Source organism: Ictalurus punctatus, chromosome 24, assembly GCF_001660625.3.
Source record: "Ictalurus punctatus breed USDA103 chromosome 24, Coco_2.0, whole genome shotgun sequence".
Taxonomy (NCBI): domain Eukaryota; kingdom Metazoa; phylum Chordata; class Actinopteri; order Siluriformes; family Ictaluridae; genus Ictalurus; species Ictalurus punctatus.
The window spans coordinates 7,510,527-7,654,705 of NC_030439.2; the positions used below are offsets into that span (position 1 = coordinate 7,510,527).

Consider the following 144,179-nt stretch of genomic DNA (forward strand, 5'->3'; position numbering starts at 1 on the left):
CTGTCTTGTTTTTGCACCAAACATATCTTTCAGAATTATACCGAAATTTTTTTTAGCTTGGTTTAATCAGACCATAACATGTGCCTTTGCCCCATGGTGCCCCATTTTCTCCACTTGTTGACGATGGCCTGTACGGTGTTCCTTGGTACATCTAATGTTTTGGAAATTCTTTCGTACCCATCTCCTGATCGATACCTTTCAAGAACGAGATCCTGTACATGCTTTGTAAGCTCTTTGTGGACCATAACTTCAGCATGATGAAACCTAGAAGATCAATAAAATCCTAACAAAACGACTGATAGTTATTTAGGGTTTATCAGAGTCACTTCACTGATGACAGGTGTATGATAATTACTTATGAATGTGAGTTACATGTCCCTTTAAAAATGGGTGTGCACATTTATGCAACCAGGTATTCCTAAAACATTTCTATTTGTTTAACACTTCAATGTTGTTGATCGGTATTTCACATCAAAGGTGGAAAAGGATCTGACATTAATTATCTTGTTTTCATTTATTTTACATCACAAAAGCTTTATATATCCATTGTATAACTGTCTTGTTACAGGATTTTGGAGCGATATTAGAAAATGGTCAGTGATTCTCCCATTAGATGGGGTCAAGACTACGTTTTTAAAGAATAGAGTTAATGGAAGCAGTTGTGAGAGAAGAGGGAACATTATCAGAAACAAGTGACGTGTTAATGAGATGACAGATGGGTGTGGAGATGACTGGGAGACAATTATTGTGGCAGGGACAAGGGGCAGGATTGGGCAGGCAGGACGATGCATTTGATTTCGAAATGAGATCAGAGATAACTCTTGGCTCAGAAAGAGAGAAAGCTGTCAAGAGTTTGTCAGGGGATTTATGGAGAGTATCACTGTAATTGAGTGAGGGGGAGGCAGTTGGGAAGTGCTGATATAGTTTGCAGATTTTATCTTCAAAGAAGCAAAGAACTCCTTCAGCCACACTTGGCTGCAGTTTCTAGTTCCGCTGATTATTGTAATACTCATTACAATAATCAGTGGAACTAGAAATTGCAGCCAAGTATGGCTGAAGGACGTTTGGGTCTGTGATCAGTTCCATTTATTACAGAGGAAATGCATGGGCAGCATTCATGGCAGCACTATCGAGAGCATGTGGGCTGAATAGGCTTGAGAGTGAACAGTAACTCCACTTTCCTTAAATACTTCAGGTGAGAATTTGATGGAATGAAATCCAGGTGGCACATGACTCATGATGGCCAAAGTTTAGATAAAGTAACAGGATCAATACCCTAATTAGAAGGAATTAAAGCTAGCTAGCTAGGTAACGTTACCTAGCGAATGGCTTGCTACTAATAATCTAGCTGCAGATTCATTTTAAATTCCAGGTCATCACAGATTATAAATATACAACAGAATATAATTTTAGCTTTTGACTTTTTATTTAAGCAAAACATACACGATTATTATAACTTTCTGAAGTATCTTCTCTGTGTGTGTGCTACAGCATCTAATTATTCTGGGATTCTGGGAGTTGGATTTCCCTGAGATCTGAGAGTTCATGGCACCGCATTGACCTGTGTGCGCAGAGAACGGTCTATAAGCAGCTTACTGTCAATTTCACAACACCTGCAGTCAAAGAAGCTAGTTAACTACTCCAATGTAACAGGCAACAACAAATTAGCGAGGGGCAGTAAATCCTTCACAGCTGAAAAGGTGCCTGGGAGGTAGGGAGAAAGCTCAGGTGTGTCGGGTGTTAATGTGTATTTTGTGTGGAGATGGACGTTCCATGGGTTTAAAATATCTAGAAGATAGAACAAACAGAATGAGGTGATCAGGTCAGAATCCAAATCAAAGATTGTGAAGCACTCCGAGTTCCACAGAAACAAAGCAACAGAAACCAAGACACCAGCAGGAAGCAGCAACACAGATTTTCGTGCACAGCATACTCTCAATTCAAGTAATCCTGAGCTTTCATTAGAGTTTCTATGTAAATGTAGATGGAATCCAGTCAATCAAGACCTTGGAAATATTCCATGCAGGATTTATATCCAAGGGTGGTAAAAACTACTCCAGATTTGCTGTAACTTTTGATGGAGAGCTTTTTGTCAATAATCATTCTGGCAATGTACAAATTCAAACCAATCATGAAAATGGAAATCATTACTTAGCAACAACACTTGTGACTTACCTTACTTCACAGAATTCATACCAGCACCACCTACAGCACTATGATACTCCTCATTTAGTGTCACTGCTGTGTTGAGAAAAGCCCATCATGCAGTAGTCCTGTGGTAATAAATCTGATAGATGGTGTAGAGGATGTCTAACAAATTGTGCACAGCAACAGTTGTGATATTATCACTATTCGTATAAATACAAAGCACGTCTATATGGTAGGTGTAAATAACCAAAAAATACACCTACAAGGCAGGTGTACCTAATAAACTGGTCACTGAGAATATATAAGAAATTCAGGTTATTACAGTGAAAAAAAAAATGAATGACATCTTAGCAAATGAAAATATCTTGAATATAATCAATATGGTCTAGTATTTCCTATTATAAGATTACAATGAAAAGCATATAAGCTTTCTAATTTTATTGGCAGATACGTTTTATTCTTTCTAGAAATAATTGCTTAAAAGGAAATGAAGATGGCTAGAAATATGGTTTCTTATTATATTTAGTTTATTGCACGCTTATAATAGGAAATACTAGACAGATTTGACTATATTGAAGATATTTTCCCTTTCTCAGATGCTATTTTTTGCAGTGTATTCATAGCAATGCAGCAATGCAGAAAGTTCAATGTATCCCACATTTTTAGATCACAGGTGGATTATGGGGAGGGTTGTTAAGGAGCTTGTCACATCGATTGGCAAAGCAAGTATAAAATAAACCGTGAACCTTGAGTCAGAAGGTGATTATAGAGATCAAGTGATTTGACTCTTTCACAGTCAGGACTTATGGATATTAACTGCTTGAAATTTTTCATTTTCATATTATATATATATATCCAGTATTTAATATATATACTGTATATAATTTTTTTTCAGTGTTAATTTTGAGGATACTAGACAATCAAGAAACAATGAATAGTAATATATTTTTTTTAAAAAGCATAAGGATTATCAAAACAAAATCTAAAGGCCTATCCGAGGGGACTCTGGGCACAAGGCGGGGGACACTCTGGACAGGGTGCCAACACTACGGACAATTTAGAGAAGTCAATCAGCCTACAACGCATGTCTTTGGACTGGAGGAGGAAACCGGAGTACCTGGAGGAATACCTGCTGGAAGTACCCGTTATTTACCTATTTCTGTATGCATGAGCTCACATGGTTAGTGTCACTGCGATTGACAGGAGAGAGTGAGCATGCCACCCCTCCCTCCCCAGTCAGTTTTGCTCTCTTGGACTCCCGGCCATGGATGGCTGTGGCATCGTCGGGATTTGAACTTGCGATGATAGGGCAAGCACTTTTCTGCCATATATACATTTTTTTTTACTGTTTTTTTGTTTTGTTCCAATCTTACATGCTTAACCCAAAGATTATGCCTTAAACTCTATCATTATTTACATTCTTCTAATAGACAAAAAAAAAACATCTCCTCCTGAATATTAATGTTACTGTTTGCTGAGTTAAGAATTGCCCATTAAAAGTGATCGGGGGTCTGTTAAGGTCTACATGAGCTGGATCTTTAAGAAAGGTCTTGATGATGGATGGAGGAGATGCGATGAAAGCAGAAAGCAAAGTAGGGTCTTCTTTAAATGCAGAGCACGTTCTGCTTGCAATGCTGTAAGAGGATTTAGTCTCCTCCCCTCTCCTACAGAACTCTCCTATTTATGGCTGGCTGATGCTCAAGAACCACTGTGCTTGAGCTGAACATCAAATGACACCTTTATTAGTTCACTTCTGCAGGAACTGATGATTTGTAGACATGCTTTGCTATCATCTTATCATCTCTGATACAGTAGCAGTTGGAAAGTTTCCACACCAATGCCATAATGGTGTTAACCACAGTGAGATTTCTCAGACCCCAGTATTAACTAAGACAGTATATCACAGTATTGCACAAGCTTGATTAATGTTGTTCTTCTTTCAACACACTTCACAGCATGTGGCGAATGATCATCCGGATCTCTATTTGCTTTGCTAATAAAACAGGAATTTGCAATTATGACAGTCCCTGGGTCGGCATCAATTTCATTGACCCAGACTAAAGCTACATTCGGGCCGTGCTTTCGCTCTATTTATATCAGTCTGGAGTAATCTGTCAGTTCCTCAGCCATGGTTGCAGGTTCGTGTGTGTTCTGGTATTAGGGAGAGGAGGGCAGAGATAGAGCGTTGTGAAATCATTTCTCCTCCCACTGCCAGGCTCAACTATGATCCCATATCTGGTTTAATGCTGGGGAAGATATGCTTCACCAATAAGCAAACAACATGGTCAACAGGACTGTAGAAAATGAGGAAAGCATCTGGCACACACGGACGCCTTGAATATGTAGAGTAAATCTGTATTCCTCTACCATGCACAATATTTTGGAGATAGCCCTATCATTAGAGTTTATTGTTCTTGCCACTTCAGAGATGTCGATTGCAATCAGCTAGAAACCCTAAGCTCTAGCCACAGTGCATGAATGTGCCTGGCAGGGAAGAAGGAGGCTATTTACTATGTAAATAGCTTCTCTATCTGTTCAGTTTTGACATGCCTTTAGATGCAGATTCATTCAGGCTTTTATTATATACTATAGAGTGCTCTGGAAATCGAGCTTATTCATGATGAATCGCAGTTATTACTTTTTATTCACAACCTGTGTGAACGTTCTATGAAGACTAAGTTCAGCAGAACTGGAGTCTATAAAGCTAGATACTGGAGGTCTTTACAAACACACTTTTGTCTGAAATGCTTCATTTGCATGTGAGTTTGCGCAGCTGTAGTGTAGATTGCTTGGGTAGATTTACTAAAGAAGCATATAATTTACATGATAAAGCAGCCTTCCTGATGACGTGTGCGAGATATGGTAATTGCACCTTTATAAACGTTTAGTACTGCAGTCACAGAGGAAGACTGTGGTGGAGGATCTAGTACAAAGGCTTAACTGGATTAGCAAAATGATACCTTGTTCACATTCAGATACAGGTGTCAAGGACACCTTTCATTGTGTGTGATGCTTACAGTATTACCAGTGTTACAATGTTGTCTTTTCTTTTTTAACAATTCCAAATGAAGTGATCTGTGGTGAAAAATAATGGATAACTTGCAGTAGGTGTAATAATCAAAAATAGTGGTACAAAAAACATCAAGGAAAACATATGATGCGTGATGGTGTCTAACAATGACTGCACATTGATTGCATGTAACATCCCTTCATCATAGGTAGTGACAATCAGTCTTCAGGGAACTCTTAGTAAACAGTATGATTGTTGAGTGTAGCCTCTTTGTCACAAAATTAAACTCCACAGCAATCATCAAGTGGCTCCTCTTGGGTCAAGTCAAGATGCAGATTGCAAGGTTTGATGTACTGACACATACTGTAGCAGCACAATAAGATGTCCATGATTGCTCATAATGGTGAGGATTGTCTGTGCTATGCCACAGGATTTGGGCTAATAAGCTATTAGAACCAAAGACATGAGGACATTTGCATCTGCTCCATACTTCTTGCTGTATCTTCGTCATACTCATCCCTACTCAAGTGATATTTGCCAACATAGGCAGGCTGGCTTAGACACACTATTGCAGGCTGGAACAAATTTTCATGTTTTTTTTTTTTTTTTTTTTTTTTTACATTGAAAAAACAACAACAACACATTAGTGATGATGAGTCACTTTTCTCTAACTTTGCCACACATGTCTGAGTGGCAAGGAAATGGTGCAGTTCAAAAGCAAGCACTCGCATGCTAACACTATTGTGTCCTTGTAAATTAACACTTTATGTTACAAATGTTGCAAGGGACAGCATTTTATCTTCCCCTAGCAGCCTTTAGGAAGCTCTCACCTCTGCATTCAGCACTAAGCAAACGCATAGAGCTACATGGAGGACATAATTAAAGTGTAAAAGCTTTTTATCTTTCAGAAGAATGGTGCAATTTACTTTTTTTTTTACTCATATTTTTTTCTTTTCATTTCTACTTCACTATGAACAGAAAAGCCTTTGTTTGGAAGGGGGGAATAAAAAAGGGGGCCCCAATGAGGTAAAGCAACAGGCACAGTCATTATCTGTAGCTGCAAAAGTTCCTGGAACAGAAAGTCACCTGACCTGTGTGGGCAAGGATTCATCTTTTTCCTGCGTGAAGGCTCTTTGAGGTGCATGCTCTTATATATCATTATGAATAATGTTTAATCCTATTCCACCAGCAGAAAGGTGTACTTCTTACTTCTCCTCAGTGGGACCTTCCTCATTTTCCAGATCCTGGGCTTAAAAAAACAGCTTCAGCTGCTTTAGCATCTCAGACCCATTCATACATACATACCTGTCCTCTCTAACTGTACTGGAGGGCTCCAAATGAACGATACCCCACCTATTGCATCACATGCCGCAACACCTTCCATGGTAATAATGGAATTATTCATAGATAGTGTGGTGCAAGCACTTCATCTCTTCATAACTGATACAAGATGTTTTACTGTACTCATTTACCTCCACCCCAGCTAGAATTTGTGTTTGTCTTTGTTGAACTGCGTTCCTCTTAACACTGATTTATCATCCTGACACTTCAGTTATCGGGTTGTTTTGTGTAACCATCTATGCTATACTTAGTGTCTATTTTTAAACAGACTGCATTGAAAAGTCAATCGCTTTCACATGAGGTCTTACAGATGAGAATTTTTTATTTTTTTGTATACGAAACCAACCACATAGCTGTAACTAATCCATTACATACTCCTTTTTTTTTTGTTTTTGTTTAAATTGAAGCTTTTCAAGTTTTGATAAATTACACCACATTGGTTATGCTTTTGTTCTTTGATTCATTTTTTAACTTCACACGGCAGCGCTCAACCGTTTGACGGCAAACAAGAGAACACGTCTGTGTCTGAAACTGCGTACTTACCTACTATATAGTAGGAGAAATACATGAATTCTCAGCTACTATATAGTAGGTAAGTATGTGTTTTTGGACACAGCCCATGGCTTCAAGCAGTTGTCTATTTGATTCTGGACTACTCTCCATTCTCATCCTCCTACACCACAGTGTAGCCTTTGTCACCATCTCTCATTGGATTCTTCTAGAACGTCCAGCTAACACTGGAGTCCTTGGCACTCTACATCAGTGGTTCACATCTTACCTCACTGATAGGACACAATTTGTCCAAATAATGAGCTGCAAGTCAGAGAGCTCTGCTGTCACCAAGAGGGTTCCCCAGGGCTCAGTTTTGGGGCCTCTCATATTTATCATCTATCTCCTCCCACTTTGCAATGTCCTTCATGGACATCATGGTGTTCACTTTCACTGCTATGCTGACGATACTCAGCTTTACATATCCATGAAGCCCTCAGCCTCTCTTCCTCCCAGTATGATCATAGCCTGTCTTCATGACATCAACTTATGGATGACTAACAACTATCTGAAATTAAACAGCAACAAGACTAAGCTACTCATTGTTGGCTATAAAACGGCACTTGTAAAGATGTACACCTTCACCCTCTCCACTGACGGCTGCACCATACCATGCTCTACTCAGGTTAAGAGCCTTGGTGTCATTTTAGATTGCACTTTCTCCTTTGCTGCACACATAACCGATGTTTCTCACAGTGCCTTTTTCCATCGATGGAACATTACGAGACTACGCCCATCCCTCATTCAACACAGCACAGAAGTCTTGGTCAATGCTTATGTTACATCCCCCATTGACTACTGCAATCCCATCCTGTCTGGCATCCCTAATAAACTACTTCACTGGCTCCAAACAATAGAAAACTCTGCAGCAAGGATCATTACATGCTCCAAATCAACCAGCCATGTAACACCTCTGCTCATCCAGCTTGACTGGCTTCCTGTTTCCTATCGAATTAAATTCAAAATTCTGCTTCTCACATTTAAGGCCGTACATAATCATGCTCCAACTTACCTCACTTACTTCACGCAATTAGTAACGTGTTAAACCTAAAACTGGTCCTAAATCATCTCATGATGATTTCCATTTTCTTTTATTTGGGCAGGGAAACTGGAAATTATAATGCCTCAATATCATCTGTTTTGAAATTGACACATTTTAATATCAACATTAATGAATATATTGCTTCAAGTAAACAGAAAGTTAATGTCAGATTTGAAACAAATCAACGCTGCTTTGGAGAATTATATTTTCTTTTTAACATTACGACTATCGAAATATTAAAGCTATTCAGTAATAAACATGCTAGTACAAATAACCTTGAAAATATGTCAAACATTATTGTAAACATTGTTCAAGTAATGGCATCAACACAAGTCTATTATGTGGCTGGAAAGCTTCAGTCCAGTTCGGACTGCTTGTCTGTGTTTACATGGGCTTCCTGTCAGTTCTATGGACACTCCTCAATGCCTCTTCACTCCACCCCATCTCAGTCTGTTTGGAAAGTAAAACATGATGGACTCTGGTAAGCACCTAGCACAGCCAAATACTTTAACTGTGAGAAAGAAAGAAAAAACTTTAACAGCAATTTAGTAAAACTAGAATAAACTCTGGAAGAGCTTTTCCAAGAGGAATAATCACTGGTGAAGGGGATGAAGCTGAATGTGTATATACATGTATGTAAACACAGTTTGGATAAAGAATTAAACTGTTTGAATGGCTGTATAACTAGCAAACGCTGCAATAGTTGGATAAGTAGCTAACACTGCTAGCTAACTAGCTAGCTAACAAACTAATGAGAGCAAAACAGGACAGTGAAGGCACTCTTGACCATTCTCGACGTGGCAAATCACTATGCGCAGTGTGTTTATATGTTATAACTTGCTTATTAAGCATCTGAGCAGCCAAGTTGGCAATACCATAGGTCAGGCTAAAATGCTAAAATTAGGACACATGGGAGTTTGATGGCAACTCTGGCAAAAACACCACTGTACCAAGAAGAGCCAAGAAGAGTGATTGTGTGACTTACATGATTAACAACTTGTGAAATTGTTGTTTTAGCTATAAATTTAGCTATGTCAATTCCACTAAGCAGATGAAGTAGGCTATATAGAGTATTTAGGTCACCTATCAAGCAATTTTAGCATAATGTCAGCTAGGTATTTATCTTGTGAGGTGAGGAAGTTATTTCACCTAATGCATTAAAACACACAGTAAGTACTTTTATAATCTATATCTAAATAAAAATAACCTGCTGCATTGCTCTTTTTAACTCCTACTCTCTGCTCACTGGCCACCAGAAAATCTGGGTGCGTGGCACTGTATACATTGGTGGGAATGGGAGTCTGGAATGGCAGATGAAATTACTACGTACATAAACTTCACCTATTTAACAGCTAGAGCCATTATCTTGACTAATGCATCTTTAAAGAACAAATGTGTATATGATAGAGATTGAAATGAGCCTTTTGGCCTTAATATTGGTATTTTATTTGAGGAACTTATTTGAGAAACTTCAAAGGTTAGGGATCAAAGGATGATCTATCAGACAATATATGCTATTAGTACCATTTCCTGAGCAAACCCATGCAGCGATATTGTAGGTTCAATATCACCAGCTTTAAGTAGAATCTAATTATTAGTATTGAAAAATGACATCAGTCCTATTTCATTTTTGACTGAGCGAGTTTAGATTTGCTCTGTACTACAGACTTAGATATCAACCAAACACAGTCACCCGTATCCAATTAAACGATAGGTCTCGGCAAAAACGTCCAGCAAACTTTTCGCCTACAGTCTCTCCCTCTCTTGCACTTTGTCAGCCTGCTTCTCTAAGCTGTAGTCACGCTCTGTAGACAGCTGATTAATGCTCTCTACACCATGTGCAGAGCAAAGCTCATTGGACTCCACCTCCAAACAGTACAGCGGAGAGACGAAAGAGGCTTAAAAAATGCGAGGGAGAAGAGCAAAGCGACTGCAGGTCTAGACATGGCCAGACTGAAGCCATTTACTCCAGTTGCAATAGACCTAAACAAAACACCACAGAGGCACTGTACTCCAACGCATGTCATGTTCAGTGCTTCTCATTTCTATTTGAAATTAGAATTTATTGATTTGTATATTAGATAGATTCCCACCACATATGTAGGCATTTATTCAAGGCCCATCGGATATGCCTTCATAATACATCAATTTTCCTCCCACACAGTGGACAGAGAGAGAGAGAGAGAGAGAGAGAGAGAGAGAGAGAGAGAGAGAGAGAGAGAGAGAGAGAGATAAGCTTGGATGACTTCAAATGTAAGGGAAGAAGAAATGTAATTGCTAATTTGGCTGTGCTTATGGCATTCCCCTGTTCTTATCTGCACTGTAAAACCTTAATAAATATTAAGGAAACTGATCACCTTAAACTATTTAAGTTTAAAAATTGATTGCAGCTAAATTATAAAGATTTGAGTTTGCTTAGGATATCCTTAGCTTTATTACACTTACGTTAAGTGTAAAGACCTAATCAAGTCAATTTTGTAAGGCAAAAAGTTTGTGGACATCTGACCCTCACACCCATACTGTACTGTATGTGCTTGTTGAACATACCATTTCAGATGTATTCCCCCTTTGCTGTTGTAATAACCTCCACTCTTCAAGTGCCAAGATTAGCCCATATAAACTGCTGGTGTACCCACTGTGTTTGGAAAATGTGCCTTCAGTATTGAGAAATGGGTGTTAGCAATCCTAAAAAATAATAATAATAAAAAAAAACTACAAAAAAAAACTACAATATTTGTTTATTCAGTAAATGGATTTCCATCTCATTTCATAACAATCCAGTTTTACCATCTCAGCTGAAGTGATTGTGAAAATATTTGGAAAAGATTGTAATTTTTTTTATTTTTTTTTTTTTAAACAAATGTGCGATCTCCATCAATCTTTCCATGATGTGGCTAGAAACAGAGTCAATGACAATCAATAAATAATTTTTGGTGAAAATTTACAAAAGGTCATTGCAATCATATGAAACAAGTCCATGAGGAATTATAAGTCACATCAATTAAGTAACAGTAACGACTGCAGCCAATTAGGCTGAACTCAGTAGAACGTGCTTCGCATGCACAAATAAAAGGCTACATGTGTGTGTGTGTGTGTGTGTGTGTGTGTGTGTGTGTGTGTGTGTGTGCGTGTGTGTGCATTTTACAAATGAGTCAAGTCGAGCTGACATTTAAAAGAGAGATTTTAAAAGTTATAGCTGATAAACAGTAATATATATATATATGATGAATGAGTCATGTCATTCCAGATGTCTGAATACATGTGTATTACCTACACTTTGGCAGAGGACCACTGACCACTGCCCACATACACCTACTGCAGTGTTATGCAACACATCTTTGCAGTTACATCAAATACAATTATTTTTAGGGTTAGTACAAATGGTGCACTTTCAACATTTTTAAATATATTTACAATATCTGCACTAGGGCGCACGGTGGCTTAGTGGTTAGCACGTTTGCCTCACACTTCCATGGTCGAAGGCTCAATTCCCACCGTGGCCCTGTGTGTGCGGAGTTTGCATGTTCTGTGCTGTGGGGGTTTCCTCCGGTTACTCCAGTTTCCTCCCCCAGGAGGATGGTAGGCTGATTGGCGTGTCCGTAGTGTGTCCGTAGTGTGTTAATGGATGTGTGGGTCTGTATGTGATTGTGCTCTGCGAGGGATTGGCACCCTGTCCAGGGTGTACCCTGCCTTGTGCTCCCTGGGATAGGCTCCAGGTTCCACATGACCCTGAAAAGGATAAGCGGTATAGAAGATGGATGGATGGAATATCTGCACTATGTTCAAAATACAGTTGCAGTCAGAATTATTCAACCCCCACTGCAAATCAGGTTTATTGTCAAAATTTACAGATTTTCAGCTGTTTGCAATGAACAACTATAACAAACGCATGGACAGCAATAATCTAATTATTGACCTTATTCTGAATAAGGCAATAATGTGATTAAGGTGTTTACATGAGTTGCTTTTAGAATACTCCTTTCATGTTCCTGTTTTATGTGTTATAGAACGTAGATCGATTAACGGACACGTCATTACATCACCGTTCCACGCCATCCGACGCTCCCTCCAGAATTTTACGTATCGACATATAGTTCATCTTCGTTATGATACTGTATACAGTTTTGGGTGTTTCATTTTTAATTTTATGAAAGCTTCAAGTGCAGTTAATTATTTGTCATGCTGTACGTGCAAATAGACGACCGCTTGAAGCCGTGGGCTGCGTCCCAAACCGTGTACTTACCTACTATATAGTAACTCAGATACATGTATTTCTCCTACTATATAGCAGGTAATTACGTGGTTTGGGACACAGCCGTGCTCTTTTGTTTGCTGTCAAACGGTTGAGCGCTGCCGTGTGTTATCATGTCCGGTCACAAAATGCGGTGAAAACTCCCACACGACGTTAATAGTGTGATTAAGGTGATCACATGTCTATAATACACATCGATAATGCGACTAAAACAGGAATGCTCCACACGTCTTAATTCAATTTGTGTTTCTTCGAGTATGACTTTAATTGGATTAAGGTCATCAATAATCGGTGTTTACATGCTAGTTTCTTAATCAGAGTATCGTCTTAATCGGGTTAATATCGGATTATTGTTGTCTATGTAAATGTACTGACTGTTTAGGATAGACATGAAAGAAATCATTAAAAATTTTATCCGGATTAAGGTAATAAAAAATCGCTGTTTACATGCTAGTTCCTTAATCAGAGTATCATCTTAATCAGGTTAATAATGGATTATTGTTGTGCATGTAAATGTACTGATTGATAACAGCTTGGATGTTTTCCTATTTGTCCCGGAGAACACGATGGCTGTTTTGTCCAAAAACTTTGAAATGTTGACTCATTGGACCACAAAACACGATTCCACTGTGCTACTGTCCATCTCAGATGAGACAGAGCCCAGAGAAGTCGCTGGTGCTTCTGGACAGTGTTGATGAATGGCTTCTGCTTTGCATAGAAAAGCCTGTGAATGCAGCGGGTTTTTGTGATAAATGTAAAATCTCAGGCCTGTATTTTTCAGCATGTTGTTGCAAATGTAACATGGTTGCACCCTCATCCAGACAGACATTTCTTTGGATGGCCTGTGGAGGTATCAATTTAAGGAGCACACCCACTGACTCTTCAGCAGCGTTCCTACCTCTGGAACTTATTGCAAGCAGATGTGTACTTAGTACCACTACTGTGCAATTAAGTAAGACAAAAGAGAAGATATCAGTAGTAATACCACTTTGCACAATGGTTGAGATTTAGGACTATTTTATCCCTGAAGATAGTTTTCATAATGACTATTTGTGCACCCATAAAATAAAAATTTAAACACCAAGGGTTAAGACATCTCATTCTTTAATATTTATTTTATTACTTTTTTTTTCAATTCTGGTTTTCTACTGTAACTGTTTTTAATTGGACACCGGTCAACCTTCAGTTTCTTTTGTACCTATGATATATATATATATAAATAAAAAACTCCTTAAATATACTCTTTTTTAATATCCTGGAATGCTGTTTGGCTGATATTTCTTGATTTGCTAGGTAATTGTATTGAACAATCCATCAATCATTTAACTTTGGCCACTATATCAGCATATGATAGTGTAGGTGTTAAAAAAAATCTTTGTTTTAGAGAAATAGATAAAATCTAAATTATTTTGTGTAATTATTATCAAAAATAGGTAAATATGTAGTTATTATATATCAACACTGTTTGGTTAATTTTTGCATTAGGTTGTATTTTTTTGCAGTAATGTAATTTGCTGTGACCTACAATACAGCCAGCTTTTTCCCCTCCCCTGTGGTTTAGACCACAGCAGACACCTCACACCTTTCTCTTACAATTGCCAGTTATTAACATATGAAAGGCCCTCACACAGCAGGACAGCCAAATGTCCTCTGACTTGAGGTACATGGTTGTTTGCGTCATTTACTGTTTTGCGTAACCTGGCTCCATTTTTACCCTCATTCATCTGAAAAACGTGCAGTTAAGTGAGAGTTTACTATTTCCACTTACATCCAGATTTGACTCTTTTCATGCCGTGGGAGGTGCGAGGCAAATGTGCTAAGTACTAACCTGCTAAGCATCTTTTAATTTTTTCTATATATTTATATATAGCTTCATACAGTTTATAATTATAATTTACATTCAGTTTATAATTATTTAATAGATGCAAAAACATGTCTGATCAGTGGTATGTTTTGTATATAATAAACATTAGGAAACGTTCCTAACGTTCCTAACACATAATAAAGAATATGAAACAAAATACCTTGAGTGTTAGGATAGAGCCCTAACCCTAACCCTATAGAGCAACTCTGCTACCAACACAGCCATAAAATGGCCAATCATATTGCCCCATACAACAAATATGATGCCCTATATAGTACATCTTTGCCACTTGCATGTCTATATGGACCAGACACTGAGCATAAATATACCAATATCCCAATTTCCTGCTTCATTTGCATTTATAAAGTAGTTAATAACATCATGATCAGTGTGATAGGTAAACTCGTTATATTGTATACTTTTAATAATACATAAGCATTAATTGTAATGCATTTGCTGAATTATTTAGTTTTTTTTAAATAATTTTTTTTAAATAAAAATTTGCATTGGGACAATCTTGGTTTTTCTAGGTAATCATGATCTAGAGCAGCTCTCCTGGCATGCATCAGTAATGTGGTTTAGCCAAATTCTGTTTCTAAAACAGGAAAGACTGTTGGATCTAATTAATCTAAAATAAATAAATAAATAAATAAATAATAATAAACCTGCCTTTTTCACTGCAATATTGTACATAGGACTTAGTTGGATGACTCAAATAAAAGAGCGGTAGTGTGTATTTTGTAACCTGCATCAATAACAGCACATAATGTGTATTATTTGTATTGGGTAATGTCAGTGAGACACCGAATATGCCATTAGGTTGGACATCATTCATACAGACATGGGATTTGACTGCATTTCAGGTTTATGTGTGTTGTAGACTTGAGAAAGGTAAAATGTGTCATCACAGCTTTCACTTCCTTCTGCAAATTGAACGAGATGATTTTAACTCAACACAGATGAGAATAGTCGTCTTTCTTCAGAGCTTTTGCAAAAACCAACTAACGTCTGCCTCATGAGTGTATCATATCATTTCCAACACTTCCTTTACCGATATTAGCCTCTACATGGTGCCTCAGTGTAGGCTGAACTTTCCTATCGTAAAAACCCAGAGCTGTTCCTGGTCTCTCGATCCCTCTGCCTTAAAAAAACAACAACAACAACAAAAAAACGAGAACCTCTCTTGACTTATTATTGTTTCAGGCACCCTAGAGCACAACCACGTAAAGACAGTGTAAAAGAGTGCTCGGATGCATAGAGGCTGTGGCTCTGGTTTATTGTATTTTCCATAAAGCCCTAGATCATACTTTCTCACCCCTTATCAGTTCTTTCCTGAATAATCTGCAGTGCCACTTTTATTTCTTTGACTTCTAAAGGAATATACAATGCCACTGGACTGATGTCAGCATCTTTTAAAGATGTAGTGATTGAAGATGAACGACAACTGGCAGATATTAACTGAATGGCATGTACTACAGTATATTCCTCCCCACATAGTAGATATTTATACCTGTCAGCCATATCGGAACTGTTTTCACCTGTACTTGCGATTCTGGCTACACTTTGTTTATTAGCTCAAACTAATTAGCTCTTGATTGAGTGATCATAACCCATCATTCTGTTGTTTCCCCCATTTGCAATACAACTCATTTCTAATTAGTTGAGATAATTGCAGCCGCTAGATGCAGGCTGAAGAAGCAAAAATTAATACCATGTTTTCATGCTCCTTATCAACCCGCTCATTTCATGATCACAGTAATTAATATCAAATAATATTTACAATGCATTATTGTGATGTGGTTTGTAAATGTCCTATACCTCTCTGCAGTAAGGCCAGATGAAAGGATTGCCTTTCAGTTGTGATGAAAATCAGCTGTTTAGCAGATTCATGCTGAACAATCACTGAGCAAAACTCTGTTTAATTAATTTTTCAAAAAAAACAACAACCCCAAAACAACATTTCTATCTTCCATTAAAGAAAGGATCGTATAAAGTAATAGATATGGCAAGTTCTCCAAGATTGTATTATATATACTGTAAAATTTGAAAATCCAACCCAGGAATAGATTAGTTTAAGTGAATTAAGAAATGACTTTATTGTAATGGAACATTCTAGATCTAATCTAATCTAATCTAATCTAATCTAATCTAATCTAATTGGAAAATGCCAAACACTTTATCACTGCAGTTAGGGACTTGTAGCACACCACATATATTTTATAGTTAATACTAACACTGTCTGTGAATCTTTTATTTATAGGCTTCACAGATTCAACTTGCAAGTGTGCCTGCCTTTCATAACACACTCATTAGTTCCATTAAGATATGAGAGTGAGCAGTTAATAAGTTCCACATAGACTTAGCTTTCCTTGTTTAATTGCTTTTTTGTATTATTATGTATGGTCCGTGGCAAAAAAAATTAATAATAATTATAATTAAAGAGTAATAAAGCATAATAAACTCCAGGTGTTCAAACATGTTTGGCAGTTGTTCTGCAATCTTGGAGGCTTTTATTTTTAGTTTAAAGTATTTGGTTGACAACCGAATTGGCTAGAGTAGACTTGGCCAAAATTGAAGGTACGGTCATATGACAGGAAAAAGAAAAGAATTGATGGGAATGCATGAATTGTGAAAAATTACTGTATGTCTCAATTATGACCTCAATTACTCAATTACTGTATGTCATCTCTTCAAATTAGAAGAATATACTGTATATAGAGAGATTACTGTATGTAATTTGAAGAGTCCTTTCCAATGTAAGAATATTTTCCTTTCTAATGTGTATGGAACATGAGTATATGCAGTATTTGTTCAGGACAGCTAGGTTACTGAGAGAAAAATGTTGGCATGTTTAATGGTGCATGGCATTACCCAATACATTTGAACATTTTAATGTAGTCAAACAATTTATATGAATCCAAATTTGATCAGTTAGCAAATTTCTATGTATAATAACTATTATGATATTTGTATAGATAAACTTTTTTTTTCTCTCTGCAGAGAAAAGAAGACATTAGGCGTCATTTGATTTGGCTGCGAAACCAGATGCAAAACTCCTCATCCTAAGTCAAATATTCCTGAGGCTTGTGACAAGATTGATGGATGTTTGCTTATCTCTCTGGGTAGAAAGAGGAAAACCATAAATCTTAGCAATCATAGCATCATTTTCATGCTCTCTTCTGCTCTCTTAAGATGGCTGCACTCCCCAAGTGCAAGTTTATTCAGATTAAACAGATGAGGGGGGAAACAGACCTTAAGGATAAGCAGTACATTATAGTCATCTGTAGATGGAATTTATTGGAGATTAATACCTATAATACCAGGTACAATCCAGGTAGTTATTTTTCCTGTTGTTTGTCAGCATTAATTGTTTGGTTGTAATGGTGATTTAGCATTTGAGATACTTATCATGAAAAATCAGGTCTTGAAGTATAGTAGTGTATTAATGTTTGATCAAAATACATTTTGAAAGCGATGTTGACCTTACAGAATCTAGAGAAGGTACATCGTGGCAGCTGCAACACACACCTCTCACAGGTACCCATGATGATGAAACACACCTTGTAGAATGGCATGTCACGGTACAGGCTATATGTCCTGTTTGTTTGAAGGCCTTCCAGTGCACCAGTCTTTACTTAGACTGCAGAGTACTTTATGCCTTTACACCATGACATAAATAGCTGGTCTGATGAGTGAATAATTGTCTTGCTGTTCAAATATTTACTTAAATATTTAAAGTATTTACTTGAAGGTTATGTATCACCTGGTGGCTAAACATCTGTGACAGGAACCCTGGGATCAGCAATAAGGTTACTCCGGGAATCAACCGGTCATTTTACTGGGCTCGTAGTGAGAGGACTTAAGGGACTCTAACACAAGAGAGGGGTCCTGATGGGTGGAGGCATCTGGATTCCTTCAGAAAAACAGACAGAGCTTACAGTATGAGTTCTAAATGAGGTGCCATCCTCTGTGTTATGATGGGCTGAAATGCACATATATATTTATAGCTTTAGTGCAGACTGGGATTTGGCATCATTCAGCAGTCCCTGTAAAAAGATTAAAACTTTAGGCACTGGGCAGCATACCAGGTCTAAAAGGCAATGTGCACACCACTTTCCGGAATAGCTCCCACCTGACAGCACACAGTAAAGTCTGTGTACAATGGGCTCTAGTGCTTATGATCATTTCTTGGGTAGCTACATGGCAGCCATCAAATTGTTCACTGCTCTGAGGAGGCAAACTCCCAGATGCAGACAGTCTGGCTGGGTATTCTACACCTGTCTATGATAATAATTCTGCTTTATGAGGAAGTTGCTAGGGCATTCCCCTCTGTAGTGAGAGTAACAGCAGGAACCAGGGTTTTGCTGGCCACATTGGGACCTTGAGCAGAACTCTGTGGTTTGATTGCTAGTCCATCTGTGCCTAGTCACACTTTTCCCACATCTGCTGTACCACCTATGGGAGCAGGCACCACTCTCCTGAATGTAGGATGATGACTCATCTCTGAAAATGACTCATCTCTGAAAATTCCTTGGTTTTCACAGGCCCAAGGGCACCTCTGCTGCGGCAATGGCCAGCAGGCCTAGCATTCTCAGTTGGAAGAAGTTGGAATCAGACATGTTGACCTGCTTGCATTTTATAAGTGAGCTTTGTGATATCTGTCATGTGTCTGTGTGTGACAGAAGCTACTGCTGAATCCAGCTGTATGCTAATAATGTGAGTGACTTGCCTCAGTGTTAGGGAGCTCTTTTCAGAAATCACTCTGAGACTGAGCTTTGAGATGTGTGTGAGAAGATCGTAGGCATGCTGCATGGTCTGTTGTCTGATGGAGGAATAGCAGAGCCAGTCATCCACGTCCTGGAGAACCTTCACAACTCTGGCAGCCTGCACACATCTTGAGAACACTTGAGGTGGTAGAGACAGCCCAAAGGGTAGAACTTTGAACTGGTACTTCTGTCACAGGAAGGTAAACGTCAAGAAGCACCTGTCTTCTGGGGCAATGGGGAAATGGATGTATGCCCCATGCAGGTCCACTAATGTCAGTCAGTCCCATGGCTGCAGAGCATGAATAACATTTTTAGAACTTCCACGAACAAAAGGGGAGGACTTTTAGGAATTAATTCAGTCCTCTCAAATGCAGAATGGGACAGAAATCACCATTCTTTTTGAAAAGAACAAAATACTTTAAGTAGACCCCCTTATTCTGACCAGCAGGGCCTGCTTTCTCAAACGTGCCTCTGTGTAGGAGGGAATAAACTTCACGCAGTGATGTTTTTGGGGTCTGATGGCAGAACTGGAATTTGTGCCCCTGTGTAAAGGTCATAAAGACCAAGTGATCTGATGTAGTCACTGTGGGCTTTGAGTTGTTTTCTTGATGGGGGGACCCACAGGGATATAAGGGGTGCTTGTTGGGGCCATGGATGCATCTAAGCATCCATAGCTCCAATGTGGCCTATGAGCCTTCATGGTGCACCAGAGTTTTGGCTCTAATCTAGTTTTAGCTTTAAATTGGTCTAGTCCATGTTGCTCTGTTGGGTTTGTGATTCTGAAACCCATGCTCCCCTCTCTAGGACTTCTTTCTGGCTGCAAGCCCAAAGAGCAGCCCAGGAGTACAGGGCAAACTATGTAGGGTCATTTAATTTTGCATGCTTTAGTCAGTGTTTTTTTATTTTTATTAATTTTACAGCTGGCAGTGTTCGGCAATGGAGGAAGTACCGTATTGCCTAGTAGCACTGCTAGCTTGTGTTGTGTGAGGGAAAAAAGAGGGGAGCAACCCTCCAATCCCATTAGCAACGGGGAGGTCGAATGGGCAGCTCGAATGATGCAGTAGGACAAAACAAAGTGTAAGCTAACAAGCTAAACTAGCAGTAGTAATTCTAGCTAGCAATTCAGAGCCAAAAGTCTGGCAGAGAAAAGAATGGGTACACTTACTGCAGTGGGAGAAGAAGACAGGCTAAAGAGAAAAAAAAGTCTATCACAGCTTCACAGGACAGAAAAACTATAGCTCTGTCTGAAGTCACAAGTCGTCCCAGCCCAGGTGGCAAGTAGGAAAAAAAAAGGAACCGTGGTGACAGTATGTTGGGTGCTTGTAGAAAGTTCAACATCATTGTCATCATAGGCCTTGTGGTAAAAGTCTCAGTAACATTGAACTAGTGTACCTGATGACACCTCATTAAAGTCAGTAACATTTTAATTGTATTCATTTGTTCCCTTGAAAGCATTTACCAAAAACAAGGGAATGAATTAATAAAATAAAAATGTTAGTATGATATACCTAAAACGAGGGAACGAATTAATAAAATGTGGCGACAATATGTTTTTTTTTTTACCCGCATGTCATGTGTGGGGTTCCGTGCATAATGACAACCTGCTTTTGTAAAAATGAACTGGAATACAGTGTAAGAGAAGAAATTAATATCTTTAGTTGTCTTATACGAAAACTGTCCACTTTGAGTGTTTTTTATTTTTTAATTTTTTTTTCTGTAACTAATTCTAGACTAAAACTAACAATAACCAAAGGAATAAAATATGACTAGGAATATTCTGTTTATTTGTGCAACGACCAAGACTCATATGGAATCCAAATTTACAAAATAACACTTCAGTACAAGGGAAAATGGGAATCTTTCCATTGTCGTAACGTAATATCATATAACATAATATAAACCTGATCTCATCGTGTAATGGGACAAACTAATGAAATATATATTTCTGCAATTACATTAGAAACTTTCTTCATTAAATTATATAGTGTTTTGTGCTTTTAATGTTTATTTTTCCTCCAATATCATATGCGCAGACGTAAATCTTATTACAATCTACTGACTGGCAGTCCACTAACTTTAAAATATTTGAGAATGGTTTTGTTGGTTTTATTCTTGTTTTAAGTGTTTGGGGGTTTTTTTTATGTGAAGCAAAAAGGTTTGACAAATGGCATGAAGAATCTTTAACAGTGTCCAATTATCTTCAGTTTTAATAGGATTCTTACTGTGCTTTGCGCATTATTAACGGCATATTTTCATGGCATCCAACATCAAACTGTCAAAGGAAAATATGAGTTATTGGTGCAAATATGAGGTTTGTAGCATGACTCACATTGCGTTCACAGTGTCTGGAGTGGTTACTGGAACAAGAAAGCTTGTGGGCAGTGGCCTGCTCTCAGCATCATGATGCATCAGGAAACTGAACACATGCAACATCAATGACACTCATACTTCTCATAATTAATAATGTGCCCAAGCTGTACCACCTTTATATGGCAGTGTGGATGTATTTATATGTTACTTGTTTTGGGTCTTTTCAAACTGAACGAGTTCATTTAAAATAACTGAAAAATAGCAGCAAACACCAAGCTCATGTAGGGTTGTTTTTTCTTATAGATCAGTTCATTTAGTTCACGATCATTACATTTCGTATTGTTTAAAAAGATATATCATTGGACACAAAAACACCCCCAAAACAAATTATCGTTAAGGTCCTGAATGCATGGATTTCCCATTAATTTCACAGTAGTCTGAAAGCAGGTAACATAGCAATAAGAAATAAAAATAACACTTTATTGTGCTCTTGGTTGTCTCTTGATGTATTTCAGCAACAGCTGCTTCAGTTCACATTGTCCAAACATTTCTAACATTTATGATATAGGAGTGCTACAGTATGCAATATAAAAACACATAGATTACTTGCTAGATTGCCTATAAATTGGTCAGTTCTTGAAATCTATTGAAATGCTCTTTTAAAAAAAGACAAGAAATAAAGACCTTTCAAAAACATCAACACTTAAAGAGAAAGAAAAAAGCAGTTACACATATATTTCAGAAGTTTAAGGCGATTGAAATAAGAAATTGGATGCCCCAGTCACTGTTCTGGTGATGTATTCCAGTGGCAACAGGTCAGGGTGGGAGTAAATCAGTGTCTCTCTTCTTACACGTCTCATGTTCCTGATCAGTGCCATAGCTGCAGCTCCTTTCCATTAATTGATTTTTAAACATTTACAAAAGCATTTGTGTTTGTCAAACAGTAGAAAACAACTAAGACACAGGTTTGTGAATGTCCTTTTTTTCTAGTTGGTTTGGTACTGTTGAAAGAAAACTGATAAGAAAAGAAGTATGAATAACAAAACATGCAGCTGAAAAGGGCTGCATTTTCTATCATGTACTGTATGTAATACATTCATCCTCAGGGCTGAAGAATGGAGGAGACATATGCACAATTTGAGTTTATGAGCTGTCACTCAAGCACTTGAGCTGACCATCAGATACTGTAAATCCTTACCACAGCAAGCAGTGTACAATTGAAACAAAAGTTAAGTGTATGTAATAAAAGTAACTTACCAATAAGCAAATCTCTAATGCACAAAAATTGATTTCACTGAGATGGGTTTTCATTTATGTCATCATTTGGTTATATATATATATATATATATATATATATATATATATATATATATATATATATATATATATATATATATATATTCCTCAGTCCTGTACATTTACCCACATCCCAATTATACAGATGTTTCAGATATAACTACCGATCTGTTCTGAAGTACCAAGCTATCCAAATTACTGAGCCTTTAATAACATGGTAATATTGTGCATTTTGTTTAGTGACATAAATGAAAAATGACAATGCAGACTAGATTAAATGGTGTTTTGAATGGACATATTCCATTCCAGTGACAAGTGCAATGTTCATCCATCTGAACTCCAAACATTCATTACAGACAAATGTCACAGGAACTGATTCTAAAATCCATAATCTAAACCTGAATCAAACGTGTCCTATATATTTTTTTCTTATAACCACCAATCTTTGCAAGTATAAAAACACTATATTGTACATTAGTCCCTTTGTATTTATAACTCAATATATAGGGAGAACTGTTCATTAATCAATGTACAGTGAGAAGAAATATGTTTCCAGAAGACTTCTGTCAGTGTATGATGCTTTTTTTTCTCACTGTACACAGTAGAAAATCCATTGTCACAGGACTTGGCCATGCGAACCAAATACTTATAATCCACTTGAACATATATATATATATATATTTAAATTTGCACTGTGTTCTCTTCTTGTGTATATCCTTTTGGTAAATTTACAAAACTAAGAGTGCATTCCCAATTTCCCCCATTCCCCATTAGTCAAAGTTGGCTATGTCCTCCATTAAAATGCAATTCAAAACTCATTCTGTTTTCATGGTCCAACAAAAAAGATTTGAAGAAACACTTGAGAAGATTAAGATTTATGTTGGGCTGACACACCTTTCCAGTAATCTAGAATGTCATGCAGGTCCTCATCCTTTGCAAACTGCACTTTTTTACGCAGGGCATGGCCTGCCGCCATGTATTCCTCATCTTTGTGACGTTTGCGATGGAGCTTGAAGCGCTCCCAGATGCTGTGAGATGGTTTGCAGTAATACTCAGGGCTGGAGGAGTAGCTGAGGTTATGGTACTGCGGAGATAGCTGGGAATATGCCAAGTCTCTGGGCCGAGGCCGTGTCAGAGGCTCCAGGATAGATGCTTTGCGATTTTCTGGTCCCTCAAGCTCCTCAATTTGGGCGTCAGGGTAGGAGTGTCTATGTTCACTATATTGACGTATCTTCTCTGCCTCTGCTCTCAGTATAGCGGCAGCTGGAGTAATGGTCATGATGGTCTCACCTGTAGATGAAGTCTTCTCTATGTATTTAGACTCTGACTTGTATGCCCCCTCAGAGCGGTAGGGCCTCGGACTACGCATGGGACCACCGGTTGCTGTGCTGGGTCGCTTTGGGGAAGTGCTTGAGGAGTGATGTCTCTGTAAAGAGTGGTGGTAGCTATCCTTGTAAACAGGGGACAGAAAGCTAGACTTGCTCTGAGGTTGCTCTGAAATCAGAACTAACTGGGGCTCTGCTGTTGAAACAGCTCCAGATTTGACTCCTTGGAAAGAAGTTGACTCTGACTTCAAAGCATCAATGCAATTGTTAATAATCTGGTTGACTTTGTCCACCTCTTTTGCGATTGTGGAGATCTCAGCAACAGAACCCTGACTATTGCTTGGCATAGGCATCTCGCACTCTCTTCGGTCTTGATGCTCCCCTGTTCTCACATCCATGTAGTTGCCCTTAGCCATTTTTGGAGTGTCACTTATGTCTTGAATTTTGTACTGATCCATCTCACTCCCAGAAGGCAAATATGGCATGCGAGACATACTCTCCCCAGCCATTATTTGCTTTTGAGACACCCTGGATATAGTCCCTCCCTCCAGTTCACCACCATATTTGAGCTCTATTATGTTCTTCTTCATACTACCTGCCTTTTTGTGCTTTTCATCTTGGTACCTCTTTTTTCGTAAGCAGTAGTAGACCATTCCTAAAACAATTACCATACTGAAAAGGCATCCTAGGATGGTCATTATATAATGAGTGGCTGTTGCATTATTAGCCTCTCTCACTCTTCCAGTTCTGGGGCCTGTGGATAATTTGAGACAGGTATGGTTGTAACGCAAAGAATTGCGTATGGAAGCCACACAGTAGGTATATTCAGTGTGAGGTTTCAGGTTCTTTAACTCTATGTCTTCCTTCTGCCGTTTCAGATTCTGAATGTCTGTGAAGAAGCTGTTATTATACAAAACAAGGATGTACATTTTCTTATAAGGATGGGGTATCTGAACATTAATAACTGCATTGGTGTGGGAGACTTGTTTCAGCTTCATGATTGGTTTCACATCAAGGTCTGGGTAAGTGGGACTAATGCTTATTTCCTCTGGCTCACTACCAGAGGGACAGTCCTCCAGCTCACAAGGGGTAACATCTGGAGAGAAAGTTGTGGTCTCAGGAGGCACAGGGATATACGGAGTCACATAGTCCTCCGTGCACACAGTGGACAGCATATGCAATGCATTACGCTGAGTAGGATTGTTTGGATTCTGGCTTAAGAGACTGTAACCAGAAACGCCTGCAGGAGAATCACATACCATCCGTTCATTCGTTCTGTTGGGGAAGACTGACAGCCACTTAACAAACCCCAGAAGCTCACAAGAGCAGTTGAATGGGTTTGTATAAAGCTCACAGGTGGTCAGTTTGGTGAGGCTGGTGAAAGTGTTCCCATCTAGCACCTGAATGCGATTCATAGAGAGGTCTATGTTTTCTATGTTTGGGCACTCCCAAAAGGCATTGGGTGTCACAGTCTCAATCAGGTTGGCCTGGAGGTAGAGGTACTGCAGCTTTCCCAACCCCCTGAGAATCCCTTCTGTTAGGTTACGCAATTTATTGAAACCTAGCTGGAGTACCTGTAAGTTGAATTGAGCTGAAAAAGCCCCATCCTCTATATAGCTAATGTCATTCTTTGTTAGGTTCAGGTATGTTAGGTTGGCAAAGCGGCTGAGGGCAGAGTAATGGATACTTTTAATCTTATTTTCATTCAAGCGAAGGTCCACAATGGTGCTATTGATATGCTGAGGGATGGCCTCATAAGGTGGCTGGTTTTGGCTGCAGATGGCCAACCACACAAAGCCCTTTTCCCCTTCAATGAGCCAGCAGTCTCCGCTCACTCCACCTATGTGAGTCAGATAGATTATGGCCATAGACCAGATGAAGGCACTCATCACAACACCACCACTACAAGCCATGGATGCCTTTCTGGAAATCATGAACAATACAGTAACAATTAGGTAGTGATGTCACTTTAAGTTTCTACTAGGCTGGACAGAGCCTCACAGTATTCTGGCAGGATAGTCAGCTGTATCTGTTTATGCAGACAAGGTACAATTGGTGTCCAGAGTCTGGGCAAGAATATGAGTCTTCGCATAAGGTTCAGTTTCTAACCTTTATTTTTCTCTTGTGGCCACAGTATTTTCACTTATACAAGGTTCCCTTAGAGAGAAGTGTTGGGGTTGTGGTCTATCACCACCTCTGGTTTGCTTGTGCTTATTTTCTCCTGGGAAAAAATTGATGGCTCTCATCCACTTGTATTTTCCTTTTCCCCATTGCTTTAGTCTCATTTATAGACCCAAAGGTATATCCTGTGAAAATGAAAAAGATACAGAATATGCTGGTTAGCATTCACATATACTTTGGTGGGAAAAACAATTATATTTGGCCAGACTTATAAAGGCAGATTAGACATCCATAAATTGTACTACTGCCAGTGACAGTAGTACAATTTATGGATGTACTATTGTCAGTGACAAACTTGTAGTTGCATGTTTCTAAAATATACCTTATTCAGGTAACGTGAGCACATTTTTATTTATTCTCTATACACTCTTTACAGTGTTACATGAAATACACAAATGGCCTAGTCTTCCAATTATTTGGTGCACAATTTAAGAGGTGCAGTCCCAGTGGCATATTGCTATTATAACACACCATTGGCCAATTACCACTTGACAGGTTGAGGAAAATAAAGCGTCTCTGTTTTTCACCCCATTAACTAAGAGACTGCCAGACTGTGACAAACCAATGCTTAGGTGCTGCATCAGATCAATTACACCATTCCTTGTTAAATGGCTCCCTGGAAACAGCCAATGGATTCTAAAACTAGTTGATCAATTTCTTGTTCACACAGGAAATACAGATATGAACAGCATATTTGTAACAGGTTGTTGGATCTTAGAAGAAAGGATAAGATGAGCATCAAACTAAAACAATGTAGAAAAACTGCAAGAAAAGTTTAGATAGTCACGGAAATGGGTGATATGACATAAACATCATATCATGATGCTAGAAGACATTTCTATCACACATAATGTATCACAATATATAGGTTTGCTAACAAACTGGCAGCAAAACACTAGTTATGCATGTAACTATTTCTATAAATGCTGGATAAATGCCAGGGGTGGTGAGAATCAATCACCGTGTGTGTGCACATGAATGCCAAACCTCCCACAAAGTCAGGAAGTGAAGTGTGATTCAGTATTTGCAATAAATACTGCTGTCATACAGCCGTCTTTCCTTTGGATCTTCTTGCCAAGTTCTCACCAGGCATTTGCTGGTTCTGAACCCATATGCTTATACATAACCAGTCTTCTATTTCACGAGCCTGTGCATCAAAGTCATCATGGATGTTCATAACACATCCTTATAAGCATGTTATTGTGTCATCAGACAAGCACACCATACTTTCTTGAGAGTGAGAATTACTCAATAATTACTACTACCTCCTATTGAGGGTGAACATCACTCAAACTCATCACAGAACACATGGTTTCTGAATCGGTCTGTAAAATCTGGTGAAGGTAGAGCATGAACTCCATGTTTCTCTTCCCAAATCATGACCTTATAAGATTCTACTGTATCTGGGCTAAGAATGAATGGGTGATGGAACATTGTAATATTGAGGTCATGAAATGTCTAAAAGTGACACTACACTTAGGGCCACCAAGTTACACTGCCATAGTGCAGGTCGAATATCATTGAAAGGAAGAAGGCACATCTTGACTGTGTTTAAGTAACACTTCCTTTCCACAATGGCCAAATCTGTCTTTAGACAGCAGAGCATCCAACACACAATCAAACATGGCATTGGTGTGTCATGTGTCTGTCATAGAGTGTCAAGATACAATATATGGCCAAAATTATGTGGACAACTAATCATCATACCCATTTGTTCCCACTTCAATGGGCATTAACATGGAGTTGGTCCCCCCTTTGCTGTTATATAAAAGCCTTAACGCTTTCTGCTAGATGTTGGAGAATACCTGTGGGGATTTGCCCATTTAGGCTCAAGAGAATTAGTGAGGTCGTTGATGTAAAGTATGATGTAAAGGCCTGACCCACAGTCTGCATTCCAATTCATTCCAAAGGTATTCACTAAGGTTGAGGTCAGGACTTGGGCCACTTGGGTTCTTCCACATCAACCTTGGCAAACCAAGTAAGGTTTCGACCCTTTAATTCCAGTGAAGGGAAATCTTAATGCTACATACAAGAGCATTCTAGACAATTGTGTGCTTGTAACTTTGTGGCAACAGTTTGGGAAAGGCCCACACGTGTGATGATCAGGTGCCCACATACTTTTGGCCATATAGTGTAGCTACAGCTCTAACGACAATTTTAGGCTTTATGGTGTGTCTTGCAACAGTGCAAGAACATTTTATGTACTTTTGCTCCACTGACTTTTTTAGTAGTTTGAACAAAACACTTTGCAGCTTTAATTTAAATTGGTGAGAAACTTGAAATACTTAAATTTGGATTTTTGAAGAATTAATTTTCCCAGCATTGATGTGTGTGATTTTTGATAAGGCTAAGTGCCCACTCTAATTGGAATTCAAATGACCCACCACGAGTGTCTCATATAACCTAGCTGCTATATCTAGTCTAGAAATCAGAGCGATAGAGAGAGACAGAGAGAAAGAGCACTCCTTGCTATCGTTGTGAGGTTGATTTACATTTCACACAAGTCATCTTGAAGTGAATTATACAGCATGGCATGCTTTTATAAGTTCACCGATACCTGCAGTTCTTAAATCTCTATAAGGCAGACAAGACCGGTTCAAGCCTGGGTTCCCGTTTCCCATGCACTGACAGATTTATATGTTTGACAAGCACTGCATTTACTCTACATGGATTAGGTTCTCTCTTGCTGGACTGAGAGCTGAAAAATGGAGGGATTAAAGTGCTTACACTAAGATTTCAACAAAAAACAATATGTTTGATTCAAAGAATCACATTGAGGCACACTCAGCCGGAACATATACATTCTACTGCAAGATCTTTTCGCTCTGGCTGGAATGAATGGAAAGGTATGTGGAAAAGCAACAGGAGATGAGCTAATACTAGAGGTGTTCAGGTGTCTATGAAAATTGTTGCATCTCCTCAGTGTTAGATACTGAAAACCTGATTTGTTTTTGAAACACACTACCAGACAGGGAGGAATTGCACATGTGTACAACCCAAGGCAGAGCTTCCTAGACAGTACCTATCTTTATCTTTGTCCGTATTTCCAAACCTTGCAATCCCCTTTTAGAGTCAGATTGGAATCCCCATCTCATTCATTTCCTCCTAAATTTCAATAACCTGCAAAATACCAGAGCAGTAACACAGACACAGAGCAGTCACATAAGCAGAAGCAAGAATGTGGGCTAAATATAGAACGTATTAGATTTTCTCTCTGCGATTCCATTATCATGAAATTTATGAATTTTCTGTTTATATTACAGATCTGTTTCTACATTTGCTTTCCTGAATATGAGATGCTATGCCATTATGCCTGGTGTGGAAAAGTGTGTGATTGGTTAAGGGAAAGGAAAAATGTTGCTCTTTTTTATATAGTCTTTCGTCATTCTTTTATGTCTACAGACCTCCAGGTTTGTTCACAAGCCAGTAACAGCTACAAATGTGCTATCGTTATCCTTTCAGACTTGCTGTATAGTTTTCAAAGAAATCCAGCCTAGTACCTGGTCCTGGCTACTGTTTCCTCTGATTGGTAGGAGAGAAACAATGAGATTGGCAAAATGAAATTTCCACTTTTCCCCCTCAGCCCAAAAGTGAATCCACTTTACCTCAATCATTACAAGCAAGGTGGCAAGTTGTCAAGTAAATATAATTCAATTTCTTTCTGTGGTTGTTGACATATGACAAAATAATTTTTCCCTCAGCACATAGTTCTACCATCAGATTCAGGTATAAAAAGTGTATGATAAAAATGATTCCGATGGAAATTTACTCCCCATTTTCATCATGAAACTTTTTCTATTTACTTTTTAAAGCCTGTATCTATTCTGCTATTCTGTGAAACTATTTACAGACCATTTTTAATTAGCTTTTGATGCAAGTGTATCATAGCTGATAGTGTATGCACAATGATAAACTGATAGCTATGAACTTAACTTTCTTTTTGGAAGTCATTTTAGACACAAAATCTGTCATGTTTGATTGACTACATTGGGGATAAATGGGAAATAGTGTCGATTTTTGTCTGGACTAATTTATCCAGAGCCATTATTTTCTGTTGGTTACCCCTATCCAAAATCCATCCATGTTAAAATTGATATTCTGATGTCACAGATGGATGTGTCTCGGGAGGTGGACAGAGGGAGGTCTCTAGAGGAGAAGTAGGGGACAGGTCCGTGTAGGACCTTGATCTGCACTATACAGTAGCAAAACTGATGATCCGGATGAAATATATGGTCAAGGGAATTATAGCTCCAACTGAAGTAATATACTGCAGAAATCAGGGGTCATCTCAGTTCTGACCTTGGCTTGTTTTGTTTTGTGTTTTCATTTTAGGACTTTTAAGAGTAACTGGATGGAGGTACAGAATTGATGGAACATATAAGAAGTAGTGAGGCAAAAGGCATACCTACGCACTATTCTATGCCATTTTGTAATATAAATAGTGTGAGTAGTGTGTCAAAATTCCAACAAGAAGAAGAAGTACCCAGATGATGCACTTATTCAACCGCCGCTGGCTCAAATTTGCTCAGAATCAAAAAAGGTCATGTTGGGCATAAAAAGTAACGTTGACATAAACAGTAAAATGAAGAAATTCATTTTCATTGACTCTGGGTATTCTGTTAAAGCTAGAAGTGTAGCGTTATGTGTGTTTGACGTCATTTGCCATCGACTGGGAAACGGCTTAAACGTCCGGTTAGTAAAAAACTTTAGTATTCCATTTGAGACAATACTACCCATCTAAAATTTATACACTAGACAGTAGAGTACACACTGCATAGTGTATAGTACATCATTTGGAACACAACTAAAAAGTCTGTAGTCATTATCCTTCAGCGAAGACTAAGATCCCTTGTGTCTATCAACTACTGCAAATGGGAGTCTCATTTTTCAAAGATAAATATATCACATGGTGTTTATTGTTTTTATTGTTTTTTATTTTTTATACAGCATGTGAAAATACTTCTTTAAAAAAATAGCATAAGGAAGAAAATTAAGGTATATGCACTGGTACGGTTATATGTAAAAAATAAACTGTAAAGGTGTACAGGGCTTTAAAGGTATGAAATCAAATATATAATTAGTATGGCTGTTGACATGTTGTAGTATTTTGCTGAACTTTTTAATCTATTTTTTATTCATGATTATTGTTCTATTTTTACAAGTTAAATATATATAGAACTGTATACACATTTGCAAATGTAAGTTAGTGAGTTAATGAGTCGCTGTATAAGTTTAGACTTCTTGTCATGTAATGATTGTTAGGATGGATGCAATTGCAGTTAAGAGCTTTATTAGAAGATCAACTGAGCGTAAGACTTCGCAAAGACCTTGTGCATGAGCAGTCTCTTAAGTAGGGTCGTGTGATTGTCAGTGTGATTGGGAACAGGTGTGTGTGTGTTTGATTAGTCCTCAGGAGAAGGTGATGTGTCTGTATGTTCCATTGGGAGTTGTAGTCGTCGGCCATGTTTGTAGTTCGTGGTGCATTCTGGGAAATTGAGCTGCTAGTTTGCCGTGACATGACACTTCTTTATATTTTAATGCACATATTGTCCATGTTCATGACCATGTTCAAGAACAAGGTAGATGCAACATGAGAAAAACACTCATTCTTAGTGAATTTCAAATGATTGTGTTTGTGTGTGTGTGTGTGTGTGTGTGTGTGTGTGTGTGTGTGTGTGTGTGTGTGGCATTGCCATGCTAAATTGTAGCTGGCCATGCTTTTTTGACATTCTGAACATTTAAAATGGTATAAATAATTTGTTCAGCTAACTTTAAATTGGCTTTACACTTCATACAGGCACATTTTCACAGCTCATGAAAAAGACAGAATTAGTCATCGTTTTATGAACAGTAAGTGTGTACAAACAGCACAATCTTCCAGAGCTTTGAGAGTTACAGTTACAGAGCAACATTTTAAAAAGGAAGTGAACAAGGAAGACAGAACCAGATCTGCCGTTCCAACTTATTCTTGCATTTTACATAAATGAGGAAACCTCAGATATATCTATACCAAACTACTAAATTTGCACCAGAAGCAGTTTGTCATACCTGACACCACATTTTCCTTGTGTATCCTACAATTTTTCAACCCATAAATATTCAGATCTTTTAGAGTGGACCATTAGTGTCAGGCACTGGGCAAGCTAACAAAAAAATGAACTTCATTTTCACAGTGCCTGAGGAGGAGCACAGTCAGCCATATGCTTGGCAGAGAGTGTATGGTGTATGGCTCAGGCCCATGAGTTTGTGTGGCTCTGAGATCTGAAATCCCAGTGCTCTGGGAAAGGCCCATGGCTTTCATGTCTGTCTCTCTGGAGCACTGATCTCCAGCAAGTAGCACAAAGCTGCAACAACTAAGCACTTACTACATTGTTTTGAGCCATTCACTTTGAAACCTTTTAAACATTAATTTTAGGCATATTAGATGGTCAATATTGTGTAGCGGTATTGGAATGTGTTGTATTTTATAATGATAGTGCTGTTGGGACAGAATAAATGCATTATAAGCATCAACAGCTCTAAATTGCACCATAGTAGGCCAACCAAGAGGCTTAAATGTCAGAGCCTCTGTTACTGAAGCCATCTGATGTCCATGCAATAGCCTTAGTGAGGATGACATTTACTCAACTCAACTCAACTCAACTCCAGAGACTTCAGTCCTCTGGGGCTAATTACCAACAAACTGCCTGACTGAACAGTAAGACATTATTATCATTTCCTTTATAGCAATATGTGTAAAATCTAAACAGCTACCTGGTTTAAAAATAAAAAAAAGTTTCACCTTGAGATACTGCCAGGGGAACTTAAAATAAAAAGCACTGAAGTGGAAAAGGAGAGATGACTTGTGGTACCTTGCTCTAATCCATACTTGGCTCAAATGTCCATGAAATTAATATGGGAGAAAGTGCACCAAATCATCAAGGTGTCAAAAAAACACCAACTCTATTCTGTGTCCTGTTGGTCTGTGGTCTTAATGCCAGAGCCAATCCGTAACCAAACCGAAACCTCTAAACCTTAAAGAGCAGAAGTCACCATTTATAATCAATTGTAGCTTTGTCTTCAGAACTATATAATGTTGCGTTCTACTCTGTTAAATTAACAACAGCCTGAAGCTGAAGGCCAAGTGGTGTTTTTTGCTCCATATAATACAAGCCAAAGGAAAAAAAAAACATTACTACTGTATATCACTTAAAAACAATTAACACGTAGAATAAAATGCCAGTCTATGAGTAATAAAGTATTGCAGTAAACTGTGTTTAAGGAAAGTGCTCAGTTGTCGTAAGTTCTGTAAAAAGCAACGTCAACAAGCTGTGATTCCACCATCACACTCTGAAACAACCTAAGAATATGAAAGTGTCCAAAAGCAAAAGAGGCTAAAAACTGAACCCAAAATAAACATCAGTTCCTTGAGAGAGTTGAGAAAATCATTGGTTTAACAGTGCTGAGGGTTCCAGGTGTAGGGGGGTGATGGGGAGAGATCAGACAATACAGAAATTTACAGTATTCTGCCTACTTATACTATGCACTATACAGGATATACTCTTTTTTGAAGAAAAGTACATACTTTTGAATGTGTAGCAAAAGAGTATGCAAGTACTGGGACATACTAACACGTCATGTAACGGAAGAGAACATTGTTGCCTAGTTACGCACAATGTCACCGTAAACAAATTCCTCGTCGCATCAGCTTTTCTTCATTCATTATTCCTTATATAATTTATTCTATATCATTTAATTTACCATTCCCTTGAGTTCTTTTTCCACCTTTCATTTACACCTTTCGAAATGCGTTACACTGTTTGCAGGTTGAATTCGGCAAAGCAAACCGTCACAAAACTCTGTTGTGGGCGATAATTAGCAGAAAAAGTATCCACGGATCCACATTTGGAAAATCTACCAAATAGTAGAGCATCCGGTTAACTTTGGGACTCTCATTTCAACGTACTACAATTTGAGACACACTGATTCTAGCCTCGGGCACTATTTAGGACGGATAGTATGCAAATTGGGACGCAGCACTAGAAAGGCAAATGACTCAAAAGGTCAAGGTGAATGCTGACTAATAAGTTGTATAGATATGGAGAATAGATAGGCTTGTCCGTGGTAACTGATTCAGGCGTTCTGGTGATCATGACCTCATAATTGTAAGATATGGAATTAGGTATAACCATGACAACCATGGTTGGGAGGTTGGTGTCATAAAGCCCCAGCACGGCCAAGCTGCTCAAGCAAGGCCCTTAACCCTCTCTGCTCCAGGGGCGCCATATCATTGCTGACTCTGCACTCTGACCCCAGATTCCTGGCATGCAGGCGTATGCGAAGAAAAGAATTTCACTATGCTGTAATGTATATGTGACCAATAAAGACTTGTTATCATTATTATCCTGACTGTAACTATAACATTGTTGCGTTCAAACAGTGTAGGCATTGTTTAATTTATTTACATTGAATCAGCGGTAAGTTTAATAAAAGTTTGCAACATTATCAGAAGTATATTCTTTAACTACTTGAAGTCACATTTATTATCCATTTATTCACCTTATCTCTCTGTAAAGATTTATTTACCTACTGCAGTGTAATTAATACTGTAGGAAAGATATTTAGTTATGAGAGTGAGGAATGCATGTCTGGGCTCCCAACCCACAAGACAATTGGTTCATGAATGAAACAGAAAGAAGCTGGGAAGTGCATCTACAGAGTCTGACAAGCTAAAAATAATGCGATGATGTGCATGACGTTGGTCGTAGGTTGTTAAGAGTCTAATTGATGGGTTTAAAATACCCTTCTGTAGTGCGTTCAGGAACTGCTATTAATATCTATGACTCTGTGAGCGCTTTGAGACTTGTCATAGGTTTAGTATATTTTTTACAAGCACTGGCATTATCTTTTTCTGCTCATTTTATGAGAACTGTTCATTCTCTCAACTGTTCATGTCTGAGGTATTGGGATTGATAATGGGTTCATTTCTAATAGCAGAAGGATGTGTACAGTACATTCCATATACACAAGGACATACTGTACAGTGTTATGGATGAGAGACTTGTTGAGAACATCTTGCATTTACACTTAATGCCAGCACAGACTCTAGCAAACATGAGCATGCACATGTCGCTAGAATGCTGTCTGCTGAAGAATCGTTGTCATAACAACAAGTTCTCCATACAACAGTATGACCTCCTCGCTCCACTCTAGGTAGGTGCGATGTCACATTCCACCGTGTTCTCTGCCTACGTTCTGTGCAAGTGTGAACGGTTCACAGTAGGAAAGGGAACAGTCACAGACGTATCTGCAAATAGAGCCATCAGATGAAAAGCGTGAGTGGGAATGTAGCTTAAATACTGCATTTTGGGCTGGCTGTGATACTACAGTACACGAGGTGAACCAGAAGAATGCCGAGGAAGGTGAACTGCTGTTTTAGAAGGATAGTCTTGCTGTGCTGTGGCTGGATCCCACAGGTCTTGCAAGGACAAAGCACTTTTGACAGCAGCCACTCAATTTAAGTGTTTACTGAAACAAGAGCAAGCGAAACATTTCCATGCTACTGTATCTAAGCCTCTGGGGCTCTGTGCTCTGTAATGAAAACCTGTCCTCAAAACAGATTCTCTTCCAAACTGATTGGATGAAATTAATAAACTAACTGCCCCCCACCAAACACAAAAATAGGATGAAGCAGGTTAAATAGGTGTCATCCTTTATCTCTCTAAATCTAAGTGCTTGTTTATGATTTTTTTTTTTTTTTGGACACGTCTCTCTCCCACCAATTACTAAAATACACTGTACCAAATTGCCTCCCTCAGTCGTCTCGTCTCATACTATAATCCCCCATCACTCGCCTTAGCTTAGACTGAAGCTGATCCATTCACTTCCATCTAGATGTCTTTTCCATCCATCAGAAACCATTTGGAATCATATGTGTGTGTGGCATGTGACTGCAAGAAATGATTGTCTCTGATTCAGTCCTTCAGAGATGGAGAATCCACAGGTGTTAGAACAATTGAGTTGTAATGAAGTGAGCACTCCTGGGACAAATGGGGCAAGTTGAATCAGAAGCTCCCTGGATTCACCTGGAGTGAAAGAATTAGAAAGCAGTGGGAAATGTGTTTCATTATTTTATTTTTTTTGGATGGTATTAGCACGTTGCACTAGGTTAATTATGAGATAGGCGCAGGCCGAAAGTCCGCTCTCTTCACAGAGAAGTGACTCACTCGCTTATGACATCAGAAGCACTATTTTTCCGCCCTGGCTGGGTTTTTACTTTGACTTTTCAGTCAAGAGCACGGAGAGCCACAGGGCATAGCACACTAATTATCTTTATCTAACTTTAGCACTCCGATAAGTGTAAAGTATTGTGCTTGCCTCAGTGTGCTTTAAACTCATTTGTTTATCAGACAAAGACTTTTATATCCTCACGGACTGCCAGCGCCTCTACGTATAAATGAAGGCTGGAGCATTCGCCTCTTTCCCTGTGGCACTTTTCAGTGTGACCTTGTGGAGGCCATATTAATTCAGTGATGTGGTCAACGATGGTGTCATGCATTAGCCCACAAGAGGATTGTTTCAGGAATGAAACATAGCGACACTACAGAGGGGATTGATCAGATCAGTTTACAATAGTGTGAGAACATACGGTTGAGGACATAAGTTTACATACACCTTGCAGAATCTGCGAAATGTTAATAATTAAAAATAATAATAAGAGCTATTTCACATAACAGATGTTTACATATAGTCCACGAGACACAATAATAACTGAATTTACACAAATGAACCAGTTCAAAAGTTTACACATGCTTGATTCTTAATACTGTGTGTCGTTACCTGGATGTTTTTATGTTCTGTGAGAGTTGTTCATGAGTCCCTTGTTTGTCCTGAGCAGTTAAACTGCCCTCTGTTTTTCAGAAAAGTCCTCCAGGTCCTGCACATTCTTCACTTTTCCAGCATCTTCTGCATATTTGACTCCTTTCCAACAGTAACTATATGATGCTGAGATCCATCTTTTCACACTGAGGACAACTGAGGGACTCATACATAACTATTACAAATTTGTGCAAGCATTTACTGATGCTCAAGAAGGTAATGGGGGGGGGGGGGGGGGGGGGGACTTTTGAACAGGATGATTGGTGTAAGTTGCTAGAGTGATGATGGGATTAAAATAAATCATTCTTCTGGAAATTCTTTTTTCAGGGGAAAAAGTCTGTTGTGACTTCACAAATGTCTATTACTTTTTATGTTTTCGGGTTGTCTGTCCATCTGTATATCCGTCTGAGAAACTCATTAGTGCAGTATCTCAAAAATTAGTGGTTACAACTTATATGTAATCATCAGATGAACTGATTAGATTTTGGACTTGATCCAAACAGGGTCAAGGTCACAGCAAGGGCACATGTTGTTGGTGGAGACATACCTGTTTAATTAATTAATTGATTAATTGCTGCCTTTGGGACCTTGTTTATGCTTACATACACTTTTTTTTTTATTCCTTGTGGGCTTGTTTATTTATTAATTTTCATCTAAAACCGTTTCCAAATATAAAGTTCAATTGAAGAATGTGTCATCATCTCTGTGCCTGTGAAACCAGAGTTATTTTTATTTTTGGTCAATTTGGCTCTTTAAATACTTGGAAACCAGAAGATGTCCTCATTGCTATCTCATTAAGCATTATTGTTCTCCCTTGCCACAGTGTTTCCAAATGGGTTCAAAGTGTCTTACTGCATCGGCAGAACAATTTAACGGAGCAAAAAGTTAAATGTCAGACAATTAATTATTCAGGAGATTAAGAGCACTTAGAGAGGATTATGCTCATTAAAAAGACCACAAAAAGCTTGGTGCATACACCCTGTCCTAAAACAAACATAAACCGTTCTCGACGTAACACCACGTTGCATCTCATTTTAATTACAAAGCAATAATATAATAAAAGAAAATACAGAATTAGATTAGCTAATGTGTTACCAAGACGTCTATAGGTGTATTAAAGGATCAGTCACAAAAACAAATCCATCCATCCATCCATCTTCTATACCGCTTATCCTTCCTTCAGAGTCACGGGGAAACCTGCAGCCTATCCCAGGGAGCATCGGGCACAAGGCGGGGTACACCCTGGACAGGGTACAAATCCATGTATTCAGCAAATATCAACCGCCCAATATACAATCATTATCATTATTTAAGATGCGACAATAGCTAATAAAATAATATCTAAAATTCTGCGAATATACTATTATACCATTTAGATACACAGTATTAGAGTGAACACATAATTAACAAAGTTAAAATATACTTTATTTATTTTCCGACACCACTTATCTTTGGAAGCCTGCAAACCACCTGGCATCATAATCATCCCTTCAAGTAATTACAATAAAGCTGAGCACCAATCAGTCTGTAGTGCACCTGGTTTGTCACCAAAATGGTGTCAGTCTGTAACTCCGTGTTAATTCAATTCAGCACTTGTAAGCATGAAAAAGGCACAAAAGAAACCTGCAGACTTTAATGCAATTTTCCAGTCCATCAACCCAGCAGTCTTTTCTTAGGAGCAGCTAGGGTGGGGCGGAGTGAGGTGGGGTGGGAGGAAGTGGGTGCCTCTTCCTCTGCTGACTCAGGACATCAGGCAGAACACACACATACACACACCAATCCCTACCCTGAATGCGCAAACCCACGTGATCCTTCTAAAGAGCAGGTGCCAGCTCTTTCACCAGCCTGCTAGTTGTGCATGCCTGTGTCTGGATTGTTTATGAATTATGCATAATATACACCTTAAACGTACAGAAAAGGGCATTGACTGAATCACCTGTGTAACGATTCCTACTGTAATTACACAAACATGACACAGCAAAAAATAATGCAAGGGCATTGTGCAGCCACTATGGAACCCTCTTACAAAGCTTCAGCATATGCGTGAGTGATCCTTTGATAGACTACGGACACAAAGCCTGCATGTAAGGCTCTTAGGCACAATAGGGATTAGTCTAAAATCAAAATCAGTTCAATTCCATAAACGATGTCTTCATGTGAATAATAACAAGGCTAGAATAAGTAATAAAAGAAATGCCTTAATGTTTTCAGCATTCGTCCCAAATATTATAGGGATACATATTATAAGTTCGAATATCATACGGATTGTTTAATTCCTTATTATATATTGATGTGTTTCATGGCTGAAGTTACTTGCACAAAGACACTTCTGCAGCTGATTAACAATGAACACAAATAAAGAACCATTCAGAACAGCTCATCTTATTGTTTTATTCTATATAATACGTGAACTTTGAAAACAAAATGCTCCAGATAGAAAAAGCTGACTTTCAGTAATGAGGTTCTGAATTTTGTCTCTGAAACATATTAGAAAGTTCCATTCTGTTTTCTAGACTGTTCTCATAAGCTTCTTGCTAAGCACTCAATTAAACTAATCATTTCAACCCTTCTTTTTGGAGAGATGTGCAAGATTATAATTATGTGGCCAGGACATTCGCTCTGAAATGAGTAATGTATGTGAGAATGTGTGAGAAATGCTCTTTAACAAAATGTTACTAGTTGGTCATTCATATTATAATAGACTCATAATAGATTTTCATAATAGGGCATTTAGTTCTTAGCACTGAAACATTTTCTGCAAGTGATAGAGAGCATTTAACCCCAATTTCACTGGTGTTAACACTTCATGGTTCATTTGTTAGGGTTGAACGCTGTATTAAGTGCTGTAATTTCTTTTAATCCCCCCTTAAATAATCCAGTGTAATGATTATTTGTGTGCTGGATTGTTTGGTGTGCATTCCCTCCATCAGCAGCCACTGGATAAAGGAAAATGATCAGAAAAAATAAGCTCATAATAACATAACAGCCTAAATTTGTTCATAACTTTTGTTCAGAATATTGCAGAATATTGTCCCCCCGAGGGACACCCCCCCCCCCCCCCCCAACACACACACAAACACACATTTTTTCAGTGTTTATATTCAAACCACAACCAAAATGATACTTTGAGCTCCAAGCTATTTTTCACAGCTGTGTTTCTTCCATTGAAATAATTCACTCTACACCACGGGTCATCAGTTTGAGTTGACCTGGAGCCAAATTCCCATAGAGAAAATACTGTTTGGGCTAGACCACCCCCCCCCCCCCCCCCCCCCCCCAAACTAAATATCTCAACACCTCACACACACATTCCCTCATTCATACTTATAACTCGTTAGACACTCTCAGCTCCTGTTTTCCATTAAACATGGTTCAAAATCATGGTTCTGGCACCATTCCGCAGAAAACAATATTTTGACTTTTTTTGGGGTGCTACTGTACTTAGGGTATAGCATATAGTAATTGCCATGCACACCCTGTGTAGTATACTACCTAAAATGCCATTTTATATTCAGCCACACAAAAAGAATGTCAGAAAAAAGAGCCAAGTGTAATGCAGAAAAAGTACATCTCTGTCTTTACATGTTTAATCGTGTAAGATTAAAAAGTAATACCCATTAAACTAGTCTTCCAAGTACAGCCACAATTGCTTGACACATTTACTTGATTGGAAACCGAAGGTCCAGATAGAGACACACCTTTCATTACCAATTTCTCTTCATTTACATCCTAAGACATATCACTGGCTTAGATGTAGCACATTTGCCTCACAGCTCTGGGGTTGGAGGTTCGATTCCCGCCTCTGTCCTGTGTGCCCGGAGTTTGCATGTTCTCCCCATGCTTTGTGGGTTTCCTCCAGGTACTCTGGCTTCCTCCCCCAGTCCATAGACATGCGGTGTAGGCTCACTGGCATTCCCAAATTGTCTGTCGTGTGAGAATGTGTGTGCAGTTGTGCCCTGTAAAGGGTTGGCGCCCTGTCCAGGGTATCCCCTGCCTTGAGTTGGTATAGGTATAGGCTTCAGGCTCCCCTGTGACCCTGTGTAGGATTAGCGGTATGGAGAATGGATGGATGGATGGATGGATGGATGGACATATTACCTATACATAGTTATACATATCAGGTCTTAATGGTAGAACAGTATCTAATAATGCATCTTTTATATGCTTAGTGGTAGCTCAGTGGTGAAGACAGTGGACTCCTGTTTGGAAGTTTGTACGTTCAAATCCCAGCACCATCAAGATGCCACTCTTGGGCCCTTGAGCAAGGCACTTAACCCTCAACTGCTCAGTTTTATAAAATGAGATAAAATGTATGTCACTCTGGATAACTCTGGATAAAGGTATCTGCCAAATGTAGATGCCAGCCTACCTCAGCTTTTCTATCCATCGTTTACCATATTTCCGTTTCCTGAGCAGCAAAAAGATGGGTCCAGGAGAAAGGCAGGATGTCTGAACTTGCAGACATCAACTTCTTCTGTGTTGTGTGTGTGATCTGTTTCACTTAAATTCATTTCCTCCATCCCTGGAAAATACAGTATGAATAGCAAATGGTAGCTGAGAGGGAAGGAGTGAAGCAGAGGCTTGGTGAGTGGATGTTGGAAGGAGAAACGGAATCAATCATGCAGAGAATGCCGTGGCAGCGAGGACATTGGGCCTGCAAGGAAATTTCCAACCCCCCACCTCCACAGCCCACATGTGATCTATCCATGGTGATGGAAACTGCAGAGAGCAGACAGAAGCAGTGAATTGGTTGAATGTGAATATCAACATTGCAAGCGTTCTTGCCAGATGGACGGTTTGGGAAATAAGATTGTTTTTCCTGCCTTTTTCGAGATGAAATCATTTGACATGGAATATTCCTGAGGGCACAGAGTGAGGGAAAGCAAGAAGTAAGTACTGAAGGTTATGAGCAGGGGTGGCTGGGGAAGAAGAGAACAGCACAGCGAGTGCCTTTTGTTTATCATAATTTATAGCTGAGAAGACAGACCAGATAGAGACAGGTAAATAAGAATAGCACCTGTCTGTCTGAATATCATAATACCATGTTTTTTGGCAATCAGTTGCTTAATAAAGGAAATAGTATGACACAGTGCATTTCATCATTTTCCGCCATGCTCGAAACAGCATTTGCATCTTTATTGCTGCTGTTCAATTGGTGGTCCTGCTATCACAAAACTACGGAAATCTGTGTTTAAGGATATCTGATGCACTCTTGAGATTGAACAAAATACTCCATGATCTAAAACAGGGAGTGACTTGTCTATTTACTGTGCAGAAAGCATTCCTGTGTTATTACTGTTGCCATTATATTTTCCTGTTCTGGAACACCTGCCAACATTGCTCTCGTTAGATTTTACTAGCGGGACCCATTTCATACCCCTACAGGCATCCTGAGGTTCCATCCTCCAACAGAGAAATGAGTCAGCCGAACAACCTCTCTATCCCCATCACCTCCTTCAAAGAGTGCAGCTGTTCTACTGCCTCCATTCGTCCCCAGGAGACCACAGCCCACACTCCTCCCAAGCCAAGCTCACAACATTACATCCACAGGCACTTTGCCTGCTCATGCAAACTAATGAACCACTGCTACACCAAGCCATCACTATTTACCATACCTCATGAGAGAGTTAAACTTAGTGATCTGTGGTCTTTAGAAATGCTGCTGGGTCTCTGTTATATTTGAATGGAACAAGAATACAAGTAGTGGTCAGAAGGGAAGGCAGATATCTGCCTTGATCAGTTACCTAAGGGGCTTGGTTTAATACCCACAGAAAAGGTCTAGCTGTACATATTTGATGGATAACGTTTTTAAATGTCAGAATTTTAACCTTTGGGTCGAATCGTGACTTTTATACGTGGAGTGTTTTTTCGATGAGCAGCAGAGTTTAAAATCCTCTGGGCAATGTTGATATTGACACTATGTGGAGGTTGTTCTGGGAAGCTGGTGTGATGTGGTGTTAAAGTGTGTCTCCATGTTTTGTTTTGTCTCGGTGATTCTTTTCAGGCCTTGCGAGGAAGAGAAGTCAGTAAATCACTCCTAAATGAAAAAAGGCAGAGCCTCTTCCAGGGATAGTGAGGAACTCTCATGTATCAGATGGCATCACCTGATCACACTTGGCACTGCTCCCCTTCTGAAGCAATACATTAGGCCAACCACAGGCTATCAGCTTTGCTTCCACTAACCCTTCCAAGCAGATATGGCATGCTTCCAAATCATGGCCTCAAGTAGACCCTATAAATGAATTTATCTCTCATTTGGCTCAATGAACATAGACTAAATTCAGGCTCCTCTATGTGCCAGAAAAGTATCACTGTATGCACACAGTTACCAATGCATAGCCAAACTAACAATGTTTTCCCTTATTGATAGAATTTGAATCCTAACGATATTGAGTCTCACATTTCTTCATGTAAAGTCTGCACAAAGAGAACTGCAGTCCTCCACCTCCTTTTTCACCATGTGATCCTCAGTCTCTGATCTGACTGATTGATTCTGTAATAATGTCAGTCATAACTGTGGTTAGGTTGCATGGGGTATTGATTGTACAGATTTTTATTTAAACTGTCTCAGGAGTATTTTCTTCCAGACAGAAGCCATAATGGTAATAGCCGTATGAGAAATAGCCATTTCTTCATGTAAAGTCTGCACAAAGAGAACTGCAGTCCTCCACCTCCTTTTTCAAAATGTGATCCCATTCACATGAACAACGAAAAGAAGAGAACTTATGCATGATTGTCAAACTTGCTGGAAGAGCAAAGCCACAGTGCCACTAGATGGCACTTTCCCCACTTCACACAACTTCACCTCTCCTTCATTTCAGCTCTGACATCACAGTGTGCATCATACGGCTATTACCATTATGGCTTCTGTCTGGAAGAAAATACTCCTGAGACAGTTTAAATAAAAATCTGTACAATCAATACCCATGCAACCTAACCACAGTTATGACTGACACTATTACAGGATCAATCGGTCAGATCAGAGACTGAGGCTGACTCACTTGCCTGTTACATGAATAGTCTGATGGAATAGGATGCATCATCATATAACTTCTAGTACATGGGTGAATGTTCCTGACTGCTCTTCGTGTTACTGACAGTGGCACAATCCATTGTACCCATTCAACTGACCAAAGCGTCCGCCTTGTACTTAATTTCTACACAGTACACATACAGTATATAGGTACAATCTTTCCAGAAAACTGGTATACAATTGAATTAGTCTCAATTATACCTAGGGATGCACTGATACCATTTTGTTTTTCAGACCAAATACATGTACTGTACATGAGGATATTTTTGGTATTTTTACTACCGATACCGATATCTGATACTGGCAAGAGAAAGAACATAGGTGCACTTTGATTTTAATCTGGTTTGGCAGCTCCAGCATTCAATGATCAATTATGAGTATATTAATTTTGTTTTGAGAGGTATTAACTGTTTACTGGTTAATAATGAATGGAATAAGGCTAGTTCGAGAGCTACCAAATCCCCCACTGAAAGCGCTCGGCCAATCTGATATACATCTCCCATTTACTAATTACTAATTACTGAAATTGCCAAACCATCCTGAAGAGGGTGCTAATACAATAGACTGGATTCACAGCCCCCAAAACCCAAAAGAGGGTCACTTTGCTCCCATTTGCTCCCAAGTGCTTTTCATTATTAAGACTTTTTAAATCAGTAAGACATAACTAAATCATTGTTTTGTGCTTAGCAATCTGCCAGCTGTAATTACAAAACCGTAAAATAATAATAATAATAATAATAATAATAATAATAATAATAATAATAATAATAATAACATGCCATGAGACAGTGGATCAGTGAATACCCATCGTGTTGGTTTAATATCTGTATCATAATGTACAAACCTTTTCCTCTGTAGCTACAGGTTGCACATTCATGACATCTTGGTAGATTATAATTTTACATAAAGCACAGAAAATGTGGTTTTGTGACATTTAAACATTTTATTCATTGATTTTTATTATTGATTTATATTATTTATTTCTCCTGGTTTAAACCGTGACCGTTAAAAGTGCACATATGTGTGTGTGTGTGTGTGTGTGTGTGTGTGTGTGTGTGTGTGTGTGTGTGTGTTCATGCACTCAGACTACTAAACTTGTTCTTTATAATGTTAGTGAGTTGATTTGATATGAAGTGCATTCGAGCGCTACATTAGTCGCATTAGATGGAGTAGGTTTGCGGTGGAGAAGAGCAGGGAAAGCGCTCCTGTTCAGGTGTAAGTAAAGTTTCATTTTCTTCATTACATCGGAATCCTTTATCATCAACCGATAACGGCGGATCGTCAACATCAAGAACATACAGGGTAGATGCTGTTAATTTCACTCACCTAGTCTTGCCTGTAAACATTTTTTTCTTGCTTAGCCTGCATCACTGTTTGCTGCTGTGCGTGCCTTTAATAATGAACTCCTCATGCTGAAATTTATGATGAATTTAAGACGTTTTAATTTCAGGTTCGCTGCATTATAGGGAGATGTTGCAGTTCATTCTCTTGATATTTTCACAGAGAACAGTTGGCAGCCTGCTTTGCTTTGATCATTAATCTTGAAATACGTCCAGATCGCTGTCATTTTGTCTCGCATGTTTCATTTGTGTGACAATTTAGTGTACACAGCGCATAGTATCGCCTAGTACTGGATGTCAGTATGTTGGTAATGAGTTACCGGTTTCGGTATCAGTGCATCCGTAATCATAACATTAATTCGCATTTGACCTCCACGACTACAAAGGAAAAAAGGCCTTCCTTTTTAGAAGTAAGCCTTTGTTTTGTTTCAGTCTTTGTAAGCGTAAACCAGTATGAATATTGGTTGGTTTAATAGTGTAGCCATTAACAAACATACTCAGGATATCCATGGGCTCATGGCTGTCTTTGAACCTTAGGGCCCATAAGAGATACATCACGTAGGTGCCTATTTGATTCTGGTTCACATTTTGATGCAGACACTGTTGCTACTCTTGCTTATCAGAAGTGAAATATAGAGGACAGTTACCATTATACAAATCCGATCAGTCTGAGGAGTACGTACTAGCTGCTGCTGTTATCCCATTTAGCCCTCTAGAGTAAAGTAATCGTTTAAAGCAGAGCCAGTAACGATTTTTACTTCATTGCACATTCACGGACTGGTCTTGCAGGAGCTAGTCTGAGAGAGCTTAGCATAGGAAAAGAGATTATGGCAAATGTTAGTTCTATATGAAAGGATTCTGTTTATGCTGGCCCATGACAGGGACCAAGCCAGGTCTGCTTTGTCGAATTTTATGGTGGCTGTCTATAAAATTAATATTCATCATATGATATGATTTTTCTTCATTATTGCCTTTCTCGCTGTTAATTCTTTGCATGCATAAATCTCTCACCAACCAGCTTAGAACAACTCAATCGTTCCCCATCGTTAATCATATAGTAGAAAGCAGGCACATGCCCTTTTTACTTTTTTCCTTTCTTTCTTTTTTTTTTTTTAAATAATGGTTGGTCCTCTCACAAGCTTACAAAAGAGGCCTTCATCCATCTTGTCAGGCAGGAGAAAGGGAGCAACAAAAAGTGGCTGTGGGTAAACGTTGTCACAGTGCATTCGAGACCATTAGCATGGTGATAGTTCACCAACATTATCATTAACTCTGGTCACAGAACATTGGAGTGTGTGCTCAGCCATGCCTCCAGCACTCATCATGACACATTGTACACACAATTTGAAAAATGGATGTTGCTTGGGAACTGAGAATACACAAATGCAGGGGGCTCTAAAGGCAACTCCCACCTTTGCCTATGTATGTTATTAACTCTTGAGTGTAGGTTGAATGCAAGCTGAATGACATATAGACATGTAAATCCACCTTGGTGGTTTCACAAATGTATCGTGCAGATTAACAAACTCTCGGAACGGCATTTGTTTTGTAAGTCGCATGCTTAAGCAAGTCAAATAACTAAATTCATTTAAATACGAGTCAAGATAGAGACCTTAAAACCAGTGCTTTAAAAACACTTCTGAACTACAGGTTTGTCCTATATAAAGCAAGCACCTGAGTGCTGTGTTAATTAAATGCAAGGCAGAGATTTTAAGGAGATTTAAGTATAGGATTCTAATAATGTACAGTCTATAAAGGAGAAGAATGTATCCTTTTAATAAACTCCACACAACGGCCAGTCACATTCACTGATGTTTTAGTATGGATGTTATAAAAAAGTGCTTCTTCTGGAATAAAATAATCATAAAAAGCAATGTTTTTAAAACTAAATCACTAGTCTAAGCTCATTGATGAAGCTGGATCTCTCATTCCCCTTCCAGTCAATTCTAGGAGCAAAGGACTGCACCAAATAAAGGGTACCAATGTTTGCTTTACTGCTGGAGATGAAGGTACTTCAAAGAGGCACTGATGTGCCTATGTGACCTCTGTAAATACACACCTCTTCACCCTAATAAGAGTGCTTCAGAGATGTCTGAATTTACAAGATCATGCGTGCGCATCGTCCAAATGTGAGAAAGGACAGAGGGATGAAGTTTTACAAATATGCTAAGGGGAAAAAAATGATCTACTGTATAAACTGGTGATCTTATCTGGCCTGTGTACAGTCCGTGCACTAATTGTACTGCTACACTGAGCAGACGTGTCTCTGATACATTCACTCGCTTTCCGGAAAGTGGAAATTACATGTAGGCTGATAAGCCACCACAGCCCCCACCAATTGGCTTTTATTAATCCTCTTCGCTTTCAGTGAATGCAGCAGCTCACTCTCTATATATAAGTCATTAGAAATGAACAATTACTTTAGGCTGATATGGCCTGCTGTGCCTCTTTTTCATGCCCCGTGTAGATAAGATGATTGTACAGGAGTTCTAATGGCCCTGGCGGTGTGATGGACACCACTCCTCAGCTGGACATAGAAATGATAGCATTAAGGTGATGTGGCAATCTGATTTCCAGAGGTAAGAAAAGCATTAGCTCCGCAGTGGAAATACATTTACCTGTTCATGAAGAAAGTAAGGCTTTCCGAACCTTGAAAAAGCTTCCCAGTGTGTGACCTTGATGGTTCATGTTTCATGAAGCTTCATATTAAAAACCTTAAGTGTGCGATAATGTTCTACGGACCCTTAGTGTGTAAGGGCTGTACCTCAAATGTTTGACAGGAACTAGGGACAGGGAACACAGATGAAGCCTCAGGTTCTCTGAGTAACTCTGGAGGAGAAAGAGCAATAAGAGGCTGACTGCTTCACACACCATAAATTTCACCCTTCAACTCTGGCTAACTGCTTATGGGGAGGGAGTCTTCATCAAGTATATGATGCACTTGAGTACTTTAATCATAAAATCATAGTAAAGTAGAAAAGGCACGACGGCTTAGTGGTTAGCACATTTGCCTCGTTTGCCTCCAGGGTTGGGGGTTCGAATCCCATCTCTGCCTTGAGTGCGGGGAGTTTGCATGTTCTCCCTGTGCTTCGGGGGTTTTCTCTGGGTACTCAGGTTTCCTCCCCAGTTCAAAGACATGCGTTTTAGGCTGATTTCCAAATTGTCTGTAGTGTGTGCAATGTTGCCCTGCGATGGATTAGCACCCCATCTAGGGTGTCCCCCAACTTGTGACCCTAAGTTAGGCTCCAAGGACCCCCCTCAATTCTATGTAGGATAAACGGTATGGAAAATGCATGGTTGGATAGTAAACTAGTAATAAACAGATACCTTTGGTTATCATTACCATAATACATCAAATTTTGTACAAATTTTCAATTAAAGAGGCATGTGTGGTAGAACGTCTGATTTGCATTGTTATTCTAGGAGTATGGATCATGCAAGAAGGGGTGCACACCTATGCACTGCTCTTCATGCATGGATGATACCAACTTGCCCTGAGTTATCAACTTTATGTACAGCTGTAACGGAAACTTTCTTGCATTGCATAATTGTGTAGTACAGTGCCTCCAGAAAATATTCACTCTCTAGTGATTATTTAGCTTTTTTGCTGTATTGCAACAGAAAATTGAAGTATTTGAGAATGTACAGTGCCCTCCACTAATATTGGCACTCTTGGTAAATATGAGCAAAAAAGGCTGTGAAAAACTGTCTTTATTGTATAACCTTTTGATCTTCTGTTAAAAAAATCACAAAAAAACTCTGCTCTCATGGATATCAAACAACTACAAATAAAACACAGGTTTATCCCCCCAAAAAATCTTTGTTAAATATAGGTGTGCAACAATTATTGGCACCCTTTTAGTCAATACTTTGTGCTACCTCCCTTTGCCAAGAACAGCTCAACATAGAGACATAGAGAAGACATAGAGTCTTCTCCTATAATGCCTGATGAGGTTGGAGAACACATGGCAAGGGATCTGAGACTGTTCCTCCATACAGAATCTCTCGGGATCCTTCACATTTCGAGGTCCATGCTGGTGGGCTCTCCTCTTCAGTTCACCCCACAGGTTTTCTTTGGGCTTCAAGTCAGCGAACTTGCATGACCTTGATTTTATGGTCAGTAAACCATTTTTGTGTTGATTCTGATGTATGTTTTGGATCATTGTCCTGCTGGAAGAGCCAACCACGGCCCATTTTAAGCTTTATGGCAGAGGCTGTGATGGCGGGCCTGCAGCCCACACACACAAACGCGCATCACGCTCCTCGCGCAACTGCCGGCACAGTGCTGAAAGGACAGCGCCACTTCTGCACCCCAATAGTTTCGGACAGCAAGAGCGCACATGGCTGCAAGGCGGGGCGGCAGAAACACACACAGCTGGCAGCTGATGATTGAAGTGGCGTTTCCTCACCGTCTGGGAAAAGAGGATCGGCTATAAAAGGGCACAGTAGAGATGGCTTGGTGAGTTCAAGCTCCGTGAACAAAACGAGTGATTCGTCTCTCTCTCTCTCTCTCTGTTTGCAGATATGGACGACAGTGAAGATGATGCTGAGCCCAGAGGAGAAACTCCCTGCCTGTGCTGTGCCTCTCGCCGGCCCTCTTGACCTCTGCCAAGCCTCCTAGGTCCCACCACATGGCAGCTCCAGCTCAGCTACGTCGACACACGTGCACACACTCAACACCCCTTCACTTCCATTTTTCCACTGTCTTTGAATAAAATCGCCACAACTTTGTACCAGCTCTGCCTCCCAAGTGTCTGTGTTCTGCCTGACCCACTACAAGGCAGTCAGGTTTTCATTTAATATCTGTTGATATTTGATAGAGTCCATTTTAAAATTTTAAATATCATTGGGAATATACTTCAAACATATTTTTCTCAGATGAATTAATAGGGGTACCAATCATTTTTGCACACCTATATTTAACAAAGATGTTTTGATAAACCTGTGTTTTGCTTGCAATTGTTTGATATCCATGAGAGCAGAGTACTTCTGTGATTTCAAAAGGTTAAACAATGAAGACAATTTTACAGCCTTGTTTGCTCATATTTACCAAGCGTGCCAATATTAGTGGAGGGCACTGTATAGATGTCCTCAGAATTCAAAATTAAAAATAAATTTATTTAGAATTAATTGTATAGACTAGAATTATATTTTTTTTTGAGCACTCACACTAAATATGTTAAACAAGGTTCACCTGTGTTCATTTCAAATACCCCTGTGTCTAAGTGTATGGTTGCACAATAAATATCAAACTTTGGGAGGTCTCACAGATTACATATAATAGATATAATGGCAGATTAGTTCAGTCCTGCTGTGTCATGAGAACCAAGGAACTGTCTGTGAAGTTTCTAGATTAAGTTGTTGGGAGTAAAAAAAAAAAAAAAAGATGGAGAAGATTATAAAAATAAAAAATATGAAAAAATATGGCACAGCCTAGAACCTAGTAACAATCAAACCAAAGCCTACTGCTTGGGAAAGAAGGTCAATTATCAGAGAAGTGTCCAAAAGTACAGCTACAACACTGAAGGGGTTACAGAGCTCACTGGCTGAAATAAGAGAGCCTGTGCAGACAACAACAATATCCTAACTTCTTCACAGATCTAGTTTCTATGGGAGAGTGTCCAGAAGGCAGAAACTTCTGAGAAAGACTGACATAAATGTATGCCTCGAGTTTGCTAGAAGGCATGTGAAAATATCCCTTTGGAGCTTTTGGAAAAAGATTTTGAGCCATTTGAGTCTATAAACAAAGCATTATGTATTGCACAGACCAAATACAGCCCAACACCCAGGTAACATCAAGCATGGTCATGGTAGTATCATGCTCTGCAGTTACTTTTCAACAGGAGGAACTGCAAAGCATGGTGCCAGCAAGGGCAACATGGTTGGAGCCAAAATGCAAGCAAATTGTTGAGCAGAACCTGTTTCAGTCAGCCAGTCATCTGTGTCCAGGGCAAAAATCTACGTCCAACAGAACACTGAGCCAAAGCGCAGGGCAAAAATTACAAAAAGAATGGTCTGGAAAAAAAGGAAGGTTTGTTGTGTGGAAAGCTTAGACATAAATCCAAATGAAAATTTGAGACATGAGCTGAAAATTGCTGTCTGCTAGTGTTCACCATCCAATTTGAGAGCGTTGGAGAAAATGTCCTTTGAGGAATTGAATAAAATGCCAAAATCAAAATATGCAGCGCTCATAGAGTCACAGCTAAGAAAACTCAAACCTATAATTGCTGCAAAAGTGCAGTGCACTAAGTATTGACTCTTGGGGGTGAATATTTATCAGTTGTTGTTGCAGCATTTAGGTTTTCCATTTTAAAATAATTCTGAGGACATCTAAATCATTTAAATTGTAATTCTGTAGAGAGTCACTTAAAAAGGAGCAGACAAGAATCCCATTCTAATATTCCCTCATATACCAGTTTGTTGTTGCAACACAGCAAAAAGAAATGTATTCACTAGGGGGTGGATACTTTCTGGAGGCGCTGCACATATAAATAGTAAGTCACAGTGAAGCCATTTCTGCCAGTCATCCAGGAAGCTTGTATTGGTTCATCAGATTTGACAAAATAAAGTCACGATTATAAGTTAAAGAATAAGACTGCTCATCTTTTTCACTCATGGCTCAATACTTTCATACTAAGTGGATATGGAATGAAATTAGCATTTTATTTGCAAAATCTTGTTTATATTTACACCGATCAGCCATAACATTAAAACCAAAACTAATATTGTGTGGGTCCCCCACCAAAACAACTCTGACCCATCAAGTCATGTAGAAAAAAAAAAAACGTGATTCATCAGACCAGGCCACCTTCTTCCATTGCTCCATGGTCCAGTTCTGATGTTCACGTGCCATTTTTAGGTGCTTTCAGCAGTGAACAGGGGTCAGCATGGGCACTTTGACCGGTCTGGAGCTACGCAGATCCATACGCAGCAAGCTGTGATGCTCTGTGTGTCTTGAAACCTTTCTATCAGAGCCAGAATTAACTTTTTCAGCAATTTGTGCTAGAGTATCTCTTCTGTGGGATCAGACCAGACAGGCTAGCCTTTGCTCCCAATGAGCCCTGGGTGCCCATGACCAAGTCACCAGTTACCAGCTGCCCTTCCTTGGACCACTTTTGGTAGGTATTAACCACTGCATACTGGAAACACCCCACAAGACCTGCTGTTTTGGAGATACTCTGACCCAGTGGTCTAACCATCACAATTTGGCTCTTGTCAAAGTTGCTCAGATCCTTACGCTTGCCCATTTTTCTTGTTTCCAACACATCGACTTCGAGAAATAACTGTTCACTTACTTTCTAATAAATATTTCCCACCCCCTGACAAGTGCCACTGTAATGAGATAACCAATGTTATTCTCTTCACCTGTCAGTGGTTTTAATGTTATGCCTGATCGGGGTATTGTATTAAAAAAGACTTCCAAAGAGTTCCATAGAAGGAAATGTTTGCTGCCCGGATCGATTGAGGATCAATAATTAGTCAGTAATAATCCTAAAAAAAGATCTGGCAAGGGTCATCAGAGGTTTATAAATGCTTTCAATAAATAATTTAAAAGGCACAGACATGTGAGAGAAAAGTGGATGTGGATTTTCACTCATATTAACAAATATTGTTGCTCAAGTCCAGTGTGGTTGAGATGTTACATGAACTTCAATTCTATGTATATAAGACTAAATTCCACTAATGTCTCTGTGGGCATTTGTATTGCTGTTCTTCTGTTCTAAAGAAATTATTCTCTACTGCCTGAAACCAGTGAGGATCAAGAGTTATGAGTCTATATCTGATTCTCTGTTCCTAGGCTTACATATAACATTAGCCTAGTAACCTAGTTACCTGATGCTCTAAGCATGCTCTAATCTCAGCACTGCTGTAATGCTGTTCTTCTACTATAACAATGTTCTTCTCACTTTATTATTTGTTGGCCAGGGATGTGAGATGGTCGCAAATGAAATAGACACACCAGGATTCCAGATGATCTGAGTCCTCCACGTAAAGGCTCTATATACTGTAGATATTCAGTGCTTTGTATAAGCCAGTTAATGATCATATTCAGCTTATAGCTTATCTTTAAGAATACTGGGAACTATTATTATGATCTTATCCAGGAACTACCGTGAGATTTTGAGTAAGTGCAGTGAAACTAATAATAAGCATTACGCAGTTCCAAGAGAGAGGGATTTAAGTCTGAACCTGGCCATGGGTCCTTTCGAGTTTAATATTCTTCATCTTGTCAAATATTGTCATTTGAGCATGTTTCGTAAACACATGCCATTTCATTAGGTCCGTTTCCTTGCATACGGCATAATGAGACTCAGTTGCAGCATAGAAGATCTTTTTGGTAATTCAAAGTTTGTCTTTATTGCCAATAATAAATAAATATGTACTGCACATATACAATATATACTGTATAAAGACTGTAAAAAGACTGTATAGACTTTTTTCTTTCTTTTTTTTTTTTGGCGAAAAATCTATATTTTCATTTTGACACCCACATTTAGTGTCTACTCCGTATTTTCAGTGTTAATCGCTGTCATGAACTGAACTCCATAAAGGTTACAGTTATAAAACGAGCATGCATTATTATACGCAAAGTGATCACCTGACAAAAAGAAAGTAAACTGTTAAAGAGAAGAGCAGACAAAATATTCAGTGTTCATATTTTGTTTGTTTAAAATGAATAAACATACCATCAAATTCCGCCTGAAATTAACATACTGATATTTACATGATCTAATCATTAACAGCTACGCCATGGACTTGGTTTAGTTTTTATGCTTTCATCACTGAAGTAATTACAAACTTTTAGATGTGATCTTCTCCAAGCTTCTTACTGTTAGAACCAAAAGCTGCATCTCATCTGTATGCAGTTGCCCCAAGTTGCATCAGCTAGTTTGAGACAGAATGCAGGCACCGAGACTTGAAGACAGATGTGGGCAAGCAGCCGGCACAGAAGAGGTCTTAAAGGCAAAAGACTGCCAGCAGGTAAGAACTTGCAAGATACCTATAACTAACCAAATCCGTCCTATTTTACCTCATTAAATATTAAAACTCTTCCCTATAGACAGGTGACATATTAAAGGAATAAAACGTATGGCTCTGTTATACTGTATGCTAATTTGCTGGCCCTTGGTGGTCCATTTGCTCCCTTAGAAGCAAGGGTCACTCCAAATCAATACAATGACAGTGTACTCGTCCTTAAAACACCCATTCAGGGAATATTGTTTGAAAGAATGGTGCTCCATGTCTCCAGTACAGCTCCAGAAACGTGTACAATCTATTCAAAGGCACATTGAAGCTGTTCTTGTGGTGGACATGCACCTTACTAAGACACTTTATCTTGGTCGCACATTTGTATGTGCCGACTATGTGGTCAGTCAGATTTAAGAGAAAATATAGCATATAGTTTACATAGAAATATGAATTTTCTCATCTGAATGTGATTTTATTTGTTATACTAAACTTGATTCTAATTACTAGAGTGAGCGTGCTCACTTCACGTAGTATTAACCAAATATATTATGATATCTCATGGCTCTGATGGGAATTGTAACTATCAATGAAATTAAATGAACACAATCATGTCATGTAGAATAGTGCAGCGATAATGTGGCTGTTGCACCGGTGACCTGGGTTTGAGCTTCAGTCTGGGTGAGAGGGTGGTTTGGTTTTATTCAAGGCTTTGATGCATGATCGAATCACATTGGATGTACGAAAACAAATTGTGTTAATGTAGCTCAGTTCAATCGCATAGAACGGATGTGTGTATTTGAATTAAATAAATTCATTGAGCTTTTTTTTCAGTTATTATTATTATTACTACTACTACTTCTACGACTACTACTAATTATCTACTACTAACAATTCCTGTTATAGGAATTGTAAAGTATATAGATATTAGAGGTCGATCGATTGATCACTTTTTGCTGATTAAGGTTAGCTGTCATTATACAGTACAGTACGAGAGCGGCCTCTAGAGCCGAAGAAAAAACTATCACTGACAAATTTTGTTGTATTATTTAAAGTGTTTTTTGATTCATTTTGGATGACTCTGTTTTTGAATCAAAGACTTTTTATTGTTATTTTCATAATACAACTGACAATAACAATAATAGCAATAATAATAATAACAGAAAGGATGTCTCTATTTTTTATATTTGGAGTGTTAGCTTTTGTATGTATATCTTTTATTTACTTTAATATTTATTAATAGTTAATATATATTAATATTCATACAGTTATTTCATTTAAAAAAGTGCAATTCATTTTCATGGTATAGACAATACTGTTTATTTTTGTAATAAAGTTCTGCAATATTTTACTTTGAGTGTTATGTTTTCATTTTTTGTTTGTAAAATCCACTATCTGTCGACGTCTAATAGATATTCTTAGACAAGTTATTCACTTTTTGCTTCATTTACAGAAAAGCAGAGAAAGTGCTCCATAGAAAGTGGACCTTAGAAAATGAAACACCGGTGAGATTTTGGACCGACACTCTCTGATTTGATCTGATTTATTCTGACTGCTATCTTTTAGGCTACATCTCTCAGAGACCGCTCAGTGAAGAAATGGCTTAACTAAAACTGTCCATCCAGCCATTGCAGCAGTTATATAAGGTTTTTGAACTGAACACCAAATCTACTCCCATATGCATTAATGAGCTGAACCAGTGAAAAGTTGGCCAGTTTCTCACCGTGCTACAGATAGGGGCATGGAGCTGTGCCAAACCGGACTTACCCCCGCTGCTCAGGTTAAACACTCCGTTGAGAACACGCATCTCTCACCCCTTCATCAGCAGAACTCTCTTTCTCTCTCTCTATCTGGAAAAGCACAAAGACCCAGTAGGTTAGATTTGTTTATCTTCCTCATAGATTTGAAAAGAGAAGACAAATGGTCTTTGAACATGGCTATTCATCTACACTTGACCTAGTTGGTGTTCTTTAAATTCCAAAATTAATGCAAGAAAACACAAAGGAAAGCTTTTGGTTAAGTGATGAGGAAAAAATACTTTCAAAGTGAAACTGTTGAATCCTTCCTGATTTTATTATGCATTTCCTGTGATTGCAAGCCACTGTAGAAACCCACCCATAAATAGCAAGAATGCTGTTATTGTATAGAAATTAATGCATGGTTTAACCATGAATATATCTATATACTATCCCCTCTGAAAATATTGAAATGGCAAGGACAATTCTATTATTTTTGCTATACACTGAATTCATTTGGGTTTGAGATCAAAAGGTCAATGATGAGATGATAGATCAGAAGTTCAGCTTTCATTTCCTGATATTACATCTAGATGTGTTAAACAACTTAAAACATGCCACCTTTTGGGGCAGACCACCACAGTTTTAGTTCAGTAATGGAACAGATAGTCTTAAAGTAAATTAAAGTTAATAACACTTAATATTTGGTTGTATATCCCTTGCTTGCAATAACCGCATCAAGCTGGTGACCCACTGACATCACCAAACTGTTGCGTTCTTCTTCTGTGTTGCTTTTCCAGGCTTGTAGCACAGCTTCTTTCAGTTGTTGCATTTTCATGGGGTTTCTCCTGTCAGTCTCCTCTTCAGGAGGTGAAATGCTGCTCAATTGGGTTAAGGTCTGGTGATTGACTTTGCCAGTCTAAAACCTTCCACTTTTCCACCCTGATAAAGTCCTTTGTTATGTAAGCAGTGTCTTTTGAGTCTTGATGTATGATAAAGTTCCTCCCAATTAGCTCGGATGAATTTCTCTGTAAATTGGAAGACAGATGGCCAACCTGTTATATGTCTGGTTGTTTGTACACCAGCGATTTCCTTCTTTTTCAGGACATACCAAATTGTTGTACTGGCTGTGCCCAATGTTGTGCAGTAGCTCTGACCGATTTACCCTCTTTTCTCAGCTTCAAAATGGCTTGCTTTTCTCCTGTAAACAACTCTCTGGTCTTCATGTTGGTTTGTCCTTTTTAACAACAAATTCAAATTTTAACAACAAACAAAGTCTTCACAGGTGAAACCAAGAGCTCAAACCAAGAGTAGACATTCAGGGAAATTAATTCTTTAAACAATCCATTTAAGAGGGCACACCTGGGCAACAGGAAACACCTATCAGTCACATGCTCCAATATTTCTGATGACTTGAAAAAATGTGTGGGTTCAAACAAAAGGTTCTTAGATTTCTAAAACATTTATTGGATTCCTATTAGATTTCTACTTGGAACCCTTTCAACCCCTTCAACAAGATGTCTTTCCATATTTACTATGCTCACACACCAGTCCTCTATACTATATATTAATGCTGCCAGTCTGCATGCTGACCCTGAGCATCTTTAGCTCAGCGTATGACAGAGGATCGATGAAGGCCGATTCGAGATGGTTGGCCCTGTGAATGTTTCCTGTCATGACGCAACCACTCTGGTGCATGAGCCATTCTTTTTCCCCCCCAGACATTGATCTAATGCTAATGAATCCCATACTCCAATTAACCAGCGTAAGCTCTGGCTGTGATCGGCAAGCAAGACCAACTAATTAAGCGCTACACAATTTGCTGCACCGCCCATATTGCACGTATTATCTCTTTTCACTCCTCGGAACTGAACTGTGTAGCTGAGGAGGTAAATTATGAAGTGAGTTTTAGAATCATTCTTCTACATGACTTTTTTCTTGTGGTGTAATTCATTACATCTGTCCTAAATATCTAGTAAATATCTAGTAAATATCTAGTAAATCCTTAATTACATGTGTGAACTGATCATTCAATGATTCAGTCATTCATCTTCATTAATCGCTTTATCCTGGTCATGATTGAGGTGAATCCGGAGCCTATCCCGAGAACACTGGGCGTGAGTCAGGGACCCATCCTGGATGGGATGCACACACATTCACACGCTCATTCACACCTGAGGGCAATTTAGCACAGTCAACCCACACACATACTAGCATATGTTTGGGAGATAAGAGGAAACCGGAGAACCAGGAGGAAACCCGTGTGGTCATGGAGAGAGCAAGCGAAACATACAAGCATGCCCCAGGACAATATACAGGTACAGCTCAAAAAATTTGAATATTGTGGAAAAGTTAAGTTTATTCTGTAATTGAATTCAAAAAGTGGAACTTTCATATATTCTAGATTCATTTCACATAAAGTGAAATATTTCAAGCCTGTTTTTGTTTTAATCTTGATTATTACAGCTTACAGCTCATGGAAATCAAAAATCCAGTATCTCAAAATATTAGAATAAAGAATTTATAATTACAGAAATGTGAAAACCTTCTGAAAAGTATGGTCATTTATGCACTCAATACTCGGTCGGGGCTTTAATCCTTTTGCACGAATTACTGCATCATTGCGGTGTGGCATGGAGGCAATCAGCCTGTGGCTGGTTCACTTTATGTGCAATGAATCTAGAATATATGAACGTTCCACTTTTTGAATTAAATTGCAGAAAAAAAAATGAACTTTTCCATGATATTCAAATTTTTTGAGATGTACCTGTATGTCTCAGTGAAATACGTCTTTCAACCAGGAGCTGCGAAACATGTTTGATGTAAATAAGGACACATGGACAGTGGTACAGTAGCTCAGTGGTTAAATCCCAGCACTATCAAACTACCACTGCTGGGCCCTTGAGCAAGGTCCTTAACCCTCAACTGCTCAGTTGTATGAAGTGAGATCAATGTAAATTGCTCTGCATAAGAGTGTCTGCCAATTGCCATAAATCAAAGAAAACAAGATGAAGTGTTTACTCAAAGTCTCTGCTTTACTTTATATTTAAGTAATCTTCTGTGAAAATACCTCACCAGCCAAGACGAATACCCCAAAATCCTAATTAAAAGCTATAAATGCTATACGAAGAACTCTGACCTCCCAGAGAATAACATCTTGTTTGACATTCAGTAAATATATTGAATAACTCTTGGGGTCGTATTATGTGACGTAAATACCCAGATGACGACATGAAAGGCATGTTCTTTTGGAAATGTGAAACTATCAATATGCAGATGAGACTGTTGTTACTGTTGTTTCTTTCTCTCCTTGTACATGTTTATGTATTTCACACTGATTGGCATCTCAGTAATTTTATGTGAACGTCAATTATAATTGGCACCGAGATCACTTTCAGCTGGCATGGGATTCGAGTAAAAACAACAGAAATCAGAAGATATGCTTTGCTCTACAGGGGCCTGGACATATTTAGAAAGACGCTTCTTTGTTACATTTTCCAAGTAGATATACAGAATTATGAAAATGGTTTAGCTCTGATTGTAAGCTTTTACTACATGCCAACCAAGCAGAACCTGATTCGTTACCAAAACAAAATGATTGTGATCAAATTGATCTTGGAAGCTGCAGCAGAGAATGAAACCAACAAGTGCTTTCAAAGGTCCAACTTGCAAAACAAATTTGTTTCCCATGGAAAATCTAATGCCTAGTCAGAATTTCAATAATGCAGAAGCCTTGATAATGCGGTTTAATTAGCTGGGAAAGATGTGATTTGCATTCTAGTGAAAGTGCCTACAGCAGCTGCTATGCAGCAAGAGTCTACGAAACCCCAGAGGCGGCGGAACCCAGAGGCAGGCAGAGGAGAGTTTCGGAGTCTTGGGTGCTATTCTTTTAATTACTCGTTATAATGACTCCATTTAGCTGTTCAATGACCCATTTAATGGCACTGAGCAAGCCTGGGAAGCACAGTCCTTGGCAGGTTCAAGCACGCAGCTGCCCTGGCCTATACCACCTCTAACCCCCCTCTCTTGCACAAGACCCGAGGGGTGAGAGAAGCCCTCTGACTGTGTCCTGTAAACATGTAGCTGATGCTAAATGAGCATTTGAAGTACATGCTTAGTGCTTATTTTGCTTTTCGTCACAGGGAGTAAAGCATTTTGCACATCAGAGTTTAATTAATTAAGGAACAGCCCCTGTGGGTTGGAAATAAAAAACAATTAAGCCCTACTTCGTATGTGCGATTTCTTCCCACAAGGTTAGCTCTGACAAACATGTGATGGCAGGAGAGGGGAGAGCAAGCTCATAAGGAGCCCCATATGTTTCTGAGGAACGAGTGCATCGAAAGTGCACTGACCATGAGCGCTGCCTCGTTTTTCCTACACTTTTCCTTCGCCGAGTGACTGCCTTCACTCCGATCTAAAACATGCAGAGGGACTCACGTGGCAACAAAGCACAAAAATAGCTGCGCACCATGATTCTGACACTAGTAAAAGCGCTTACTTGACAGCACAGAGATATGTCTCTTTTGAATCTCTTTCATTACGGGAACTCTGTCATCAGGGAACGTGCACGCTTTCCTTTAATCCTGTTCATCAATAATGAAAACGTAATGTAAATTTATGGTGCGATCCGATCTATATACAAACAACAAATCTCCCCTATGACTGATACAGAGATTAGTAATGAATTACCGTAAAGTTAAGCTTCCTGCTTTAATTATTTTGTAGTATGACGCAGGTTATATATTCTGTATAATGCGCGCAAAAGGACACATACCTTATTAGCTCTGGATCATGAAACCTTAAAATGTTTAGGAATTATAACCAAGAAATTAAGACGTGTAGATCTTTCAGTCTATATCTCGAAAAATTAGAAATCAATCAAGCCAGCAGAACAACAATTAGTGGCAGTGAAATTAGTGACGTTTTTCCAATGATGATTGAATGTTCATAAAGCTCCTTCGTCTCCTTCACCTTATTGCACTGCGCTACTCAGTCCAAACACTGAATATAAGCAGCATGGACGGAGAAAATCCAGTTCCTCTGCTCAGCCTTATGTACATTTCTTATCTTATCCTCTGAATAACGACAGCCTTTGCCAGATGAAGAGGACGTAGAATAGACAGTTCAAAATTAGCAAATACGAGCCTGCAGCTGCCACTCTCTCCATCAGTCTATTTGTGCGCTAGAACAACTTGACAAGATTCAACAATTGTGGGGAAAACAATGTCAGTGAGGCTGTATTGACTTCTCTAATGAGCTAGACATTTGACAAGATGGACATACAACATAGCTACTATGCTGTTTATATATTTGGATTTGTTATTATCTGTTTATATTTTTGGCTTGTGCAGTGGGTAGCATTGCTGCCTAACAGCTCAAAGATCCTCGGTTCGATCCTGAACTTGGGTTACTCTCTGAGTGGACAGTTTTTGTGCATGTTCTCTCTATGTCGCTTAAAATATGTCTGTAAAATTGCACATGTGAACGTGTGTGTGTGTGTGTGTGTGTGTGTGTGTGTGTGTCTGTGCATGGTGCCCTGTGATGGGCTGGCGTCCCATCCAGAGTGTATTCTTGCTTCACGCCCAGTGACTGGAATAAAGCGACTACTGAAAGTGAGTAAACATGCACTGTAGAAGTGGCCCAATATGGCATTAATATGCATAATACTACTATAAACCTGAATTTAGAGAAGACCGACAAAAAACTCAAGATTTAACAGCTATTATAGTGGCAGGTCCATTCTTGCATATATGAATATAGAGCTATATTACAATCAAACACATACTCAGATCGTGTTACAACTCCTTTGACGTGAATCTGCAGGGAAAAATTCTGCCCAGCACCTGCCCTCCTATTTACAATAGCAGGAAACATTTTATATCTGACTCAGTAGTGAAACATTTCAAAAAGTGTTTAGATGACATAATCAGCCTGCCTTTAGCTACGGGACAGGAAAGTGACAGTGACATAGTGTCATCGCAGGGAAAGATAATGCGTCCTCCGTGGGGATCATCTTAGCGGAAGATGGGATGAAGATTACGGCAGAAGGCAGACTTGATTTCAGTGCTGTCACTTTCCTTGCATTTTTTTTTGTGTGTGCGTGTGTTGTTTTGTTTTGTTTTTTGAATGTTGTGAACTAGCAGTGATGGAAGCAGGAGGGGTAAAACAGTGGGAAGATCTCCGTAAACCTGATTTCACAACTGAATGAGTCAGTCGGTCCATTCAACTTGGAGGTACAGAAGCGAGAAGTGAGAAGTCACACTGCTAGATTCCCCCCTGGAGGGGCCAAGAGAGTGAGTGAGAGAGAGAGAGAGAGAGTTCACAGTGCTGGTCTTGCAAACAGACAAAACTGAGGGGGGGATCAAACCAACAATCTAACAAGCCCCAAATAGCTCTTAGGCTAAAAAAAAAACAAAACAATAAAATAATAGATATTCCATCAATATACAAAATGGATATAGCCATAGATGTCAGGTATTTTACCACAGAAAGCAAGGAAAAAGTTCGATATGAAATAGTACATTATATACACATAGTGCAGTTCATTATGGTTCACGCTTTGGCTTATAATCATTTGTATTCAGCCAATAGAGGCAAGTAATTGTTATTGAAATTGAGAGCTAAATCACCTGTGCATGATAGACATTTCGTCTAATAGCCGATCCACTGAGCAACGTTTCATCTGTTAACGTAAACCAATACCATTTGGCATTCGGCTCCGTACACCCTAATTGGTCTTTGGGGTTTTGATGTCACATCAGAGCAATGGTGATGTATTATAGAGACTACATCACCATATGTTCAGATTGATTCTTCAGTTGGCGTTTGCAATTTGCTGCTTTCAAAATGTGAAGTGCCTTTTGTCTAATAGAGATAATGTCCAGGTTAACTCATACACTCCACAGCGGATGGGGTCATGCCATTTTGCCTAAATTGTACAGCACTGGAAAATAGCACTGTTAGTCAATTTGTGCGATTTATTGAGAAGAGATCAAATAGCCTAGAAGTCACAAAAAGGACTTGCATGCTTGTATATAAAGCATGTAATACAAACCCCGCTCATCTTCCTTTAATTTAATATACGAATATGAGTCTAACAAGAATGATAAATATGTGATCGCTACTATACACTAAACAGCCAGTCATACGCAGACCTACACCTACACACATTCCTTAAATACATTTGAGCCTAAATGTATTTCATTCATTTCCTTTATATAATTAAGCTTAAAGCCACAGTCAGGCTTCCTATGAAAATAAAAATGTCTATAATCTCATCTACCAAATCAACATCTACCAAAAAAAAAAAAAGATTTATATGATTTATAATGATTTATAGCTTTCAAGAATTTAAATAGACGAAATGTTGTTCACTGTTTATCGCTGCATTTACAGTCTTCTTCAATATTTCAGAAAAATACCAGACTAGCTTCAAGCCTTTTCCGCTCGGATTTCGTGCGCCCACATTATTTTGCCAAGAGCAAGTCATCAAAACAGCATTTCTATGCATGTGATGCCTGGTAACGTTCATTTCGCCTACATTTTATCTTGTATGACACTGGCAGTTTAAATACAGTATTCTATTATGTTGCGCTTCCCTTCACCTCACCATTACAATAAATGTTACAGCGTCTAAAAGCGGCTCACTTAACTTTTAACCTGTAAAAGCTTACACTGTGTGCCATCTTTATGCCGAAGCAGCTACATTCTTTTGTTACTGGCACTCTAAAGGTGCTCGAGGCAGGTAGAGACCAGAGGCATGGTGTTACAGAACACAGGAAACGCTATTATGTGACTTTCAGTGTTTTGTGGCGTACTTTGCTTGGGGGAATCATTCATTCATCAGTTCTCTGGTGCTTTGTGGGTGACTTCCACCTTTGAATGGTAATGGATTCCAAGGAAAGTGCTTAAATCCTGTGACATGACAATGAGATTAATGTACTACCAATCTATTTCATCCTACTCCCAAGGACCGTTGTCACAACAGGGCTGTTGTGAAGCTTTCTGAAGGGCTGTAATAACTTTTGGCCCTAATCAACATGGGATCCCTTGAGTGACACAGACGATAATTAGTTATTGTACCGAACATGTAGGGTGGAAAGATGAACAGGCTCGGATAGGAGGGGCTGTGTGTTCACTCGGATGCTGTTGCTACTCTGACCTTCTCTCTAGGGCACTCAGAGCTGCAGAATGATGCACTGTATTCGTGGCAAATAGGTAAACTAGGATTGTTTGTCTGAAGCACAGAAAAGAGAGCCTGGCTCTCTGCGGCTAATGGACAGAGGGCTTCTTTTTTTTTTAAAAAAACGGAGAGGCTTAGGTCAGCACATCCATGTGGACTTTCAGAAAATCGTGGCTGAGCAAGCTATCAGACACTGACAATATCTAAGGAGTGGTGTAACAGGCATTACTGAAGCTATAATGGTATTATGCTTTTGTAAATTGGGACAGAACAGCCACTGGCAACACCAGATAAAAAGAAAGTATTCACTAGTAAATCGATTAACCTTTGAGTTCAGACATCAAAGGACAATATTTTTAAGCTTGATGCTTCTTGCCACCATGCCCAGCAAACCGCTCAATTCTCAAGGCTCTATCAAAGGTTTTTCACTATACTGTTACATTAGCTTTCTCTAACTAGAGTGAAAGAAAAAAAAAAAAAAAACAAGTGATCCATCCATCCATCCATCCATCCATCCACCTTCTATACCGCTTATCCTTTTCAGGGTCACGGGGAAACCTGGAGCCTATCCCAGGGAGCATCGGGCACAAGGCGGGGTACATCCTGGACAGGGTGCCAATCCATCACAGGGCACAATCACACACACACTCTCACATCCATTCATACGCTACGGACACTTTGGACACACCAATCAGTCTACCATGCATGTCTTTGGACTGGGGGAGGAAACCGGAGTACCTGGAAGAAACCCCCGCAGCACGGGGAGAACATGCAAACTCCACACACACAGGGCCACGGTGGGAATAACAAGTGATCCAAAGAGAGCAATTAATAATTAATTGCAAGCCGATTATTTTTGACTTTGTAACAACCCTTGATGTTTCATTTGCTCCTAATTAAACATGGATTCATATAATGTTTCTGTGTTCAGTTGCTGTGCAATGTAGAAGACCAATTTCCTCTTGGTTTGCTAAAGTGAGAAGTGCAGCACTTTAGTGCCTAATCAGGAAACAGAAAACAAAAGTAAAGCTAATTATCCCTCCCATCTTCGTGGGTCCCTCAGAGAGTTTACATTCGTTATAGCTCAATAACCGAATGCAACAGAAGCAGCTCCCTAACAAGATACATATGAGTGAATGCTGGGAACGAGGAGTTACATCATCCCGCGTTGCCATCTTGAAATACAGCGTTTACTTTGCTCTGAAAGTTTGTTTTGCACTGAATACTTGCAAAATTGAGCTAATGCAAAAGGGAAGAACGAACAAGAAACATACTGAGACTGAACCAGAATGCCAAACTACAAATGCTGTTCTCCTTACAAGATGGTGAGCTGCCACATCCAGTCTCGGCTAACAATGCTTATGCTTTTAATATTGATCATTCATGGTCACTTTATTCTCAGCATTGTGAATGCAAGGTTTCTTGGTTTGAATGAATATGGATGTTGCAGATTGCAGAGGATCTCCTTCTTAAAGCGAGTGAATTAAGGTGTTCGTGCTTCAGCATCACTGGACAGCAATTAGCGTTAACTCCGGCATCAACTTCCTTCCTCATCTGACTGAGGGAAAGGGGGATGTGTATCTGAAACGTGGCGGCTCTGATTGCTCGGCTTTCATAATCTTTAGCTGGGAATGGCATGAATGCCGGGTGAGCTGGGCCAGGAATAGATGGGGATAAGTGTTGTCATCATAGCCATTAGCAAAGCTGGGCTCTAATTCAGTTCAGGGATTTCAGCAGACAATCAGCCTCGGCCACTGGAGCTCTGTTGAATAACATTCTGCTGCTGAGTAAAATGCCATAAATTTAAGTTGTTGGTTAATAAAAAACGGAATGATCACCCATCAAAGATTGTTTTCATTTTAATTAATTTAATTCAGTTATCATTTTTTTATCTATCAGTTTTTGGGGATTCCACATTTCATATGATCAGTTTTTGAATGAAAATTAGTATGTTATGAGAACTATTTACACCAGAATGAGCACAAGAGTGACTGAATGTACCTATTTCAATCCAGTTCCTGATTAGCAGAGACCATTTTCACAAATAAGCAGTTCCTGAGTGGCAGATTTAGGATAAAAAATGAGGTTTGTCGGGGGGGGGGGCAACATCCTATACCCGATACCAAGGTTATGATAAGAATAAGAATAATAAGAATCATCATTATCATTGTTATTTATATAACACTTTTCATTTCCACTTTAATATCTCAAAGTGCTTTACGTACGTATAAAAGATTAAAAGGTAAAAACAAAGTATTTATGATAAAGCACACAATGTACGATCAATAATGAAGTGGTTATACCTCATCTATGAGAATTACTACAAATCATGGCCAGTCTATTTAACAGTGAGCTGAGAATAGACTAAATTAAATAAACACGTTTTTAATCTGGATTTAAAAACGTGTTCATTAGAACTCGAGTTCCCTCTGGACTAACAGCAGACCTACCTCAGGTAAGCAAATTGCTCAGGATTGCCTGTACTGCATCAGGAGATCAGCAAGATAAACTTAAATGGCTATAAGCGGGTCTTTGTTCTCCACTAAGCCAGAGGGAAGAAATGCAGATTTAACATGTGATGAGCATTCTTCTCATTTATAAAATCAGCATCACTTTCCTTTTTGGCTTTATTATTTATTATTGTAGCATCACAAGGAGATTGTGATTCAATCCATATAATTGAATTTTTACAATTCATTAGTATATCAGTACAAGTTTATTGTAAATTTTTTTTGGTAAGATACAGCCTCAGGTGTTCACAACACTGTTATTATCCATATTAATGATAATGAGTCTTTCATTGGTCACATATACATTACAGCACAGTAAAATTAATTTCTTTGCATACCCGGCATGTTAGGAGGTTGGGGTCAGAGCGCACGGTCACATGGGTTATTGATCGGAAGGTCAGGGGGTTCAAGCCCCAGCACTCCACTGTTTGGCCCTTGAGCAAGACCCCTGGAGCTGAGAAGGAAAAGGGCCCTGCTCAAGGGCCAAACAGTGGAGTGCTGGAGCTTGAACCCCCCGATCTTCCGAGCCTTAACCGCCAAGCTACCACTGCCCACTGTTAATCACACATTGCAAGTTCATTTAAGCAGGAACTTTAATTCTAATGAAAATCAATAAAAAACACAGTAACTAATAAAATTTGTGTGGCAGGCTATCCTGTTAACGAGCAATCCTGCTGTTATAGCACTGATGCAGTGCTCCCATTAGAGGCTTCGAGAGGCCGAGCTCGAGCAGTTTGCATATTGATGGCTTCAAAATGTCTTCCATGGCCATCAGACAGGCAGAGTCCCGGTGCAAACAACAGGACGCTCTTCACATCAGTAAACCAAACAAACATGGAGTGCAAATGAAGTGCATTAATGGTGCTTTGCCTGGCGCGACAGCGAAATTCGCTGCTCATTCTGTCACAGTCATTTCGGCATGTATAAGGTCAGCGTGGTGGGTCACGTGAACAGCTGATAGAGACAGTGCAAGGATCAGGTTGCTATAAATGCCCATAATCAATGATCAAGGCTGGATTTCAAACCCAATAGTGCTTCTCTCTTTATTACTATGGGGCACGACAGGCAAAAAACTTCAGAGCACGGTGTTCCAGAGTGTTATACCATGTTCTTAACAAGCCCTCTGCTCACCCTTGCACACACACCCCCACCCACACACCCACACACACACAGCACTGCCTATCAAAATGCACCAGCATGCCTCTGTCTCTGTAAGAGTGGAGTGTGAACGAGTAAAGCGGAGCTCCTCTCCATGATTCCACTCCTGACCATTTAAATATTCCCTCATTAATAAAGGTGGAAAATCAATTTCCCGGTGCTGATTCTCATCCAGTGTGCACTCATTAAGCCTTCTCCGAGTGTGCATCAGTCAAAGCACGTCAGGTCTAGGCAGCTAAATGGCTGACTGGAGCGCTGGTAATCGCACGCAGCCACACACCTGTGCTTGCAAGGAGAAGTCATTCAGTTCTGCTTCCATTAGCAAATCTATCTTTGCATTCCTCTAGGGCCTGCTTTTCAGCAGTACATGCTTCACACAACTATTTTTATTCACAAGGCACACTCCTAGGAGTCAGACGACATGTGAAAGAATATAATAATTACACCCTTTTAGTGTCATGGTCAGTTTTCGGGTTGAGCATTCCCGACATGCCCAGAACATTAGTATGATAAGTAGAGGTGCAGATGAGTGCTCTAAATCCGACTAGAACTTATACTGGCAGTTATGGCAATTATATGCCATGTTTAACCCAAATCAAAGTCAAGGACTGTTTTTGTTCGTCTCAGGAACTAATGAGCAATAATGTAAAGTTACTGTATCGCCCTGAACTGAACAGTGTTCCTGTTAAGAAGCTGAAAATGCGTGATGAAATTCATGAATCAATAATAGAGTGATTGCGTGTAGCTCGCATGCTGTCTGTTTCACTTGTTTACTTGGAGAGCACTCAATAATGGAAAGATTCCCTGGCCACTTGTTTGCACTCGTCGCATTAGTCAACGTCTCTGTATTGATGGGTCATGCCACGGATGATTCATTACGGGAATTCAGTGGAAATAGTAAGGAATATGAAGCTCAGATAGCGCCTCAGCACTGATGAGGGCAAAGATCCGGCCTAGAAAGGTCACCAGAGCCACACACAGCTGCGAACATAATGGATAAAGAGCTGACTTGTTCTTGTATTATCAAGAGAAACGCTTCATATTCATACTGGCGTTCCACTTTAGAGGTCCTGAGTAGTCACTGATTGACATTGATTGGAGTGTGCTTACAGCAACTACAATTCAAATCAGAACGGGAAATCCAAATTTATTCGTTTTGGGCATTACGAAATTGCAACGATCAAGCTCTTAGTGTGTAATTATGCACGTGATACATAACGGTCATCATCACTCCCAGACACCTTATTTATTCCTGACACAGCCCTACATATCAGTGCATATTGCCTTGATAACCATTAATTGCCTGCAGAGGGCAGTCCATTAAGTTAGTTACTCTCTTTCAAATCAGTCAGATTACTTGAAATGGATTATACAACGATGAATATGATTTTTCAGCTGTTCAAATAGAGGATGAGCAATTAGCAGCCGTCAATTACGTCTATGCCTTGCTGAATACATATCAAACCATGCAGGAATGATATGAAAGTATGTCTTTTGAGGTAATGCATTTCACTAATAACCTGACATCATTAGGACAAATCAATTCAATTTTCCTAAGTGGAAAATTGGAGCCCTGTGGAGGCACATTTAAACAGTTAGATGACAGGAATAGTATGAGCACTCTCTCTCTCTCTCTCTCTCTCTCTCTCTCACCTTTTTGAAAAAAAAATCAAAAAGTTTGGCGTGTAACCACAAGCTGCAGCTTCAGCCATCGATGAGAATCTACCACTCCTGTTTCATAGATGCAAGAAAGCAGCATCGCATGTCGCCCTACAAATTGCACAGTTCTTTGTTTTGGTGTTGACAAGTGCAGATCTCTGGGGCCCCGGCCCTGGCTGTCTCCTCTCGTTCGATTGTTTGCGTGCTCGTGCACTGGGCCACCTCATTAGCCAGGCGACCACTGTGTTGGTAGAGGCGGCACCCAGAAAGAGTCCCCCACCGTGTCAATCAGGACTAGTGCTCCGCTGCCTTAGCCCAATGAAAAGTCAATCAATGGCCTACAAGAGATTGAAGGGCTCGTCGCCCATGCAGTGGCGATCTTTCAGACCAGGGGTGGTTATAGAGTAAACGGCTGTATGTGCCTGAAAAGATGCAGCCCAGATCTATTCACTAAATAAGCTTCATGTAATGCCTAGTCACTCTTCGCTGGTGTTATTCTGGTGAATCACTGCACTTGTCTAATGCACAAGAATGACCCTGCCCAAATGAACGGTCATGAACCACAGAGAGCACTTGAAATCTGAAATGAAAAATGTAATATCTCTGTAAATCTGCACACTTGTCGTGTAATGTAGTGGCGCCAATAACCTGAGCATAATGCACAGTTTTGTGAACATCAGAGCATTTCCCTGTGATAGTATTCCACCCCAAAGCAAGCTGGACAGCTTTTTGTGATATATATATATATATATATATATATATATATATATATATATATATATATATATATATATATGAAGACATATGTGTTATAGCGTACTCTCCCTTGAAAACCACCATTTATCATAAAGACATTTCTTTATTTACATCGCATTAACCATTCTTATCTCCTTTCTGCTATTACTCACCCAAGACGAGGTGTTTCTACACATCTTCTCACACAATTTCTACACATCTTTTTCCTCACTCTCTCCTTCACACTTACTCGCTCATATACATACACAAATCGACTCATTTTGAACCTTCTAGCTCACACTCTTATGGTGTGATGGAGGACAGTAGCACCAAGCCATGTGACATAAATGCTGCTGTTCCTTCACAGTGTTATGGAACACATGCTCAGTTAACCTGTCACTTCGTCTTCTGTGTACTGTATTTTTATATTTTTTCTCAAAATCTTTTGAAAACATGGGCTTTTTCCAGCAGGCAGATGTACTCCATGTAAACCCTGCCAACCATGAAAGACTAACAGTTACCACAACAGACTCGAAAGCGTCTCTTCAGAGTATGAATAATAGAACAAAGTAATATGAAATGGAACTTAAAAGGTATTTTTCGTTGCACTTCAGTAGTCCATAATGCTTGCCTTGGCAACAATTGCATTATTTATAAAACCTTTGAAAGTCACAGCAGAGATTGTATTTACATGTGTGTGAATTGAGCTTTTACATTTACCCTGCTCACAGAGCTGTTAGACTGCAGCACTAACGTCATACTTCCACCAAGGTAGTATGGGCAGGTGCTGATGAGAGTCACACTTCCAGACACAGACTCACAGTCTATATATATATATGTATATATATATATATATATATATATATGTATATATATATATATATATATATATATATATATATATATATATATATATATATATATATACATACACACATACACACACACAGTATATACAGTCTGGTCCATAAGTATTTGGACAGTGACACAATTTTCATCATTTTGCCTCTGTACACCATCACAATTCATTTGAAATGATGCAATCCAGATGTGTAGAAGTGTAGACTTTCAGCTTTAATTTAAGGGGTTTAACAAAAATTTTATAAGGAGTCCCTCCATTTTCACATGCTCAAAAGTAGTTGGACAATTGACAGTTAAGCAGTTTCATGGACAGCTGTGCCTTGTTTCATCGTTATTTCAGGACTAAATTAAGGAGATCAAAGGTCTGGAGATGATTCCATGAGTTGACTTTGCATTTGATAGCCGTTCATGGGAACTAATATGTGGTCCAAAGTGGTGTTGATGCAAGTGAAGGAGGCCATCGTTAGGCATGAAAAACCAAACAGACCCATCATAAAGATAGCAGCAACTTTAAAAGTGGCCAAATCAACAATTTGGTACATTCTTAAAAAAAGAAGGAATGCACTGGTGAGCGCAACAACTCCAAAATGCCTGGAAGACCACGGAAGATAACTAAAGTGGATGATGGCAGACTTTTTCCTTGGTGAAAATAAAAAAAACCTTCACAGCATCTAGCCAAGTCAAGAACACTCTGGATGAGGTAGGCGTATCATTGTCAAAGTCTACAATCAAGCTACTCCTCCATGAATGTCAATACAGAGGGTTTACCTGATGCAAACCACTGGTAACACTCAAGAACAGAAAGGACAGATTAGACTTTGCTAGAAAACAACAAAAAAAAAGGAAAAAAAAGCCTGACCAGGTCTTGAACAAGATTCTTTGGACAGATGAAATCATGAGTAACTTGTACAGTACCAGCATGGTGGGAAGAGAAGAGTATGGAGAAGGAATGGTATAGAATGATAGGATGTTGCTTCAGTCATTGACTGCAAAGGATTTGCATCCATGTATTAAAAATAATCCTTATAATTATCATTACTTTATTTTGTCCAATTACTTTGTGAAAATGGAGGGAAAATGGCTGTAATTCTTAGATGGTTAATGCTATATTTTTGTTTAACCCCTTTAATTAAAGCTGAAAGTCTACACTTCAATCACTAATTGATTGCTTAATTTCAAATCCGTTGTGGTGGTGTTCAGAGGCAAAATTACAAAAATGTGTCACTGTCAAAATACTTATGGACCTGACTGTATGTATATATGCATATATATATATATATATATATATATATATATATATATATATATATATATATATATATATATATATATATCTCAAACCACTATAGCACAAAGCTCCAAGTGTCAATCTTAACATTCATAATAAGCTAGCTAGCAAGTAGATCTTAATGTTACAATAAAAGCTAACTTTCCACCAAATAGGCTAAACAAAGCAGTCTGACAGAATGCATTTTCTGTTTCTTACTCACATCAACAGATGTGGTACAGCTTTACCAGTGGTGTTTCTTTTAGTGTAACAAATGAAACTTTTTTTTTTAAATATTCTCCGGTGTTTGTCTCACGTTTTGCTAGTTCCATCTATGTAGTAAGTCAGCGTCCGTTTAGTCGAATTGAATGGTTTTTGATTTGCAACACAGCTGTTTATACAGGGACCATTCTAAAAACACTCAGGATGTTTATAGATTAATATATATTAACTATGTGTTTGTTTTTTTTGAAGCAACTGAAAAGATACAGAAATAATTAAAAAAAAAAATAATAAAAAAATTCATTGCAGAACCATATTTACTAGACCTGTGTAAGCTGTCACAGGCGAATGCCTGTTAGAATTTTCATGCTATGAATTTTTTTCATCCACAAATTATACCGCCTGTGCACAAAGACCTTCAGTCACAAACTACAGCAACATCTGTTAAGACAGATGTTGGACAGCTGCTACCAAAAGTGATTGTAACTGATTGCTTTTTCTTTCTATCATCCTACAACCACCACAAGCAAAAAGGCACATTGTCACTAGCATATTTGAAATGTCTCAGGATGATGGGACGCCGTTCATTTTGGGCTTCAGAGAAGCTTGAAGAGACCTTCTGGCAAAAATCAAAATTTGAACCATTGATACATCTGTGGTAAACACTCCTACTCACATACAGAGGTGATGCATTGGTATGAAAAAGGAAGACTTGCCAGATTTCTAGTTTGGGAAAGCGTCTTTCTAATGATTTATGTTGATCAGTACCAATTTGCAGATGGATATGAGAGGGCAGACTTTTGTTTTTTCACTTGCAGGCTGTATTAATTCATTAACGTATATGATTATATGACATGTCTGGGCAAAGTAAGCAAAATAATGCCTTGACTGGACATTGGTGTATGTAAAGAGTACAACGTGAAAAATGATGAATTGTGCCAAAATGCTGAGGTTGACAACTCCAATAGTGTTCTACAGAATACTCCATCCTGAAAAAAGTGAGAAATGACACGTTTATGCCGGAATAGTCCTTACATTTGATAGACATTCTGCAGGAGGCTCGAGGAACAATCTGTGAGGTCTTCTTCCCTCGTAAATCCATTAAGCAGCTGAGATTCAAGACTGCAAATTAGCCTCATATGTCACAGCGCCAATCGGCATTACAGACACACATTCCCGTAGTGCTCAAAGAAAAGGATTAAAATAAAGCAGCCGGAGAAGACGCGTAAACCAAATTATGATTGACAGGTGTTTAGCTTGCGACAGGAATCCTGTGTTGGTTTCTGAGATGGGAGTCGAAGTTCTTGCGCCTGAAAAGGAAACATACAAGAATCTGAGGTATGGACTTATTTGTGAAGTTGGTTCAATATTTCTCGAACCTGCAGCATGAGCTGAAACTCCCATTGTTAACTGAACCTCACATTTTCAGATCAACCTCTTCATGTTGCTGTGTTGGGTAGACAGGAGACACTGTTTGAGCCATGTACTTGGTATCTTGCATTCACTTGTAAAGTTATCCCAACCTCACATATCACCAGGACATACCCTAAGGTAATCATTTGGCGCATATAAGAAAACCCTTCCATTGATGTATTTTAAATGCCCTAATCAATATCTAATTTAAAAGGACTAATGCAGGAGCTCGACTAATTTACTGGCCGTTCAGTTCTGTTTACTATTAAAATGCGTTGCAGTCTGTTTCCCCTCCAGAAAAGCTGTCCTAGCAGTGACATTTATCGTTAGAACTGCGTAATGTGCCTTTACACCTCATAATATCATACAAATCAAGACCTGACATGGACATCAGCTTTATCTGACCAACCGTCAGGTCTGGCTGAACAAATGTCAAGCATAGACAACCTGGCAAATCAATAGTAGCCCCAGGCCAATTATCTCAACTTCTACGATCTAGTAATGACATCTGCAGAGCTCTGTAGTCCTGTTTTCGGTCTATACCTGATCCTCTTTTCCTTTCTAAACCTCAAATACTTTCATTGCACTCTATCAAAAAAAAAAAAAAAAGATTACAGGGATTAGAGGCAGGTAAACATGGAAAGATATGTTTCCTTGAGCTAGATGTATGATGCATGTGAAGTGCAAGGAGATTTAAAGAGTTTGTTTGTGTGTATTAGGGGTTTGACCAAATAAGAATGTATTACTGTGAATGAATAACAAGTTCTAAACAGATACAAAATAGAGATACAAATAGGTGAACTATTTTTGGGGTACAAGTAAGCAGTTTTGATATGAAGCTTGTGGGATGAAGAAAGAGCACATTCATTAACATAACAGTAATTATTAATCGCTAATTACCTGGTTGAGAAATACAACCCTCTACATTTGTTAGAAAATATCGCAGGTAGATAGAAACTAAAATAATAATTGAGCAAGCAAGCATTTTTCTTGGTGTCTGAAGGCATGGTAGTCCATCCATCCATCCATTTTCCATACAACTTATCCTACATAGGGTAGCAAGGGAGCCTGGAGCCTATCCCAGAGAACTCGGGGCACGAGGCAGGGGACACCCTGGATTGGGTGACAACCCATCACAGGGCATAATCTCACACACTACAGACAATTTGGAAATGCCAATCAGCCTACAACATATGTCTTTGGACTGGCGGAGGAAACCGGAGTACCCGGAGGAAACCCCTGAAGCACAGGGAGCACATGAAAGGAGGTTTGTCTCACACCCGGAGATGTGAGGCAAACGTTCTAACCACTAAACCAACGTGCCAGGGCATAGTGGGTGGTAAAAAAAAATCCTGTTTAACTTCTGATTTAAATCCAAATACAGATAGAGTTATAAATATGTGAAGCAGATACAACGATACATCCCTAGATTGTGTGTGTGTGTGTGTGTGTGTGTTTGTGTGTGTGTGTGTGTTTGTGTGTGTGTGTGTTTGTGTGTGAGAATAATGGCCATATTCATGCATGCGTCAAATGTCTTTTGAAATCCAGGCACACATCACTTGTGTCTGCATTCCCAAAAGATCACTGTACATTTGCAGAATGTAAATATAGAACATTTGCATTATTCTAAATTATGCTGCATGAATGGCAGTAATAAAGACAATGATTGTCTCCAAATGAATCCAATTAGTTGCCCTGTTGTTTCTCTGACCTCACGTATTCCCTTGGTTTGGTTTGTCATCCACAATGAAAGTACTAAGATTTGTTGACTGGCCCTCCCAGAACTAACAGAGCAGAAAAGTGCATCTTGGGGCATTGGAATGGGGAGTGGGGAACAGAGCAAGGCTCAGCGCTGTTCGTCTGTCTGAGGCAAGGTGCAGACAGCAGGATTACTTGAGGATTAAGAAAGGTAAAAAAAAAAAATCACCTGCGATAGAGGTTTACTATGCCACACGCTTGAAGGTGGTCCAATAAATGATGGCTGATCGAGCCTCTGGGAACGAGTCACTGCTGACAGGCGCGAGTGGCCACTACTGATTAGGTAGCAAGGGAGGTGAAGGACAGTAGCCCTTCTGTCTGTTCGTCTTCTACTCGCCTGCGAATTAAAAAATGGCCCGGTGTTTCCTGGAACCTGCACTGAACAAGCTTTAAATGCAGGTCAGACAGGAGTCAGATGAATCTGGTTTAATCTGATGCTTTCTACTTCGTCTCACAATGCAAATGTGACACTCAGCTAGTGGCTAGTGAATAGGGATTACCCCAATTATAAGGAAGCTACTGTATGGAAAACCTGTATAATGGGACTGGAATATGTCGGCACACATTAAGTATGCATTTAAATATGCTCTTTTTCTATGGCCTAGGGACTGTAAAACTGGATTATGTTTTTTGGCTTAGTGGCAAATTCAATTATTACACTTAAATGCTAATTGACCATTTTCAATTCCATCTGACCCCCCCCAGACAATTTTCCTCAGTCAATTATGAAGCAGTTCAGAACACAGCTGGTAGCAGGGCAGGAGAGGGCAAAGGGTAAGGAGAAGGTTGGCTAAGTGGGGAGAACAGTCTACTGGGTTTGATGTAGTTGAAGTATGCAGGAATGCAGAGGTTGGCGGTAGTTAGCGAGCTTCTTCCTCTCCCGTCACAGATACACAGCGAGGGTGAAGAGGGGGCAGAGCACACAGCCTGATGGGAGCTTATCTTAATTATAAAGGCAGGAAAATGTAAGATCCTATCCACATTGATTTCTACTAATCAGTGTGGACAGGTAATTCAGAGAAGAGCAGAGCAGAGGAGAGCTTACCACCTACAGCCCAGAGCTCCAGCATGAGCAACCAGCACGTACACACACACACACACACACACACACACACACACACACACACACACACACATTCCATTCAACTACTCCTGCAGCAATTTAATCAAAGGCACTCAGAGCAGGCAATAACAACAGGTATTATGTAACAGATAATGACCCATAAGAGCCAATGCTGAGATTACTAATAATACGAAGTGATGAGCAGGACTGCATTTAAATACCTCTTATTTACTCTCAAATAAATCCACACAGGCAGTGGAAGAAAAAAAAAATCCTTGGCAACGCCCAATACATAACCTCATCATTTCAGGAAGAAGTATTTGATTACCCAATGAGAATAATGAGACTTTTACACAATCATTACTTCCTGCCCTAAAACAAATGATTTTGGCTCTGGGTAGCAACTACCAGGAGCCTATGACTTTATTAGATAAGACATATTAATTTACTAGTACAAGAAGGCCCATCAGTAGTGGGAAAGCGGGTGGTAGATCACAGCATGTAGCATTCCAGGAAATACTTGAGACGCCCATCCGTCTGCTGCTGGCTTGTTTTCAGCCTCCGCTGAGACACTGTCTTATATAATTCTACTGTCGCCCTGACTGTCTTGGTCACTTGGCGTGATACACAAAGCAGAACATCACTGATAAAAAAAATAAAGTCTTGTAGACCACAAACCCTGGGCTTCCTCAGTCGAATGAAAACAGAGACAAGTTTGGATGCTCCACAGTACAAGTTACGGCACTGCAAGCAGCACTCTGAGACAACAACATGACTTCTCCAAGAGTGGACAGGCTTTCCAGGTTATGGTCATTAAATTTAAATTCAGAACTGAGATTTTCTTCAGAACTGCCAACAAATTGATTTTATAACCTCAAATAAGGGAATAAAGAATCACTATTCACACAATGATTTTTTCCCCCCTCTCTATTTTATGAGATTCCTTGTTCAGGAGTTAAAGTATTAGTTAAGGCCGCTATATAGACAGTGATAAACAAATGTGTTTATCGCAATGTAACTTACAATACCTAAGGTTAAATTAAAGCTGTGTTAGTCACATTAACTCACGTTAGCTTTAACTAATGTTATAATATTTCAAGGGAATTAAATCTGCTTCTTTCCAACATGGTGGACGTGTTGCAGTAAACGCGTCATCTTCCGTTTTTCCCATATCTATGTCTTGCCAAACATAAAGTTAAAAATAATAATAATGCAGCTCTGTTAAGTTTAAATCTGTCAGAACAGATAAGTAAAGCTTTCAAAATGTTTCGGTAAGCTACCCCATGAATCGTGATTGTTCCTAAGCTCAGTATACAGTATGATTTAAGGCTTTTAGAGACAGCCTGCAGGAATCGTACAACACCGTTGACCAGAATTTGTCTTCCACTGAAAGGTCAATTATTTTTTTATGTATTCCTATTTCCTCAGAAAATTTCTATTTCTCTTATATCTCAGTTCCGTGAAAGGCCCGTATCCAAACAGAAATGCACGGATGGTTCTCTAGCCCACATGAGCTAAATAAAAGGAACTTGTCTAGATACATAGCAAAGCACGTACGCTTTCAACACAGTGGGCTGAGGTTAGCATTACCTATAATCAATCAAATCGAGAGAGAAAGCAGTGCTCAGAGGCAGCAGGGAACAGCAGAAAATGAACTCAGAGGCAGATTCATCCCAGTTAATTCAAGAGTGCTTCAGCTTGAGGGAGGACAGGCAGAACTCCTCACCAAAGCCAGACATGCTGCAGACATGTTCTCTACACACACACACACACGCACAAATACACACACATAGCACCACAACAACACCTTCAACAACAAACAGCACAGTAACGGAGTGATGATTCTGGCACTACCTGGCATCAACACACTAAACCTGTTGTTTTTGTATAAAATCAAGACAAAATTTACTGCCAAGTCAATGCCATGACCGTAACACTTGAAGTAAAGTAAATAAGGCAACACCTACAGTATATACACTGTTTACCTGTATATTCTGAGGAAATTGCATAGTAGATCATCGGTGAAGACATGTATTTAATTTGTCATATTCCCTAGTATTCCCTATTATAAGATTACACTAAACTGAATATATTAAACATATTTCTAGACCTTTTCCCCCTAATCTCAAGATTTAAATGGTCTTGTTTTAAATTAGAAATAGACTAATTACTTATTCTATTGCCAGATGATTTTTTTTTTTGATGATTCAAGCATTTATTATTAAGAATCAAAATGATCTGACAATAAAATAAGAAATATTAAAGCTTGGAAAGAGTAAAAAAAAAATGTCTAGAAATAAGTTTAGTCATCATATTTGGTTTAGTGTCATCTTGCAATAGGAAATACTAGATAAATGAACATATATTTGATATTTTCACTTGCTAATATTTTTATTTATGTATTTATTTATTTACTGCATTGCAGTGTGGGATCCAATCCATCTAATCCATTTGCTTTTCACTGTGGTAGTAGTTTGAAATTTACCTAACCAGATATTATGTATTAAAACATGAAACATCTGCAGTGTATGGTGATGACAGGACATGAAAAAAGCAAACAGTGGCCACAACTGACTGGCCTCTACTCTCATGCATGCACAAAATTTAATTTCTATCATTTAGGCACATCCCAACCCCCCCAACCCCCCCACCCCCCCACCCCTTTTCGCCGCTTGCTATTTTTGTAGCCAGAAATGAAAGTGCCTGTACTGATGTGGGTGGACTGACACAACAAGGAGTGTGACATTCAAAATCCACCAACACACTGGTATTTTGGTCTTAAAATACTCTTTTGACCGCCTATCAAGACGCTGGGTTATTGTAGAGGCAATTACGGTATCACAGAGCACAAAAAGTAATAATAATAAAAATAAAAATCCAATCCCATTTGTAACTTATGGAGTCGGACTTAGTTTACCTGGGTTACATGGGAATCAAACTGTTGATGTATATAATTAAAAGAATCACTAAAATGTCTAATAAAACTGATAAAATACCAGATTTGCTCATTTATTATGATGATAGACACAAGCATTGTAAACACTATCTTAAAGTGTTCATTTGTTTGTTGTTGTCAGCCATCTATAAGTATATAAGTGAAAGTATGAAAACTGATTTGATCGGATAATAACTTAACAACGCCCGTTGATGAATGCCACAGCCATCTACTAGGTGACCTGTCACTAAAATGCATTTCTGGAACACTCATATGTTGTGATTTTAAAGCATTTGTGTGCCTACATTATGATCGTAAAAATAAGGAACTGTGTATGGACCACTGCATCATTTATTTATATGTTCCTTATAATGCACTAGCTGTCAGTTTCATTCAAAACTAGAGCTTGTGTCAGGTAAAAATGTCCTAGTGTATATAGACCTTAAATTACAGTCACTGAGTGTCATTTCCCAATTGGCTGAATGACCTGGGCGACTACAATTTTGATCTGCTTTGTAAAAAAAATGATAATGGGCAGTGATTGATAGGTCACAGTTTTATGGGCCTTTCCATCTAAATGATTGAATTTCCATCCAAGCCAAGAGGAATAAATTTACTTTGTAATTTTCTGTAAGAATATTACAGTTTAAAAAAGAGCAGGCATCCGAATAATGATAGAAAGAAAAAGAATATCTCCTTCAGATGAATTTATGATTACCCGCTGAAATTATGACAGTCTGATGGGAGGGAGAAAGAGAGCACTTGAGAGCGTCACACAGCAAGAGGTGTCATAAAATTTTCATGTGCCACATTATATGGCTTCTAATTTGTGTCCGTCGGTTTCCTGTAAACACAGGTGGCATGACCCATGATGAGAGATGGGCAGACCGCTGGGTGTGTTCTAAAGTGAGCTTAGTGAATCTCACAAATGATGGCGAGACAGAGAAGGATGGAGAGAATGAAAGAGGAGGGGCCTCAATGATGAATTAGAGGTCTGGTTCTCTGGGGATTGTCTTAGAGCAGATTCTCCTACATATTTAACCATGAGAGTACTCTGTGATGAAATGGACCATGCCAGTATTGTGTGCATACTCTCAACCCTGGCCCTTTATATACACTATATGCCCAAAAGTATGTGGACACCTGACCATCACACCCATATGTTGCTCTTTCCTAAACTGTCGGAAGCGCAGAGTTGTGTAGAATGTCTTTGTATGCTGTAGCATTACAATTTTCCTTACTGGAACTAAGAGGCCCAAAGCTGATCCGGCATGACGATGCCCCTGTGCACAAAGCGAGCTCCATGAAGACATGGTTTGAGAAGGTTGGAGTGGAAGAACTCGGGCGTCCTGCACAGATCCCTGATGTCAACCCCACTGAACACCTTTGGGATGAACTGGAACATCGACTGCACCCCAGACCTCCTCACCCAACATCAGTACCTGATCTCACTGATGCTCTTGTTGCTGAATGAACACAAATCCCCTCAGCAACGCTCCAAAATCTAGTGGAAAGCCTTCCCAGGAGCAAAGACTAAAGAGGAACTACATCTGGAACGGGATGTTCAACAAGCACATGGGTGCGTGTTCGCCATCTTTTGGCCATGGTATATAGTGCATGATAAATTGTGTTTTGTTAATCAAATCAAATCAGGAAGCACTCATAGAGTGTGTCAGTATCAATTATCAGGCAGGAGTTAAATGGTTTGTTCATAGGTTTGAGCCTACATAAGGTTCCAAGTGTTTACATAATTCTACTTCTAAGAACCAGTCACGCGTTTAACATTATATTAGGTGAATTATTTTCTATCATGTCCAAGTAGTTACTGGATAATAAGCCTTAGGATTTGGAAAGTCAGCTGTGAAGAAAGCGAGAGAGTGACAGCTAGCTGAAGCATTTTGATTTATTTTAAATGGCAGACTAAATGTAAAGCACTTCTCTTGAAAAAAATGGTAAGCTGTAAGCAAATTAATGGTGGAAAGTCAGCAAGGAACAGACTGTCAGCTTCACTTCAGTCTGAGATCTCATAAAAACCCACATCATTAGAGTGGCCCTCTCCTCCCCATGTTCAAGTCCACCGAATGACAAGTTAAATTCTGCAGTGGCCTCAGCTGAGTACAGTAAAGCCACTGAGTCTTGAAGAATCTCATCAAACACTGCGCTTCTCCCTGGAGACTGGAGCCAGGCACAAATATTCACCCATGAGTCTCCAATAAACATTTGTCTGCCATCCAGTATTAAAGTGAGCTGGTATAATTGACACACTATTTACAAGGACATCCATATTTGTCTGCAGGATAACACTTACACTGCTCACAATTTCATAATTTTCTCTCTCCTACTCCCCCTTTAGCACTTCTTCTCATGCCTCTATCTTTCAGTTGGTGATCAGCTGGCTGCTATGATTGGGTCTGAAAGCCAGCCTGGGATATCAAGCAGGAAAGGGCCTGTGAACGTGGAGACAACAGGTGGAGGCTTTTGAAGCACCTCAGTTCCCACCATCTGCCAACCCTGCCTATTCATGAAAATGTCCCTGAATATCACTTTCCCTCCAACGGCATTCACTAAGAACTACTTGCGCGCTCCATTTCACCACAGTGGCAGTTTATGTAAAGGAAGGATTCTTTTATTTAAAAAAAAAACAACTTTGGTACAATCACAAGTGTAACACATTAAGATCCACAAGGCACCTGGTTTTGAGAGTGATATGAGTAAACAAGTAAAGCAGGCGAAGGGAAGCTGGGATGCAGTCTGCATTGTGATGCCTAACTCAGTGAAAAGCTATCACAGAGCTGGGGACTGAGTGAGATGAGCTTTATTGCTAAGGGCACACAAATATAGTGAGGTAAATTGATTTAATTCAGTCAGCGCTGCTCTCTGAAGTTGTTGCCCAGCAAGCCCCAACGTCACGTCCGCCTTCATTACGCTGCAATCGATCATGATCAGAGAGACCCGTTTGCTGGAAATGACTAGGAAGACTAAGCAGATTTCTACATCACTATATACAGAAATATATATATATATATATATATATATATATATATATATATATATATATAAATATATATATATATATACACACATATACATACATAGCATTCCACCCCTACTGTATAGTTCTAGACAACAAGGTGCATTGAAGCTGTGCAGCATGTCCCAAAAGTCTCCATACATTGGGGACTGTGTTTGCCAGCACCAGGTCAGTTGTGCCTTCATCAGTGGATGCTCGTGGACGTCCACTTCTTCTCAGTCAGTCTGCAAGACTTCCAGTCTTTTTGAATTTGTTAATAAGTTTGGCAGCAGTGTCGTGTGTGATGTGCTCGCCATGTTTCCTGTTAAAGGCCATCGCAAAATGAGAACGATTTCAATATGTCCTTCTTGTCAAAGGCATTCTTAAAGGCTGTTTATAAATAGTTCGTTTAAATAAAATATTGACTAAGTATGAAAAATTTTGGAAGACATTTTTTGCTAAAAAGTGGTAATTTCCCCCATGTATGGAGCCATATGGGACAGATTGTAGAAGTCAAGCATTCAGGCCTGTACCATTCTACCAGTATCAACACACATGCACTTGTGCACGTCTTTGGGAAAATAGTGAAGAACGATTCATCTGCCTATATCTTTTTTTTTTTTTTAATCACATCTCTATAGACAGAGCGCATATGGTTTTGCATCAAGCTCTCAAATGTGCTTTGTACTTGGGAGTTTATGTGCTGCAACTCTGCTTTAATATCTTTCTCTCTCACTCTTATGAATGTAGTCATGAATGGCCTGTTCTTGATGCAAGTCTGATCACATCCTATACTGTTGCGGAATGATGATGCCTCCGTGCACAAAGCGAACTCCATAACGACACGGTCTGCCAAAGTTGGCCTGGAAGAACTCGAGTGTCCTGCAAAGAGCCCTGAACTCAAACTCACGGATCATTTTTTGGAATGCTAGCTGTGTGTCTGATCTCATAATGCTCTTGTAGATGAATGAACACAAATCCCCACAGCCACATTCCAAAATCTAGTAGAAAGCCTTCCCAGAAGAGTGAAGTTTATTATAGCAGTAAAAGGGGAATAAATCTGGAATTGGATGTTCAACAAGCACATATGGGTGTGATACAGGGTACAGGGTAGCCACTTCATGAACCACTGATCACAGAATCATTTATTAATTGGCTGTAGAGCGATTATGAGGAGAAAGATTAGACCAGTGAAATCATGTTTTACCACAATGCATGGGAAAAGGTAGAACTTGCCCGACACAAAAGAAGCATATAGGAAAGGAAGATAGTAAAGGAAAACAGTTAGATAAAGTTGGAGAGAGAGAAAGTAAATTAATCAAATAAGTTAAGTTTTTTCCTGTCTAAAAAAAAACGAGAATCGATCTAGCAGAAGATACAGACGAGTGGATTAGTGGATGAGGGAGTTTATCCAATAATCCAACATTGGCAGTTCTTAAAATGCAACAGACACAGTTTTTTTTTGTTTTTGTTTTTTTTCAAACAGATACAATACTGTACACATGGGACCATAGCAGAAGGTGCATTTAACATGCTTTAACATAAAATGCTACATGTCTTCAGATGGCTTTTGGGTACAAAATAAAAATACATTTCCTAGTCTTCACTATTTCTCCATTCCTTTTCATACAGTCATCGACTATCATCAATAACTATTCAATACAATCACCAGTACTCAATCAGTAAGCATGTAAGCACTGTCAAAAAGAAGTCAAATAATCACTGTAAATGAGAACCAGTGACTGTAGTCTCTTCGATCATTCCAATGTTGCTTTTTTTGCCGTCAAAATATTTGCAAAACTCCTGCATGGGCTTTGTTTATATTAAGAATTATGTTAACAGTCTACATTATGCATGTATAGGGCCTATATCTGCTAGCTACCGCTACTGCTAATGGCCATGGAGTCTCATTGCCTTTCCTACAAATGGGAAAGTAATATGAATTTAATGACTTGTTGATTTTAATGACTTTAAAGACTGGTAATGTCTAATGTTTAAAGAAGCTGTCTGTAACATATAGGGCACAAAATATCTGAATTATTGCAAAATCCTGCAATGTATGAAGATGCGTCTTAATGTCACTGCTAGTCTACACCAAGGCCAAGAAACCATGTGAAAATTGGCAACATTTTCGATAAGTAGCTTCTAGTATACTGTATTTTCTCCAAGCTTAGAAGCCGTTTCTATGGTAACAATGCTTTTCTCTGCACTCTGCTGCTGAGTATCAGTACATGAAATGCTTTTTCATCATAGGTACTCTTAAATAGTCAGGGGATGAATTATTTAAAACAATTCCCAGCCTTTAATTATGGCCTGATGTGTTTGCTTACGTAAGGGCAATGCCTTTGCCTGCCACAATGAAAGATTTACACCTCATCGTAACAGAAATGCTTAGAGACCTTTAAAATCTTGAAATGCATTAAACCTATCTTGGCAGCTGGTGCAATCTTCAGTCAATAGAATTTAAAAGACATTTTACTTAATTACCCATTGAACTTTAAGAGATGCTTGGGGTTCTTAATGGTACCCTGGAAACAGTGATCAATACTGCACATTAGCAGAGCAGAACAAAACGCAATATTGCCCATACAAGGCCTGGTACCTTTACATTTCAATTCATTGCTTGAATGAATGAACCACTTTCCATTTTAGTGTACACATTAATCTCTGGAAGGTTTACCTATATTTCCGTCTTCTGGATGAAGTGTATATAATCAAAACCTGACAATGCAGGACCCCTGTTGTCTCAGCAGATGGTGTAGTTAACCCTCATGAAGCAGGTAACAGTGATATAACATATGAGGAACAACTGTTGTCAGCCATTTTAACAGCCTCTTTCTGGTTCAGTAGCAGTTCTCCATTGCAGAGGATATTGTGCTTACAGGTACTTACAACTGTAGAGCACAGCACTGCTTTATGAAAGCAGTGTGTTTTTCTATCATTAATGTTTGACTCACAGCCCTCCCACAGACTGCAACATAACCGTTTCACTTTCTACTCTGCTCTAGATGGCTTTGACTAAATGAATGTCCTGGGCATGTGCTGCCTGTCTCTAAGAGTCATGACGATTTGACATCTACTATTAAATGTCCTTGTTTCAGAAGACATCCTTGACCCATGTCAGTGTAGTTAAAGGAAAGGGCCACTGAACCCTCAATATCCTTACATTGTGGTCCTGTCTGAGAAACACATTATACATTTATACCTGCACCTGTGAACAAGATAAATCTGTCAAGATATCCAGGAGTGAGCATTCGCTTCCTTCACTGTTTCACAAGATTTCCTGGCAGAGATGTCCACAGACCCACTGGGAAGACACAGAGGGAAACTGAAAAGGTGGACCACACTGATTTGTCATTCATCATGGCACTGAATTACACTCATGGTCTTTTTTTGTGTGTAAATTTCTAATGCATAAGCTTCAGATGCGCCACAAAGACAAACAATATACACATTAGTCCCCATGTCGTTTTGCTTTGCGCACCGCAACACACAACAAACATTTTTCCTTCTTTAATACTAACTCCATTTCATTTAGTAAAACAGTCTGATTCGTGTCAGGTTTTGAGAATCTAAGTAACTCGCATCTGTCAGATATGTCTTTTGGTGAACAGACAGAGACATTAATCAGTTCTGCAAGTACGAGACAGCTTCTTTCCAGGGGCTAGAAGTATTCTAGAGCAGATGGCTGTTTGGCTGCTTCAATCAAGCAGCACCTGTCCTCACACTTCAGTTCGGCACGTTTCTTCTCACATAGCCTCTCAGCACTTCAGCTCCAATGACTAGCACAGTCCAAACAAATATTCATTGGTTTAAAAACCACACACACTCTCCTAGCGATTGCAAGAAAAAGGTGGAAGGTATGACGGACATGAGCATTATGTTTTAGCAAAGGCGCAGTTGTAAAGAGCTTGCATTATAAGAACATATTGTTACTGTATTTATGAGAGGGGGGAAAAGCACACAAAATGCATTAGAGAAATGTTTCCCTTTGTTATGTGTTGCTTTTTATTCATACCCAAATGCACACTAGTAATATATTCTTTCTCTTCTTTTCAACCACAGCTCTGCATCATAAACTACAGGATCAGCTTGCACGCATCTTAAAGCAGAGGTTTCCAGGACGATTCTCATGCATCGTCAGTCAGTTCAATGTTAAATATCACTTGAAAATCTAAATGCACAGGTTAACAGCCAATCTGGTAACAAAAGAAAATGTGAATATGTTAAATAAAGTTTCTAAATGAATTCAGTCTTGGCTATATTAATATGAATAAATTCATGAAATTAATTTGGATTGCAGTAACTCTAGGGTCCTCGCTCCTAAGGTTCTGTATGTCCCTCTGGGACTAATTATAGTGACTGCGACATGCATGTTTCGCTGAGCGGTATGCTTTTGGTGTGTGTGTGTGTGTGTGTGTGTGTGTGTGTGTGCATGTGATGACATGAATGGCATCAGATATAATACGATCAAATTTGATGATGTAATCTATCTAATCTCTCAAATTAGATATAATATCACAATGACAGTATACAGTATGGTCAGTACAATTTCAGCAAAACAGTTATCACTCACTAATAAGGACTGTTTTATTCTATTAAGATGCTAACTGAATTCATGTTGGGTTGATTTTATCAAGGTTGACTTTATAACCTTTCATTTGTCACTCTTTATCACTCTCATGTTGGTTCTATTTTACCCCTCCTAATCACCAGGGGGCAGTATTATAAATATCTGTCTATTTTCTTGTAAGCGTGTGCACATCTCAAGACCTTTACCACAAAGTAAATGGGTGTTCATATTGTATAATGTAGTATTTGCTATAAAATGCCAACGGCCATTTTTCCAGTTATTCTATTCTCCTCATACATACTGGACTTTTGCGAGGTTGTGACTCTGGTCAGAGCTGAAGCTTGTCAACTTCTTACATTTTTTTCAAGCTGATGCTGACACAGTGCACTTGTTCAGCAGATTTAGACTCAAATATTGAATCGAACTTGACCCAAGTGCAATGGTCTACGTATGTGTATGGATGTCCTGCCATCAGCAGTGGCTCATTTGAAAGTAATAATATTAGAGTTGAAGCTACATACAGCAAGAACTTGAACCCGTCTGCAGAGTGTTCAGTAAAGAGTGGCTTCTCTCTCCCTCTCATCATCCATTTTTTTTCACTGCTGAGCCATGTTTGCTCCCTTGGCGAGTTACTCAGCTTTCACATCCCCAGGCATCTGAGGACTAGCAGCTTGACTCCATTCTACTAGTGTGATGAGTTTCCCCATCATGACACACACTCTTCATGGTTAACCACAGAGTTTGCTAGTTTCCACAATACAGTATGCACAGCTTTGGGTCTAAGTGATTGCTAAAGGAATCGCACTTGTGCAGCCAATGTCTAAGCCATATGGAAGCTGGGGATGAACACCAGCAATGTGTCCACTGACTCAGCGTTGCCCATTTTAAAGACATGATCTAGAATTGCTGTTTCTGGAAGTAAATCTGATTTAGCCATTATCAGCCTGAAGGTAACTCCAAACAGTCTGGGACAGCCATCCTCGAGTAGGGGACAGCCTGGATTTGACCAGAGGCTGAGAAGCAACTCATAGCACGAAGTGTGCTGTTCTGCACAGGCATGGCCACAGGGACTTTCACTGTGCCTCAATATGAGAAATATATGGAGAGCATTAGAAGGAGTTTTTTGAAACTCTCTACTGGGCCATTCCAAATCCTGCAGACTCCAATTGCCACTTGCATTGCATCACTGGTGCCTTTACTGGAAAAAAAATTAGTGTAGGTTCTGGCATCTGATGCTCAAACACGCATATGGATCCACTGGTGATTTCCTCGTGATATCTTACAAAATTGCCTCAAATATCGGGCATAAAAGCAAATTCACAACAATTTTGCTGCTTGCATTGGAATGATCATTTGAATCTGCAGCTATTGGAAACTCCTGGCAGTGAGAGACACATAGAACAGGATGCAGGATGGATATCCACCAATTTGGTTTATGGATGACACCAGGCTTGGTTGACACAGTCTGTGCTGCTGGAGACATGTAATCAACTCTGCAAAATCTACTGCATGTAACAGGGCCACTCTTTAGTCTTGCAGCCAAAGATTCCCTGGAAAGAAGAGCACAGATTTCAGAATCAGCTCTATTGGCCTAGTATGAGTCCTAAATGGACAAATGTCATGCTCTCAGACATCTGATTGCCCTTGACCTACCTGTGAGTGGCCATTCGGTTCCAAAAACTGTTCCAAGATCCCATGGTCAGAACAAAGAGTCTAGTCCACATGTAAGGCTGCCAAATGTTAGCTAAAGTATGTTGTGTAGCCACAGACTGGGTCACATCAGTGAGCCTGTGTGATGCACCTTTACTTGTGCAATGCACATTCTTTGGCTTATTCTCCAGTCTCTCTCGAGAATTGAGGGTGTTCAGGGAGTGAATGAGAATATTCCTGTCAACTGTGATGACCAGAGACATAAGGGTACTACCATACTTGGACAATGGCTTCTGACAGGCCTCCACCAGGGAGCAAGCCATTTAATACACATCCACCCTCTTTATGCACATTACAGTGCTCTGACTCACAATGAACTGGGGAAGATCCCTAGTGTTGAAGAAGACCATATGATTCAACACTGTGAAACTAGATTCAGTGGGAATACTAGCCACTCTGTTGTACCAAAGCAGACATTATCACACTTACCTGTTTAGGTAGGCCTCTATGGGCAGTTCTACAGTAGCTTATGATAACATGCTTAGACTGTTAACCACAGCTGCAACAACTGCTGTCCATACAGGCTGTTGGAATTAAGCGAGTGAATTATAATCTGCAACTAAACCCCAATTACCATAGGTAGGTATCCTTGTTTCAGTGAGAGGGCACAGGCTCATCATGCTTATCTGGAATGGGTATCATTGTAGACAGCCCTTTGTACTGTCAATCACAATGCAAGCGCTGATGACCGAATGCTTCCAGGTTGATATTGTGGCCAAGCCCAGGGTTCCTGCCTAAGGTTATGTATGTATGTATGTATGTATTATATAAGGTTATGCATTTTTTTGAAGCAGGTAATTAACAGGCAGTGTTCAACAAACGTCAATCAGTAGAACATTTCCTTCCAGGTCCAGTGCAAGTCTTATTGTACTATTTTAGACTCACAATGGCTATTTGGTCAACCGTTATTCATCTGTCAAGACATGAGGCGCTCCCCTTGGCTCACTGGGTGATGGCTCATCATCAAAGCCTACAGTTGAGCTAGCAGCCGTGTCCTACCATGATGGACATTCAACAAGGAGTGTTTCCTCCTCATGGGCAGTACTCAGAGGTGTGTCACTCCAGTAGATCTGCACAGCAGCTATCACCATGTACCTCTGCATTTTTACAAAGACCAAAATATATGAATGTAACTATAAACAACTAAAAAGTATGACATATCAATCATTAATAAATGTAAAAAAAAATTTTTTTAATGTAATCATTGAGAAACATTTATAAATGGAATAAATACTTCAGGGTGTGCTGTTATAGGAAACTACTCAACTTTGGGGTGGCAACCCCGCCACTGATTATTTTCCCATAGCCGCATACCCTGTTATGTTTTATACCTTACTTATTACGTATTAAATTGAATGCAAATTAGATCAATGACTAGTATCTGCTTTATTTAATTTAATAATTGTTGTAGTACATAAATGGGGGGAATGATGGCTTAGTGTTTAGTGTTTTGCCTCACACCTCTAGGGTTGGGGGGTCGATTTCTGCTCTGCCCTGTGTGCCCAGAGTTTGCATATTCTCTCCATGCTTCAAGGGTTTCCTTAGGGTAATCTGGTTTCCTCCCCAGGTCCAAAGACATTTCGTTGTAGGCTGATGCTATCTCTAAATTGTCCTTAGTGTGTGAATGGGTGTGTGAGTGTGTGTGCGATTGTGCCCTGTGATGAGTTCATTCCGTCTCAGGGCCAATGTGATAGAAGCATTCGGTCATCAGAGCATGCATTGTCATTGACAGTACAAAGGGCTGTCTACAATGATACCCACTCCAGACACCCCTGTCCAGGGTGTTCCCTGCCTTGTGCCCAGAGTCCCCGGGATAGGCTTTAGGCTCCCCTTGACTCTATGTAGGATAAGCGATACAGAAAATGGATGGATGTAGTATCTAAAAATACCTGTGATGTTTTCTGACCGTATCTATTATATGTCCCAATATGAATACTGTTTTTAAAAAAAAATGGGTATAGTTACAGTACAGTAAGACACTACCAATGCATACCATTTTGAGTTTCAATACATTATACAGTACAATAAGTGTTATGTTTAAATTCTAACCTGTGATATTTTGTAGTTTTATGTGATTTGCATCCATTCCTGGAAGATGTATACAGTAATTTAGTTAACTACACAGGGTGTAGATATGCTAATGCTTAAAGTACTGGACTCTTTGGTTACATATTTAGGGATTGAATGTGCATGTTCCATGTGCTCGCACAAAAACCCAATCAATTAAAGAGGCTCTTAATTTAGCTATGATGGACCTATTATGTGTCATCAGCTTAAATAAGGTTTCATATGAATACAGTGTATTCATCAAACCAGACCTGAGGCCTGCCGGTACAAAACCATGACACCCGATAGCTGGAACCTCTAATTAATTTATGCGAAAGATAGCAGGAGTTTCACATACACAACGTCATCAGTATGTCGTTTATTTATGGAAGGTCTTTGTCCATTGTAGAACAGCCAGCAGCTGAATGGCCTACATGGCTTGTTGAATGGCAGAACAATAACAATGAACTGGAAGCTGATTAAAATGTTCGTTCTTGGAAAGGACAGAATGAATCTATTAAAGTATTTCAGAGACATATAATACACTGTCATTGTTTCAACTCCTAGTCTATGCCATTTTAAACATATTAATCTGCGTGATGACCTGCGTCCCTTTCAGGTTGTGTTCCACCCTCCTGCCCAGTGTTCCAGGGACAGGCTTAGGATCCACCATGACATTGACCAGGATAAAGCATTTATCTAAGAGGAATGAATGAATGAACTGAGGTGACCTTTGAATGAAAGGCTTGGATGGCTGCTTGAAATCCACCTCAACCTTCACTGACACTCATCAGTGGTTTGGTGATGAAATCTCCAAAGTAAACACTGCTGCGCCACTTGCCAGGTCAGAGTAGGCAGCAGCTCACTAATCTCAAGCCACACACTTAAATCACTAACCTGAGCAGTTTATTCAACCTTTCTAATGCCACTGGCATGCTTGTGAAGAGATAACATCTCAGAATTTATGCAGTCTTTGCTTTGCTAAATTGAAATAAAATATCACTCAGTGGTAAAGGCTTTATAATTTCCACATTATCTAAAAGTGCTAGTGCATTTCTAAATGCAGAACGATGGCTCTCTGAAAGCACGACAGCCTTATTTTATTCTTTCTCTCCAAGTGCTTTCTGCGACTGTCAATGGCACATCTACCCATTTGCAAGCTGTCCTGAGGCTCGGCACTCACTGTAGGATGAATAATGATTGTGCCCTCCATCTCTGGAGGTAGGCGTATATTTTCAGGACAGGCATTTCTCCTGAACAGTACTGTACTCTGGAAGCATCAAAGGCCGGTCTTGGGAATCTGTTTTCAGAGGCTTTTGAGCTGTTTTAATTTGATACGTATATAGAACCAACATGGTGATGCTGTGATTAAGGCAACATGTTTCAGTAGCCAACAACACAATTCAGGTCAGTGTTTTGGCATGGTTATTTTTTTTTTATAATTCTAACCAATAAGCAGCGTGTAATAGTGTGTATAAGAAATGTGTATCAAAATAGCATGCTTTCTAAGGAGCCAAAGGAAATTAAATCCTGCATGCCACTTTAACAGCTGCTTGAAGGCTTTTCAGCGCTATAGACAAACCCCTTTCTTAATTCTGTCTACCATATAATTCAATATGCCATGTCTTCATTCGTCTCTCATTTTGCATACTGTTTAATATTACGTTTAAATCTGTTGCTGACCATCGAAACTGAAACACTTTAGACATGCATTTGAAAGCAGACCCATAGTTGCTGACTGATTAATGTGCACAGGTATATGCCACCAAATACAATATAATTGTTTAACTAATACAAAAAGAGATTCAATTATTAACAAAACCGATAAATAAATAGACCTACTACATGACAAGCACCTTTAGTATAAATTAAGCTCATACATGGAAATTTCAGATTCTAAAGCAATAAAATGCATTTTCAGTTTGCTTTCTTTATGTAGAAATATATTATAGAACTACTATCAGAGTATGTAGGGTCAATGAGAAAAGCCAAGAGAATTTTAAAATATGTTAATAGTCACAATCTTTGTGTTCTGTTTGGCCTCTTTAGTAAAAGCTTGGATAAAATGTCCACCAAGGTTAATTATCTACTGAACCACCAAATGTCAATTGATGCAAACTGTGTCTTGTGGCACTTGCACTATGCTGTCAGCTTCTTTAATTGCTCTGTACTTGGGCTCTATTCTGCTACATTAAGTCACTTTGGATAAAAGCTTCTGTAAATGGTTAATACATTTACAAATAAACAGACATGTAAATGTCACTGAATACTGACACTTTCTATCCAGGCTTAGTCAGTTTTTGCCAGCTATTTGCTGATGCATCTCATCCCATTAACTTACTCCAAAATCACTTCTTCTTTTTCATTAGTATGACTGGTTAGACGTCTGAAAGTACGACTTGATTATGAATAAAAATGAGAAAGATATAAGAATATTTTATGATGTTTTGGGTCCCCTTATAGTCAATACACTGAAATTAGGTTTCAGGAAACACAAATTGAAATGTAACCCAATGTATTCCAGAATTTTCAAATGTAATTAAATGACACAAATTTTTATTAACTGTCGTGCACTAAGCAAAATGTGCATGTACTGTTCATTAACACTTTGTGTAAGCAAATTATAGACTACATACTGTGCCTCTGAAATCCTTTTATTATTGTTCTGGCCAGCCTAGTGTTTCTGATATTAAAAATTGAATTGAAACCCAAAAATTCACAACCCAAAATTTTCAGACTAGATCAGTTGTTCTGGTACTTAAAAGAGAATTTGTTTGGCTCTTGACCAAAATGTGCTAATTTTGTCATTAAGTTCAGGGAACAGATATTCACTGTATTTTCAGACAATACAGTGTTTTTACTGTGTGGTGTAGGACCATTTCTTGCTATAAGTGGTACAGTACATAAGCAGGTGCTGTAAGTGATGAGTATGGATCTGGAGACACAGAAAGCACTTACGGTCTGAAAAGAACTACAAATGAAACTTCAAAGCTGCTCATATTAGAGATGTGTGATGCAAAGATCATGATGAAGCACAGATATCCATCTGGAGTGAAAGAGAAAATCTTGTTTAAATGAAAACGTTAGTGCTAATTAGTTAGGCTCTGTGATAGAAGTCCACATTAACCCTCTACTGCACAATGTGGCCAAATGGCAACGTGCCATTATCTGGGAGTTTTTTTTTTCTTTTGAGAAAAAAAAAACCTATTCTGATTTTCATAGTAGGTGGATTTTAGTTGCACCAAATGTGTACTTAGATGAAGTATATCATTGTACCCCTAATTTAAAAAAAAAATCAGACCAGGTTGTAAGTAGACAATTCAACTTAACAAAATAAAAGTACAAAACCTGTTGCTGTAAGGAGTTAAACATTGTAAATGTAATGTGTACCTCTGCTTCAGCAGTGGCAAAAAAAAAACAATTAATGTTCAAGTGCCTTTTTCCAATGTGATATGGTGTTGCCGTGTGGAAATGTGCTCCAAAATACCCAATAAAATTTGAAACAAAAATGAATAAATAAACATTTTGTGTATGTGTATTGCTGCATCTCTGCTCCAGGGTCCTGCGTTTGATCCTGAACTTGAGTTACGCTCCATGCTGAGTTTCCCATGTTCTCCCCATGTTACTGTAGGTTTCCACCATGTTTTCCTGTCTCCCCCTGTCCAAAATCATAGATATAGGCGGTGGACTGGTTGCACTAAATTGTTTCTGAGTGTGTGAATGCGTGTATCTGTGTTTCATCTGGGGTGAATTCACCCGCTTTGTGCCCAGTGTTACCGGGTTTGATTTCAGCTCCACCGATTCCCTCACCAGAATAAAGCTCTTACTGAAGATGAATGTCTGCAGTAAAAGGTTAAGTTGCAACTTAACCAGTTTATGCTCATCTATGAAAATACACATTTATAAATCTGTTCAATTTGTTTAAATGATCAAGAAATTTCTTTTACGTTGGCTAAAAAAATTCATCAGCTGTCTGACACAATCTGAAATCTGTATCTCTCATCTCATCTTGGTTATCAACCTATAAAGGTAAACCACGGACAACTGCACACTAATTTCTAACGTTTATTAAACATTTAAAATATTGCATACGTCCCCCAGATGCTCAAAAATTGTATTCATTAAATAAAAAATAAAAAAACGTTTTAAAATGTTAAATAATTGTACATAAGTCATAAATCCTGCTAATCAAGTATTACTTCTAAGTATAACTGTGGTAGCAAAGTAGCCATCACACTTATTAGAGAGCTACTCAGTGGGCTACGTGTGAAACTATTAGTATTAAAAGAGCTATTAAGGGGGTTTATATAATAAAGGGGCAATAATTGTCATTGTGCATGAATTAAGAGGTAAAAGGAATATGAACCTATCTAAGAATATAAAGTTTGAAATGTATGCTGCCATAAGAAATAGTGACAAATTTCACTTTTACTTTAAATACAGATTTTAAGATTGAATAATAATGATCAAATGTAATGAATATTAAATTAGTGGAATCTTAATTTAATGACATATAGCTTTTTTTGGTTTATGAGTCTATAGACTGGACTATGGATACAATCTTTCACTTTCACTGTAAATTTGTTGGTTCGTGTATATATGATTGTTATGATTGTTTCCCCCACTGCACTTGCTTTGTAAACTTTTCGGTGGGAGTCACACGCTGGAAAACAGCACACCAAAAATTAGCCACCGATTGTACAGTTATTTATTTATTTACTACACATTATGTGCTACTGTGACTGACAAGGTTGTTTTGTTTTTTGTTTTTTGTTTTTTTTGGGGGGGGGGGGTTATGTTAATGCAAGTGTCGCACTGCTCTCATGTCGTCTCACCCATCTTGCGAGGCTGGAACGCTCTCTCGTTCTCCCCGCAACAAAGAGCCTGGCTCAGGCAGAGTGCATTCAAACTAGCTTAGTCAATCTTCAACCTGCATAATCACTATTAGAGATGGAAAGAGAAAAGACGAGGACACGAAAATGCACAAGCACCGAAGAAATGCTGTGAGATTTACAAACCAACCCGTCTCTCCTTTTAAGGTGTGAAGCACTGTTTGGCCAGAAGCCACTGTCTGAATGCCAACACGAGAGCGCAGTGAGACGCACCTGAGCTTGAGCATCTTTTGGATCCATAGCCAAAAGGAAAAGCACATAGCTGTTTTGATACATGTTTTTTTCTACTTAAAACTGAGAAGCTAAAGGATACGCTTCATTTCCTACCAATCAAATCAGGGTGTAAAACCCTGAAGAAAATTGCTGAGCCGCATTCTCACACTTTGCCAATAACAGTTAATTCAAATGCATACTTTTTGTTTTTTCATTAGATGAACAGGTGAAAGCAGGTTATAACAGAGTATAGTTTCCTGGTATTTCTGTCTCTATGGTTTTGCACAGACGAGCCACCACGCAAAATGAATATCAATAGAGTAGGAGAGGCAGTGAGCACATAAGATGGCATTTAGCAGCGGGGGGAAAATAATAATAATAATAATAAAGGCCTGTCAGCAAAATAGCCTGTATTGGAAGACTGACAAGCCATGAGTGATATTGTGGTTAGGATTACAGCCTCTTGTATCTTAACGTGTGTTGCTGATTATCATTCAGAGGCACCCTTAACACATCATTACAGCGCTATGAACTGCGTGGGTCACACCATGCCTTAATAAACAGCTAAATCTAAGGAGACACACAGGGACCTTTTTAGCACTGGCAGCTGGTGTGTACAGCTCGTATGCACTTTCACACAAGAGACAAATCCTGCGAACATCAATTCAAATCCCAGTCTCCCTTAAGCAGCATCTCTCTAAACTACTGTAAGTCTGACCCTCAGTCATGGTCACAGAGGTAAAGTTTTTTTTTTTCTTTTTCCACCCACATAGGCTACATATCAAATGTTTTCCCTGTTCCCAGTAGTTAGACTAGGATTTCAGTACTATACATTTCCTTGACCTCACTGCATATGATGTTAAAGTGTCCACTGTCCACGCGCAAGGGATCTGATTTAGGCATGATATAATATAATAACTACGTATACAGTGAAGCGGATTTCACTTCATTTGCATGAGTTAATAGGGTAACACTATACTAGTGGATATGACAGCTAGTCGTTTTCGGTTGTGACAGTCTAAGATAGAGGGGCTTCATTTGAACTCCAAGCTCCCGTTTAGTCACATTTCTCTTTCATCTCTCTCTCTAATCTCTATCTCTCTCTCTCTCTCTCCACATCTGGCTTGAATGTAGCGCTAAAATGTTCTGTCTGTTTTCATCTTATCTGTCTAAATCCATCATACGTCTACAGATCAGTGATAGAAGAGCAGCATAGAGAGCACAGCAGCTTTCATACTGTAGTGCATAAGGATAGAAGTGGAGTGCCAAACTTACGGATGACAAGAGTCGCACACAGCCCGAATCTGCTCTTTAGGCTATACAATCAGCATTTCATTCCCATGCCTACAAAAGGAGACACACAGCATACTCACGCAGCTCAGCTCAGCTCAGCTCAGCTCACCGAAATTCCAGAGACAGTGGAAGGAAAGGATCAGTCGCACTGCGCCGGCTTTTAATGGTTGAAGGCGAACTCTAGCGGTTAACAGTCTGCTGACCGACGTGCTGAAACGCTCTCTCTCTCTCTCTCTCTCTCGCTCTCTCTCTCTCTCACACACACACACACACACTCACTCTCTCTCTCTCTCTCTCTCTCTCTCTCCCTCCAAAACCAGCAGGAAGTTAAAAAAAAAAAAGTCAAGCTCAAACCTCAATGCAATACAGTGACGACCCCAGCCCTACAGACCTACCGGTGCGCGTTCGCACCAGCCAAACGCAAATTGCGCACAAGTCCACCAAATGTGTTTTTTTTTTTTCTTCTTCTTCTTTCTTTCTTTCTTTTTAAATTCTCCATTTGCACGCGCACATTTACATTAAAAACTGTATTATGGTCAAGGAAAAACACAAGTTTGTCACCATTTGGTTATCACCTCGCACCCCCACAAAAAAACAACAACAAAAAAACCAACCAAGTCCTGAAGAAGCGAATCCTCGTACTATTTGTTGCCAATACGATGATGCACGAGAAGAACATATATATATATATATGTGTGTGTGTGTGTGTGTGTGTATGTATATATATATATATATATATATATATATATATATATATATATATATATATATATATATATATGGGCTACGCTCACGCTTGACGAACGTTTGGCTGTAAGCGCGTGCCGTTCAGATGCTGAATTCCGAAACATTATTAGTGCTTGTATATAGGCTACTTACCGGAGCGGAGAACCAGTTAAGTCTCAAAGAAGCTCGCTAGGTCATCATGAACCCCCGACGTGGAGGCGGCAGTCTATACAATCCATGCACTCTCTCTCTCTCTCTCTCTCTCTCTGTCTCTCTCTCTCTCTCTCTCTCTGAGCTCCGTTAAAAGAACGCGCGAGGGGTTTGCAGGCTTGAGCCGCACATCGCGCGCGCTCTCTCACTGCGCACCTTTATGTATTCCCGAGGCGAGCGCGAGGCAGGGAGGTTTGTCCGTCACCGCCGCGCGCGCTTCTTTATGTGGTGTCACAAAGCACGGGTTCACCATTCCCAGCGCTTTCTTATTTACTTCAGAGTACTATTTCACTGAGCCACAGGTCCACTTGGGGCCGAAGTAAAGCTCATAAGAAGATTGTGCGTGGCTGCAGGGCTATAAATGCTGCGGATTCATCCGAGGGTAATTGAAAATCCCTCATTCGCTGCGTAGTTAGACCTCACTGTCCATCCCGAAGAGAGGGGGAGAAAAACACTAAACACATTAGGTGTTATGAAGGTTTTCCCTCACACAGGCGGTTGAAATGTCTAGAAGCAGAAAATGAAAGAGATGGAACTTGCAATATAACCTTATTATGAACAAGATTCTTTGTGTAAACAAGATTACAGCAGAAGAGTGCACTCAGAGTGGATTAGCACTCCACCTCACATATCACAAACGGCATCTTAGTCTTGGGGTGTGTTCTTCTGTAACAAAAGATTCTGATTTCAGTCCTGAAATACCTCAATGTATTCATCCGACAAAAACAGAAACAATAACAATATTTGCAAACTATTAAACCCAGCTATGATTTGAGGCTTCATACAGATTCCAGACAATTCATATTTGCATTTGGGCACCTACTGAATGTTGAAATTCTAGTGTTTTAAAACCAACTAACATTTTCTATGATTTTAACAACACTACTTTAACTTGTTTAACACATTTTTGTGTCATATCATGTGTTTGATTACATTTCTGTTTGTTTGTTTGTTTCCTTGCTTGCTTGCTTGTTTGTTTGTGGAGCGCACCTGTGAAAATGCTTCAGTTTTGCATTCTTTTCTAATTGAATACCATCCATCCATCCATCCGTCTTCTACCGCTTACTCCTTTTCAGGGTCACAGGGAACCTGGAGCCTATCCCAGGAAGCATCGGGCACAAGGCGGGGTACACCCTGGACGGGGTGCCAATCCATCACAGGCCACAATCACACACACATTCACACACCCATTCATACACTACAGACACTTTGGACATGCCAATCAGCCTACCATGCAGGTCTTTGGACTGGGGGAGGAAACCGGAGTACCCGGAGGAAACCCCCACAGCACAGGGAGTACATGCAAACTCCGCACACACAGGGCCACGGTGGGACTCGAACCCCAGACCCTGGAGGTGTGAGGCAAACGTGTTAACTACTAAGCCACCGTGTGCCCCTAATTGAATACATTTACATTTATTCATTTAGCAGATGCTTTTATCCAAAGCAACTTAAATGAGGAAATACAAGCAAAGTGATATATCAAGCAGAGAACAATGCAAGTAGCGCTACAATACAATATATTTCAATTGAGCTCTAGAAAAGCAAAGTGCACAGAGTAGAGGTGTAAGAGCCAGAGTATGTGATTTTTTTTTTTTGTTTGTTTGTTTGTTTGTTAGCATAATGTGGTGTTGGCATTTAAGGGGTTAGTTAAGTGCTCATGGAAGAGGTGGGTCTTTAGCTGTTTTTTGAAGATAGATTCTGCGGTCCGGATTGAAGTTGGAAGTTCATTCCAGAACTGAGGGACAGATAGTGTGAAGGTTCTGGAAAGGGACCTTGAGCCACGCTGAGTAGGCCCTACTAAGCGTTGGTCGTTAATTGAACGCGGGTTGTGTGAGAGGGGGGGGGGGTGCTGTTCCAGACAAGGTCTTGTACGTAAGCAGCAAGGCCTTGAATTTGATGCGGGTGGCTACAGGAAGCCAGTGGAGGGAGATGAAGAGAGATGTGGCATGGGTTCTTTTGGGCTGGTTGAAGACGAGGAGTGCTGCTGCATTCTGAATCAGCTGAAGAGGAATACAACAATTTTCATTACAAAATGACATTATTGACAACAACTTGAGTGAAAAGTAGAATCTTTGAAATGTTCACATGAATTCGGGAATTTATTAGTATTTGGTTCATCCACTTTTTGCTTTAATGACAGTGTGGACTCTACAGGTTTGTGTAAGATGTTAGATCAAATCCATTGGAGTTTTGTCTGAACACATTCTTAAAAAGAAGAGATTAGTCATGAGGAAAATCTGACCTTTTGTACAAAGCAGTTAACATGGTCAATATCACAAATCTGTTTACATTTTAATATTGACCCAGAAATAGTGCAGAATCTTGACTATTATATATCCAAAATATTGAACCCTTACTTTCTTTGTTTTAAATATTTCCAAATTCTAAACCTTCAATTTATTTCCTATTTTAAATTTAAAAACAAACAACAACAATGTGATATGAGATTTATGGACCCCACTGTAAAAAATAAATAAAATCTGATCATACTGCATGTCTATGATAGCATACTGTTTGTGTAAAAAGTAACACAAAGTTAACTGGACACATCAGCATTGAGAGTGTTTTGAAAGTGATGGCCAGTCGCCCTGAGCATCGCTTTGTATTTGCACTACTACAGTACACGCTTCAAGCCGGCAGACACTTTGGCCCCCATTCTACACCTGTACTCCATCACAGTTACAGGTTGGTAAACTTTTATAGGGGGTTGGGGTTGCGCTGGCAGTCATCCCTGTGCTATCCTCATACACAATACACTGCTCTTCGGCTGGACCTGATTTATGGCTGCTGTCGTTCCCCCGTAATGCTGGCTGAGGCTGAGAGCCAGCGGCAAGGTGCAGCAGCAGCAGCAGCCATTTCTGACAGGGAGGTAACATGTACTGGAGGCTATGCCACCCTGCCACCATGCCACCCTGCTGCTCTTCCGTACAGTGTGTGGGCACTGGCCCAGAGAATAGGACAGGGGCTCTGGAGCATTAGCTACAGGCAGCATTTTCTTCTAGGTGATGTATGGGAGGAGGCGTACTCAGGGCACACTGGGCCTCAGTGCTGCAGCAAATTTCAAAATTATGGTTGGGAGGCTGATGTGAAGTAGCAGGGTTAAAAACTCACCATGTAATAAATGGCTATCATCCACACACACTGATTTAAACTGTTATTTTTATTTTATTTTATTTTTGAAGAGGATTCTTCACCAACTCCGTAGATTTATCACAGGATGCTCTCAGGATATTTTGGAGGATGTTGTTCAATTAAGCCATGAGTCCTTATCCTGGTCATGGCCTAGTCTGAAATATGAGTGTGCTTCAAAAATGCCACCATTTGGTAAATTAAAATGGCTACTTCATTGATTTTCTATTTTACACTGACTCTGTTGCAGAACACTGTGAGATAGTTTTCTTATACTGGCAAATGGAGTTACTTAATAGTGACACTAAAGCATAAATTAAGTAGTACACTGCATGTCAAGGTATATATATATATATATATATATATATATATATATATATATATATATATATATATATATATATATATACACACACACACACACACACACATACACGTGCATATATATATATATATATATATATATATATATATATATATATATATATATATATATATATATATATATATATGGATTGTAATAAATGGATTGTCATAAATATCCTCTCTTTGCATTTGTCATAGGTCAGCATTGGGGCAATAAGCATGACAGCAGTAAGTGTTAAGAGTAAGTATAAATAATTCTAATAATCTACTTTTGATTGCATAAGCAGAATTTAGTGACCTCAAAAAAAGAAACTGAAAGTAATTGAAAGAGTTAAGGCTTTTACTATCAGGCTTGTGCAGAGAGTTGGCAGACAGAACCACTGCACTGGTCTGTCAGAAATGCAGATGCAATGCAAAAGCTTCAGTAACAAATCTGCCTCTAGCAATCGACAGAGACAGACACAGCGTTTGCACTCTAAATGAGCACCTTTTTTTTCCCCTTTTTTTTCTTTCTTTTTTTTTTTTTTTTTACAAAACACGGGCAAAGCAAACTTTCCAAAGTGGTCTTTTGAGGTTTGAGTGATTCAATAATTTACATAAACACATGTTTGGTTGTGAGCAACGCCGGACTGGGTTCACCATCTGAGAGGCAGCAGTTCATTACGTAGGCGTGTCATTTGCATAGATTTGAATATTCAGGGACGCTGTCTGGAGTGGGTGGAGACTATATATCCGCTCAGAGGCTGATCCGCATCCATCTCTATACTGAAGTGAAATTGAACACTACAATATGCCGCTTTCTATGCCGTAGATATTGAAGTGCATATACTGTAAATTCACTATTGTGCTGACGTTTTAAGAAAATCTACACCGATGTAACAAATACAGCTTTTTATGGGGATAAAATTTTGAGTGTTAAAGCCTTCCACCACCACAACAATGCAAAAAAAGACATAACAAAACCCCTACAAGTGCCTACGTACAAGATTTTTCAGAACAAAGACTTCAGAGAGCCAGCTGTAAGAGATACAGCTCAGCAGGAAAGAAAGACAACTGCCACTCAAGGGTACAGGTGCTCGAGTACACATACTCTGTCGTGGCTCTCTGGATAAACACACCACTGCTACTAAAAATATCTACAAAAGAGCTCCAGCAGGGACGATGTGCCCCAGCTTAGCCCTAGCTACTGAACGAAGCCCCTTTATCCCTATCCACAATGAACCTGACTGAAAAGCCATGACACTCAGGCTTTCAACAGCAGGTGCCCCTTTCACTCTTCTGTAGGTCGGACCCAAAATGAACTCTCCCAGGAAGCACTGCCTTGCACTTGGCAAAATAAACAGGAATAACAGTGTGGCGTGAGCTATTTTGTTGGATTAATTATCAATAAACTCATGAAAAAAAAGTTTTTTAAAAAATAAAATAAAATAAAATGTGCTAACAGTGCTATCAACCCTCTGATGTCTGTGGGAAAGATAATGTCTTACATATTGAGTATTTGGCGTAGACATTTATTTCAAGCTGTATCTTTTCACAAAGACCTATGGATTTCAGTAGAAAAAAAAAACTTATGACTGCATAAAGAGCCAGGGGCGTGTAAACTTTTAAACAGGATATAATTAAACAGGTGTAAATTGTTATTATGTTGTTTCACAAGCTTATTTTTTCATTTCGTACTGACCTTCAGAAACTGCATAAATATATTTACTTTTCTCAGAAGACAAAATAATAACAATTATTACCGATCATTCTGTTCAAAAGTTTACACCCCCCGGCTCTTAATGTAGCGTGTGGCCTTCTTGAGCATCAGTGAGCGTTAATCTTTCATGTGTTTCTATACGAGATGTCAAGATCAAATTCTTACAAATGTGCAGTTGTGATACCATATTAGTTGACCTCAGACTGATACACTTCCTACGGGCAGAAGCAAGGTATTTTCACAGCAGATGCTGGACATGCATAATTTAACCTGGCTAAGTGCTTGTGTGCCAAGCCTGTGTATGTTGTTCACTTGTTTCTCTCTCCATCAACCATGAAGTATTGAGAAGTTGAAAAATGCTCACGTCGCTGTTTCTCTCGTGCTCCAACCTCAGCGCATTCATTTTTAAGGCTTGAAGCAAAGGGAATGGGAGCCGGAGAACAAGGAAAGGAATATGAGGTTCAATCTTGATTGATTGTGTGATGCTGACTACTGCTATGCTGCTTTTGAACCTACTGTCAGCCTTGTCAACGATCTGCCGGCTGGCTCCTTTCACTCCAGCGGCTTATGAGGGACTGATGGTGTGCTTGTGATCACTCCCGCTGTCTGGTCAGTGCGCAACCCTATTGTGCATGGGACAATGGCAAATCAGGGGCTTCAAACAGAAGGAAAGACATGTATGAAAGAAGGGAGGAGGGTGCGGGGAGTGGGGGGGTAAATTCTGATCACACAATTGTGAGGACAGAATGCATTTGAATGCTACGGGGGTATAAAGCATTCACTTGCCAGGCTGGCAGAAGATCTGCTAAACCGTCAGAGCTTCTGACATCCTGCCAAAGCGCTCATTTATACTGTCAACAATTTTATACTTCTCACCTGTGTTTTAGCACAGTGCTGCCCTGCTGGACATACAGTAGAGGAGACTTTGTTGGCAAGCTGCAGGTAAAGAGCTCATTCATTGTTGCTGCATTGTTCGAATGGGACACCTCTACTGTATGTCAGATACACCAATGGTAAATATTTTAGCAGGTCTGATGCACTGAATATCATGTTAATGTGCTCTGTGAAGCACAATATCTTTTGTTGTTCATGAGCTATTCACTGTGTTCAGTTAAAAAGTACTGGGGAGAGTAAAGTACACCAAACTGTAGGCAGAATGTGTGTATGTGTATGTGTATGTGTGTGGGTGGTTGTGTGCGTGTGGGTGTGTGGTTTGGGTATATGATGTGATCCAAGCAACAAAGCACAAGAGCAATAAATGCATCTCCATTCAAACAAGCATTAGAGTGAAATGTTAACGTGCACTTTTTTTTTTTTAAGGTATGCTATTCTCTAATGTCTGCAGAAGCAGTGGATTGTTACAGAGGAAGAAAGCTATGAAATAGGGAGAAAGAAGGAGAAGTAGGAGGAGGATGAGAACAGTTTTAAGTTCCACTCCAGCTCCAGCTCAGTGGTATCTCCTCTGTGCTGGGATGATTTTAGGCCCTTTCCCATCAGGATGCCCGCTAGTCTGCAGCTGTCTGTGCACAACCTGCCAGGATCCCACCCCCACCACAACCCCCCTCCTCCCAAAACCATCCACCCGCTCCTTCCTACACCATTCCCTGCTTCTCATTCTCCGTCCTCAGCCATGAAACAGGTTCCAGAACACTATATGACACTGCACAAGCTTGATGAGAGCAAACAGAGGCACATACCGCCCACACATCAGCGTCAAAGTGATTCCTAGCTCACGACGCAGAGCCGAACAACAGATTGAAAAGTGTTCGTTCAGGAGCGAACACACACAAAAAAAACCAGATACCTAAAACCTCATCTGCATTTTTCCTCGACCAATTAGCTATACTAGAAATAGAGCCAAAGGAGGTCAAAAGCAGATCAAAGCTGCTACTTTTGGAAAATGTCCTGTTCGGAGTAGATGTTTTATATGCTGCTGCAGAAGGTGAATTTTTAAAGAACTGTTAAGCCTTCGGAATGATGAAGTGTCTTAAAATAAATCCCAGATTTGCTGTGCAATAATTGTTTTGAGCAGAAGGCTTTCCACTGGACTTTGCCTGGATTGATTCGTACTGGCTTGATGACACCAAATTGCGTTCTGCGGACCTTGAACGCTGCCCGTTTTAAATTGCAGGACTGCGCAGCCGAGTAACTTTGGCAGTTCAGTGGAGACTGAAATGACCGGTTTAGTTTCAGGACCGAGGATCACTCTGAGCAGCTGGCTTATGCTCTCAATTTGCCAAGATCGCTGACTTCTCTTGTCTGCACCTACAGAGGTGGTTCAGTGACCACTGGCAGCGTAATGACAGCTCTTCAGTCAGGCTACCTGCAGCATCCCCATGTCCCTCACCCAAGCACACACACATACACACACAGTGCATTTGAAATCCCAGAAAAGTTATGTACTTTTGTTTTGGGGTTTGTTAATTAACAGAGGGTGTTCCTCTGACTGAGGCAGGAGTTTAATCAAGATTGTATGTGTCCATTAACCTCCTCCTAAGCAGATTAGCCTGACACGCTAACCAAGCTTCATTAAAGAACAAATTGATTCATGGCGGCCTGTTGGGTGCTGGGTTTTAAAAATAATTGTTTGCACTCATTTGGAAACTGTCAGCATGCTAATAGGTCAGTGCCATTATGCATGTGCTGAAATTAAAACTCTCCTTCGTGAATTCCCTCTCTGCGGATTTGTTTGGTGCTAAAAGGCTGAATGAATTAGAATTAATGAAACATTTCCCTCTTTTCCTTAAGAAGGGTGCAAAATTGCATTGTTTTATGAATTATATGCTTTCACAAAGCACATCTCATGCCATAAATAATTCCACCTTAATGCAAAAGTATTTACTGGGAAGGCAGGATCTTATAGAGATCAAATATCTGCACTTTAAGTAAAAATCGCCCAGGAATGGCCATTGAGACACCATCTTATTAGCAGTCTTGCAAAAGGAAAAAGAATCTCACAAAGACAGAGATTTTTTTGACATCCTCCCCATTAATGAGGAACTATAGTGGAAAAATGACTGATGCTAAATTGAAGGCATAGAAGGTGTTTCATGACAGGCCTTCTCTTATCACATCTGGCTTGTCAGATTGCAGAGCAGATAAAGTGGCACATGGTCAACTTTACCTACCATAAACCTCTCTCTCTCTCTCTCTCTCTCTCTCTCTCTCTCTCTCTCTCTCTCTCCCCCTCTCTGAATCTTGTCTCTTCCTTGCTAAACGATCTAATATCTCCAGAAGAGGAGTCAAACTTCTATCAAACTTTTATCCACTGCCATGATTGCACAGAAACACATCATTACTACTGAAACTGGCATTTCTGTTGTCTTGAACTGCGTCCGTCTTAGGAGATGTGAAGCAGAACAAGCACTTCAGTAGTCACACACCAAGTCCTGCATGAGCTTTTCCCCAACTGGGAACTTCACATCCTAAAACATATATCCAAGCTCCACAGGGAATCCTTAGCAGGTGGCTTTGCTGTTCTTTGTTCTTGGCAGGCTTGTCACATTTTTTTTTTTACATTTCTTAAGGCCAGACTATGATGAAGAAGTGTAATAGGTTCAATGATTTATACACTCGTCAATAGACTCATCATTGTGAGTCTTTCAAGGACAAAACTCTTCAATGTATACACTATCTATGCTGAAGAAATTTCTGTGTTTCAGTGTTTATCAACCTTGAGCTATTTTTGGTGTGAAATGTTTGTACATGTTGTGGGAGAGAGATGGAGAGAGATTGGTTATGATCCGCTGAGTTTTAATAAAAAAATATTTTTGTTTTAATATTAAGGCTATTTTAGTTATATACACAATACATTAAAACCACCTGCCTAATATTGTGCTGTGGTATCTGGCAGCAGATTCTTGGCAGCAGATTCTTTAAGTCCTATAAATTGCGAGATGGGGCTCCATGGATCGGACTCGTTTGTCCAGCACATCCCACAGATGCTCAATCAGATTGAGATCTGGGGAATTTGGAGGCCTAATCAACACCTTGAACTCATCGTCGCATTCTTCAAACAATTTCTGAACTATTTTTGCCGTGTGGCGGGGCACATTATCCTGCTGAAAGAGGCCACTGCCATTAGGGAAGACCGTTGTCATGAAGGGGTGTACTTGGTCTGCAACAATGTTTAGGTAGGTGGTACATGTCACAGTAACATCCGCATGAAGACCATGACCCAAGGTTTCCTAGCAGAACATTTCCTGGAGCTCTTTTGTGGGATTGGACCAGACAGTCTATCCTTTGCTCCCCATGCTGCCCATTATCCTGTCACCGGTTCACCGGTTGTCCTTCCTTGGACCACTTTTGGTAGGTAATAATCACTGCAAAATGTGAACCCCCCACAGGACCTTTCGTTTTGGAGATGCTCTGACCCAGACTTCTAGCCATCACAATTTGGCCCGTGTCACAGTCACTCAGATCCTTACACTTGCCCATTTTTCCTCTTTCCAACACATCAACTTCAAGACTGACTGTTTACTTGCTGGCTAATATATCCCACTTCTTGACACGTGCCAGTGTAATGAGATAATCAATGTCATTCACTTCACCTTTCAGTTTTTTTTAATGTTATGGCTGATCAGTGTATACAGTACTTTTACGCTAATGTTTTTTTTCAGATAATCAAGATTAGCAACATTTGTACTGCAATAAAAGACATCTTAGCTAATGAAATTATCTTAAATGTGATAAAATTTATCTAGTATGAAATATTAGATACATTTTACTACATTCAAGATATTTCCACTCACTGTCATTTTACACAACCTGTTGTCCTGTTTTCTGCAACTCGGGCCTTCCCTTTCAAAAGGAACTCAACGTTGTGTGAGCTTTACACTGTGGGAAGGCTGTGCGTGACCGGTATCTTAAGCTTGTGTAGCATCATTCCTATTTATAGGCCTGCTGTGATCAGTTGACATGGCAATTAAGAGTGTCGCGTGATATAAAAACGGCACCTGTGAGCTGTGCCGTAAGTCTTATTATCTCCAGCGAGACTGCATGTCGGTCATTTGTGTAACGCTCGCAAAAAAAGACTCTTCATTTCCTCTTTATCTTTAAAAAAAAAAAAAGAAAGAAAAATGTCTTTACTTTGTATGAGTGTGAGAGAATTCAGGAAGTGTGTCATGCCTTGCTCCCATTTCATCACAGGGACGGACGTACACACTTTCTGTGTGAAGTTTCTTGGGGTGGAGCATGCCAGAGCAGCCCTCAAGAGGTCTGACTGTGTGCACTGTGAACGCCTTACAATCAGGCAGCTCCGCTTGTGGTTCGCTCTCTTCTCGTCCAAAGGGAGTTGAGTTTCAGAGCCTCGTGGATCTGGACCATCCACTGTCGAGGCAGCCAGCCGGCTCATGTCCTGGGGATCTAGTATGGATCTGGAAGAGGAGCCGGAGATGAGTGCTGCTCTATCTCTTGCTCTGTCTTCCGGGTCCGGCTCTCTACCGGATTTTGAAGCTCACGTCGCAACTCCTCCTTCTGCTATAGAAAGCCAAAAGAAAAAAGCCAAAAGCCCAAAAATATTCCTCTCTAACTCCAAGGAGCCAGAAGGGTGTGCCAAAAATGGAGAGCAGCTCTCAAGCATATAAAGAGCTCCTTGAAGTGATTACTAAGGCTGGACGAGCTTTTTTCTCCCCAGTGAAAATAAATCTCCCTCACACTGCAGAAAATGCCCCTTTTTTCCAGAAGTGCATGACGAAATATAATGCTTCTGGGGAAAACCATACATAAGCCATATTTATAACCCCGCAATGATTATTTGGGCATTGTGGGGAATGAACGGCATGGCTATTTAGCTATGCCGAAGGTGGAGGAGGCGCTTGTGAGCTACCTCTCTCCATCGATGGCAGATAATTCAGGGGGGCCAGCTTTGCCATCCAAGCCATGTAAGGCCACCTCGGTGCTGGTGGTCAAGGCCTATGCAGCAGTGGGTCTTGCTTGTGGGTCACTGCATACAATGGCAGTGTTGCAGGCCTACCAAGCAAACCTGCTGAGTGAGCTCGACATACGGTGGCATTCAGCCCCGTCGTGTCAAGTTTGCCAGTGCTAGTGCGAGGGAGACATAGAAGGCAAGTGTGGCGGCCCGCCTACCCCCATGAAGAGCCAGAGGAACTGGGCATCCACAGTCGCATCCTGCTAATAGGGCTGATCTTAGAATTGTCATAAAGGCCAAGCAGACAAAGGAGGAGCAGTCCTGAGGGGCCGTGGAGAGATGTATCAGGGGACATGAGGTTGTTAGGGCAGTTCGCCCCAGTACTACTGTAGGGCCTCCCTAGCCAAGGTTGTCCAAATTTACACTGTTCTCTTTCCAGTGAGTTGTCACAGGGCAACAAAATCTGATGCTTTCCCTCTACTAGAATGTGAAAAATTTAACGTCACTAAAAGACCATCTGGCAGTGTGGAAACGGTTCTGTGTACCGTAGAAAAGGGTTACCAGGTCCAGTTCAGAGCTCGACATAACCCCCAAACAACCCCCCCCCCCACCTCCGCGCGTTCAGAGGTGGACTTACCACAGTAGTCAGTATAGAGCAGAGTCTGTTGTTAGCACAGGAAGAAGGATCCCTCTTGGACAATGGAGCCATAGAACATGCACCCCATTCCCAGAGGGAGGGAGGTTTTTACAGCGGTTATTTCCTGGTCTACAAAAATGATGGGAGTATGCGGACAATTTTAGGTCTGTGTCATCTGAACCGTACTCTTTGGACATACAGGTTCAAGATGCCGATGCTCAAACTTATCGTTCCACATATTCTGTTTGAGGACTGGTTTGTGACTATGGATCTAAAAGAAGCATATTTCCACATAGATATAGCCCTGTCACAGGAAGTTCCTGAGGTTCACAGTTTGGAGGCAACACGTACCAATATTGGGTTCTTCCCATCAGACTAGCTTTATCCCCTCACACCTTCACAAAGTGCGTGGATGTCATTCTGGCTCCCTTGCAACTCCAGTGCATCTAAACTACCTGTACAACTGGATGATCCGGGGAACTGGTCAGAGGATGAAACCTCTGAGAGTAATCAGTGACACGTGGCGATGCCTAGGTGCTCACCCAGGGTCACACTCCAGGGGTATCTCCTTATCACAAGACAGTAATGACAGACTCCTCCCTCACGGGCTGGGGTGCAGTCTTAGATGGCTGTCCACCTTGTGGTCTTTGGAGCATCCCTTATCTGGAGTGGCATAGAAATCATCTACGAATGTGGGCCATATTTCTAGCACTGAAATTCTTTCTTCCTGAATTAAGATGTGTTAGTTGTGACAGACAACACAGCAGTGATGTCATATATCAATCACCAGTGAGGGTTACATTCATGCCCCCTGTTCAGGCAGGGGCAACTAATTCTTCTCTGGGCAGGGGGAAAGTTCTTATCAGTGTGTGCAAGGTACATTCCAGGCAACTGGAATGTGGGGACAGACATACTCTTGAGGCAAGGGCTGAGGCTTGGGGATTGGGGGTTGGGGGCTCCATCGTCAAGTGGTGGAGTCTGCATGGCAGAGATTCGGCCAAGCAGAAGTGGATGTGTTTGTCTCCGAGGAGACAACACACTGCCTGCTGTGGTTTGCCCTCACTCCTCCCGCACCATTGGGGCTGGACGCCATGGTGCACACGTGGCCGAGGTCACATCTGTATGCTTTTCCCCAGCATACAGTTCTAGCAAGAGTTCACCAAGACTGTCTACGTCTGCTGCTAGTAGCACCTTATTGGCCAGCTCTAATATGGTTCTCAGAGATAATATCCCTGCTAGAAGGCACTCCTTGGGAGATTCCCATCGCAGGGATCTACTGTCTCAGGCCAGAGGGCTGATTTATCACCCTCGGCCAGAACTATGGAAACTGTGGGTTATTGCATAGCTTTGTCAAACTAGGGCATGCCTGTGAATTGGGTCTTCACTTCAGATATTAGAGGCTGACAGCGCAGTTCACAGGTGCCATTTTTATATCGTGTGATGTGCTTAATTGCCACGCCACCTGATCACAGCAGGCCTATAAATAGGCATGATGTTACACAAACTTCAGATACCGGTCACACGCGAGGGCGCTTCCCATAGCATAAAGCTCATGTTTTCTTTTTCCACTTTTGTCAGAATAGTAATATTCTGACTTGATCACCTTTTTGAGTGCTCAACATCCCATAACATATTTGCAGAAAAGACTCGCTGGTGCGACACAAAGGAAGATGTTGTTGAGAATGTACCTGCTGTGAGATCAAATGATATATTTAGCATAACAGATGTTCATGGCATTGCCTCAGGGACTTCCTCATGTGCCATTTCACAATGTGCTGCAAACACACTTCGTCACACAAGTGCATTTAGGCACATTTTTTACTCACTCTTCATTCTTGGGAACACGAACTCACTTAATAATAACCATACTCAAAATGTGTCAGTAATGCTTAGTCACAGACTGACAGAGTTACTCGATAATGTTAAGAAACTGACAATATTCACACGAATCCATGACGTACACATGTGGTATGTAAATGAGAACATGCTAACTGATCCCTATTAGTGAGAACTGTTTGCATTCTTGAGTGATTAATTTCTTTTATATTTCTGCTATTTTTATTTGATTTAATTTCCTAGGAAAATGAAACAGCACTGAAACCAAAATGGTGTTTTGCACTGTTGGAAATACTGTCTTGCTGTAATGAACATGCTTGACCAGTTTCTCATGTCTAAGGGTATAATCATCTCCAAAGGTCCTGCTCTGCCACTATCATCACATTTTTCCAGCCACCCTAAATCAACCCGTTCCTCTTAAACCAAGTGACTAGACGTTTTTTCATTTTGTCCTTTGGTTTAAGCTGCACCGTATGAAAGCTGCCAGCCATCTGCAAGAGCGTCTCAGTGAGAAAACTGGTCTGACACTGCATGTACCCGCCTACAGAGATTATGCCTTACTCCCTGTATGAGGGCCAAGATGTCCTACACCATGCATAAAGGGCAAAACCACTGTGATTAGTTATGTCAGGGAGACCCTAGAGCTCTTTTCTCTGTTGTCAATAAATTGTTAAGATCTGCTAACAGCTTTTTCATAATACTGCCAGCTCCCATCAACAGACATTTATCTCCTTTTAAAATGCCAAAGAAAGTACTCTTGCATGCTATTAGAAAAAAAAGGTTCCTTAGGGCTTCTTTGAATTGTGAAGAGTTCTTAGACTTCTGAACTGTTTTATAGAAAGAGCTTTTAAGGGTTTACTCAGTGCAGAGTTCATCACCTGTGGTTTGAACATGGACCAAGATAAACATATGAAAACAAACTGTCTATATCTCAGTGATTCTAGTTTTCTAAACATGAACCATCTCTGCCCCAGTAGCAGATCCTCTGTTGAGGTTTATCCAATCACATGCATTTATGTAGCTGAAGGCAGCTCATCAGACCAGAGACTAGTCACAGAGCTAGACATATTAGGTCAGACAGGGAAGCGTCTTCACGCATTTTTTATTTTATTTACTGTCTCTAGAGGGGCACAGTGCCTTAGTGGTTAGCACGCTTGCCGGATTTGGGGGTTCGAATCCTGCCTCTGCCCTGTGTGCACAAAGTTTGCATGTTCTCGCCGTGCTTCGGGGGTTTCCTCTCCCAGTCAAAGACATGCACTGTAGGCTGATTGACATTACCAAATTAGTCAGTAGTGTGTGATTGTGTGTGCAATTATGCCCTTTGATGGGTTGGCACCCAATCCAGGGTGTCCCTCACCCTGTGCCCTGAGTTCCCTGGGATAGGCTCCAGGCTCCCCTGTGACCCTGTGTAGGATAAGTGGTACAGAAAGTGGATGGATTTACTCTCTCTGGTCTGCAAACTGACACCATGGCTTATCAAATAAAAAGAGGAATGGACAGAGAAGTGCATGTATTTATTCTCCACCCATCAAATGCAAAGTCTATGTCCATGGCACAAGTTAAATATGGTAACTTGAAGCACCAGTACAAAACAAAACAGTCCCACTTTAAAGTGATCATTAATGGCTAAACATTAGAAAGTGGCTTAGAGGTCATTCAGGTGTGTTAGCTGCTTATACAGGCCTTTATAAGCAAGCATTCGAAATGCTAGTTGAATACCAAACAAGGAACCCATAAGGGTAATAGATAAAATACTATCAAAGCATTCAGAGCTGCTACCTTTCACCTAAGTCCTATGCCTACTTCAAGCCATGTATTTTCTCTTTCAGTCCTTTCATAAATAATCTGTATTGCTTTACTTTCTAGCTTTGATATGCCCAAACTTGCAACTGGCTGCAGTCAGTCCAAAAAGCCAGGGCTTGACCATAAGGATCTTAACATTAGAGATGTATTTTACCTTCTACTTACTTAGCAAATTATTCAAATGTGCATTAGTTGCCCAGCTAAAAGAACACACTAACTATGTTTCCATCCACATATTTTTCTGCAAATTTTGGGATATTGCATATAAAAAAAAAAAACGCTGGATGGAAACACCAGATGCTAATAAAGTCTCCAAAATGCGCATAAAAACTTATGTGCTTAATTGAGGCAGATAATTTTTTTATTCAATAAAAAGACATGCGCATAAACTACGATGTAAACACATTTACTGAATAAATTCTTCAAAATAAAATCATGTGACTTTGCTTCAACAATATATCTGGTTCAGAAAAGTAAAAATGGCAGAGAACTGGGGCACAGTGGGTCACATAACTGGACTAACCAGAGGACCAATCAAGTTACACAGCATCTCAAATATTGTTTTCATCATTCTGACATGCCTGAGCCAAAGTCTGTCATTGAAATGATTTGGTATTATTGTCTCCCAGAACTGTCTCACATGATTCTGTATCCACCTCCGATTGCAAGATACATGAGGTTTGTGATAGCATTTTGTCTGTGCACTCTGAACCACAAGTTATTTATTCTATTGGAAAAAGAGCATTTGTATTGATCCTTTGCACCAGTTTCCCCTGGAAGTGATGATTTGTTCTCTGGAACACATGGGATGGAAACAGTGCTTTATTCACAAATGTTTCACGTGATATTCCAATTAAGTTAAATTTGCAACTTTGATGGAAACATAGCAAATGCCTCCAGTGACCTGGTGAAGAAAGCTTACAATAATCCTTAATACCAAAAATTTACCCAGACCTTGTTAAATATACTTATTCCGCTGGAACTTATTTCTGCCTTTTACACAGTGTGGCATTACATACTACTTAAAAATGACTAGCCTTATTCTTATTATACTCATTTGGTTCATATCTTATGTCACAGACAGACAGCAATTTGTTTCCAGTGCTAGTTTTAGGTCTGACTTGTCTCGCCTCCAGCTACAGTGATTACACACGCCCAATTAAATACACAATAATCCATCACATAGACTGTACAGTAAGTAATACAAATGTCTTTTGGTTTGTCATGCTTAAAGGGATATGTTATAGGGATAAATGTAAACATGAATTATTTCTTTTGTCTTTTTTTTTTTTTTTACACAGTGTTTGTTTAACGTGTCCATGTACAGCATCCTCGGGTAGAAAAGATGATTATTAAAAAGAGTCTATATTTATTAGTAGCAACAGTTATTATTGTGTTATGATGCACTTGATCCAAACATACAAGACTGATGAATAGACAAAAACAATTTATACTGCATGACGGAGTTCAGTGACGTCAGTTATGATTGACGTCAGTTATGACTCAGAGAAAAAGTGAACATTGCCAAATATAGCGCTAAAAATAGGTAAAAGCGTAATGGGTGGATCTTTAGAAACTCTTTTAAAGTTTTATGATCGCACAGAAGGAAGATGCAGGTAAGCTCAGAGATCTGTTCAGAATTGTGAATCAGTGCTGCTGTATGTCGACCATATAAATACATTTATGCATGAATAGCATTAGGAATTAACAAATCTGTACAATCATGACTCAAAAAACTGTTTAACCACAATTAAATATTACTTGGATGTTAATACAATATTTACCACATGGCTTTGATAGAGTTGTGTGATGACAGAACATTCCAGCAAACTCTTTTTTTGTTTGTTTTTAGGAAATGTGCTTTTCTACCATCTACGGTGGTACATATTAGAAGTCTGCATCATGTGTATTTTCTTGCTGCAGCTTGTTTTCATTAGGACTTGTTTTCAGTTGAGTGCTGCAGGAATGAGTCTTAAAACCTGGAAATTAGTTAGTATTTTTGCACTTCCAGTTTCATCGTCCCGGAGTCAGTGAGTTTTTTTGAATGGGGTTTTGGTTAAATGCCTGACATCAAGTTTGTGGTGAACACAAGCTTGATATTTTCACATTTTATTCTACGACATAAAACACATCAGTAATACCCCACTCCTGATTTTTAAAGCTTTTCCGTTTCTTGAAAAAAGTGGTTGCTAACAAGTGGCTAAATGGGACTAGGGAGGTTGTTGGGGACATTAAACATCGTCACGCCGAACAGAAAAACCCATCTACTACAACCTCGTTGCGTTTATGCTCAGTACTTTAAGTCTGTTATGCTCTTGCAAACTATTCCTACTCAAACTTTCCAACTTGTAGATTTATCAATTTATTGTATTTTCTAATTGTATTGTTTTTTAAATAAAGATTGAAAGAGTTGTATTGGCACCCTGTCCAGGGTGTACCCCGCCTTGTGCCCGATGCTCCCTGGGATAGGCTCCAGGTTTCCGGTGACCATGAGAGGGATAAGCGCTATAGAAGATGCATGGATGGATGGATGAAAGAGTTGTCGGAAGCTTGGTGATGGTGATATTGAAGTCACGCAGCTGTGGTGTAGTTCGTTTATAGCCTAACTTTAGCTTCTTACTTCTGGTGATTGTATTTAGGCCTCAAAATTCATACAAGTTGTGTTATTTGTATTATCTTGATGAACAAAACATGTAAGAATCATAAACTTTTGTTGGTCACAGAGTTTATTTTCTGCAATAATCTAAAAGCCAATGGAAAAATCCTATTAGTTTTATCGTTGAGGGAACCAGGGTGATGCTAATGTCCGGGTTGGCCTACAAAAATACCTCATCCCTGCAGTTTGTAGTTTCCCTTGCTACTCAAGCAAGCAAAATGTACCAGATCAATCTGCTGGTGGCGCTGTAGTGCACTGTTTTCCAATTTAGTCTATAACTCGTGGACCATTGCTTTGATTCCTTGGCTAATTTAGAAACAAAACACAATTTAGACTATTATGTCACTTCGATTTTTTGCAAATTAGCATAATGAGTGGACATTTGTGAACTAGGTACTAGTTCAACATTAGTGTCAAATTATTCTGTAGCATTTGAACCTTAATAATTATTCAAAACCTGTTGAGAAACTCATAATTGGTTGTATGGATTCACAGAGTGCAGATTCTGAGGATGTGTGCAAAGTCTGAAAGAACTATTTCTCAGGAAATTTGATATTCTTCTCTATCTTTGTCCTAAATTTTCATTCATTCATCTTTAATAACCTCTTTATCCTGGTCACGATCTCTAGGTGATTCCAGAGCATATCCTGAGAAACACTGCGCACAAATCAAGAATACACCCTTGATGCGATGCCATGCATCATGCATACACACACACACACACACACAAACACACACACACACACACACACACACACACACACACATTAATTCATCATGAAACTTGAATGGGATGTCAATCTTTCCTTTTTTCCCGTCTTGATTTGGTAAATTTGATATTCTGCATCTTTTTCCTAATCTGTAAATGATTTCTAAACATGGATTCATACATATAACCAGGCTATAATTGGGCTGTCATCATGAAACCTGAACAGTATGTTGATCTGTGGTCTCTAGTCTTCTGTGCTATTTGCAAAAATCTCCCCACTGAAGGTGCTACTTGCAAACACTGCTTGGACCCTTGCTGCTATATTTAATTTGATTTTTGCTTTTATTCTGTGGTATATTCGTCATCTTGAGACAATGCTTGAGACATAGAGGGGATCATTATGGATGAAGTGAGAGCCCAGGGATTCTCAGACTCATCAACCTTTGATAGACCATTCGTATTTTTATAGAGCGGAAACATCTTTTGTGTAGTTTTGCAGCCACATGATTACACAAGTTTAATAAAGACTATTCCCTGATCATCTCCTCCCACATGTTTCAGCTCTCACTTTATCATCTAAGCAGTACAAAGGCAGGCATGATTACATGCATGTTTGCAAGTTTTCCTGTACTGAAGAGTGTAATCACACACTGAGGATTGAGACACGATATTTCGGGATGAGCCCCCGAAAAACTGTTAGGATTTGTGGATCGATATTCCAGGACAAGTCCTCGGAAAACTTTCAGGATTGGAATCTTCAGGTTACGATTTTTAAGAAGAGACAAAAGTAAACAAAAAGACACGGGGCGCCATCGCCCCACTCCACACTTCCCGCACTAAGCGCTTGGGAGAGTTTGCCAAATAAGACACAGACACAAAAAGTTCAAATGGCAAGAGCCATTCTTTCTTTTATTCAAAGAAAGGCAGGGTATATATCAAGTTTGGCACACAACACAGACAATGGGTTAACTATTGATTGGCTAGGCAGAAGGGCATATTTGCATAAAACAGGAAGAATGTCAATGTAAGACAGGGACAACACCATATATGGGTTTCAGGAAGTCTTAGGAATAGGAGCAAATGATATTCAGGAAAGTATGTAAATGTTTTTAATCAGCAACAGCCCACAGAACTGATACACACTGGCAGCTTTCCAAGTATAATCTCCTCAATGTGTCACAACAGTACTGCTAGAAAAAATTAAATACCTGTGTCTATGTATACATGTCTGTATTTATATTAATTGATGCAATTATATGTTTATTTGCATGTATGTATATATACATGTACACATAAGAACCAACGTTTAAATCGCCTATTTTACATTTTCATTTACATTTATTAATTTAGCAGATGCTTTTACCCAAAGCGGCTTACAAATGAGAAAATACAAGCAAAGGAATATATCAAGCGGTGAACAATACAAGTAATGCTACTATACAAGAGTTATAATTGAGTACAAGAGAAGCAAAGTGCGCAGAGTAGAGGTGTAACTGCCAGAGTAAGGGTTTTTTTGTTTGTTTTTTGTTTTTACTTTTTTTTATTTTAGTTAACTGTTAAGTAATTATTAATTACCATATGGTAATACTGTATAATTCAATTAAATTATATGATTATAACTCTATTGTCATTATTCCTCTTTGAATTCTGAAGCATGCTGTGGTGTTTTGATCACCAGGGCTTATGCCACAAAGGAAATCTGCCGATTTATATTCCATGCCGGAAGATTTTGTCTATGCTATGTGATAAATTCAAGGATGGCTGTACTTCCTCAATGGCTTAAGGAGACAGCTTTAATGAAATGGCCTCTATGTGACAGGAAAATCTCCTCTAAGAAGATACAGATAAAAGTGATAAAGAAATTCCCACTATGCCTTGTTTAAAAGTCGAATTCATGCACAGCATTTCAATAAATGTATCAAATTACTTGGACACAGAAAACATTCATAAATATTTATAAGTGTATGCGAGTGGAAGATAATTTCTACACAGAACTCTAGTAAAAATATATGTAAGTAAACACAGTATAGCCTCATGCTTTATAAAAACTGGAGGATTGACTGTGATCCCCACTTCTAGGGCAGACTGAGAAAACAATACTTTTTCAGTGTTCATTGAAATGGACAAAAAAATCGAGTTACCGTTCACAATGTGTGACATCAATTGGCAAAGCATATCTTTTTCGTGATTATAGTTATACCTGATTTTACTCCATTTTCTCCAGCAGCACAATACACTGGCAGGCACACAGGAGTTTTACTTATTGAAATGTCGCTCAGAGCAGAAATTACCGTGATTGGTTCAGTCAGACGACCCATCAATTTCTTTCTGCTTGAAGAATACATTTCGATAACTGGTGCTGCTAAAAGGGAGCTAGAACTTACTGCAGCTGCAGCATAGCTTCACTACAAATGTTTCTAAAATTGGTATAATTCTGGCAACCTGTACTAAAAAACAACACATACTTAATCCGATATGTTTTTGTCAGTCACACTCAGACGTAATGTGTCTGAAATCGCTGGGTTTCATTTATTATATGGCATATCATCATATCGATATGTCATATCAATTAACGTCTTAATTTTGTTGCAGTTGTGACTTGTAGCTACATTTTTTAAACCAAAACAATTTCTCACTTCACTATAACCACAACAGGTGAATTGTTTGTCTGTTTGTGTTAAATTACACAAGTGTGGATTTTTTTGGTAAGCTATCTGAATCATCTTATTTCACTAACACAACAGATTTCTTGTATTTTGTCACATGGGTGTGTGCACTAGATGATTATATAAAAACAGGGTATCACACACATATCAAGTGTTTTTCTCAGGGCTTAAAGGAAACCTCATAATCCCAAATCTCATGGAAATCAGCACAGTTCCATTATCACTTGATGCAAACAAGATGGAGCAGGAGTTGTTTCCTTATATGCATGAATAAGAAGTGTAATCTTCTCCGTCAGTCTGGTTGTGGCCATTTTAAACAATCCATTATAAAGACCCTTGTGCATTTGCCAGACAAAACAAGCTTGTCCCCATCTCTGCAGTCCATTTCTCTCTCTCTCTCTCTCTCTCTCTCTCTCTCTCTCTCTCTCTCTCTCTCTCTCTCTCTCTCTCTCTCTCTATGTGTGTGTGTATATATATATATATATATATATATATATATATATATATATATATATATATATATATATATATATATGTATGTATATATACACACACACACAGTATATCCTAACTCCGTGATTGACTATTGTCTGTATAAGTTGTCTAATTACATTGCTTATTAACTGTGCACCTTTGAGTCTGGAATGAGATTACAGTGGTTAAAATTAAATCTGTTGTTTCATCCAATTCTAGCCAAATTAAACAAACAAACAAAAAAAACCAGCAGCCTTGGTTTGTCCACTCTGCAGTTCTGTTCCGCTTGTATGTTCATTTCATTTCATGTTCTGATTGAAACATGATTTTGTGTAAACGAAGGCGTGGTACATGATGAAATCTCTCAGGTGCTGACTGCCTGTTCAAAAAATCATGTATCTAACACATGTATCTGCAGGATATTCATTTTTAACCACACTATTCTTGCATACTGACATCTCATCATGAATTTAGTTACAGCATACTCACAATCTCAGAATGGACTACACTACTGAAATGAAGCCTAGGCAAAATAATACTTCCCATTAGAGAGAGGCCTTAAATATACATATGAATATACAGAATTTACTATTAAAAGTAACGGTCAGTATCTGGTGGCCTCCAGCTGCTTTAAGTACTACAGAGCATCTCATCCTCATGGACTGCACCAGATTTGTCGGTTCTTGCTGTGAGATGTTACTTCACTTTTCCACCAAGGCATTTGCAAGTTTTCAATGAAGTCTGGGGAGACGCATGGTTACATGTAATTTTCCACTGCAAGGACTATCAGCTGTCCTTCTTGTCTCCCTATAGCACTGTCTTACATTACAGACATTGCAGTTTATTGCTCTGGCCACATCTATAGTCCTCATGCCTCTCTGCAGACGGCCTTTGGCATGTTCACGCAGGTGATCAGGAACCCTAGGCATCTTTCTTCTGGTGTTTTTCAGAGTCAGTAGAAAGGTCTCTTCTGTGTCTTAAGTTACTGTAACTGTGACCTTAATTTCCTACTGCCTGTAAACTATTCGTGTCTTAAGGACTGTTCCACAGGTGCATGTGCAATAATTGTTTATGGTTCACTGAACAAGCATAACAAGCCCTAGTTATTTTCTCAAATTCCACACTGTTTACAGTTTCACTATAGCTGCATTGTTAATGTTGATCTGTCTTTGAGTACAGATAAAGCCTTATCTGCACTCAAAGAGAGCCAAAAATGCTCATGATTAGTTAAGTCTTACTGCTAACAAAAGAGGCTTTTATCAGAGATTGACTGTTTTTAGTTTATCATTAATAAGTCACCATTTAGGTCAACATTTTTCTAAACGAAGTTCTCATATTAATAGAATACAGTGGACACAAAAATCTACACAGTTTTTTATGTAAAAAATATTAAACCAAGTTAAATCATGTCAGATCTTTTTCTCTTTTTTTCACCTTTAACGTCCAACAAAAATCAAGTAAAAAACAAATAGAAATGTTTTAGTGGGGAAAAAAACAAACCCTTATCTGATACTTTGTTAAAGCACCTTTTGCTTGTAATGCAGCACTCTGTTGGGTAATAGTCTACAAATTTAGCACATCTTTGGAAATTCTATTCCCATCCTCCTTGCACTCCACGTGTCTTTGATTGCATTTAGATCTGGGCTCTGACTGGGCCTTTCCAAAACTTTCCTGAAAACTTCTTCTTCTGAAGCCATTCCTTTGTTGGCTTGGATTTGTGCTTTGGGTCATTATCATGCTGGAAGGTTAAATCTTTCTTCATCTTCAGCTGTCTACAGAGGCCTGCATGTTTTGTGCCAAAATAGATTGGAATTTACAGCTATATATGATTTCCTTTAGCTTACCTAGAGCCCCAGTTCCAGCTGAAGAGAAGCAGCCCCACAGCACGATGCTGCCACCACCATGCTTCACTGTGTGTATGGTGTTCTTTCAGTGATAAGCTGTCTTATCGTGCACCAAACATATCTTTTAGAATTATGCCCAAAAGTTCTACCTTGGTCTGATCAGACCATAGCACATTTTGCCAAATGGGTTGTGGTGATTTAGTTGAGCCTGGAGGTTTGTTTGTTTGTTTGTTTGTTTGTTTTTTCATGATAGGGCTTCTGTCTACCCTATAGCCCAGACTTGTGAAGAATATGAGAGCTTTTTGTCACATGCAAGTAGTGACCAGTATTTGCTAGATATTTCTGCAGCTCCTTAAATGTTGCCGTAGGTCTCTTGGCAGCCTCACTGATTTTTTTTTTTTTGCTTGTCCTTTGATATGTCTTAGTAATGTCACTGTGGTGCCCCATTTACTTCACTTGTTGATGATGACCTTCATAGTGTTCCATGGTACATGGAATTTACTAATACAAAATGTTTTTTTTTTTTGTTTTTTTTGCATATTCTTTTGTACCCCTCTTCTGATCAATTCCTTTCCTTATTTTATTTGCCCTAAAATGTCTGTATTTTTCTCTCTTGAATTGTGTTGGTTACTCTATCACATTGAATGTGGAAAAATGTCTGACATGATTTATCTTGGTTTCATTTTTTTTAAATCACGAAAGCCTACCATTTTAATAGGAGTGTGTAGACTTTTTTTTTTTTTTACTTCCAGTGTATGCGCATTAAGCCCTACTCTAGGTAATTCCTTCGCAAACCATCTGCAATGAAATATTCCTGGCACAAACTCTGGTACAGACAAGCAACATCTTCTGGCCTACAGATGATGCAACTGCTTCAGATATTTGACCCCGGAGTGTTTTACAACAAATTTAGATCAGGGAGCAGCTAATCAAGCCCTGAAGTCTAATAACATAATGAGGCAACAACATACTGAGAAACTTTTGATGCTCTAGCCTCTGATATTGGTAATTGCATGCTGCCCGGATATGTGGCATTTAGTTCAGAAACTTTAAAGCTATTGACATGATCAAGTATGATATTCATGTGACTCTCCCAGCAGTGTAGGTCGATATGCCTAGAGGCACACGTTCAACAAGCAAAACCACAGCCATGTGCTAATTAGATGTGTATCAGGCGGGTTTTTATGTCATCTCGCAGAACGATCTGGCCTTTGAGAGAATGGCTCGGAAGCACACTACCGCTTGGAGATGCACTTGTATTAATTGTATGGGACAAACTCCACTGCCACGCATGGCTGTCTAATGTCACGCCATGTTGAGGCAGCACTTTTGTCTCGCCTTTGAACATGATTGTATCTTTAATTTCTCTGCATTTCATTTGCACAGTAATGTAGCCCCATGCTTTGACGCAATCACCTCTGGTGTGCTGCTAGCGACATACTCTGGCCTTCAACTAACATTTGCATCATGGGACAATGCCTCTGAGTAACATGAAGGCGGGGGGTCACCAGAAAATATGTACCGAGAATGAATTCTCATTTACATAGGAAGCAGGTTGCGTTATAGGTATAACATTATGATGAGGTTTATTTGTAATGGGTTCCATTACAAACCATCATCATTATCCAGCTATATGAAATTTGCTATGAGAACAGTATTTGCATTTGACATAAAAAAAAAAAGCATGTGTCACACATTGGAAAATAATACCACAGAAGATGACTCACAGTAGGGGGGGAAAAAACAGAGTACAAAAGTGGGCTGGACATGTAACAGGATCTATCAAGAGGAATCTATCAGGGGTACAGGGTCAAACCATCCTTTTCGCCAATTAAAACATCAAGATATGTAAATTTCTGAAGGGTGGAGAATACACAAAGTATTTAGCTTATTAGAGAAAAATGCATGTTGTTGTATGCTCTGATTTGCTTTAAAGATTTATTAGAAGTTAGATGTTAAGTGAAATAACAAACTGAAACATGATTGAGGTTTACCTCAAGCTTGTTCTCATGGATGACATTTTTCTACACACATCTCATTCAAGCTGATGTATGGACACCACTGTAGTGCTGAAGAGAAATCTGCCAATAGAGTGCTTCAGGGACGACATATATTTGGAGGCCAACCAGGCCTATCTCCCTGGTTCCCTTGACAAAAAGCCAATAGGATTTGTCCATTGACTTTTGGATTATTGTAGAAAAAAAGCTCTGTGACCAAAAAAAGTTTATGATTTGATACGTTTTCTTCATCAGGATAATCTTCACAAATGAATGCAACTTTTATGAAATTTGAAGCCTAAATAGAATCGCTAGAAGTAAAACACTAAAGTTAGGCAATAAATAAACTATACCACAGTTGCATGACTTCCACGTCACCACCACTTAGCTTCAGACAACTCTTTCAGTGTCACGTATCAGGAAGCTCTGGACTCCACTTCCCATCAGCCACTGCACTGCACTACATGTCACATGACCACCTGCACCTGATTCACGTTTTGGTTAATGAGCACTCATGTGTATATATAGCCATTGTCTGCACTGATTCATGGTCTTTCATTGTCTTAGACTTTCGTGTTCCCGTGTTTTGTTTCATGCCACAATATTTTGCCTAGTTGTCTTAATTTTGTTCTTTGATTGTTTAAATAAATGTTATATACTGCAATTGCTTCCGAGCCCATCCTTGATTTGTGACATTCAGTCTTTATTGAAAAAAACATGTTCCCTCATAAGGACCCACTGTGCTCTTTTTGTGGATGAATCTGCCCCCCATCTTTTATGGAAATGTATCCATGTTGCATTTCGGGGGAAAGCAAAAAAAACATTGCCTAGCTATAGAAGAACTTATACACTACAATTGGAAAATACTAATACTTGCAAAATAATTGCTAAATCGACAAGTTGGAAAGTTTGAGTTGGAATAGTTTGTAAAAGTATGAGTATAAACACAACAAGGCTGTAATAGATGAGTTTTCCTGTTCGGCGCGATGCCGTTTTATATCCCTGACAACCTCTGTAGTCCCATTTAACCACTTGGCATCAACCGCCTTTATTCAAGACACGTAAAAGCTTTAAAAAAAAAATCAGGAGCAGGTTATTAATGATGTATTTTATGCGTAGAATAAAACATGAAAATATCTTGACCTTGTGTTAACCACAAACCTTATTTCAGACATTTAACCAAAAAACCCATTCAAAAACCCATTGACTTTCGACGGTGGAAATGGAAGTGTTAAAATGCTTATGAAAAAGAAGCTATTCATAAAAAAAGAACCATAAAAATTGAAAAATATATAACTAGGAGATCAATACCATGGGAATGGGAATGGGAGCAGTGTCTGTCAGCTCAAATGATCCAGCTCTGATTTTATCATAGTGTTTATCACCACTTATACTAAGCTGAAAGTCATCAAGTGTCAGTATCAGTATCAGTGAGACACAAAGTATTGATCAAGCTGTATTTTGTAACTGGTGGATTTGTTAATTGTTTTCTTTAATACTGGGATATAAGGGTCACTGTAATGGAAAGAGTCTCCAGTGGGAAGGTTTTCAGATGAAAACGGCATCCACAGTACACTATCATCCACTCTGTCTAATGTCTGTAGTATAGCAGTATAGTTTTTCTGTCAGTGGTAATTAGTTGCCATAGACAATCTTGTTACTATTTAAATCATCTATAGACAATAACTGAAACGTTGAACGCCAGCCAGTTAGCAGGTCAATGTTTTGCTATTCATTTTCTGAACAAAGCCTGGATCATTGAAGTGGATGCTTAAATCTTAATCGTTTGTTAAATTCTTTCTAGTTGTTCTGTTTCATCAGAGCACAAAATTTGGAAGCACATGATTGTCTAGAGTGTACGCTGTAGCATTACAATTTTCCTTCACTGGAATTATGAGGTTCAAACCTGTTTCAGTATGACAATGCCCCTGTGCACAAGCGATCTCCATGAAGACATGTTGTATTAAGGATGGAGTGGAAGAACTCGAGTTTAATACACAAAGCTCAGACCTCAACCCCACTGAACACCTTTGGGATGAACTGGAACACCAAGTGCACCCCAGTACTCCTCATCCAATATCAGTGTGTGACCTCAATAACGCTCTTGTAGCTGAATGAAGACAAATCCCCACAGCCACACTCCAAAATCAAGTGGAAGGCCTTCCCAGAAGAATGGAGGTTACTATAACAGCAGAGGAGGACTAAATCGGGAATGAAATGTTTAACAAGAACATATGGGTGTGATGTTCAGGTGTTCAGAAACTTTTGGTGATATAGTGTAACTACAGCAGAAGTTCTTTACGCATAGTTGTGTGGGAGTTGGGCATTTGAGTGGAGTTTTATGAAAACATACAGTAAGTGCATTGAACTTAAATAGATTTTTCTTGTGCATTATTGGTTCTAAGTAATGTTATTTGATCGCAGTAAAGTTATCTGACTGCAGTAACATTATCTGATCACAGTAACTTTATCTGATTGCAGTAAGGTTATGTAATTGCAGTAATGTTATCTGATCATAGTTTGATTTCAATCTTCAATTACATCACCTTACTACAGTGAGATAACGTTACTGTGATCAGATAAAGTTACTGTAATTACATAACCTTACAGGGATCAGATAACGTTATCTGATCACAGTAATGTTATGTAATTGCAGTAATGTTATGTAATTGCATTAACATTATCTGATTACAGCAACGTTATCTGATCACAGTAAAGTTATCAGTATAATATAATAATAATAATAATAATAATAATAATAATAATAATACATACATACATACATACATACATACATACATACATACATACATACATATTTTAAAACCTGTTACAGATGCAAGAGAGAAAAGGTGGATGAACCTGCTCAGAGAAAGTAACAGAGAGAGATAACTGTACACCAAAATATTTAACTCAATTCAATGAAACAGTCTAACTTGGGTCAGAGCAGTTTTATGGAGGATTTAAAAAGTATTAGCAACTGGTTTATGACCCATTTCTGCTATGTGGACCTCACAAAATTTTGATTCTGGTTACAGCCCTGGCTCGGAGCTAAAGGTCAGTGTCTTCTCAACATTGCTTGGTGTTTTTTTCTGCCACCTTTGAGCTATACAAAGACAGGAGACAGGGTGGGATTGCTGTGTGGACTCAATCAGAAACAGTAAAAGAACTCATCCCACTTGAGAGACATATCATTTGGCCACAATGGAGCCTTATTCAGCGGTCTCTGTGATTGAAAGCAAAGGCCAGCGGGTCTGCAAAGAGAAGGTAGAGCGTGAAACAATACCCATATGTCAGCCTGATGTTAAAGGCTGATCATTTATAATGGCCAAGGGCCGATGAAAATAGTTCTACTTCCATGCTTTCCCCAATAAGACCTGGCAGGTAGACGTGTTTAGATCCTTATATTGAATATTGCATGAGTTGATCCTTGTACTGAATACTGCATGCAGCTGTTTATTTTGCAGCGCACTCTACACCTAATACAATGTTACTGAGTACTCATTTGCTTAGGATATCATAACTATCAAGGGCAAATCATGCACCTTGCTTCATACTGTCAGTCTGGAAATGACTGTAATTTCATCCTCAACATTCAATGTTTTCCATTATCTACTATACATGGAATAAATGTTGTTGTTTGTGTTTTAAAACAACATTCATATATATATATATATATATATATATATATATATATATATATATATATATATATATATATATATATATATATATAATGAATATCAATTGTATGCATGTAAATGTCATTAAAAGCTAATTTCATTAGCTTCACATCATCTTCTCGCCCTGGTCACTGTAAAGTCATTTTCCTGATTAAAAACCAGATGGCAGTTCTGCAAAGCACAGGCATTATCTGTTTTGAAGATGCACTATGCCTAAAATACTATGCATAATACCATAAAGCATAAGCGTTCATTAGCATGGACCTGGAAAGAATTATTGTGAAAATCTTGCCCGTATGCCGGCAACTTTTTCACTCTTGAGATCGTTTGCCTCTGGTGCTGCAGCTGATGTTGTGTTCCTGTGATAAAGGTCTCCCCAGATCCACATAAACCTTCGAATGTTACTAAATCAATGAACAGCCCACTACAGTGTAGCCAATCTGCATGCTGGAACATAACAAAAATCTTCAGTTTCATTCAGATCTAAGAAGTTATGGTGGCATGCTTTTTTCTCCATGCGTAGCCTTTAATCACTTGTGGTACAGTATTATTATTTTTTTAGATATTGGGTAATATGCATAAATGATCCCCTTCGGGGTTTTTTTTTATGAGTAATACTGCAATTATTTTTATTCATTTTTTAACTTTGAATTTTATTTAGTCTTTAGTATTTTACTTCTACTCCTACTATTACTACTAATAATAATCTCAAATAATAATAATAATAATATCTACTAATAATAATAATCTCAAAGTCACTGAGAATCTCTCTGAGTACAAAGACCTGGAAATCTCACTCTCCTCCATTTGTACTTTTCTTTAATTATCCAATCACGTGATTTGTTGAGGTAAAGTCACATGCATTTTTTGATGCACATCAAGGAAATTATTTGGCACATGTGTTTCCATCATAGTTTATGTGCAGGTCTTCTTATGTAATAAAAAATGATCTGCCTCAATTGAGTGCATGTGTTTTTTAATTCGCATTTTGGAGATTTTGTATCGCATCTGGTGTTTCCTTTCGGAGTTTTTTTTTTTTATGTGATACCCCAATATGTGCATAAAAATACGTGGATGGAAACACAGCTAACGATTGTAGTTGTGTCATGGAGTGCCAGAGCATTCAGCACACATGGACTGCCCGAAGTGCGACAGTACCCGCTTCCGGGTTGTCATTTACTGTGTTTACTTTTGACACGTGTGTTTTGTTTTGATTTCTGTCCTGTCTCTGCCCCTGTTATGTAATTGGTTCCTTCCTAACGTCTCAGCTGTTCTCGTTTCCCTCTTTACACCACATCACTAGGGGCACCTTTACTTCTTGAAATATTAATAATTAGCAAAAATTTTGTAAATGAATTTAGTTTTACCATGAATACTGATTATGAATAAAGAGTAGAAGTTGACTAAAAAAATACATAACGTCATGACGTATAGTCATAATCAGCCAATTACATACACATACATGCTGCTATTATGACAGTGACATAAATAATGGTTGCACGCGGTCCTGAGAGCAAACTTTGCACAGCTAACTTTGTCTAAAACATTTAACGTTTAGCTTGATAATTCAACAATAATGGAAATTTGGGGACAAATGGAAGGACCTCGTTCTGAGAAAGTTTAACACTTCCACTTGTCACCTGCAGATTTTCTAAAGGTAAGATGTCTTTTTGCTTTTTATTGTCTTTGTCACTAGTATGTGGTTATGTGACCAGTGCTGGTCATTATTATTTATGTGAGTGCTTTAAGGGTAGCCTTGCTCTTTAGCGTCATCGGGTGATGACATGATGGCTTCTATAGTGTGCCACATTTAATCTTTGCTTAAAAATAGGTTTAGTAAAGTGCTATTATTATTATTATTATTATTATTATTATTATTATTGTTATTATTATTATTATTATTGTAATAATTCTTGGTTAAGGTCATATGAAATGTGAGCCTCTCTTTACACTACTCACAACCCAAAATTAACTAGCTGCCACCACCTTTAATTACCCGGGGAGGTCCAGGAAAGGAGTCTGATCAAACACATTGCATCCACAATTAAAAGGGAAATATGTGATACATTACTAACACTAAATTGTTTAAAATTATTATTATTATTTTAGTAAGGTGGGCGAGGTAGCCCACAACAACAACAACAGCAATATAATAATAATAAAAACTTATTATTATTATTATTAGTAGTAGTAGTAATAGTAGTAGTAGTAGTAGTAGTAGTATAATCATAATGTGGGTATAGTGGTGTGGCTATAGGAGACTTGGTCTTGCTGTGCATGCTGCTCTTGTTATTGTAATGAAGATTAGGAGGTCACTGATTTCATTGATTAAAGTAGGTGCTCAGATTCTGTGGTTTTGGTTTTTAATCAAGATACATAGGTTTTTCACTGACATATAGTCAATTATTACTTTTTTTTTACAGTGAGTGAGATTGATAGTATTCTTTAATTTCCAATTCCTCCCAATAGTTGCCTTTTTTGGCAATGGTTAGTGCTGTATGAAGTACTCTGCTGCTTTTCTTAGATTAATTTATGCATCTCCAAGCAAACATAGTGATGAGGATAGCAGGATGCGGTGGTTCAGCAGGAGTGATAATTGAATAGTGATTGGTTGGCAAAAATGCAAAATGGGTGGGCAGTACCATATGTCATGTATGTAGTTGTCTGGAATGTTTTGTGTGCAATGTGTACAGATTTCCTTGTCCATAAAGTCCATTTTATCTATTTTTGCCCTAAATAGTATCTTCCGGGTTTCTTTGTATTGTATAAAACTGGTCATGAAGAAAATGTTCTTTAAGATATGTGTCCAGAAGGCAGCATTTGGCAGTAACCTTTTTCTATTTAATTCTGGTATGAATATTGTAGGATTTTCATTTGAATATTATACGATACATTTTGGAAGATGAATGAACAAAGAGATCTGATACTGGTGGGGGAGAATATGATGGATCAGAGTTAAATTTTAAAAAAAGGTTGTTCTCAATTTGTGATACTGATGCCTTTTTTGTGTGTGTGAGTAAGTGAGTGAGTTGTGAAATTTCCCCCAAGCTGCTATCAACTCTGGATAGGGCTTTTGAACAAAGGTGGTGTCTGAGCACTTGGCTGATGGATAGTAGATCTGAAATTCTACACTCCTTACCCACTGTTTGTCCAGTTTCTATCCACAGGTCATCTTTATCTGTTTGATGTATTAAAGTTGGTTGACAAAGGAATATTTTTGGGTGCTACACTGAGTTTTAGATATTGGTGAATTTGTTTCCAGGTGGTTTGCTTGTCCAGTTAAAATATGAGAAATGAACATTAATTAACAAACTGTTAATTAGACAGCTTGGACAATTTATCCAATGTTGGAGTTTGGTTTTAGTTTTGAATAATGGATTGAAGTCGAGTTTGGGTAGCTCTAACAGATGGGAAGATATTTTTATGCCTAAATATGAATGTGGTTAATGCTTATGGGGACAGGTAATGTCTGGACTGCAAGTTCATGTTGAGAAGGAGGATAGTGGATTTGGACTAGTTTATAGAGTAATTTTGTGTTGTATGTTATATGTCCATATTTCGGCATAGAGCTGCAGTTAATGGTTCAATAAAAATAGAAAATAACACTTCAAAAAATGATATCTTTAGTAAGTGAAACTATATTGAATATAGTCAGATTTATTTAGCATTTCCTATTATGAGATTACAATTAACCAAATGTAAGATTGCTAAAACCCAATTCTAGACATTTTTACTAAGTTCAAGCTTGAAACAGTCTTGTTCTACTAGCAGATAATTTAGCTGTTTTCAAGTATTTATTTCTCGAAAGCAGTAAAATTATCTGGCAATAGGACTAGACTATGTAGAGTCTGAAATGAATAAAAAATGTCTAGAAATGGGTTTTTTAATCTTATATTTGGTTAATCCTAATTTTATAATAGGAAATACTAAATAAATCAATAACACAAAGTTTCATACAGTGATGTCTACTCAGACTGTTCTCCACTGCAAAAACTTACATCTTATTAAGTGAAAATATCTTGAATATATATATATATATATATATATATATATATATATATATATATATATATATATATATATATATATATATAAATTTCTATTAACTGTGGCCATAGGTGAAGTGTACATACGTTTATTGAGCAAATGATTCCCTAATTTATTTAACATGTCAAATAAAATTTTACAGTTGACTTTGTTGAGGATTCTCCCTGCATCAAAAAATACTCATATTATTGCATGTAAAATAACACTGTGTAAGTGTTGTATAATGTGTCCCGTAAGTGTATGTGTGTTAGTAGTTGAGTGGCTAACTTTCATAATAATTTACATTATTGTAACTTGGTTCTTGCTTATAATTCTTGTGTCTATGTTAATGAGTAATAATGGTATGGTGTGGTCTGTACTGTATTTTAGCTGAACTGAGATTAGAGTTAGAGGTTAGAGTATTCATTTTTGTAGTTAGTCTCATGTTCTGATTATTTCAGCTATTAGTCTATTAAATAATGGTACTAGTGAATTGCAAAAGGATTTAAAGAACTCCGCAGGAAAGCCATCAGGTTCTTGTGCTTTATTATAGGGTATTTATTTAAGGGCATGATAGAGCACATCCGGTGCTATTCATCTGTCCAGTGGATTTGTTTGCTCCTCAAGATAAATTTGAAACATTGATTTCGTTGTGAAAGGCATCGGGCATCTTCTGAGTCTGGTTCATTATGTGCTGAATATAGGTTTTCAAAGAACGCTTTTTTATATAGGTTTTCAAAGAACGTATTTTTATGGTCCTTCCCACAGAGTTCTTGCTTATAGGGAATTTATTTATTTTTTGTTTATGTTATACATTGAATCTAATGATATATCTATGGAATAGCAATTAAAAGTGAAGGATAGCAAGCCAGGTCTGACTGATGCAGCAAACCTATTATGCCTAAAGTTAACATAAAGAGACCACATTGACTCGGAAATGAAGGAGCTGTTGGCACAGTACAGGATTCGTTATTCATGAGTGATTCACCAGCAGACTCCAATAATGCTGAGTAAGCAGAGAGAAGATGCAGCCGGTAAATAAATAAAACTCAAGAAATATCAATTCCACCAAATCCTTTTATTTGGTAGATGATGCATCCTATGTAGTGGTAAATGTGCATGTGTGCATCCATGTAAAATAGCATTAGAAGGCTGATGTAAAGTTTGAAGATTACCAGTTCACACTATAACAGTATAGTGTGATCAGGTTGAGTGTGAAAGAGGCTAAGCTACTGTGGGTTTCAAAATAGTGATCAATAATGTTTTGTTTATATACATTTAAACAGATTTAAATGGCACAGTCAGTGGCACCTTCAGAATGTAGGGTTGCAATTTTATTCATTTAATTCAATTTAGTTAGTGCTTTTAACAACAGACACTATCATATGCCAACTGTGAGATTATATTCATTACAGTAGGCAGGTTTACAGAGAAAATGCCAGCAGTACTAAATGTATGATCATATTTTAAATGAGTTCTGAGATGAGCACAGGGCAGTCATTATGATTACAGCAGTAGTTTCTAGCTGTATCCAGATCAGATTATCCACGAAAGCAGGAAGATGAGTTTTAAGCATATATTGTTTTAGTGGATTGTAAGTCTTTGGTGTAAGGAGATGAAGAATCCAATGCAGGGAGTAGAGCATCGAGCAGGTCTGCAGGGTGAGGACAGCACGAGAATCAGGTCAGGATCTTACACTGGCATCATATCATACAGCTTGACAGACAGATAGAGCGAGAGAGAGAGAGAGAGAGAGAGAGAGAGAGAGAGAGAGAGAGAGAGAGAGACTTAAAAAGATGTATAATGTAATCTGAATTTTTATCCAAATTTTTTCTATTGATTGTGAATTTATGCTATATATTATACCTTTTTTTCTTGATATTGCCTTGATATATTGCTTTGTAATAATATAGCTAATAATTATTGGTTATTATATGCAGTAATTCACATGCCTACAACCCCACACCCCTTTCCCGGCCTATCACAAATCCTAGAAAGCATCCCCAGTATGAAATTTTCATGTAATGATGTTGCATAATATGATACATATAATGATATTAGTCTAATTATGATTGCATATTTGGTGCAGCTATGGTTTTAATTTGGGCTAGGAGTTCATTAGCAGCAGCAAAGTACTACATGCAATGTAATGCTGCACTCAACTTAACTTGGAAGTGGTCATTCGCAGGTCGGAGTGCCCTAATTTTCTAACCTTGCTGCTTTTGTTGTTTGAAGTGGAAAAACAGCTTGAACGCCTCGCCCATGTTCGGTTTCTGTGAGCAGGAAAACGTGCAAAAGTGATGTATGCTGTATATATTCCTCCTCAAACAGTGATCTGTATAGTCAGTGCTATAGATTTAATAAGTAAACATGTCTGTATGTTGATTGATCTAAAGCAAATACTTGTATATACAGCATAACTCATTTAACCCTTTACTGCATGATGTTGCCATATGGCAACAATTAATTTATCTCCAATGTTTTGATAGGCAATAATACAAAACTACTCTTTTCCAATGTAACTGGAAAAAGGGGGGATTTAACTTTAACATAATAAAAACTGCCTTGCCACATAACCAGGAAGTGCTGTTTCTTCTGCAATCACAAGGTATGGTGAAGGTCATCCAAAACCGATTAAGTTTTCAATATTTAGGCAAAACTACTTAAAGAGAAAAAATTAAACGATATCCAAAATAATTTAACATTTATTTTTTGTCATTTAAACAAGTTTGTATATTTCGACTATTCTGTTAAATGGTAAAATGTAATCGTTGCCATATGGCAACAAGGTGCAATAATGGAACTGTGGTACGTGCATGCATGAACTGAAACAGGCCTACACTAGGCTTCTCTAATAATATATTTACATTTGTTTTACATTCAAACTAAGAAAAGCGATTGTAATTTCAGACATTTTGCAATTGCACCTTATTTCCTAAATTTTATGTTTCAAGAGAATGAATTTAGAATTGAGGAGAAAGAATTAAAAACATACTTCACCCGAAACAAGTTTGGATTGAATTTTTGTATGCATTTTGAGTGAGTAAATCGATCCACATACTTTTTTATAACTGTAATTCCTTTCTAGAAGATATAACTTTTACATGGTTATTAGGTCAGGGGGAAAAAACCCTCTGCTATTTAAAGTCTGGAAAATGCAATTGGAACTGTAATCTCTTATATTTTGTGTTATTTTTGACTGTATGATACTTTCCACCATTGCACATTACTGCCACAATTTACCAACTAAATAATTCAAGTAATAAAAATCAATAGAAATCTTTTTTATGATGTAAATTTAATCATTCATGCAGTAGAGACTTAAAGGTGAGAAGTGCTACGTCGTTCACTTCTGATGCTCTGATCGTGTTGATTTGACATGTAGGTATTTTAAGTTAAGGGGAGTGTTTTCTTTGCCTTTTCCAAAAGGTTTGAGGTTATGAATTACAAGTTACAACCGCTAGTCGAACGCAGCATGTAGCAAGTATGCTAACATGTTCCTGTCGAAATATAGTCAAAAAGGAGAATTAATTCTAACCAATTTAAGAAATCAGCCTTTTCAGGGCTCTTTATTAGACCTGCTATCTCTCAGCATGTTAAGTGAAGACTCTCTCCCACACATCATTAATAAGTGGAACTCAAGTGGCAGAACAGAAAGCCTGCAGTTATGTGTCTATGTGTGTGCACATAATGACTTCATCAGCTCTCCTCATCTGCATACAATCAAATGGAGCAGCCAGCCATTAAGACACGAGGGGATGAGGACGAGCCGCAGGACTGATGAAGAGTCGACACTATTGGAACAGCCAGGCAAGAAATTAATCAATCAGTCCACGAAGCACAGAGAATAACAGCACCGATTCACTTTTCAAAGATGGCTTCAGAAACATTATGTCTCACGTCTCATTGACAGATCATTGACAGCAATACTAATATAGATATGATACAAACACATGCTGATGGGAATAAGCAAATACCATGTTGTCCTTGAAATATGGTTCTTCAAAAAACCAGTACAATCGTACTCATTATTTTAGCTAGAAACAGATGGTGTGCCGCCAATTAGGCTGGGAATTTACATTATTAGGGTTTTGAGATTTGCTGCTGGCTGCTGTACAAGCTTTAATTGTGCATCGTCTTTTTTGCCACACAGCAAGAGCTGTGCACACCACACACAGGGCCCCATTCATCTCCTCCCCTTCTCACAGGAGTCAGCCATATGTCCTAATCAAGTGATGTCTCACTTAAGACTGCCCTTCATCATGCCTCCATGGCTTATTAATTCTACAACAGGACGTTTCTTGAACACACAGGAATAGTGATTCACTGCTTTCAAAAAATACTCGCAAAAAGACCTGGAAGAAAAAAGAAAAAAATGGGAACCGTGGCGTTTACCTTGAAATGTGGAATAGATACGAGGTTTTAGAACCGGTTCCTACTGAAATGGCTGAATGATGGCCAATGTCATCTCATGTTAGTCTATTTAAGGACCACAGAGCTGTCATTTCACACATATTTTAACTGAATTGCTGCGAATCGATATCAAGTGACGATTCCCACTGAGCATGTGTCAACAGGTTTGTGCGATGGAATGTTCGACGTCTCAGTTTCAACCCATCCACGGCTTCAACACATCCTCTCATTCTATATTCAGGAAAAGCCTCGCTCCTTCCTCCTCGTTAGCCCTGATGAGTAGTGAGGCATAGAAGCACAGCATTCACAGAGCTCTGACTTAATGAGAGATGACACAACCAGCATCCAAGAACATGTATTTCCTCTCCTGTCGAACAGTTCTTTCACAACGTTACTCTGAGGAGATCTAAATAATCAGGTACATGCATTTCTGCTACAGTGCTGAAATGTCTGTATATGAATTTATAGAATAAAATGATCTGTATGTGTGTGTGTGTGTGTGTGTGTGTGTGTGTGTGTGTATGCAATTGGAGTAAATGTGGGTGTGGAACTATAGCTGTCTAACGGCTGTGATACTTTCTTGCACTCTTTCAGTACTCAGACATACTCGAAAATACTTGAGGTCCTTAAAAATCTATTCACCATGCTTGGATGATTGGTATGAATGTATTCGTTGAATCTAAAGAACATCACGATGCAAAAACGAGTGGTACATTTTTAGCAGTCCTCGCAACACTGATGTGGCTTTCTCTGTTCCACTGTTAGAGTGCATCCACAGTCAGATACATTACAGGCTAGAGAAATGACACCGTACTTTGCTGAGAGAGTGCGCTAAGCAGTCTACTCCATTAAAAAGCAGATTGTGGTGCATCGATAGGGAGCCTTCTAGCACAGGTAAGGAAACACTTTGCATCACTTTGCTAAGAGATCCCTCACAAAAAAAAGAAAGAAAAATCATATACATTTCACATCACAATCATGTGTTTTTCACATGTGGTTTGGTGAGTATTAGGTGATCTTCGGAAAAATTGTAACACCATTAGAATAATAGCGTCTGCTAAATGAATAAATGTTGCTGTATTAATTTGACCTCTGTGGGTAAAGGAGCAGTGGCCCAGACCCGAGATTCCCAGAGCACGTTCTAGTACTACAGTGAGATTTGAAGAGAAATGGATGGAGAATGAAGCAAAACAGGTTGAGATGAAATTATTGGTGTTTATTATTAGCGTGCTCCATAAGGAGGATCAGGGTAAATTATGAAAGTAATGTACGCAGCTCCATATGGCAAATTATATAAATAGAGCATGTTTGATTTAGTTTACCCCTACGTGTTAATTAATACCTTAACTAACATACATGTAGTAACGTGTAGTTAAGGTGGTCGTTATTGACGCATGAATTCATAAGACTCACGTCGTAGTTAAGGTTAACTCTTCATTAGTTCGTGATTGAGGAAGTATCAATTGAGGTATTAGTGCATGATGATTCATGTGCTGTTACTGTAAAGTGTTACTGAGAAACAAGCCAAAGTGAATTTCAGGATGTTGTGTCTGGAAATTGCACGTGAACTCAAGTGCACTGCTAAAAAAAATGACATCTTGACAGCGTGTGAAAATGTCTTAAATATTGTCAAATCTATCTAGTATTTCCTATATATATATTATATATATATATATATATATATATATATATATATATATATATATATATATGTATATATATATATAAAATACAGTATTAAATACAGTATAAAAATGTACAGTGAAAGAGTGGTTGTCAGCATGGCGATGGTTCAGGTTTCATACTGATATAGCGTTTTTTCCGCCTCAATTTTCTCCCTACTTTTACTCATGTCCATCCTCCAGCAATGTCAGGGGGCAGAGTAACACACTCACAGTAAAGCGCTATCCAACCACTTCCGCATGCATGAGCTCCTAGATGCCCATTGTGGCTAATGTCACTGTGATTGACACGGGTGAATTGTTGGAGTTCTCATCAATTGGAAGTTACATGCTGCTGCTGAGGATGGCCCCACATGGGACCCCACATGTTACCACTTAAAAACCATAAAGATGGCTGTGGACCTCAGTTCATATGAACAGTTGTGCTATGATGGCTAGGACTACAATAGCTATTATAGCCTTAGCACTGCAATTAACTCAGTTTTGCACTCAAGTCTCCATCAAACAGACTTCATGTAAAAACTGTAATAAATGATCCTGGTTACACAACTGCACTATTTGGCCATGACATATTAGCGCATTTATAGAAGGGATTTATTTATAATTGCACCCAGATGTCACATAGATGAGGATGGGTTCCCTTTTGAGTCTGGTTTCTCTCAATATTTCTTCCTCATCTCATCTCAGGGAGTTTTTCCTTGCCATCATCACCTCTGGTTCTCACATTAGAGACAAATTCATACATTTAAAATCTTTATCCTGAATTTATATATTTTTCTAAACCTGCTTTGGGACAATATGTATTGTTAAAAGTGATATACAAATAAAATTGAATTGAATTGAATATGCCGCCCCTCCCTCCCTGAGGACACGGGCAATTTTCGTCTCTCTTGGACTCCTGGCCACGGATGGCTGTGGCATCGTTGGGAATTCAAACTCCTGATTTCCAGATGATATGGTGTACGCTTATCAAGGAATATACTTTATTTACTTATTAATAGATGTACTTTCTTGTTTAAACATTTAATATCACAGTGAAATTCAGTGTATGGTCTTACAGTACATACCAGCTTTTTACTATCCTTCAAATACGGGCATTATTCCTTCATAATACACATAATCTGTCAGATACAGTGTTTCAGTAAAATGCAGCTAAAAAATGTATTAACCAGTCCTTAGGAGCTCGTACCACACGTTAGCCTGGATAATACGCAAAAATTATAGAACTGTAAAAGCATGTGTTCCCATCTTGTTGGTGTCAGAAAGCCATCTCTGTCTTGATTTCAACAGAATTGTACAGTATATGAGCAGTCATATCAACTCATTTTCATTTCTTCCTCACAAGGGACTTAACACATGAAGATGGCTGGTAATTGTGTATTTATATAGACGTGCGATGGATGTACAATGTCAGTTTATATTAGAGAACAGAATACGTAATGCCATAGTTTGTCTTTGATGATCACAGTCTGCAATCATGTGATTGCTGAGTGCTCTAATAGCCAAATGAAGATTAGGATCTCTAAGCTTCAACTGTCTAATTATAGCTGTGTTAAAATTCCAGGAGTATTTACACCCTATTGATAAAGTGGAATGCCGACCTTCACTTCTTGGTCATTTTAGATTACTCAGTCTACCTACTGGCATGATTTTGGAAGGAAACTGAAGAACCCGGAGAAAACACACAGATCAATCCAGGTTTCCTGGAGCTGTTACAATACTGGCTACACCTCTGTGCTACCCCTCATTATCATTGTTTATTAGGTATAACATGTTTAACCAGACAATGAGGCAAATATACAGTATGCATGGAAACAAAATGCAGAAAAAATGTCTTCAGAGTCACAAATAGTCATGTCAGGACCTTATGAAATTAGTTTCTATCTAACATTTTTGGTTAAAATGTTATAAATATTTACATGCAACTGAATACACATTTTTGTATCTGTTTCATTTCACTATGAGTCTCTCTCTCTCTCTCTCTCTCTCTCTCTCTCTCTCTCTCTCTACAATAGTGCAAATCAGAAAACATATAAGAGACATTTTGAAGCTTTGATTCAAGCTTCAGCTTAATTTAATTTCCACCTGTAAGGATTAAATCCCCTTCTTTGAACCACATGCTGCTTTGAGATTAGGAGATTAACTTTTTTCCCCACTTCTTGAGCAAGTGACTATCATAAAATAAAAAATTTTTTTGAAACCCTGTCTACTTTTGCCTCTGATTATGTTCAATGACCATCAAGCGAATAGTTAAGCTGGTTTAGTGACTACTGTAACCATGCTTAAAAATTTATTTGGTTTCACTTGCAGGGATTTGGGGAACACTTGCCAATGGATATGACTCACACTCAAAGTCATCCGTAATTCACTGAGGACTCTGTCAGAAAGCATATCAAACAAGCACATGTAAACTTCATGAAACAGCAGGCAGCATGATTCAAATCTAACTTCAACTAAAATGGACAGCATGTAAATAAAGCAACAAAAAAAAAACTGTCATCTAACTGACAGCTGAATTTTAATTTTGCTTAAATCCTCTTTATTTTTTAGGACCCATTATGCTATGCATTAACAGCCCCTCAGTATTTCTGAAAGCTAATCCTTCATTCAAGAGAAATCTTACAAGGAAATGCAAGAATGGACCTCAGTAAATCTTGTCATCTCTAGTTTACTCGCAGCTATAGAACATCCTCTTTGGCTTGGTGCTGCATAAATCCCAATTAAAGACTGACAGAGCAGGATGGCATGGCGTGAGCTCTCACTACCATTACTGGGGGAAAAAAAAAAACACCCAGACGCCATACCGATGCATCAGCCGCCTCCTCAACCATGACAGTAGGATCCTCTGTTGTTCTTCAGCTTCGTTAAGCTTGTTTCTCTGTCCCTGAGGGAGTCCCCTAATGGATTTAGCATGCCGTCGCAAGTTGTCAATATTTCATGAGTTGCAATGAATGGATGGTTGAATCAATGTAATTAGTGTATGTACATGCTGAGGCTGAATGGTGGAAATGTAGAAAATAATAATAATCGTAATTCTAATGGCCAGTTGCAATTATATTACAGGATGGGTCAGATCGTCTGACTGAACGTGTGATCATTTTGTTTTTGTTTTTGTTTATGTGATTGGTTATGCAGTTATGATCATTAAATATAAAGAAAATAAAAATTATGCAGTGGAACATTTTATTAAAATGATAATCCAAAAACTCTATTGTGAACTTCGCTAACACTGCAAAACAACGTGTTTGTGTGTGCAAAAAAAGAGAGAGAGAGAGAGAGAGAGAGAGAGAGAGAGAGAGAGAGAAAGAGAACGAGAGTGAGAGTGCAAGCAGTGGAAAATGTGAAAATGAATTACTTTTAACATCCATGGATTGCTCCATTTTGCTACTTAATGGTTTTGAGACTTGGGTCAAAAAGTGGTAAGTATCAAATGTTCCAGCTCCTTCACTAGCTGATGAGAAGACATGGAGTGGTTTCATTTTCCAGCAGAATTGAAGAGCTAGAGCAACAGTTTTCTTGGTTACTTTGAGCTTTACAGTCTAGAGTCGGTTATTGTTGCTTATTTCAGAATTACAACCACCTCATTTGTTTCAAGCACCCCAAACTCCTATATGAATAAATGTTATTCAAAGTTTTAATAATCTAGCCAGTGTATTATACAGTATTTTCACTTTAACTCTTTTTACCAGAGGGCAAAAAAATGGAATTTCCGCCTGTTTTGGGGGTGCCCGTGTTGCCAGCATTGACTTTACTTCTGATGTCACACTCTACAGTAGTCCTTAGTGGTTCATATGAAAGTAGACACTCGTGGCTTTAAGAATCTGCACACTGTAAAACCGGATCGTTCATTTAACTCAAAAAATTTCAGGAAACTAATTACCTCAAAATTTTTAAGTTGATAAATCAATTTCTTTAAGCCAAATACACTTAAATATAACAAAAATGTAACTCAAACTTGTTATATTTAAGTGTATTTGGCTTTTATTTGGAAATTGATTTATCAACTTAAAAATTTTGAGCTAATTAGTTTCCTCAAATTTTTTGAGTTAAATGAACTTATCCGGTTTTACAGTGCAGTTTGCATAAGTATTTCCTTTTTACCTAGCCTATTAGATTTAAAGGTTATAATTTTATTGTGGCAGGTGTGCTGTCTGTTTTATCTCCGTACCAGTGTTATTGTGGAGAGGTGTGAATTGTTTGCCCAGCAGGGCAATCAATTTATAAGACATTTTCAATCAGTATAAACAAATTAATTAATTATTTTTTATAAAGTCTGTTATAAGATGAGTCAGGACTCTGTTGGGTTTCAGTTCGTAGAGTATCGTGACTCTGTGTTTAGCTGCTGGTGAGCAGAGTCACGATAGTCACGATACACAGAGTCACGATACTCTACAAAGAGAAACCCAACAGTGCCTCGACCAATCTTATAACAGACTTGCAGCGAGAAAATTATTTGTTTATACCAATTGTAAATGTTTGATAAGTCATTTTCCATTCAAGATGAACATTTTAACATGTTCACAAAGTACCATAAGATTCTCTAACACTAATGGTCAACAAGGAATCATTGATGAGATGAAATATGAAATATACCATCAGCATTCAAGCAGGACATCAGGGGTAAAACCACAGTCCGGCTAGATGCATGGTACCTGACATGTCTGGTTCCACCGGGACGGCACTTTCATGTTTTTTAAGTAGCCATTTTACCTAGTATCCCCTCATCATCAATGGATAGCCCGTGCTATCTAATTTTCCAATCTACGGCAAAGACCTTCGTTCGGTGACACATTTCGTTTAGGCCAGATCATTTTCTCCTGCAAGGGCAATTTTCTAGTGGGCTCGGTTTCCACCAGCGATTGTATCACCAGGGGAACAGCTCCTCCATGCTGACTTCAAAGCAGAGAGGCTTCAATTCACAGCTGATTTGTTAGGAAGGATGCCGAACGCATTTGCATACCTGTGGCGCTTATAGCAGGTGCGTGGGAGGAAAAAAAATCTATTAAAGGAAACTTCCACCTCATGCTTCAACTTTTCAGCAAGTGTTTTGATGGATGTGATTGGGAACACCACTTCAATGCCTGATACAATAGAGCTGACGATAAGCAAAGTCATAAGCTTTGTGTTGGTATCTTTAAAATCTTTGTAGTTTCGAGTTTCACATTAATTTTAAAGGCAATTTAATATAACGCTCATGAACGTTTGCATATGAATTACAGCAGCACTACCTAATTAGTATCTTATGTAAATACACGTGTTTCAACTTCAGATTTGGCTCATGTGAGCACACAGGTGTATTTTACCAGCAGCAGAACATTCTCTATCAGGTAATTACACCGGTTGAGGGTAATTACATTTGTATGAGCCGCTGTTTTTCCAATAAGATGTTTTGCTTGTTACAGGATGTACATAATTACCTTAGTAATGAGGGTATTTACATTTCAACTGCCCTGGAAATGTCAACTTACCTAACACTTAGCTAGCTGTACTGTTAGTGGAACACAGTAACACAACCAAAAGATTTTAACCAATCTGTAATTTGACAGCACTTACAGAGCAAACACATAGGGACTTGTTCAGTTACCATTGTACTGTTTGTACTGTGAAGTTACACAACAGGTGTCTTTGTGAGTTATAAAAATTGTGGAAATAAAAAAATGAAAAATTGTAGAATTGTTTTTTTAATCATTTTTGTCAGGTTGCCACGTTACACAAGTAGTGCAGCTAGATAAGTTCTAGGTCAGCTGAGGTTCCCAGGGTAAATACGTTTTAGCATATACAACAGTGGGTTTCATTCTGTGCTAGTGATTAGATTTCAGAACTGTCAAAAATCCACTGGTGGGCCTTTGAGCAAACCCTTATCCCTTAACTGTCCAGCCCAATTGTAAAGTCTTGTTGTATAAAAATAAATAAATGAAAATGTGATTATGCACACACTGCTACAGGAAGAAATATAGTCAAAAATCTGCAGGTCATACAAATATAATAACCTTTAGCCTCTTAAATTGTAATAATATACCTCAGTAAGAATGTGCTTTTTAAAAGGCATTTAAATATGTATTATTGTAATGCAAAAGTAACAGTGTTGAAGGTAACTACAAGTAATGTAAGTTTCCTTATCATTGTATGCACAGTTTATGTAAATAATATCTATACTAGGGATATAACCATATAGAAAATGCATTACTTGGAATGAACAGATAATGTCTTCTAAGCAAATACAAACACTGATTT

At 38.9% G+C, this 144,179-nt stretch overlaps 1 protein-coding gene across 1 annotated transcript; it reads right to left on the reverse strand.

The window, feature by feature from the left end:
- Positions 1 to 21,748: 21,748 nt before the first annotated feature.
- elfn1a (extracellular leucine-rich repeat and fibronectin type III domain containing 1a) lies at positions 21,749 to 98,750 on the reverse strand. The gene is made up of 3 exons (XM_017454009.3): positions 98,397 to 98,750; positions 56,049 to 56,131; positions 21,749 to 26,209 (listed from the first exon to the last, which is right to left on the reverse strand). Exon 3 carries the CDS (start codon positions 25,835 to 25,837, stop codon positions 23,447 to 23,449), a length of 2,391 nt encoding a protein of 796 aa, XP_017309498.1. The 5' UTR covers positions 25,838 to 26,209; positions 56,049 to 56,131; positions 98,397 to 98,750; the 3' UTR covers positions 21,749 to 23,446.
- Between the last annotated feature and the right edge of the window lie 45,429 nt (positions 98,751 to 144,179).

What these genes read in the sequence shown, in the direction of transcription:
- elfn1a (XM_017454009.3), bottom strand. Translation starts at nt 25,837, where the DNA reads ATGATTTCCAGAAAGGCATCCATGGCTTGTAGTGGTGGTGTTGTGATG.